Source organism: Primulina huaijiensis, chromosome 15 (genome assembly GCF_012295235.1).
Source record: "Primulina huaijiensis isolate GDHJ02 chromosome 15, ASM1229523v2, whole genome shotgun sequence".
NCBI lineage: Eukaryota > Viridiplantae > Streptophyta > Magnoliopsida > Lamiales > Gesneriaceae > Primulina > Primulina huaijiensis.
In genome coordinates this window covers 4,978,777-5,120,287 of record NC_133320.1, presented here as the reverse complement: position 1 = coordinate 5,120,287, position 141,511 = coordinate 4,978,777, and the positions used below count along the sequence as shown (strand labels likewise).

The 141,511-nt window shown below is 34.7% G+C and overlaps 14 protein-coding genes and 2 long non-coding RNA genes across 23 annotated transcripts in view; 8 read left to right on the top strand and 8 right to left on the bottom strand.

Annotated features, from left to right (window-relative positions):
* The window catches only part of LOC140958435 (structural maintenance of chromosomes protein 3), a 17,258-nt gene extending 3,444 nt beyond the window's left edge, over positions 1 to 13,814 (top strand). The window contains exons 12-31 of the mRNA XM_073415873.1: positions 68 to 313; positions 414 to 535; positions 1,440 to 1,584; positions 2,791 to 2,963; positions 3,048 to 3,147; positions 4,120 to 4,256; positions 4,466 to 4,667; positions 8,295 to 8,382; positions 8,455 to 8,605; positions 9,107 to 9,257; positions 9,335 to 9,526; positions 9,621 to 9,804; positions 9,886 to 9,956; positions 10,096 to 10,247; positions 11,355 to 11,523; positions 11,613 to 11,759; positions 12,317 to 12,412; positions 12,704 to 12,878; positions 13,257 to 13,448; positions 13,553 to 13,814. Of these exons, the coding sequence (XP_073271974.1) occupies positions 68 to 313; positions 414 to 535; positions 1,440 to 1,584; positions 2,791 to 2,963; positions 3,048 to 3,147; positions 4,120 to 4,256; positions 4,466 to 4,667; positions 8,295 to 8,382; positions 8,455 to 8,605; positions 9,107 to 9,257; positions 9,335 to 9,526; positions 9,621 to 9,804; positions 9,886 to 9,956; positions 10,096 to 10,247; positions 11,355 to 11,523; positions 11,613 to 11,759; positions 12,317 to 12,412; positions 12,704 to 12,878; positions 13,257 to 13,447 (2,892 nt within the window). The 3' untranslated portion in view covers position 13,448; positions 13,553 to 13,814. The remainder of the gene's footprint in view (positions 1 to 67; positions 314 to 413; positions 536 to 1,439; positions 1,585 to 2,790; positions 2,964 to 3,047; positions 3,148 to 4,119; positions 4,257 to 4,465; positions 4,668 to 8,294; positions 8,383 to 8,454; positions 8,606 to 9,106; positions 9,258 to 9,334; positions 9,527 to 9,620; positions 9,805 to 9,885; positions 9,957 to 10,095; positions 10,248 to 11,354; positions 11,524 to 11,612; positions 11,760 to 12,316; positions 12,413 to 12,703; positions 12,879 to 13,256; positions 13,449 to 13,552) is intronic.
* A 2,757-nt stretch (positions 13,815 to 16,571) lies between these two features.
* Positions 16,572 to 23,437, bottom strand: LOC140958621 (abscisic-aldehyde oxidase-like). Its single transcript, XM_073416141.1, has 10 exons — positions 23,147 to 23,437; positions 20,339 to 22,030; positions 19,917 to 20,176; positions 19,612 to 19,821; positions 19,044 to 19,262; positions 18,007 to 18,972; positions 17,828 to 17,923; positions 17,630 to 17,728; positions 17,291 to 17,480; positions 16,572 to 17,015 (listed from the first exon to the last, which is right to left on the bottom strand). The coding sequence occupies exons 1-10, from the start codon at positions 23,289 to 23,291 to the stop codon at positions 16,798 to 16,800; spliced, it is 4,095 nt and encodes a 1,364-aa protein (XP_073272242.1). The 5' UTR covers positions 23,292 to 23,437; the 3' UTR covers positions 16,572 to 16,797.
* An 11,820-nt stretch (positions 23,438 to 35,257) lies between these two features.
* LOC140958970 (protein ETHYLENE INSENSITIVE 3-like) lies at positions 35,258 to 38,418 on the top strand. 2 transcript variants are annotated; one of them, XM_073416623.1, is made up of 2 exons: positions 35,258 to 35,415; positions 36,144 to 38,418. In XM_073416623.1, the coding sequence occupies exon 2, from the start codon at positions 36,250 to 36,252 to the stop codon at positions 38,059 to 38,061; it is 1,812 nt and encodes a 603-aa protein (XP_073272724.1). In that variant the 5' UTR covers positions 35,258 to 35,415; positions 36,144 to 36,249; the 3' UTR covers positions 38,062 to 38,418. The 2 variants fall into 2 exon arrangements, with proteins under 2 accessions (XP_073272724.1, XP_073272725.1); XM_073416624.1 differs by lacking the exon at positions 35,258 to 35,415 and adding an exon at positions 35,440 to 35,646.
* On the bottom strand, positions 35,847 to 36,254 carry LOC140958971 (uncharacterized). The gene is made up of 2 exons (XR_012171860.1): positions 36,127 to 36,254; positions 35,847 to 36,073 (listed from the first exon to the last, which is right to left on the bottom strand). It is a non-coding gene; the product is annotated as an uncharacterized lncRNA (long non-coding RNA).
* A 3,200-nt stretch (positions 38,419 to 41,618) lies between the features above and the next one.
* On the bottom strand, positions 41,619 to 47,523 carry LOC140959023 (protein FAR1-RELATED SEQUENCE 3). Of its 4 annotated transcripts, none has more exons than XM_073416721.1 (6): positions 47,270 to 47,522; positions 44,322 to 46,653; positions 44,145 to 44,231; positions 43,653 to 43,802; positions 42,812 to 42,928; positions 41,619 to 42,036 (listed from the first exon to the last, which is right to left on the bottom strand). In XM_073416721.1, exons 2-6 carry the CDS (start codon positions 46,557 to 46,559, stop codon positions 41,983 to 41,985), a joined length of 2,646 nt encoding a protein of 881 aa, XP_073272822.1. In that variant the 5' UTR covers positions 46,560 to 46,653; positions 47,270 to 47,522; the 3' UTR covers positions 41,619 to 41,982. The 4 variants fall into 4 exon arrangements, 3 of the variants coding, with proteins under 3 accessions (XP_073272822.1, XP_073272824.1, XP_073272823.1); XM_073416723.1 differs by having other exon boundaries at positions 41,619 to 41,998; XM_073416722.1 differs by having other exon boundaries at positions 47,382 to 47,521.
* A 10,010-nt stretch (positions 47,524 to 57,533) lies between these two features.
* On the top strand, positions 57,534 to 58,453 carry LOC140960149 (uncharacterized). The gene is made up of 2 exons (XR_012172118.1): positions 57,534 to 58,068; positions 58,192 to 58,453. It is a non-coding gene; the product is annotated as an uncharacterized lncRNA (long non-coding RNA).
* Positions 58,454 to 58,533: 80 nt separating this feature from the next.
* Positions 58,534 to 60,657, bottom strand: LOC140958875 (GDSL esterase/lipase At1g71250-like). The gene is made up of 3 exons (XM_073416451.1): positions 60,151 to 60,657; positions 59,038 to 59,670; positions 58,534 to 58,787 (listed from the first exon to the last, which is right to left on the bottom strand). The coding sequence occupies exons 1-3, from the start codon at positions 60,404 to 60,406 to the stop codon at positions 58,534 to 58,536; spliced, it is 1,143 nt and encodes a 380-aa protein (XP_073272552.1). The 5' UTR covers positions 60,407 to 60,657.
* A 2,191-nt stretch (positions 60,658 to 62,848) lies between these two features.
* Positions 62,849 to 64,385, bottom strand: LOC140960535 (fatty alcohol:caffeoyl-CoA acyltransferase). The gene has a single exon (XM_073418837.1). The coding sequence runs from the start codon at positions 64,292 to 64,294 to the stop codon at positions 62,897 to 62,899; it is 1,398 nt and encodes a 465-aa protein (XP_073274938.1). The 5' UTR covers positions 64,295 to 64,385; the 3' UTR covers positions 62,849 to 62,896.
* Positions 64,386 to 66,719: 2,334 nt separating this feature from the next.
* LOC140959164 (vesicle-fusing ATPase) lies at positions 66,720 to 76,541 on the top strand. The gene is made up of 21 exons (XM_073416963.1): positions 66,720 to 66,874; positions 67,839 to 67,934; positions 68,033 to 68,114; positions 68,260 to 68,310; positions 68,705 to 68,875; positions 69,017 to 69,171; positions 69,274 to 69,382; positions 70,076 to 70,175; positions 70,255 to 70,310; positions 71,143 to 71,208; positions 71,301 to 71,383; positions 71,555 to 71,688; positions 72,378 to 72,588; positions 73,582 to 73,713; positions 73,781 to 73,841; positions 73,936 to 73,995; positions 74,175 to 74,233; positions 74,318 to 74,405; positions 75,406 to 75,528; positions 75,767 to 75,832; positions 76,158 to 76,541. The coding sequence occupies exons 1-21, from the start codon at positions 66,720 to 66,722 to the stop codon at positions 76,299 to 76,301; spliced, it is 2,202 nt and encodes a 733-aa protein (XP_073273064.1). The 3' UTR covers positions 76,302 to 76,541.
* A 9,034-nt stretch (positions 76,542 to 85,575) lies between these two features.
* Positions 85,576 to 87,101, top strand: LOC140958286 (F-box/kelch-repeat protein At5g26960). Its single transcript, XM_073415675.1, has one exon. The coding sequence runs from the start codon at positions 85,614 to 85,616 to the stop codon at positions 86,862 to 86,864; it is 1,251 nt and encodes a 416-aa protein (XP_073271776.1). The 5' UTR covers positions 85,576 to 85,613; the 3' UTR covers positions 86,865 to 87,101.
* An 11,007-nt stretch (positions 87,102 to 98,108) lies between these two features.
* On the top strand, positions 98,109 to 102,254 carry LOC140959470 (uncharacterized). 2 transcript variants are annotated; one of them, XM_073417299.1, is made up of 2 exons: positions 98,109 to 98,253; positions 100,129 to 102,254. In XM_073417299.1, the coding sequence occupies exon 2, from the start codon at positions 100,160 to 100,162 to the stop codon at positions 102,113 to 102,115; it is 1,956 nt and encodes a 651-aa protein (XP_073273400.1). In that variant the 5' UTR covers positions 98,109 to 98,253; positions 100,129 to 100,159; the 3' UTR covers positions 102,116 to 102,254. The 2 variants fall into 2 exon arrangements, with proteins under 2 accessions (XP_073273400.1, XP_073273401.1); XM_073417300.1 differs by having other exon boundaries at positions 98,119 to 98,253; positions 100,137 to 102,254.
* A 358-nt stretch (positions 102,255 to 102,612) lies between these two features.
* LOC140958214 (4-diphosphocytidyl-2-C-methyl-D-erythritol kinase, chloroplastic/chromoplastic) lies at positions 102,613 to 105,920 on the bottom strand. Its single transcript, XM_073415588.1, has 11 exons — positions 105,504 to 105,920; positions 105,258 to 105,353; positions 105,082 to 105,150; positions 104,868 to 104,972; positions 104,725 to 104,781; positions 104,429 to 104,629; positions 104,123 to 104,215; positions 103,943 to 104,042; positions 103,451 to 103,550; positions 103,150 to 103,235; positions 102,613 to 102,885 (listed from the first exon to the last, which is right to left on the bottom strand). Exons 1-11 carry the CDS (start codon positions 105,717 to 105,719, stop codon positions 102,785 to 102,787), a joined length of 1,224 nt encoding a protein of 407 aa, XP_073271689.1. The 5' UTR covers positions 105,720 to 105,920; the 3' UTR covers positions 102,613 to 102,784.
* Positions 105,921 to 108,070: 2,150 nt separating this feature from the next.
* LOC140959501 (uncharacterized) lies at positions 108,071 to 116,081 on the top strand. The gene is made up of 14 exons (XM_073417367.1): positions 108,071 to 108,487; positions 109,413 to 109,453; positions 109,912 to 110,004; positions 110,199 to 110,273; positions 110,492 to 110,541; positions 110,752 to 110,841; positions 111,725 to 111,781; positions 112,215 to 112,284; positions 114,265 to 114,366; positions 114,451 to 114,503; positions 114,602 to 114,752; positions 114,872 to 114,956; positions 115,066 to 115,194; positions 115,304 to 116,081. Exons 1-14 carry the CDS (start codon positions 108,196 to 108,198, stop codon positions 115,489 to 115,491), a joined length of 1,476 nt encoding a protein of 491 aa, XP_073273468.1. The 5' UTR covers positions 108,071 to 108,195; the 3' UTR covers positions 115,492 to 116,081.
* LOC140959502 (probable E3 ubiquitin-protein ligase RHC1A) lies at positions 115,783 to 117,900 on the bottom strand. Of its 2 annotated transcripts, none has more exons than XM_073417368.1 (2): positions 117,768 to 117,900; positions 115,783 to 117,133 (listed from the first exon to the last, which is right to left on the bottom strand). In XM_073417368.1, the coding sequence occupies exon 2, from the start codon at positions 117,067 to 117,069 to the stop codon at positions 116,098 to 116,100; it is 972 nt and encodes a 323-aa protein (XP_073273469.1). In that variant the 5' UTR covers positions 117,070 to 117,133; positions 117,768 to 117,900; the 3' UTR covers positions 115,783 to 116,097. The 2 variants fall into 2 exon arrangements, with proteins under 2 accessions (XP_073273469.1, XP_073273470.1); XM_073417369.1 differs by having other exon boundaries at positions 115,783 to 117,123; positions 117,768 to 117,852.
* Positions 117,901 to 119,472: 1,572 nt separating this feature from the next.
* Positions 119,473 to 125,950, bottom strand: LOC140958996 (protein argonaute 4-like). Of its 2 annotated transcripts, none has more exons than XM_073416674.1 (24): positions 125,812 to 125,950; positions 125,324 to 125,367; positions 124,536 to 124,804; positions 124,235 to 124,440; positions 123,932 to 124,156; positions 123,729 to 123,865; positions 123,513 to 123,610; positions 123,342 to 123,439; positions 123,040 to 123,208; positions 122,845 to 122,961; positions 122,653 to 122,760; positions 122,485 to 122,547; positions 122,284 to 122,397; positions 122,033 to 122,198; positions 121,832 to 121,944; positions 121,607 to 121,744; positions 121,262 to 121,392; positions 120,952 to 121,017; positions 120,693 to 120,756; positions 120,468 to 120,579; positions 120,315 to 120,388; positions 120,106 to 120,200; positions 119,959 to 119,990; positions 119,473 to 119,873 (listed from the first exon to the last, which is right to left on the bottom strand). In XM_073416674.1, the coding sequence occupies exons 3-24, from the start codon at positions 124,767 to 124,769 to the stop codon at positions 119,698 to 119,700; spliced, it is 2,736 nt and encodes a 911-aa protein (XP_073272775.1). In that variant the 5' UTR covers positions 124,770 to 124,804; positions 125,324 to 125,367; positions 125,812 to 125,950; the 3' UTR covers positions 119,473 to 119,697. The 2 variants fall into 2 exon arrangements, with proteins under 2 accessions (XP_073272775.1, XP_073272774.1); XM_073416673.1 differs by having other exon boundaries at positions 125,793 to 125,945.
* Positions 125,951 to 131,860: 5,910 nt separating this feature from the next.
* LOC140960435 (calmodulin-7) lies at positions 131,861 to 134,369 on the top strand. Its single transcript, XM_073418701.1, has 2 exons — positions 131,861 to 132,031; positions 133,710 to 134,369. The coding sequence occupies exons 1-2, from the start codon at positions 131,956 to 131,958 to the stop codon at positions 134,081 to 134,083; spliced, it is 450 nt and encodes a 149-aa protein (XP_073274802.1). The 5' UTR covers positions 131,861 to 131,955; the 3' UTR covers positions 134,084 to 134,369.
* Positions 134,370 to 141,511: the final 7,142 nt, after the last annotated feature.

Sequence of the window (141,511 nt, the reverse complement as noted above, 5' to 3'; positions counted from 1 at the left end):
TATACTGTCAGCTCCCTGTGCCTTGTCATGCCAGTTTATGTCATCTTGTCCCTTACTCGACTTTCAGATAGAAGAGGCACGAAACATTGTTTCTGAAACATCTGCCAAGATGTTTAATAGTGTTTCAAATGCCCATGAAAGGTCAAAAGTGTTGGACAAGTCGCTGAAGGATCTGACTAAAGAAACTCAAATTCTAAGCAGAGAAAAAGAAGCAATAGAGAAACAAAGGACAGAAGCTATTAAAAAGCGAGCAAAACTTGAGCTTGATGACAGAGACCTGCATGAGAAGATCCAGGGGAATATTAAAGCCAAGGTGCTGTTGAAACTGGAGTCTCATTAATTTCTGATTTCTCGGAGGATGTATTTAGAATGAAGGTATAACTTAGTGAAATCTTTTAATATTTGTATTACAGGAGGATGCTGTGAAACAGCTTGTACTTTTGGATAAAGAAATTCAAGGATCTTATGCCGAGCTCAAAACAATCAACGAGCAGTATGAGAACCAAGTTGGGCAGGAGGAGAAGTTGACTCGAGGGTTTGTTATCACTTTTCCATGTATTCATAAATTTTTAACTTGTTCCATCATCTATTTGCTGTCTCTCTAATCTGGATTTACAAAAGCAGCAAGCAAATTTTGATTTTTCATCCAAGTGATATTATAGTGTCTGTCTGTCTGATTAGTTGAATTTTTAATTTTTGGTTGCTCCTGGAAGGAAAGGAAGTTTTTACATCAAAGTTTAAGGTCATCTATATGTGCGTCCTTTGTGAGTTTTTTCTCAAGTACAATTGTATTCTGGGACACCTCTTGCAACTTTCTGGTTATGTGGTGTAAATGAGTGGGGCTAGAAATAGTTGTTCCCAATCTTCTTGAAGTTAGTTGAGTTTAATCTGAATTTTTTGATACATTTTTTTATCCTTGTGTGGATGTATTCTCAAGATTATGTTAATAAACTATGGCAACAATACAGCTAGGATATTATGTTATTTTTCTTGTATGTATCTTTCTCCTTCCTCAGGCTGGTACTGACGGGCTGGGAAGGGGACAATTTGAATCTTACCCCTTTTCCATGGCTTGGACATGTTACTTTTCTATTCATTTTACTTTATACATTAAGGACGAATTCAGATTTAAAATCAAATGAAAACGCAAGAAACTTGTAACTTGTCCTCGTAAATCATATTTTACTCTTCCCATGCACTTTTTCTAAAAACATTTTCCCATCTATTCCGCATATTCTGAAGCGGCATTTAGAGGAAGAGCTGGATTGTTGTTTCACTTGCTGTTTCATTCCTAGAGGATGTACGGTGGAAGGATAACCTTCTTTCTACTTCAACACTTTCTCATGACTTATTATTTAGTTTGTCCATGTTATTGTACATAAGTGTATTTCTAGGTTGGTGTATAATTTCTATTTTAATATTTTTTTCGCTTTATGTAGTATTATGGAACGTGAAAAGAAGCTTAGCATTCTGTATCAGAAACAGGGTCGTGCTACCCAGTTTGCAAGTAAAACCGCTCGTGACCAGTGGCTTCAAAAAGAAATTAAGGACTATGAACAAGTTTTATCTTCTAACCGTATACAGGTGCTTTCCTTACCGTTGTTACTAAATTTGTCTTGAAATTGTTTCATGGAGACTTTTGGATGATTTGGTACATTTTGAAGTACATTTCATAATGTCTTTTTGGTGGCTAATTTGAATTGCTGAGGTTTCATTTATTTCTCAAGTTTCCTTCTGAGATATGTTGTATGTGAGTTAATCAAATCTCTGTTTTTAACACAGCCAATTGGCACTTTTTGTCCTTTGGTCAACCAAATTGTTATCTATATTTCATATTGGGAATCTTATATTCTAGACATAGCCCTTTATAATCAAATATACCAATTTCTGATATTTTATCCAACAAAGTATGAAGATGAATGATGTTTTTCTTATTTTTACAACAAGGCTATATATACAAGAGTTTTATCCTCTAAATATAGTAATATATCCCCTACAAATCTGAATATAATGATCAATTGTGTTCAAAGCATAATCTAACCATAATACAAGATTACATGAAATCATATAATATATCCTACACGAACAGAGATGTTATGGAAGAATGAGAAAAATATTATTGCAGGAAGTTCAATTCGTGCATTTCTGACACATCATAGTTTTTTTAAATAATCTCTATGTTGGAAATTGCAATGCCATCGAGGGGCTTCATTGAGTGTTACTAGCCTATCCTGTTTTTGGAGAGAAATTAGAGAACAAAAGAGCCTGTATTGAGTATCCAGCTATGACATTTCAGTTTGTGGGCCTTTTTCCTCCGAGTATGGGAATACTCTAGTAGATGGGGTACAGTCTTCTGGGAAATGTCTGGTACAAATATTGTTATCGTTGTCAAGATCTATTTTTGTGTTGTCCGAACATTAAATATGGAAATTTCGGCAGAGAATTTTAATTAGTTTACTTGTTTTAGTAGCCTATCAAATCTGAAATTTCTTGATTAGTAGTGACAAGGCGTATATACATTACAAATCATAACTGTCTGGTCTGGTTTGAAAAGGCAATGACATTTACAGTATAAACTGTTCCATTTTACGGCCAGCTTCAATTTATCATTTGTACAATACAAGGTTTGAGAGCTTGGCGATTGACGTGGGTGAAACTTTAGATTGATATTTTGATTTGCTGCCTTCTGTTTCCTTTTACTTTTCTGTAGTGGAGTTATTTTGTCTCTTAAGAATGCCTATTGCACAGTATTGAGGGAAATTAACAAGATTTGAAATTTATCTCCTTCAGGAGAGAAAACTTAGGGATGAAATTGATCTTCTTGAAAAAGATATCAGAGAGCAAGACGCCTACATTAAGGGCAGAAAAAGTGAAGCTGCTGAGTTTGAGTCTCTCATTTCTGGATATAGACAAGGCTACAACCATTACAAAGTTGAGAGAGACAAGTTGCATGACGAGCGAAAGTATGATTATTACTATGGTTGTTCTTTGCCAGATGTTTTACTTTTTCCTTGTGCAGTGAGTCTAATCTTATTAACAATATGAAGGTCATTGTGGGGAAGAGAGAGTGAGCTTTCTGCTGAAATTGAACAGCTCAAGTCAGAGGTTGTGAAAGCAGAGAAAAGCCTTGATCACGCGACTCCTGGTGTGAGTGCTTGATGTCAAAAGTTTATTTGACAATAAAACATAGATGTAGCTTATTGAACTTGGTATTCCTCTTACTATTATTGTATTTTTATGAGCATCATGTTGATTAACTTCAGTCAGGTTGACAGCAGTGATTAAAATGTTGATCTACTGATGGAAATGTAGTGGATCATCTTAGAGTTGGGGGTAGGGTGAGTGTATATGTAACATACTCATGAGAAGAATGGAGATAGGGAAGTTTTGGCTATGGTGATAGAGCATTACAAAATTATGACGATCATAATGTCCAGGGATCAAAATAAAAGTAAATTTTGAAGGAGTTGGGGATTTCTGTTGATAGTCACGTAAGACAAATATTGTGGTCTTTTTTTTTTTTTTATGTTTGTCTCCATATGGTCGTCTTTGTACTAAAAGAACAATTGAGTCGAAAGATTCTGAAAGATTTGTCTTATCACCTGAATTGTTTTCTTCTTATTTGTTCTTTCTATGAATTACAATCTTCCCTTTGTGTTGTCATACAGTACTTGGTGAAGTTTGCTTAATGATATTATCCTTTTCTTGTATTTCAATGCTTGAGAGACTGATGTCTACAGGCATTTTTAGTTCGGAAATTTTACTCTTTGCTGTTGCTGCTGTTTTGGTTTTATGTGACTTAATTTTGGATTCCTGGAGAAATTTGATTGTAAAATCTTAGCTGACATTACTTGCAGGGGATAAATATTGTGTTATTGTTACAATCTTTTATCAGTTTTTAGTTTTATGAGAAATTGTAGAGTGATACTTAAAGTTTTAGGGGTGGTTATCCTACCCCATAAAGTATCCAATTTGGTTTAGCTCTCATGTTGAGTCTGAGTCCTAATATTGGTCTAACAGTTATCTCTCTTTTCAGTCCCTTCTGCTATGCTCATCCTAAGTCTATTCCTTCGTTAATATTTTGTCTAGCTAATTCTTATCTCCATTTGACCCGCTCAGGATATAAGAAGAGGACTGAATTCTGTGAGAAGAATATGTCGAGAGAATGAAATTGGTGGTGTGTTTGGCCCTGTTTTTGAGTTGCTGGATTGTGATGAAAAGTTTTTTACAGCAGTTGAAGTTACTGCTGGAAACAGGTAAAAACAAATTTTGTTATACCTACACAGACACTTTAATTTAGTTTTGCAGTTCATAACTATTTATTCTTCCTGTTCCTCTTAATGGTACGCCAGAGGAACATCAACAGAGAAGAAACATGCAGCACATTGTTACACATAACTTCTAAGTTTTTGGAAGCATGTTTTCCATTTGGCAAGCCTACAATTATATGTTCCTCTTTGTTCAGCTTATTTCACGTGGTGGTTGAAAATGATGAAATATCAACCAAGATAATTAGGCACCTTAACGCACAGAAAGGCGGTCGGGTCACATTCATCCCGTTAAACAGAGTGCAAGCTCCACATGTTACTTATCCACAGAGTTCTGATGTGGTACCGCTTTTGAAGAAGTTAAGGTTCTCCCAGGATTATAACTCTGCGTTTGCTCAGGTTGGACTCATACCATAACTTTTTTGACTTTTTATAATCTTAAGTGCACTGGTATAAATGTAGGTGGCGTGAGTTGAAATTGATCTTTGAATAAAGTTTCTTCAACTATCCAGCCACTATTTTTTGGTGAAAGACAACTGTGTTCGAGTGCACCGAAGTTTGAGTTAAAACTCATTTTCATTTATGAGTCACAGAAGAATTACAGAGAATAGAATGGTTTATATACAGCCTAAGCTACTCAATCCTAACCGTAAGACTTAAAGGAACAAAAAATTATTTTGCTAAACCCGTTTCTACTACTAATATAACAAATACCAAAATACTATATATATCCAAAACACACCCCTCAAGATGGGTGCAGATTTCGAACACCAAGCTTGGATAATAAGAAAAGATGTCGATCTTTCCTCAAGCTCTTAGTAAAGATGTCAGCAAGTTGAAGATTTGTCGAAATATGGGCTGTCCAAATCACACCAGTTTTAATCTTCTCAAGATCAAAGTTGCTATGTGGATCGGCACTCATGATGACGATCTTAGATATATTGCGAGATTGGGCTTATGTGTATCATTGATACATCGTTGAAATTATTTAAATTCTGTTGAGAGTGGATCACTAGTCCACTGATGTACTTATTTCTTATCATATTATTATTAAAATATCTTTTTCTTATAAAAAAGAAAGCGGCAATCGATTTCAATGTGTTTGGTTCGTTCATGGTACATGGGATTCTCGGCATTGTGTAATGCGGCTTGGTTGTCGCAATACAAAGCGGCCAGCCCCATTTAATTCACTCTCATATCTGTTAAAAGACCAACAATCCCAGTAATTTCGTGTGGCAGTAGCCGTTGCTCGATAAGCGTTGGCAGAAGATCGTGACACGGTTGTCTGCTTCTCGGTTCTCCGGGACAACAGAGAAATTTAACACAGTATCCCATGAGCGAACGACGAGACATAGGACAAGCACCCCAGTCAAAGAGACGACAAGCGGCTGTTAGAACACAACTGCCCCAAAATTTGAGAGCCAATGAGGACTGAAATCTCAAAGATCTGGCTATGTTGAGGATATGCCGATGTTTCCGCTCAACCATCCCATTTTGTTGAGGTACATATGGGCAGGAACTTTGGTGAATAACACCAAAGGCAGAAAAGAATGAACTGCATGCAGACTTAAAAAAGTCAGTTGCATTGTTTGTTCGAATGACTTTAGTTTGTTGGGAAAATTGATTTTCTGCCATGACAAAGAATTGGGTAAGGATCCTAAGGACTTCTATCTTTGAGTGCATGAGATAAACCCAAGTTCCTTTTGGAAAAGTCATCAACAATTGTTAGAAATAGTGCTTCCCATTGTATGTGGTGTACCAACCACACCCCCAAATATCTACATGTGTAAGCTGAAATGGAGATAAAGATTTAGATAAACTAGCTTTAAGAAAACTCACACGAGTTTGTTTTGGTTGAGGACATATTGAACAATGTGACAAAGATAGATCCTTTGATATAAAAGGCAATGAATGCATTTAAGATGATGACACATGTCCTAAGTGTTGACGCCGAACATTATTCTTAACAGAATTACAATTAATAACAGAATGCTGGAAATGTATAGTGTTACATTGAGACAAAGTATGAGGCCAAGAACGTACAGCAGTAGAGCAAGATTTCTGGGTTAAATTTGTTGTGAGATGGTATAATCCATTCTTCTCCTGGCCAATCCCCACGAGCTTCCCACTCTTGAGGTCTTGAAAGAGGCAGAAGTGTGGATAGAGATCAACAAAACAATTTTGAGACTTGGTGAATTTTGAAATCGATAAAAAGGTGAAAATGAAAGTTGGGAATATGTAAGACCTGAGAAAGATTGGTTGTATTGGACAGGGCTACGGATCCAATATGACTAGTGCAAAGGTTGCTACCATTCGTAAATTGTACTGAACTAGAAAGATCAGCTAAAGATTTGGCACTTGAAGCAATGATAAGGTACCAGTCATGTGTTCATTAGCACCCATATCGATCATCCAATCTGTAGGACCAGATTCAGAGAAGTTACCTGCCATGTTTGTGACAACATCATTGGAAGAATGCAAGTGAGTTGATCCTAATAGCTTCAAGATATCAGCATGCTGAGGAGGAGTGAAAAGAGGGGCAGAACTATAAGTCTCAGTTGGCAAATTGTTATCTTGCAGCCATCAGCCATTTGCACTGCAGCAGGTCCTTTCTTGCTTTGTTCTTAGCAGCACCTCTATTACATGATTTATGAAATCTATAGCCGGGTAGATATCCTATCAACTTGTAACAAGTAGCCTTAGTATGCCTTGTCCAGTTGCAGTTATAACATCGAACCACACCCTTCTTCAAGCTATCACCCCTATCTTTTACTGAGTAAAACACAGCTTCTGGCACATTCATAGAGGACAAAGACCCATGCGACTCTTCTTGAGAAATAATGGAAAAGGCTTGACCAGCAATGGACAGAGGATTCATCATAAGTATTTGACTCCTTATATATCTAAAGCTATCATTTAGGCCCATTAAAAACTGTAGCAACTGCTGTTGTTGCTCATGTTCCATATACTTTCGGGCAGTTGCCCACTCACATGAAAGAAGAGTGACTAAAGAAGCATACTCATCCAGAGTTGCTTAAGTTTGCAGTAACTAACCAAGATAACACCAAGTCATTACATCGGTTGAACACGCAATACCTCAAAAAATATCCTTAGACACAACATTAACTAACCAAGATAACACCAAGTCATTACATCTCTCTCGTTGGTGTAACGTGATATGGCCTATATCTGGACGCTGACAAGTTCCTTCAATAAAACCAAGCTTATTCTTCGCAAACAATGCTATTAACTTAACTCGACTCCAGATTCCATAATTCTCAATCCAATCAACTGTTTATGGACTAAGTTCATACATGGGTTGTCGGAAGGGTGGGTGTACGGTGGATCATTGAATTTGGTTGCGAATTGACTTCAACAACAATGAATTCCAGCAAAATTACGACTGAATCTCTGAATCGCAGCTAACCGAAGCTCCGAGCAGCAAAAATTTCCAATGTTTCACAAGTAAACACGATAAAATACCAGAAGCACTCCCCAAGGCAACAGATTCCAGAATTGCACTCGGAGGGGAAATTTTTTTGTGGAAGCAAAGCCTAGAACCTTAGATCTGGTACCACGTTCGAGTGTACCGAAGTTTGAGTAAAAACTCATTTTCATTTATGAATCAGAGAAGAATTATAGAGAATAGAATGGCTTATATACAACATAAGCAATTAAATTCTAACCGTATAAAATCGTAAGATTTAAAGGAACAAAAACATATTTTGCTAAACCCTTTTGGCCGTTTCTACTACTAATATAACAAATACCAAAATACTATATATATCCAACAAACCGCTTTTGACTTTATTGAGAGAGATTCTTGTCACCTAAGTTGGCACTACCTACTTGTACTGGGGTTGGAAGTATGGTCAATTTCTCTTTGGCATTACTAGCATTTTCCAAATTAAGAAAATATTCGTGCATGTTGATTTTATGTCTTATTGTCAACAAGCCTCGTGGTTTTTGTCAGGTTTACTAATTATGACGTATCTTATTTAACTTTGTTCTTCCTCTAATTTTCAGGTGTTTGCAAAGACTGTAATTTGCCGTGATTTAGATGTTGCTACAAGGGTTGCCCGTACAGATGGCCTGGACTGCATCACTTTAGAAGGTTAGTGTGAATTTCACCCTCTTTGTTGTTTGGTTATTCTTGCCAGGATCTTCACAAAATCGTTTGATGCAGGTGATCAAGTAAACAAAAAAGGTGGCATGACTGGGGGATTTTATGACTACAGGCGTTCAAAACTGAAATTCATGAAGACCATTAGAGAAAATACAAAGTCGATTAACATGAAGGAAGTTGAACTGGAGAAAGTTAAATGCAAACTTCAAGATATCCTTCTTAGCTTTCACCTTCTAGCATATTACCAATTCATTCTTGTTATGCATCCACTGTTTGGCTCCCTTGTGTTTCTAGTTAGTCTTGTATATAAATGATACCTTGAAATATCGATTGATGACATTTTTTACCTGTTATAGTTTGTTTTTTGGTGGGGTTGTATATCTCTGTATTTGTGGTTGCTATCATAAATAAAGGTTTTATTGTCTGACGTTGTTATTCTCATGCATGTGTGGATATGCATGGAATCCTGTCACCATGTTTTTGATGTAACAAAAAAGGTACTAGCATACCACCACCAATTGAAAACCATGGGTGATTGTGAATTTGTATTGTGCATTTCTGTCCAGAAATATTAAATTGTGGAATTTCTTGGGAAAGTGTCTGTGCATCTTTTAGTTATTGTTCCTTCTTTAGTTATTTATCAATGTTTGGTCCTACACGTTACTGTTTGTGCAATGTTTAGCCCTTTTGTTTTCACTGAATATGTCCCACAGATTGACCAGAAAATCAATGAACTGGTGGGAGAACAGCAGAGAAATGATGCCAAGCTGGCTCATGAGAAATCTGTACTTGAACAGATTAGGCAGGATGCGATGAATGCTGAGAGGCAAAAGCAGTCCATTTCTAAGTCTCTTGAAAAGAAAGTGCGTCAACATCTATAAATGACTAGTGATAAGACAGTATGAATATTATAATTCATTTTGTTGGTTGAAATTTACAGGAAAAGTTACTCACCAGTATATCAGCTCAAATAGAGCAGAATAGAGCTAATATTTCAATGAAAGAAGATGAAATGGGGACGGAACTTGTTGATCACTTGACACCTGAAGATAAAGACTTGCTCTCTCGGTTGAATCCTGAAATAACTAAGCTTAAGGAGCAGCTAATCACTTGCAGGAGTTCTCGGATGGAGGTTAGCAAATGAATGCGTACTTAAACAAACAGTTTGTGCTTGATTATATTTTCTGTGGCATATAGTTGATTCTGTAACGTGTGTCCTTTGACAGACTGAAACAAGAAAAGATGAGCTTGAGATGAATCTATCTACGAATCTAGTTAGGAGGAAAGAAGAGTTGGAGGCTGTCAAATCATCTGGAGAGATCGATATGTTACAAGAAGAAGCTGAGTTGAAAAGTCAGGACTTGGCCTATGCAAAGTCATTAGTTGATCAACTGACTCAACAGCTGAAGAGTGAGGACAGATTTCCTTTTTGAAAACTTTAATTTGAATTTAATAATGCTTCGTGAACTCAACATATAATATGTTATGCAGGAGCGTCTGATAGCATCGATGATAGGGATAGGAAATTGAAAGAGATTAAAGTTGAGAAAGAAAATCTAAAGGTAGTATTTTATCCAGGTGTAGTTTTCTGACAATTTTTTTAGGAGGGTTTCTCCACCTCTTAATTACCTGCTTTCCTCTATGTATATGTGCCTGGGTTTCTCTCAGTTGAGATTTTAATACCAGTGCTTCTGAGTGTAGAATTTGGAAGATAGGTACCAATCCACTCTGCAGGACGAAGCAAAAGAACTGGAGCAACTACTTAGTAAGAAAAATATATATTTGGCCAAACAAGAGGAGTACTCAAAGAAGATTCGGGAACTGGGTCCTCTATCTTCCGATGCTTTTGAAATGTAATCCTCACCTTTGAAGTTTTACTTCTTTCCTGTAAATTTGTTGGATTCCTCAGTTTATTTCGTAATTACTGTTAATGGATCTGCTTTTGAGTTCGATGTTTGAAATGTGAAGTTTCACCTAGACTAAATCAATTTTTTGAAATTTTTTAACAATCGTATGTTTTTTCCCTTGATTCTTCTACTTTATGTAGAAAAATGTTCTTCAAGATATATTTATCGAGAAAAAGGGGTAAATGAATGGCTTTTTTTTCCCTGTGGTGACAAAGTACATGTAGATTTAATGGGGAAAATTGTAATTTGCAATTGTGCATAATTCTGTAGCCTCGATTGAAACGGAACATTGTTAAGAGGCTATGTTCTTGTTTTGACGTTACATTTGCCGGCATTCTTGTAAAACTATTAGAGAAACGACTTAACACTTCTTTGATCATGTCAGAGGATAAAACGTATGTGAAAAAGTTCTGGATTTCGGATAGACATTTTACTACAGTAGATCCTGAACTATGCATTCAATCATCTAGGGGAAATATCATGTATTTATCTTATAAAGTTATGAATCATCGTTTATTTGTGACAGAAGGGAATATGTCAACAATTCATAGTTCTCTTGGAAACTATCGTATTCAAGATGAAAAGCTGAATTCTGTCTATCTGATTGGACTCTATTTGGCTATTCTTTTGCGGCTCAGCAAAAGATGAGATATCAGATCTCTGTCTGACTGCTCCCAATTTCTCTAACTTTGACTTCACCTGTTCCTCTAATCTTGGTTTATCATGGTGTAACGTGACCCAAGACAATTTTTTGGTACAAGTTAAAACACTTAACTTCATATTTCCATGGTCAAGTTGGGGGGAAATTTAGAAATAGTAGAAAATATGCTTAAATCCGAGTTGATCTAATGATTCCCTTTATCATTTATTTCCATCATATGTTCTTTTCTTCATAAAATGGTTGACTATAAGCATAATGACAGAAGCTTGTGATTCTCGTGTTATCTTTCTCTGTCCCTTCTTCATGCTATGTCAAAATCTAACCATTGCATGTATTAATTCTCTCATTATGGACCAGTTTCATAATTTATCTTCGTCTGATGTGAATTTTAGTTACAAACGGAAAAACATTAAAGAGCTGTATAAGCTGCTTCACAAGTGTAATGAGCAACTGCAGCAGTTCAGCCATGTAAACAAAAAAGCACTTGATCAATATGTAAATTTTACTGAGCAACGAGAAGAGCTCCAAAGAAGACAAGCTGAGTTGAATGCAGGTGACGAGGTACTGTTATTTCTTGTAGTTCTGATATTTTTTAGCATATGTACCTGAAGGTACTTATATGTTGATATCAAATCCCACTCCTTTGGTAGAAAATCAAAGAACTTATATCAGTTTTGGATATGAGAAAAGATGAATCAATTGAGCGTACATTTAAAGGTGTTGCTAAGCATTTCCGTGAAGTATTCTCGGAACTCGTGCAAGGAGGTCATGGATTTTTGGTTATGATGAAGAAAAAGGTTTGTGTCATAAGCTTTGGTGCATTTTTAGGGATCTTTTATTTGTTCCTTTTCATATTCTATTACGAAATGGTTTACTTGATTCTCAAGAGTCTTGAAGGACTATTTGATGAAATTTGTTGATGTAGATGATATCTTTGTGCTCTTTGATATAGGTCAATAATTTTTGTTAGTGTGTAAACTTAAAACGTAAAACTGCCTCATTTTTATGGTCTCCTGACTTTATTGTATGATTGGAGGTGAGGTTCAGAACATAACAAAATTTGACTGCCAAGGACCAAGCTTTTACTTTGGTTTGCTTATGTTCTTAGAAGTTAGAACTTAACGAACCAGTAATGATAATCTGAGTTATTTCTAAAGCAAACTAACTAGCAAACACTTAACAACCGGGAGCCAATATATCATTGGTTTTTGCATCAATATCGGGAAACTTAATGAGGTTTTGCTTGGTGATGGAATCAACTGTAAGATGCAATTGCTCTTCTTTTCATTTTAAATTTCAATATTTCACTACCTTGATGAGAAACTTTTGATAGATTTCCGCCATTGATTTACAGGACAGCGATGACATCGATAACGATCAAGATGATGATGATCCTCGTCCTGCAGATGCAGAGGGGAGGATCGAGAAATACATTGGTGTCAAAGTGAAGGCATGTTTTTATTTTCTTTGGCTTTCTAATATTTTGTTCTAAAGAAAAAACACATTTAACGTCATTTTCATCACCAGTGACCATCTTTTATTGTACTGGTTTTTAGCTCTGCGTACTTATTTTTATGCAATTTTAATGAGAAGCTGAAAGTAAACTGGAGCATCTTGAAATGCCGAACGTGGTATCTCAGAGAACTTCACACAATACATGGTGCTTGGCTGTTTGCTAGTGTAGTTCTTATGTGATTTCTGATCTGATATTTTCCCACTTGCTCTTCTCTATATGTGGCAGGTTTCTTTCACCGGGCAAGGGGAAACTCAGTCCATGAAACAATTGTCCGGAGGTCAGAAGACTGTTGTGGCATTGGCTTTAATTTTTGCCATTCAACGATGTGATCCAGCTCCATTTTATCTTTTTGATGAGATAGATGCTGCACTTGATCCTCAGTACAGAACTGCTGTTGGAAGTATCCTTCACTCTGAGCTGCTTTTTGAAGTTTCTTGTTAATCTTTCGACTCATGAAGTAGTAGAGGTGCTCTGTTGGAATTTTCCATGAGCTGGTATTCAAGAAAAACTAGCTAACGGGATAGAAAATCCTCTGACTTCTAGTCAGTCATTAGGCGCCCAGTGCCAAAGAACTCCAAATAACAAATAATAAATTTAATGTGAATCATAAGTTTTGCCATCCCAAAAATACGTTCCATTGCCATCCAACTGAATTCTCAATTCTTGTTCTTTATCGTCCATGCTTTTACATATAGCGTTGAGTGCGTGATTGTTTTTTTAACTTTACAATTGGTACTGTTATTTTCTTTTCTGTGCTTCTTTAACTTCTTTTGATTAGATATGGTACGTCGAATGGCAGACATGGCTGGCACTCAGTTCATAACCACGACCTTTCGTCCAGAGCTTGTGAAAGTCGCTGACAAGATTTACGGTGTGACACACAAAAACAGAGTCAGCCGTGTTAATGTTGTCTCCAAGGAAGACGCCTTAGATTTCGTTGAGCATGATCAATCACACGATGTTGATTGAGGTTAGCATATCATTAACACAGTTTCGAACTTTCTAACAATTAAACTTTCTGCACTGTTTGACTAATCAATCATATATTTACTTGATATTTCATTATTTTTGCAGTAGCCAACTAGCATGAAATGTTCCATGACCTGGACGAATCTTCATAAATTATAGATATCCCGGTCTTATTATATAACTTGTTTTACAATGTTAATATTTGTAATCGGTGTTGATATTGAATCCGTGTTGTCTTTACCTTTTCTTCTGTTGAAGTAAAGTTGCTACTTGTTATATAAAAGTTGCTGGAATGTACGGACTGTTGTTTGTGGCTATTGTCTGATATGAACTGATCTGTTCAGTAAACATCTGTTTTTGTTCTTAATTGGTCCAAGTTCTTCCGTTCTTTTATCATTACTTGTGATAAAACACTCGTATGAAATGTCATGTTTCTACCATTCCATTCACATATTCATTGTATTCTAAATATGATAACTGATTCCATTCCTATGTTATTTTATTACATCATACTAATCGAGGCCTTAAATTTTGTTGATTTATATATGTTTCGGTTGCTTCGAATCTTTGCAATTTCGAAATTTGAAGTAAGCGTTTCTTGGTATGGATTGTATCACAATGTGAAACATAAAATGCTGTGTGTATTTTTTTCCCCAGATATTTGTGGTTCTTTAAGTTGTATTTATTATGAATTACATTTTATCTTTTATTATATTAATATTATACTTTCCTCACTTCCGATGTGACTGATGTTATTGCTGTACTTCATGTTAGATTGAATTTTCTCTCTGTTGAAAATTAATATAATGACTCGGAAGCTGAATATGAACAGGTTGGACAAAACTTAAAATCAATATGTAAATTGTTCCACCATTCATAGTGCATGAACAATATAATTTATATGTTTGTATATAAATTGCACTTAAAAAAATATTTTATCTTTTTAGTACAGTTTCTGAAGGAAATGTTTTTAATGTTTGTTTATGTTTTCGTGTTGCATATGGTAATCTTGTTGTCATAAATCTGCAATAATGTGTTTTGTGAGAAATAAAAGTCGATTATTTAATTATTCCAATACAATTGCATATCATAAAGTCGTTAATTATTTTCTTATGATATGAATTGATTGTCGCTTAAATCAATAAATTTAACAAAAATTCATATAAGTGATGTTAAAATTTAAAAATATAATGTAGAGATTTGTCTCTCAATCTTTACGATTTGAATAATAAATCAATCCTTATTTTAGAGATGCCAATAGGATAAAATTTAACTAAATTAGTTTGAGTAAGTCTTATATGAGATGGTTTTACAGATCTATACTTATTGAACGAGTCGACTCGGTCTATATCTTGAGTGAAAAATAAAAATATTTACACAAAACGATATTTTTTCATGAGTCATGTTGGATAGAAATTTATTTCACAAATTGATTAACGAGACGATTTTATATGAGTTTTTATGAATTAGTTTTAATATTTTCTTATATTTAATAAAAAAAATTTCTAAAAGATATTGCATGTTTATATCAATATTTTAAAGAAATCTGGTAGGATCGTTTGGGGACAAACATTGAGCTACAATAGCTCGATTTTTAAAATATTGAACACCGAGAAATTAAATTGAGTTTGATTTTCAAATCAAGCTAAAGACACTCAAAATAATCCATCGTAAAAATCGATTAAATATTTTGCAAAGCATTTGAAATATATGCACGTTGAATATGAACAAATGTTTTTGGTTGAAGCATTTTATCAAACACTTGAATACAATATTTTGAGTATTTGAAGAACGCATAAAATGCTTCATGAATGTATCTTAAAAACAGTAGCAATAATTAAATGTAATATATATATCGTAGGAAAGCTTCACTAGAAGACTTTGATTTACAACTCAATTTGTACAAATTCATTTCAACTTAGGACTTATGTTGTCTAATTGAAACTCCTAGCACACTAGATTGTAGGTCGCAACCTCACAATCCGCGTAATATTTAAAGTCTCTTATGCCAAGGATACAAACACAATCTTTAATGTCTCTGTGTGAAGCCTGACTCATTTAAACTTTGAAATTCAACTCTCATGTATATGTATGAATAATTGTGTGTGAGAAATTTTACAATGTATGTAGATATCAAATGTATCTTCACACTTGGGCTTGCTCTCATTCTAGTTAATTTTTTTCATGTAGACTGGTCATGCTTTGAATCATCTTCAAAAGCTTTTATTTAATATTCAAAATGTTGTATTTATGGCATCCAAAAATGATGTAGACGTTAGATACGAGAATATGACTGTTTGGAAATGTTATGTAAGGATTCTGACATTGTAATGGTGAAATTCGTGTTACTGGCATATTTTTTGAAACTGAGCTGTTATCAGATCGATCTTATCAAACTGAGCTGATTATTATGACTGCATGATTATTATTCTTATTTGAATATGATCTCAAATAGTACAAAAATTTTTAATATAATAATTAAATATATTCATTATATCAACAATTTTAAGTAATTATTTAAACGTCTGTATTTACTAATTTTAATACTTTGTGCATCGCACGGGTGACATACTAGTTTTTACTAATATCTGACTTCGTTCGGTTCATTTACACTCCCATTTGAGTCTCATTTGGCCCAACAGGGGGCCAACCCACCTGTCTCAAGACCTGTCCCTCCTTGTGAACCAGATGATTTTGAACCCGCCAAAATTATATAATATTTGGATTTTATTCATTACACGATAAAAAAATAAAAAACTAATATATCATTAAAATTATTTTACAAATTTATATTAATAATAATTAAAACAAAAAAATATATCACAAGTTAAATTCTATCCAATCAATCACAAAAGAAAAATATATAATTATATAATTGCTTATTAAACATTTCATAATAAAATAAAATTATTTCAATTCTAAAATATTGTAAACTGAAGTCTAAAACTATGGATTTAAGTATTTATTATTCGATATAACCAAAAAAAAAAAAGATTAATATATATACATATATATAATATATGTATATAATCGTGGGACGAGTAAACTAAATCTCAGGACCTCTCTCGGAACCCTTTGATTGGGTCTAACCTGCACAGAACGTGATGAGGTTAACACGGAGCCGGGTTTAAACTCGATTTATTGTCATTCCTAAAATTATGATACTAAAAAATCGATATAATATACATATTTTGACACATTGATTTTTTTTTTTTTTATCTGTATCGCATAAAATTCAGCCCGAAGAAGAAAACCTGGATCCTACTGTCTACAAGGAATTCAACAACATTTACACTGCTTAACTGTATAATTGAGTTTAATTCTTGAAAGGTTGAAATGATGCCTCGAATTTAGCCACGCGATCGCAAGTACTTGAGGTAAGTTTCAACTGTATCCAAGCCACAAAGTCTCTTGACAGTAGGCATGGTCGCGGGGACATCTAGCACGAAAGTTGTATCAATCCCCTCGACTGCTCCCCAAGATTTGAGTTGTTTCCGAGCTTCTTTAATGGCTGCCCTCGTAGCGCAGTGAACTGATGCTGCTAGCACCAGCGGGGGCTCACCACAAGCTGCAACAAGATTTTATGACAAATGACAGGTCTAAATCTCCATATTGTTTCCTGGCTTACATTTCCTAGAAGAATTGGCCCCGTAATTTTTTAGGATCATACTTTCACGCAATTCACAAAATCAAACAAACAGCGATATTTTCCCATCTCTCCACGTTAGGTCGCCTCATTGATCATCTCATGTGTAATTTCTTAAGAAAAGGTTTTGCCTTCTCTCCGCTAGTGACAAATCATCGTTTTGACTTAAGCAAGAAACTTACAAGCAATAAACTTACCCTTTGACGAGAGAACACGTTTTTGGTTATGTCCGGTGTTAAGCACCTCGACATTGAACTGTTTAGGTATGGTGTCGATTGTTGGAATCTTGTATGTCCATGTGCTGTCTGCAACCACCAATCCATTTTCATTGACAAGGTATTCTTCAAGCATGAAAAATCCAAGTCCTTGGACAAATGCACCTTCAATCTGTCGAGTACAGATACAAGAGGAGGAGGACATGCATATGTGCATGCGTTAATTACATGTAAAGATCAGCAAATGATGATGGACTATAGAATCCTGAACATTGCAACTGTAATAATATAAATTTATTGCAAGATTTTGAAAGTATAAACCTGTCCCAAATCCACAGCTGGGTTCATGCTCTGGCCACAATCGTAAACAATATCTGACCTCAATATCGTTGTTCCTCCTGTCAGGATATTTATCTCTACCTGCAATATCAAGGGATTCTTACTTGTTATTCATTGGCTGTTGGTTGAAAGAGTAGATTCTATGGTGGAACAAGATGGGTCCAAAGGAGGCAAATTTACCTCACTCACAGCTGCACCGTGAGTCAAGTATTTTACAGAACTCGAATCAGGGACGAAGAATGAGTTTGCTGCCAAGTGTACAGATTGGTAATGTGCCTGCACACGGAAAGAAAAACAATCTAATCAAGAATATCCAATGGCTTAGTTTTATAAGCGTTTTGCTGATCAAACTTACAAACCTGAAGAATAAGAGCATCCCATTTCACAGACCCCATTTGGTCTTGTAAAGTTTTCTTAAGTGGGGCGAGTCTCTCGACCAAGACATCACAGCATAGTTTAACTGCTGCACAGCTCGATTCCGACGTAGTGCTACCAGCCGTAAAACCTCCTTGCACCAAGCTAAGAGTGTCAGATTGTACAACTCGTATTCTCTCGACTAAGTCTTCAGTTCCCTCACATTGTATGGAACTAAGTGCATAAGCAGTTACTTGTTTCACCTTTGTCCAAAGCCCCTGGCCTAGTTCTATGCCTCCAACTTCTACAACAATTGATCCGTCCCAAAGAATACTTACTTTCCCTGGAGCTCCTCTTACAAGAACTTCATTCACAACCGGTACACGAGAAATACCTCTTTTACGCCACATATTGCTGTGATTAAACAGTTCTATGTTCTCAATCCTTTCGAGAAATCTTGATGATGTTGCCACCTTATCCCATATAGAAGGTAAAGTATACTCCACCAAGTCCCCAGCTGCGTCCCCGTAAAATAACTTAAGGCTTTCGTATGTATGAAGATTTTTATTCCTGACTAAATCTGGTTCCATTGACAACGATGATGCTACATGCTCTATGATAGCTTCGGCAATATAAGATCCCTGCACCTCCCCAGGCGCCCGCATAGCAGATTTGCTAGAGTGGTTTGTCTTGCACACTTTAAAATTAAATGATAATGCTCCCCAATCATACTTTTTAAGCGCGCCCGTTATGTTGTTTGGCATTACAGGGCTTATATCAGTTTTTATCCCTGCATTTATCAGTATGTCAAGGTGCAGAGCTGTGATCTTTCCATCTGATTTATATCCTACATCGTATGTTATCTTTATAGGATGTCTTCCTCCTGCAATAATCATATCTGTCTTTCGATCTAGATATGTTTTGACTGGACGGCGCAATGTATGAGCAGCAAGTGCGCATGCCGTAGCAACCTGGAAAGCAATCCACCATGAAAAAGTGTGTTGACTAAAAGAAGAAATATTATAATGTTCATTAATCTTACGGGAATTGCTTTTAGCGCCTTTCCCCCAAAACCTCCGCCTACTCGTCTTGTAATAACACGGACATTATGCTCTGGTATACCGAGACATTTTGCAATTACAATATGTGCAAACTCGGGGCACTGAATTGAAGAATAAACCACCATGCAGTTGTCTTCATCAGGAATTGCTAACGCGGATTGCGTTTCCATATAAAAGTAGTATTGTGAACCAAGTTTGATCTAGACATCCCAAAAGGCAAATAAAGAAATTATGAGTTAAACTATCTTGCAGCCGTTTATAAATAATAACATATTGGAACTAGAAGACAATTACTCCATAAAGTCATTACTCTGGTTCAAAAAAAAATTTTAATTGGGATTCGTGAAAGCACATGAAACAGCACAGCACAACAGACTATTTAAACAGAAATTTTTTGTGGTTAAAACATCTCGAAAAGATGGGAGTTTGGCCGGACACCTATCAGTTGATCTTTCAGGCAAAGATTTATAAAAAGCATATATGGTTGAGCCTGATGTCCAATTCAGACCAGGGTCCACAAAATGTAATGGTAATATTCTTAAACAGTACCTCAGCAGCGAGGATCCTGTGATCAGCTTCAGCCATTCCTTTCGAAAAATCACCAACCTTTGCCGGGTATAAAAAAGAAGGAACATCAAAAAAACTTGATCTTTCAACAGCCTCTTCAACAGTTAAAATGGGAGGATCCAAACCTTCCGTATCGTATTCAACAATAGCCATTTTGGCAGCCAGATTCGCATGCTTTTGGGTGTCTCCAATCTAGAAAAGATTTTGCAAGAGAGAAATTTCTTGTATAATTTCAGCAACTTCATGGAAACAAAATAAAACCGCGATAAAAGAAAAATGGAAATTACCACAAAAGCAATCAGGTCACCGGCGCACCTTGCAACATCCCCAGCAAACAAATATTCAGTACCAAACAGGGATTGAGCCCCTATATTCTCACCTTTGCTTGGTATATCTTTGACAGAGATGACAGCAGCAACCCCAGTTGGTAGTTTGTTGGACTTGAAAGAGACACCTTTAACTCGCACTAAAGGTTTATTGCTGTAAATAAATGCTCCATACAGGCAATCTGGGGGTGGTGGAATGTCATCCACAAACACGGCCTCACCTATAGATTGATGAACAAAATATCAGGGTGACGATAATTTCATCATCGTTCACAAATTGCAGACTAAATGACTTTGAAAAAGACTAAATCTTGGACGAAATCTATAACCAATAATCTGTATAATCAATGGAACAAAAAAAAAACGGAAAGGACACAACATACCAGAAGCTTGGATGGCAGCACCAAATTTTTTAATTGGTTCACCCACAGGATAATTATCTTTACTAGATTCTACAACCTGTTTTGCAGATGACAACAATTCTGGGTGTTGTATCCGACCATTATTGTGATCATTGTTACCATTTGCAGCTCCTCCCAGCAAAGATTTGCTCGAATCCTCAAATGATCCACAAGATTCAGAAGAACTAATAATATTTAAGCTATTCAGAAATTCAAAAAGAAAACCGACCGCTAGGCTTGACCTATAAGCAGCATGTGCAGTGCCCTCTCCAGATACCACAGCAGCTTTTATTGACTTGACTGCTTCATCGAGAACAAATTCAGTAAGTGTTTGTCCAGCCAGATATTCTTCAACTTTCCTCGCCCTCATTGCATGTCTTGTTCCATAAGCACCAAAAGATAACCGCACTTTATTTAAAAAAATGCCACTTTTATTTTGAGAAAAATCAGCAAAAAATGCAGCATTCAAGTAGGGCAACGCATTTCCAAGAAGCCGTGGTGCAGCTCGATACGTTTCAAAAGACAATTTTGAAGTAGTTTGAACTGAATCACTAACTCTTGTTGGTTCAAAAAATGGAATATGAACACTTATAAGAATTCCGTTCATGCCCAGAGGTGGCCTATACAAGAATTCTTCCATTGTAATTCTTTCGTGTTTTTGACCTGTCAGAAGACTGACACTAGAATCCACTGCGAGAAGTAAAGTAGCTATATCTGAGGGAAAATACTTCCTTTGTGCCATTACCAAATTGCCTCCTAAACTAGCGGAGTTCCTAACGAATCCTGTGCCAATTTTTTCCATAAGATTGGCTATGTTCATAAACGCAAGGTCTCCATCTGAGATGGGGTAGCCGTGATTTTCTGGCTTCAAATAACTTATAACCTTGGAAATCGACAAAGCTGCTCCAAGTTCAATCCCCGAGTTACCCTTTCTAATTGCTGAAAGCTCTGGGATATACCTCAGATCAATGTACCTGTCATATTCCACCGTTTCCTTATAATAAGCGTTACCAGTGTTTCCGACAACTAGCTTAGTCCGTCCACAATCTTTAACCAAATCAGAGTGCAACAAGTCTTGAAGCTCATTAATACTTACCGGACTAAACCAAGAATATCGTTTAGAATTCAAGAGCTTCAAGGACTTGTATCCATCTTTCAAATCTGAATATGAACATGTGTGATCCTTTGGATCATAAGGCGGTAATCTACTTACTTTAACTTCCTCTGACTCTCCCCTTTTCCAAAATGAATTAATACCCAAATCCTCCAAATCTACATCAGTAGCAAAACTTTTGCAGGCATCGGCAATGGGTCGATATCCGGTACATCGACAGAGGTTTCCTGTTATAGCCTTTTCCGCCTCAGAAACTGTCAGCTTGGAAAATCCATGGGGAGCTTGAGACTGTTTCTTCTTTTCAGCATTCACAAGTGCTGAAAAAAGTGACATGCACATTCCAGGGGTGCAAAAGCCACATTGTGATGCATGGAAGCCAGAAAATCTTTGATGGATCGGATGGAAACCATCTTTACTATTTCCAATGCCTTCACTTGTAGTAACTGAACAACCATTTATGCTGCAAAGAAGTGTAAGACATGAACTCACAGTAAAACTTTCGACCTGCTGAAGCATTGGATCATATTTCGACAGAACAACAACACAGGCTCCACAACCACCTGGAAAAAGGTCCAAATTGAAAGTCAAGATACAGCAAAAAACTTCAACAGCGTGAAACATCATGTTGATTAGATTTACAAGCAAACTCCAACTGGCTGTTCCCAGATTCATCGCCTCAAACCTGCCAACAAGTGGCCTAAATTGCAAATGAAAGATTAGAAAACAAAAGTACCAATAACCCAAAAATAGCTCTAACTCCCATACATTTGCACTAAAAGTAAAATATTTTGCAGAATTCTGATTAAATTAATCGAGTCTAACTATTGATCGCAAAAAGGACCATTTAAAAGAGTAAACCAGTTAACTCTAGCATTTTGTGTGAAAATAAGTCTTATAGTCTTATTCAGTTAAATTCAGACAAATCACCCAGATTTGAGAAAACAAAGATCAAAGAAGAATAGGCATGAAAACAGAATAATCATTCATCCAAATAAGCTTAGAAATAGAGGTTATCAGCGTTCTGAGAGTTGATAGACGACGCAGAAACTTGATACAGGAGAGCTCTTGTCAAGAATGACACACTACTCATATTACCGCGAAATACAGTCATAACAAAAAGAATCCAGTTCAATAACCTGGCATTTCTAAATCTATAAATTCAAACGACATATGACGCCCACGCAACTGTAGCTCACATCAAGAAGTAGCACAGAAAGCATGTGAATCCATGAACGTGAGCAACGCACACAAATAGCAATATTCGATAAGAACTCGTGTAAAGAATTAGCATTTAAAGGACCCTGAATGACGAATCTAACAACATAAATACACGCACATATAAAGTAATCAAAGAGATGAATTCGGTCGGTTCCAAACAACATTCAAAAGTAGTGAATGCTATTATATTACACATTCAAGAAAATACATATCCATATGACACGATTGAAAGGAACAGAGGAAGAACCCAAGTCAAGAATGAACAACTTTGCAAATAGTGTTGTCATTCAAAAATATTCCTTTTCGAATCAATTGGGTTTTGCTAAAGACACCAAAAACTTAAACTTTCTAATAAAAAAAACTAAGCTTTGACTAAAAAGTACTAGCTCCATAAGAATAAGCGGTAAAAGAACCATGAATCCAAAAAAAACATAGACGTACGAGAGGAAGATGCACACCTTCACCGCAGCCAAGCTTGACACTTTTAAAACGGGTTCTTGAGCGCAAAAACTCGAGCAAAGTAGTGGAAGGATCGATTTCAGGGACCTCAAATCTCTCTCCGTTGACAGTGAAAACCAGAGAACCGTCTTCTGGTGATGGCATCGCGAGTGGAGCTTGCAAATCCTCCAATTTTGTGGTGAGAAGACACTCTGAAAAGTGCAGCGTGTCGCTTTGCTCGCGATCAGAATTCTTGTAAAGCCAGGGAGAATCTTTTGACCGATGGACAGATTATAAATATTTTTGCGTTGCTCCGCTCCACTAGACATTTGTTTTTGGGTAACTTACGATTCAGTACCTCAAACTTTTCATTTTTGGTTTTAATACCCAAATTTCAAAATTTTTCCAAAATACCCTTTATCCTTAATTTAATTAAATTGCTTTTCTTTTTAAATTAATGGCACATCATGTTTCCGTAAGATAAATTAAATTTTTTACCTCTTTGACCAGAATGCCACCGGGTCACATCCACCGTATTTTACGAACTGCTCCTCACAGTCCAACCACACGATCGCAACCGATGGTTACAGACGCAGATTCCTTCAGCAGCACTTAGCACAACCTTAATTCGTTTCCTACCTTAAGGTGTACAGTAAAAGATAAAATTTTGAAAATAATACATGAGAGGGGCTAAGAGCTAAGATCTCTTTATTCAAACACAAACATCTTTTATTACATTGAAACCTCCTGTAGAGGAGGAGGAACTTGCTTAGCTACTTATAGTAGTCGAAACTTGAAAACACATAAACTAGAAAGAAAAAATATTACAATTGGTTTTGAAAGAAATGAGAAAAATGTTCGATGATGCTCACTTCCTTCTTTCTGCCTTATTTATAGAAGGCTTCTTCGGATTTGAAACTTGGACTTCAAATCTTGATAAGCCTTTACAGCTTGCATATGGACCCTTGAGTGGTTGAGTGGTCCTACTTTTCTTGAAATGTTATTTTCTAGATTATTAATCTAGACATTAACTTTTCGTCGTCTTTTATCTCTCCCAGGTACCAGTCGAGATGTGCTTGGAGGATATCAGCTGAAATCTCGTCTTCCTTTTCTTTATACATCTTTATAATTTTTCTGAGAGCTGCAGCCTCACTTCTTTTATACTTGATTCTTCTTTTTAAAACTTTCAGATATACCCGATACATCTTCAAGTTTTACTTCTGGTGTGTTTAACTGGTCTTATTTATTCCTTTTTATAGATAAAATTTCGGGACCAGTTTTCTTGTTCTCTTTATTGGATTCCTTTTTGGAATAAAGTATCCAATGTTCTTTTGTCTTGTACCACTCATTATTAGTGGGTTTTATGTCATTTTCCACCGATTATTGGTGGTCCTGTTTTCTCCACTCACATGGTGGTCCTCTTTTTGTTAGTGGGTTTAGTCACATCTCCCTTTTAATTTTGTCGAGGAATCTTCGGCTTTTTGTGTCCTCGAGGAAAATGTGAATGTGGTCCTTCCCCACTTGTCCTTGCTTCGGTAAAATGTTTCCGATCAGATCTCGGTTTGAAACCTTTACCAAATTCCGGTTCTTTCTGATTCTGGCATTCAAGGCAGATGTTTTCTGACCATCTTCCTATGTGTGCCATATTACAGAACTTTCGGCGAGTCTCTTTACTTGCCGGCATCTTGCTGTTCCACAGAAGATTTCTTTTCTTTTCAAATAGATCTTCTGCAAAGCTTGTAGTTTTTCCTGTCATAGTGTTTAACAGGAATGATCCATTTAAAGAATTTTGGTAAAACTTAAATGGAAACTTGACTTTGTCCATCTCTGTGAGACAGACCCAGATACCCCATGCTCTCCTGGTAGACATATCATCTTCATTAAATGAAGAGACTAAGGGGGTTTCATTTGTAGGAGGATCCTTTATAAATTTTTGAGAATTCATGTCTGGCCTCCTTAGCTTGATAAAATGAAAGGCTTCGTGTGAGCCTTTTCCTGCTGGTTCTGGTGCTGCACTGAAAAAGTATAGCTCCAAAACATCTCCTCTGGACAAATGATCATTATTTGCCCAAGTCTCATGAACAGCTTCCTGAATCCATTTTGGTAATGCTGATATTTCCGGGAAGCTGGGCGAAGTAGTATAAACTGAGGCAAGAGCCCCAAATTCATACCAGGCTTTGACCTCCTTTGGATATGAATTTTGTTTCATCCATACCCTAGGATATTTTCCTGCAATATCAACTCGAACCATAGCTGGGTTGATGCCAATTCTTGTGTTTAATTTCTCCCAATTCTGTTGGTAAACCTGAAATGGAGAAATTACATTTTCATTAGTACCAACCTTAGTTTTGCCTTTGTCAGTACGAGGCCTAAGGTTGATCTCTCCCTCTTCAATCCCCGAGGTGAAGGGTTGACTTGAGGACTCGAGATAAGGATCTGGAGTCTCAATTTTTGTTTTAGCCGACTCATCTATAGATGATCCCGACTTAACACTTGTGCAAGGGGTATTTGAATCCCCCGCTACAGGTATAGAGTCCTGTACTCGAAAACTCTCCATTTGGGAAACCAATGGTTTCTCAATGCCTTGGAGGATAGGCCTTTGCATTACAGACCATAACTGAGTATATGCCTGTAAACATCCTGTAATTCGATCAGAGACAATTCTCTTATCGGCTTGTTGTAGCCTTCCCGCAACTTCTGCGTTTACGGCCAACTTGTTGAACTCGGTTTGAAGCATTTCAAGGTGTTCCCTCAAATGCCTCTGCATCTTGATAATAGCATCAATGTCAATGCTGTCCATCTCTTGTTAAAAAATCTGCAAGAATATTTTCATGAGATTTAATTATCATAATATCAAAAATATAATTTTGACATAATGCCTGCCATCTTAATAATCTGGCCTTCTCAGGTTTAGATTCAATTCTATTCCTTAAGAACGCTTTCACCTGTGTGTTATCAACTTTCAAAGTGAATTTCTTTGCAAGTAAAAATAATGGCCATTTTTCAAAAGCTCTTTTTACTGCATAAAATTCCTTTTCGTTGATATGCCATCTTATGGCTTCTGCATCTGAGAATAAACCGCTACAATATCTGCATGGTTGTTCTCCCTCTGGTGTGAGCTTAGTAAGAACTGCTGCCCACCAATGATCACTGGCATCGGTATACAATACCAGATTATCCTCATCTTGAGGAATAGCCATTTTTGGAAGATTCTTACAAATCTCCTTTAATTGGCATAGTCCTTTTGTGTGTTCATCTGTCCATATAAATCTAGCATCTTTTTTCAATAATGGACTAAAGACTTTCCTGTGTTTTGCTAGGTTTTTAATAAACATCCCAGCAAAATTAACAACTCCTAAAAAACTTTGAAGTTGCTTCTTGTCGTTGAGTCTTTCTGGAAAATTCTGCACTTTTTCCACTATGTGTTCTTGCAGAATAATTCCTGATTCATCGATTTCAATTCCGAGGAATTCAATCTTCCTTGTTGCAATGACTGCTTTCTTTTCAGATAAGACCAGTCCTTCTTTTTTACAGACATTGGAGAAAATCTCCAAATGCTTAACATGTTCATTCATATCTTTAGATGCTATTAAAACATCATCAATATAAACAAACATAAACTTAAAATAATCTTTAAAAAGATTATCCATTTTTCTTTGAAATATCTGGGGTGAATTAGCCAATCCCATTGGTAATACTTCCCAAATATAATGTCCCTGAGGTGTAGAGAAAGCTGTGAATTTCTTGCTTTCTTCTTGCATCCTAATCTGGTAAAATCCAGACTTACAGTCGAACTTAGAGAATATCTTGGCGTTGCGTATGCAACTTATTAGATGTTCTCTACTAGGTATAAAATACCCATCAAACTCCAGAATCTTATTAATTTCTTGATAATTAATAACTAATCTGGGTTTTCCTCGTTTTATCTCATCATGATTCCTTACCAGAAAACCTGGACTACTATATGGTGACATTCCTGCTTTGATTAATCCAAGGTCCAAATGTTCCTTGATTATAATCTGCATATCCCTTTGGTCAATGATATTCATTGGGATAGGCTTGCAACGAACAAATTCATAATCTTTGCCTTCCTTGATTTTAAGGCAAGCTTTGAGTTGATTTCTGTCCCACCATGCCAAGGGATCGCCATTATAATTTTCTTTGATCCGCTTCTTGACATCTTCCAGTGATACCTTAGATTCAAACTCTACTTCATTTCTATGTAGAGCTATCTTAAGGCATTCTATCTCTTCTGGTTGGAGTTCTTTATCTGCTCTTAACTGGAGCATTGTCTCTCCAAACCTTCTAGAATCTTTCATTTTTGGGTTCAGAAGTTGTCCTGAATCACCACGCTTGCTGCGAAACTGGATTGGCAATTTTCTGTAAAATGCCTCTCTTAGTCTCTGGACTATGATTATGTGGTTACAAGGAGTTGTAAACACTAATTTTCTTGTCTCATTTTCTTGAGTATAGGATTTGAACATTTGTAGGAAATTGTTTCCTAGTAAAATGTCAGCTCCTGTATCATGAAAATAAATTGGTGGTGTCTTCACCTTATACCAAGGTGTTTGCCCAGCACCGCAAATCATTATTTCAGTCATCTTAATCCCTTTACATAAGATTAAGATTCTTCTGGAAAAATCTCTTCCAGCAATCTTTGGTAATTCTTCTTCCAAACTTGTTGGAAAAACTCCTCGTTTTGCTGTACAAATACCAGCACCTGAATCAATATAAGCAGCAAAATATTCTGCCTTATATTGTTCATATAACATTCCGACTAGAACGTATATGGAGAATGGGCTTGTGGTCATTGGATCTTCCAAATCTTATCCTCTGCCATAAACTCCATTCCATACTCTAGACGTTTCCAAGGTTTATGTTCCTCAAGAAACTCTAGTCCAAGAACCAATTGATCTAGTTCTTTTCCTGGAATCCCTGTGATATTAACTTCCAATTCTCCTACTTGGATCATTCCTTGGTAAGTTCCTATCATAGGTTGTTCTAAATAGTAGATGGTATTACAAGGAAATTGATTCCTTTGTTTCGTAATATCAAATACTATTTCGACTTCCTTCCACCCTTCTGGGCATCTAAGCTTTCCTATTGTTGAAAAACTTTTTAGCTCCTGTTGGATTTCTTGAACAGGGGTTTTTCCCCATCTGTAGCTTGTAATTCTATCTCCCTGAAAAGATAGTCTTCTTGATTCCAATCTAAGACTTTGATTCCTTTGTAGAATCGGTTTGTCTTGTATTTGGATATCTGTTTCCTGTATTACCGGAAACTCAACTCGTTCTGGATAAATTGCCTGAGCAACTTTTCCAAATATTTCTGGTATCTCAATAAACTCATTTCTAATAAACAACTCTGAATGATGTGTATTAGATAAAGCATATGAGATTTGATAGGTAATAGAATATGGTCTATTACCTTCCTTCATTAGCCTTTTCTCCTTGAAATTTTGATGTAATGTCAAGGCTCGGCTAAAATCTCGATCTGCCAGGTTGTAAGCTATCCGTGGATAGATAACTCCTACAATCTTTCCTGCACAGAGATTTCCTGAGATAGTTCCCAGTACTGAATCTTGAAGGTTCCCCATTCTTTTATCGCATATAGCAATATCAATGGGTGAATCAATACCTTCTTTGAAAGTAGCTTTTATCATAATTTGGATTGCTCCAATATGAATCCAGGACATAGTCCTTGCTACTTCGATCTTGAGTTTTTGTAATTCCTCCTTTATTTCTTCAGAAGGAATTAATTGCATCTCCATTCTATTTCCCGTAAGTTCCATTGGGATTGCCATTTCCCTTCTGGAGACTTTATAGATTAGATGATGCTTTCTGTTTCTTAGGCCAAGATTTCCTAAGAACTTTTCTACCTGTCCTGCAGAGAATCCTTGGTATCTCTGTAGACTAGGATTTTCTTTCATGATTCTTTGAACCATGTTATTAGATATTGTTGTCTGGCTAAAGAACCCAGACAAATCCTCATGTGTTTCGTGTCGAAACACCTCGTTTTCAGTCAGATTCTGATTCAGTTCCATCGGATTCTCCCTGACTTAAAACTTCTTCTTCTTCATATATACTCTCATCTGAGGCAATGTCCTCAAATCGGTATACCTGAATAAGATCTTGGTAATAAACTGCTTCTTCAATATCCGGAGTTGGATCGAAGCGTTTAATACCTCTTTTTTCATTTTCTGGACAGTTAGTCGAGATATGTCCTCTTGCTCCACATGTCCAGCAATTACAGTCCTTAAAACTCTCATTAGCTCGTGTATGAGCCCTTCTGAAAGTTTTCTTTGTAGGTGTTCTTCCTGTGCTCCGAGATGTACTCGATGCCTGGGAGGATATCCTACTTCTTGATGGTCCGCTTCTTTGTCCAGATTTATAAGATCTGGCTTTTTGTCTAGACCATATTGTTCTTGGTTTCCAAGAACTCCTTCCCCCTCTAGCATAAGGATGAGTCCTAAAACTTTTCCTTTTATGCTTTTGTGGTTTACTTCCAATAATTGTTGGAAGATCATTTTCTTTACAACACAAAGGCGTACGTTTATTAATACCCCTTAATCGTTTGTAATTCTTTTGTAATGCTGCCAAATGGCACCATTCCGCCAATTTTCCTTTAAGGAAAGAAGCTCTTCGTGCCAATGTATCTGGATTTCCAGGTACATATTCCCTTATGAGCATTTCTCTCCAGGGACTGGGCATTTTTGCGAAGAAAAGCTGCATAGCTGTATCTTCTTCGACTCCTGAATTCCATCTATATTTAGTAAATAACATAATATAGTCATCTACTAAACAGATGTCATGTAATTCAAGACTATACAGAGCTTGAGTATATTTCTTCCTCTTCTTTGTGTCTTGACTATTAAAATACTCTACCCCTATAAATTGTGCTTTAAATAGGGTAGCCATTCTTCCGGCTATCTCGCTTAGAGATTCTCCGGCTAGGACCGACTCTTTAGTTTCCACCGAAGTCATGTCCTAAGCAATTTTCACTGATCCCATAAGACTCATTTCTAGGAGTTTAATGAATCCTTCTCTGTTGAGATCAAGTGTTCCTGCTGCAATTCTCATAGCTGATGTCCAATCATCTATGAGTTCTTCTCTGTTTATGAAATCTAATACATCAAGGTTAAGCATAACCCCGTAAGGATGTATAGTATCTAAAACAGTTTTCCCATAGGGGGTTTGGTGCAAGGGAATTTGATTTCTCCTTGTCCTTGTTCCCGCAGGGTGTGAACCTCCGCCAGTCTGGAAATCAGTCTGAGATTCTCTCGTGTGTATATTTTGAGATCCCACACTTTCCCTTGGTGGTTCCTGTGAAGATGACCAGGTTATAGCAGGTGTTTCACCTCCTGCTGTGTTCATCTTTAGATCTACAACTTTGAGATTTGCGAAGGATTCCGCAAGTTCTTGTAGATCATCCAGACCAATCCTTTCTAAAGTTGTCATCAGATTAATTTCTTTTCTAAGACAGACTTAATTAGATTGATCATCTTTTCTTCTTCAGTCAAAGGTTTTGACACCACTCTGGCCTTTCTTTGTTGATGTAACAAAGGTTCAGTACCAAATGATGGTGGTAACCATCCTCCTGAAGATCTTTTACTAGAACTTGGTTGTTGTTCTAGTTTCTGAATTCTTGTTTGAATATCCTTTAATATTCCAAGAATTTCTTCCTGGTTTTCAAGGATTTTTTCAACTCGTTGTGGTACAAAATATAGCATATTACCATAGTTTTGTACTGTTTTCTGAATTTCTCTAAGATCTAAAGAGAGCTTAGAAGAATCTGGTATAATTTCCATAAACTTATTAGATTGAATCATAAGTTTACCTGAGGATGCTGATGCTTCCCTTTCTGTTTCTGATATCTAACAATAGTTAGATTCCCTTGTTTATATTCCAAAATATTGGAATAATTCTTGTTAATTATTTTTCTCGAACCTAAGTTCGGATTCATAATTTTCGAAATTCTCCTCCTCAAACATTTCGTTTCTTTGTAACAATAAATTTTGTGTTTGAAATAAATCAACCTATAGCTCTGATACCATTTTGAAAGCGCGAGGATCAATTAAAAGAAAATAAGGAATAAGGGCTTTTTTGACATTTTTAAAGAAAATTTCTCTCTCTAGGTACTAAATCCTACATCTTTTTTCAAAATGTACTGATACATAATTAACCCTTTGTTTTTTCGGACAAGCACGAACATATCTAACATTATCATTTTTTAAAAAATAATATATTCATTAATCATACTTGTTTGAATATATATAATAAGACTAAGTCTCTCAACAACTATGACATCTTATTCGTAATTATCATGAAATTAATATTTTTAATATAAAATAATATTTTTCATGAGTTGAATCGAATAAAAAAATTTTCTAATTAAATTTGTTCTTAAAACAATATCACAAGAAATTTTGTACACACACACACACACACACACATATATATATATATATATATATATATATATATGATTATGTCTCTCGTGAAACGATTATGATTTGATTCGTAATTATCATGAAATTAATATTTTGATATAAAAATGATATTTTTTCATTAGTTTGATTGGATCATAAATTCATTTTACAAAATTTATTTATAAAATAATATAAGAAGAATATTTTTTATATGTATGGAGGCTCGAGGCAGTAGTACCAAAGTCATTTGAAATTATCACCATTGTATAAATAATCTATTTATGGATCATAATTGTTTAGTATTATATATATATATATATATATAACATGATAAATATATAAAAATTAGTTACACTCTATGTTGATTTCAAAGAGCAAGTCTCTTTTGAAACGGTCTCACTAATATTCATATGTGAGACGGATTAACTCTACCGATATTCAAAATAAAAAGTAATACTCATAGCATAAAAAAGTAATATTTTTTCGTGTATGACCCGAATAAGAGATCTTTCTCACAAAATATGATCCGTGAGACCGTCTCACACAAGTTTTTGTCAAATTTAAATGTATTTCAGATCGATCATAATTACTATTATATTTACATAAAATTATCAAATAAGTGGATTTGAAATTTAGTCAACGTAAATTCATTTAAACAACCAAATGGATTTGAAATTCATAGGTTTAAACCCCTCAATCCAAGCACATAAGATTGTGTTTAAACATTTGATCGATTGATTTCAAATTCTTGATTTGCAATTGAAATGAATTTCAAATTAACTCGATATCAATTTATATAATTTCAAAAAATAATTGTATTGGATTTAAAAAATATTCATGTGTCATTTGAAATACATTCTACAAATCTTTCACCAAATCAAATTTTTCACTCAGAACCCAACGTGACAAAATCCTTTCATCCAAACACAAGAATTTCAGATTGTTTAGTCTATTTAAAAAAACTTTTATATTGTTCAAATGTTCCAATGTTTCGTGTCTATGGATCCAACAACCATTTCTTAATTAGAAGAAAATAAATAATAATATATTTTAGTCCTACAAATTAATAACTTACATATTTTTCATTTTTTATCTAGTTATACATCAATTTATGCTCTTATTCCATTATCTTATAGCTTTTTTTTTTTCAATTTTAGTCATTTTTCGTTGGAACGCCGATAATAGCATCGAACACATTAACATTGTTTGTCTCTACGCCAGTAACACAGATTAAAAATGATTAAAATCGAAAAATATATAAATTAGTGTAACAAATAAAAATTATATATATATAATGTGTGTGTGTATATATATATATATAATATTATAATCATTATATGGTATAGAGTTTTTTGTGGGCTTCCAACGGGCTGGGCTTTTTCAATTACTAACGAACTTATTTATTATAACAAGTACTTACCTTCAATCCAACTTCAGCCCAACCCAACTTGCAGAACCGTGTAAGGAATCCAAAAGCATTTCTTTCTATCTCTCTCTTTTTTAATACAACAGTTCTTTTTATTTATTTCTTTTTTTCCTTCCCCCAAATATTTATCACTAACTCAGTATTGACGTGGCTTAGAAAAGGTACATTATCGCACAACTTATCATATAATTCAGATGGGTTTGACAATTTGTATGGGGTTATTGTACATATTCGATTATCGATTCGATTATGGAAATGCCGATATTTGGCAGTTCACAAAGGTTGAGTATAAAACAACAAATACTTTGTATCATATTATTTTGTTTTTATGTCAATTAACATATAAGTTGGCCTAATCGTGTCAGCAATAAGTTTTTTGTGAGACGATCTCATAGATATTTATTCGTGATACGAGTCATTCATGTTCATATTTACTTTTGACATAAAAAAAACAATATTTTTCCATGGGTGATCCAAATAGAACATCCGTCCACAAAATTGACTTGTGAGATCGTTTGACATGAGTTTTTGTGTTTTACGAAACATCATATCAATTATTTTGGGAAGAAACTTTTTGAGTTGAATTATGAGGCAGAAGATAAGGCATGATACTTGGTAGACAACCCATGTACAATGCTAACCTTTTTATGTGTTTAGGTAGAGTGAAAGTATCAACTTGTAAACCTATTTTGTCCATATCCAAAAACCCATTAATGGCATTATTACAAGCAATTTGCATTCCACCATAATTGCTTCTAAAACATCATAGCTCCACCATCCACTTATTTCCCTTTTCAATTCTTTTTTTTTTTTCCTTCTTCTATTTAATTTGTATGTCCCATTTTTAAAATTTTTAATTTAATTCCATGGGGTCCATTGCATGGTATTATTGCTAAGTGGTGATAAATGTGTGTATAGTTTGTAGGGTCAATTTCATGTTTCCTCCATATTCAAATTTCAATTTGTGAATTTGTATAGGGGTTAGTTAATTTTCTGATGAGGAGTTTTTGTTTTAACGTGGATTTGATTTCACGTCTCTCTTATAGCTAAGAGAAATTTACGTCACGTCACCGTGTCATGATCGTGTTGTGAGAGTGTTGATCCAACGATGATGAATATTCTCTTGGCATATTAAACCCATTTTTTTAGTGGTTTTATTATATTGAGTAGGTCTCTTGTGAGATTGTCACACGAATCTTTATTTGTGAAATGGGTCAACCCTACCGATATTCACAATAAAAGTAATACTCTTATCATAAAAAATAATACTCTTTCATGGATGACTCAAATAAGAGATCCGTCTCACAAAATACGACCCGTGAGACCGTTTCACACAAGTTTTTGTTTTTTTATATAAAAAAAGCCGTTGGAGAAGTGGTTTTATTATATTTGAATATCAAATTCGAGATTTCGTTCTAAATTTGAAATTTTGAGGTCATATGAGCTAGATATAAGTCATCTGCTGTCAAATCCAATTTCGTGGCTCCAGTTTGTTAACATGTTACAAGAAATTGCAAATATGAAGTTATTTGGCATGCAAGACGCATCGCACGTGGCAATGAAATCCTAAAAATTCAACTTATCAAAAGCGTTACCAATATCAATTCATTCCTAAATTTACTGCATTCTCACAAGAATCAAAATAGTTATTTAAAATTTACACAAATAAAATATATAATAGGAAAAAGGCAGAATTACGGGATATGTATTATCTTGTCAATTTATTTACTAAATTTAAAATTCTCAAATTAAATTTCCACCATTTCAAAAAGAATATTATTTTTTTTATATTTCAATAAAATCTACATTAATGCAATTTTTTGTATATGTCCGTTCATTTTAAAATATAGATCACACATATAAACAAACTAAAATAGAAGATTCATCAAAAAAATTNAATATATATATGTGTGTGTTTTTCATCTATATGTTTTCTAACCACCGTGTCCACAAATAAAATTTAGATATAATTTATTACATCAAATAGATGATTGACGACTCATTGATTGACATTGTGCATGAGTAGAATATCAAATTGTATATATATTTGTGAGTATGTAATAACATTAAAATAAAATGCTCACGCAGAGTAGAGTGTCCTGATTAAATGAATTGCTTATTACCAAATAATTTTACATTCATTGAAATTGATAAATAAGCACAGTAATTAATATTTTTAATCTTTGATTTCTTACCAAGTGCCGACATTTTCCACCTCCCAATACAGAATTCCAACCACTGATGCTGTGATTTATTATTTTATTTTTTCCCAATAGGATACATTTCAACTCTCTTCCCAGTCCCATCATTTTCCTTCTCCGGTTGCCACCCTCTTTCTTTCTCCTACTATCACTATTTGTATAGAGGGCCAATTATTATTTTTGTGCAAGAAAGGAGTTGAGTTGGGACTGAAATTCACATGAATAGCCTGTGAGGTAGAAGCCAAAAAAGAAAATGAATTATTTGATAATTTTAAGGATCTTCTATTTTTTTTATTGCTACTTTTGTTGTGTGTTCTTGTTGTTTATTGCTTTGCGTGGTTTAGTTTTATGATTTATTGTTCTTTTTGGGTTAAAGTTCAAATCTTTGACGATCTTTGACGGTTTTGGGGTTTCTTTGATACATGGTTTCCTTTTTTCTTGGAGGGTTGTTCTTGAGGTTTTGGTGTGAGTTCTCTTCTTGGTTATTTGTGGTGCTTATTTAGTTTTGGGTATATAATGAAGATTTTGGATTAGTTCACACGATGAATCTTCTAATCTTTGAAAAAAACTCTGCCGTGATTGATTTTCAGCTGTTGAATAATGAGTATTCTGGTGTTTTTGGTTTCAAATGATGTTTGTCTGAACCTTTGACACTAATGGAGATGTTTTTTTAGTTCTTCTCGCATTCTGTTGTTTTAATGGTACAGCTGATCTTAGATTACTTGGACTTGAGCTTAGTTTTCTCAGTTATCTTTTGGGATCTGTGGTTTCTTTGTTTCACGGAGTTCATGTGCTTTACGTGTCATGATATTTTGAGTTTGTTTCAGTTGTGATGCGGATGTTTATTATGATGTAAAATAGAAATCTGGCTAGATTATAAACTATTTTGATTCTTTTTTTTTCCATGGGTTTTGTATTTTTGGATTTTGCATTGATATACGGGACACTTGTTTTCCATCCAGGTGGGAATAGCCTGGCATTTAGTTGAATCCATCTTCATATATATTACTGAATCTCGCGTTTGGTTCAAAAAGAAGAATTAGTTCGATATTTGAAGCCTTGGTTGCGATGATGATGTTCGAGGACATGGGGTTTAGCGGCGATCTTGATTTTTTCTCCTCTGCTACGATCAAGGAAGTAGATGTGTGTGAACCGGAGTCTGAGATACCCGAGCAAGTTATGGAGGAGGACTATACGGATGAGGAGATGGACGTTGATGAACTTGAAAGGAGGATGTGGAGAGACAAAATGAGACTTAAAAGGCTCAAAGAAATGAACAAGGGGAAAGAAGGTGTTGATGCTGTGAAACAACGGCAATCCCAGGAACAGGCGAGGAGGAAGAAGATGTCGAGGGCGCAGGATGGGATCTTGAAGTATATGTTGAAGATGATGGAGGTTTGCAAAGCTCAAGGTTTTGTTTATGGAATAATACCCGAGAAAGGCAAGCCGGTGAGCGGGGCCTCTGATAATCTCAGGGAGTGGTGGAAGGATAAGGTCAGATTTGATAGAAATGGACCGGCTGCTATAGCAAAATACCAAGCAGATAATTCAATCCCAGGAAAGAACGAGAACTCGAATCCGATCGGCCCAACTCCACACACGTTGCAAGAGCTCCAAGACACAACCCTTGGCTCGCTTTTGTCTGCTCTGATGCAGCACTGTGATCCTCCTCAGAGACGTTTTCCATTGGAAAGAGGCGTCCCACCTCCATGGTGGCCGAGTGGGAAGGAAGAGTGGTGGCATCAGCTCGGTTTACGGATGGATCAAGGCCCTCCACCATACAAGAAGCCTCATGATCTGAAGAAGGCGTGGAAGGTGGGGGTTCTAACGTCTGTTATAAAGCACATGTCACCTGATATTTCCAAGATTCGGAAGCTGGTTAGGCAGTCAAAATGTTTGCAGGATAAGATGACAGCCAAAGAAAGTGCAACTTGGCTGGCCATAATCAATCAGGAAGAAGCCTTGGCCCGAGAGCTTTACCCTGATCGTTGCCCGCCTCAGTCCTCTTCTGGTGGAAGTGGAACGTTCACTTTGAATGATGATAGCGAGTATGATGTTGACGGAGCCACAGATGAGCCAAACTTTGAACTGCAAGAGCAAAAACCAATCCCTATTGATTTGCTCAATATCGGATTGGACAGATTCCAAGGCAGGCTACCGGTTCAGAACAACTTGGACTTTTCTAAGAAGAGAAAGCTGGGCAGTGAACTGAATGTTTTGATGGATCACAAGATATACACGTGCGATTTTCTTTCGTGTCCTCACAGCGAACTTTGTCGCGGTTTTCAGGACAGAACTTCGAGGGACAATCATCAACTCTCTTGCCCTTACAGACAGTCATCTGAGTTTGGTGTTTCAAACTTTAGCATAAATGAAGTCAAGCCAGTCATCTTCCCACAATCTTTTGTCCAGCCAAAATCAGCTGCTCTACCTGTAAATCCTACTCCGCCGTCCTTCGATTTATCAGGACTTGGTGTTCCAGAAGACGGGCAAAGGACAATAAACGCTCTTATGTCGTTCTACGACAATAATCTTACCAAGAACATAGATACAGAAAATGCTACTGCGACAAATGAGCATTCTATTCAGCAAACTATCGTCCAATGCCAACAAGATGGCTACCTTCACGGTCAAGGGATAGCAATTAACGGCAGAATTTTTGAAAATTCCAACGTGCCAACTAATCCTTCCGTTTTTCATACAGTGGACAGGTTCGACCGCAGCAAGGTTATAAATCAACCTTTCAACTCCAATATGAATGAAAATTTCCAAATAATGTTCAGTTCTCCGTTCAATATACCATCCACGAATTACACCGGAGGTTTCTCCGGATCAGCAAGGGATAACATGCCAAAACAGGGTGCTACAATATGGTACTAAAGGATTGCAGAGCTTGTATCACCTACTAAAATTCTAGTTTATTATGGTTCTTTCTTCACAATGAACTCGTACGAGTTGAGGGACTTGGGCATATTTGCAATCAATACATGAAGTTGAATGGTCTCCTCAAAACATTTTAGACAAGACTTATAGATGTTACATAAATAAGCTTAGCTTAATTTTCATTTTCTTTTATTTTTGAGATTTTCTTGTACTACCACAAGCTAAGGGTTGATGTGTTTATTATGGAATCCAGTTGGCAACTATTTCTTTGCTTGGTTTGGGTATCCAGTTCATTTTCATGCTGGCTGTATTTTGTTGACTAAGGAGGCTATTTTGTCTATTTTCTTTTGCCCATGACTCTCTTTATGACTGTGGAGCCACAACATTGCACGTTTGATCAATTTCTGTATGTTGGGATTCGGATGGAGATTGAATACTGAACTAAAAATCTTTGGATATCCACTGTAAATTCTGTGAAATAGCAGTAATCCACTCTGCTGTCCTGCCCCGTGTTTCTTTTCAACGAATATTTAAAAGATTTGAGTTGTATAATAATCACAAGCTACGTGTTTTAGTATGTTAGCATACACTCGATCATAAAAACGCCAATCGAACCACGAAGCGAAGTAGTATGCATCGTTGTAACCAAGGTTTTTGTAATCTGATATGTTGAGGATCTGGATGGTCAAGAAGATTCATGTCTAAATAATTGAGGTTTGGTGGTGGCTGGTACATATTGTTTGAGTGCCGTTTATGAAAGAAACAAGCGTTTCAGCACTGCATGTGAATATAGTGGAAGAGTTGGAAAACAATTACACACAATTATAATTTATAATCATAATTTATATATGATTTTTTTTGTTTTATTAAATGGTTAATTTCATGTTTAATTTAATAATAATCAATAGAAATTAGTTAGGGGTTATACTGTAATTTGAGAGGGGTAATATTGAAAATAAGTCATGACAATTTTGAGAAAAAAAATGTCGGTGTAAGGACAAATTTGTAAACAAAAAGTGACGTCTTCTGGGTGACAGATTATTTATATGATAGTATAGATTTTGATTATTTATTTTAGTTAATTAAAGATGATTTTAATATACTACCCTCGCTATCTTTTAGGGTGGGTCGACTTTATTTGAGTCAATGAATAATTTTATTTATTTGAAATTTTATAAAATTCATGAATCAACGAGAACTCACATGATTAGTACAATAGCACAAATAAAAATGTCTAAATTCAAAGTTCGTATGTGGTTAGATGGGCTCAATTGCATATTATAATAAGTACTTCATGTGAATCATGTTCTTAGAATTATACCTATTTCATGTTCTCCAATAATGGAGTTGACTAGCCTATCATCAAAATTTCAAATTTGTGATTGAGATATTCAGTTCGAGATTGAATTATAACAAATCTCCAAACAATAACAACAATAATAGAGTCGATGTCACCTCACTCACTCGTGATGTAGTAGCATATAAATCTTTTCCAATATGAGATAAATATGAGTCACAACTAATGAAAAAATGAGTAGGTCTCTTGTGAGACGGTCTCACAAATATTTATTTGTGAGACATGTCAATCCTACAGATATTTAGCATAAAAAGTAATACTATTAGCATAAAAAGTAATACTTTTTCATGGATGATCCAAATAAGAGATCCGTCTCATAAAATATGACCCGTGAGATTGTCTCACACAAGTTTTTGCCAAAAAAAATTATATAATGGAGTTGACATCTTTGGTACAATGCCACTTACTTTAAAAGTTGTCATCCAATCAATCAAAGACACAATATAAATGATGACACATTAACAAATTATTTGACTTGAAAGAGATTCCCACCATTTTGGATCTTGCAAATGTATGTAAGGTAATAATATGATTAAATATTGACAATTAATAATAATTATTGTTATAGTATAACTGCAATGCACAAAAACATGCCCTTATTTTATCTTTTACCAATAACAAAGTGCGATAAATATCAGTCATTCTCGTTAAAATCATGTAATTAGTCAACTAATTTCATTGTTATTTTTAATAATCATTTTGTTAAAAATAACTGCATGTTAAGAGATTTTTTAGCCACGTAGTCATAAAAGTTTAACATGATATTAGTTAATTAATCACACGATTTAGATTAGAAGGACTGAATTGATTTTAAAATATAGTTACATGACTATAATCGATTCAATAAAAGTCTAAAAATGTCAAACACAATACATATATGACTAAAAATGAAAATTTATTTTTAATCAAATCATTATATAATTTAAAGAAAATATATTGAATGCTTGTCAAACCAATAAATCTCAATAGTGTATTACGGCAGCTATATCTAAAAATCAATATTTTAAGATGGTTATAAATTATTATTGTAAATAAAATAGACTAGATTTACAAGTCTTAGAAGTTTCGATTTATAAAATTATTATTATTAGTTATTTTGTTAGACCCTTATCAAATACCTAAATTTCTTGCATGATTTATAATCAAAAGAGTTTTAATTTACCATAAACAAAAATCCACAATAAATCCATGAAGGCAAAAACTTATGTGAGACGGTCTCACGGATCGTATTTGTGAGACATATATCTTATTTGGGTCATCCATGAAAAAATATTACTTTTTATGCTAAGAGTATTACTTTTTATTGTGAATATATGTAGGGTTGACCCGTCTCACAGATTAAGATCCGTGAGACGGTCTTACATGAGACTCACTCATCCATGAATATAATTACCATAATTTCTATATTAGTATAATTTATAATGACAAAAACTTGTGTGAGACGATCTCACGGATCGTATTTTATGAGATTGATCTCTTATTTGAGTCATCCATGAAAAAATATTACTTTTTATGTTAAGAATATTACTTTTTATTGTGAATATCAGTAAGATTGACTCATCTCACAGATAAAAATTCGTGAAACCATCTCACAAGAGACCTACTCATTTATAAATTATAGTATTTTGAAACTCTTATAAATATTTATTGGATATTATCGAACTCATCATTTTTCTCTGATCATAGATTTCATATACCCCTAATCCAATATTTTTTTAATATAAAATTTACAATTTCAATTATCAAATAGTTTTTATTTTTTAACCCAATCCAAAATTTCTGGCCATTAAACAACAAGACGAGCTTGAATACGTCCAGAAGTATTAAGAACACGAATTGTGGGAATCATTTGATAAGTGACATAAAAATTCAAACATAATAAAATCTACTCTAGTATTTAAAATTCTAAAATATCAATAATCAAATTATTAAATCTTTATTAATTGTTTGAACTTTATTTTGTTGGCATCCGTTGCCCAAATTTGAAGTGACATGTTAGACCAAAGACACATGCAAGGTTTCTTGTTTGCTTCTTTAAGCATCTAAATGTTCATGAACCTGGACATTCACTCTATTTGCTTTGATTCCATTGAACCCAATTATTTTAATTTTCTCTAAACTACTACTTTCTCAGATCCAATTCACCAAAATTTATGCTACGAGCTTTAAAAATTCGAAATCTTTCAGGAACATAGCATGAAAAACACGAAAAATTTGATTTCCGCGAACCCATCTTTAGAACAGGATGAAAAAACCACAAACTTCTCTTCTATTTTCTACAAAATTGGTAACAATAATACACAGGATTTCATCTGATAATCTTGTAACGTGAAGCTTCTGTAAAATGGGAGATGAGATAATCGGCCTGTTGAGTCCTATTGACTAGCATTCACAAACTTAACAGACCGAATAGGAAAATCTACCTTTGTTAAGGTTGAGAGGATGATTCCGAAATAATTTACTCGGTGTTGATTATAGTCGGATCCAACCTGCGTCTCAGCTTCGGTGTGAATGAAAACAAGAGGTGTCTATCTATTTTCGCTGCCTTTTTGCAGCATTGTCTAGCTTGGGCTCAACCTGTCATTGCAAGAACATCCAGGGGCTACAAATCTTTTCTAAAAAGTTAAAATAATGAATCAGAAAATTCGAGAGCATAAGCTTGCCATGATGCTGCAGAATAGAGAAAGTAACAAACAAATTCCTCTAGAATAAATCACATGAAACAGTTCCGGTTGTACAGATTTTTGGAGCTTGTGATAACAGCTTGTGTCCCAATCCAAAAATAGGTACCCCAGAAAAAAACAAGCAAGTAGGTAGTAATATTTTGAGAACCGTATTTGGTTAATTAAATTATTGAGCGATCCACGACCAAACATCACACCAACAAATACCAAAAACAGTACAATAAATCAGGACAGAAGATTAAACTGAAGTGAACGCAACACTGAACCACTTTTTATGAAACCATTCTCACGTTTGAACTCGCAGAACCCATAGCAGCTTAAAGAGGAACGCTAAAATGGATCATCGAGGACAAATTTCTTTATTATCAAGTACAATCACATATGATATTATTTTGATGTTCCTTGGAACTTGGAAAAGAAAAAATAACAGAAAGAAAAAAAAACCCAAGAATGCAATACTGAAAAGTGAAGTGGATGAATGAACAAGATATCCAGACAAAAACCAATAGCCTGTACACCATAACTCCTCGCTTATTATTGATCATTTGGTTTCTTTAAGGAGCAAACAAAAGCATGTTGAAAACATTGTGGTTAAATTCCAGGTGTGGCTAAATAATCATAACTTTTAAATGAAATTAACAGTTAAAGTTAACCATAAATTCAGCAAAAAGAAGGATATTATTGCCATCAGGAAAAGAATGCTTACTGTATTACACAGCTGCTCACGAATGTACGCCATTGATCTCAACATGGCACCTAATGTATCCCTGGATACCTGAAATTTCACCTCTGATTCACCTGAAATCATCGCCACATCTTGAAGCTGCAGATAAAGGAGGCAATATCAACAAATATTCTGTCACAATAAACAAATATGATTGTGGTATGACTCCAAATTTCCAGCCCCTACATGATATATGACTGTAACACATGCATTTGTCCATGTTTCAAAAATGTCCAAAGTAGGATATATCTACTCCCATGTCTCAGATATACAGATTTTCTATGAAAATTCAACTACAAACCAAAAGAAACACCCAAATTTGGTGGTAAGATAAATGTTATGTCGCAATGTGAATGAGTAAAATGAGAAACACAATAAAGAGTTGAAAAGGTCAGAAAATTCTACTATGGTATAAATGCTAGGTTTTTGAGTTCGGGTCTATGGGGTCAAGGAAGCCTTTGTGTTGAGAATAAATTAACCATTAGCAAATGTTCTCATCCCTCTGGAGTCTGGGGTTATGCAAGGTACACCTAGCCGAAGCTGGCAATCGTCCATCCGAGAATACCATTACTCATATGCAACCAATGCAATAGAGAATTTTCTGTTAGCTAATCAAGTATAGAATTTAGATACCATCCCTTACATTTACTGACTAAAGTCAACATGCATTTCAGTGGACGGAGGCACAAACACTAGTCTAATCAGGGTTTATTTGCCCAATTTACAGGTTACTTTCAAGTTTCAACACAGGAACCTGAGCCATGCAATGCAAAAAAATATAATTTTTTTGAACGTTAAACACCCATAAAATAAAAACACAAACCTTCAAATTAATGATAGCAACTTTATTGGCAGGGGTAGAGAGCTGTTCACTGATGTAAGCCATGGATCTTAACATGGGCTCTAATGTGATCTTTGACAATGAAAATTTGACCGCTGATTCTCCTGTAGGACTTATGCTATAATCTTGCAACTGCGAGTAGCAAACGAAAAGTAAAATACGAGAGTTCATTCAATTTCAATATAAATTTTGAGAGCATTGGCCCTAGGATTAAACATACATTGTGGCAATGAAAATCAGTGACAGTTAAGACGACGGCAGAATGACATCAACACAAAATTTATACATAATCCTGATAAATAAAAACTGTCAGAGATTTGCGATTTAGAAATTGGATAAATGTAGTATCTTAAAATAAGAGCACTAGCAAAAGCAAATAGAAAATAGTAATCATGATTTGTGAAAACAAGAAACCAAACAATTTAGCTCATTAGTTAGTTTGGAGCACATGATCAATATGGGGAGGAATAGTACCTTCAGATTAATTACAGCTACCCTATCTTCTGGTGTTGAGCTTTTATTTTCCATCACCCACGTCATCGACTTAAGACAAGGAAGAACCTGAAGAGAAAAAGGAATGTAAAAGAGCTTCAGATTTGTTACAACAAGTAGAAGTTATTTACAATAAAATCACCTTAACATTTGAAGTACCATGTTATCATTGTAACTTTCCTCACGGTTAAGAGATATCGGGGTCATGTGTGAGACAATTTTCTGAATGATGGGTTGACCAGCAGCACCAGCATCGTTAAGATTAAAGTGGTGTATTATTTCGTCCTGTTGCGGCCACAGTAATGGTGTCATATCTCCACTCAATTTGGATGCCCTCCACTCATCATTGTTAACTCTGCTAACCTGTGAACTTGGACGGACAACTTTTGCGATGTTCTTTTTAACACAAGCAACCTTCTGCCCTCCTTCTCTGAGACTAGCAAGTGCTATGGTATATGTTTCTGATGCTATTGCCCCTGCCTCAGCATAACTGATTGCTTCCTTGCACAGATTATTGTACCTCTTTGTCAGTGACTCCTGACCCTGTAGTTCGACGTGTTCATCAAAAGAAGCACCATCTTTAGCATTTCTAGTCCACCGCTTTAAGATGTAATGAGATGGAAAGGTGAGTATATTTGTTACAGTAAACACTGTCAGAATATGCCTACAAAGGATGCCAGAATAGTCAAACATATGACAGCTGCAGGATGCTTTCTTTCCGGAAATATTTAATGATACAAAATAGGCTTTATAGTCATCCTCAAATTTTGTAACCCTGTAGGTGTCGTTTTCTCCATCACCATCAATCCTACTAGCAGTATATGCAAACGTCTCAACTAGTTCCTCCTGAAATTTTAAGAATATTCTCTTTGTGTACAAATTTGCTGCCTGTTTTTCCATTGGTGAAGGTGTCTTCAGCTCTGGTGCGGTGCATAGTGTATCAAAATCAGCTTCAAGTTCGCTCTCAAACGAATTCTCTAAAGCACTTTCATATTGCCTGAAGAACAATGGCAGCGTAGTTTGTTGATTTACATAGCCATCAAAAAAAGAGCTCTGAAATTGCTGACGAGGAAAGATGGCAGCAAAGAAAAAGTCTCGGCAATAAGCAGGCACCCATTGCCTGCGAGAACTATATATCGACTGAAGCCAATCATTTCTCTTCAAGTAATATTTGTCAAGGATAGAAGCCCAAGTTGATTCAAATTCCTCAATGGTCTCAGTCAAGTTTAGGCAATCATAGAGATCCACTTGAAAATTAGGATGAGCAACGCACACATGAGCCATTTTATCCCGGCCTTCTCTTAACACGTGCCACCTGTTAACACAATGTCGTGCTTCTGGAAATACCCGAGCAACTGCTGCCTGTATGATTCTGCCCTTAGCTGTGGTCACAGAGACAGGTGCACGTTCATTCATCGCAGCAAGAAAAGTCTTAAATAGCCAGACAAATGCAGCTTCCGATTCATCAAACAGTAGGGCACAACCGAACAAAATTGTGTGACCATGATGGTTAACCCCTGTAAAAGAGGCAATGGGTACTTTGTATTGATTTATTATGCAAATCGTATCGACAACAACAGCATCACCAAAATGACTGTAAGCTGTTCTTGACCTAGCATCTGCCCAAAATACATTAGCAACACGATTCTCTTCATCAAGTTGGATTGCATAGTAAAATCCTGGGTTCTCAGCCTGCATCTTCTTAAAATAATCTAGGAGATTCTGAGAATCCTTGCCTAATGATCTTCTTTGACTAGGATGCCTGGCAGCGCAAACAGATAAGCCAAAGTTTTTGTTTGTATGATTTGATTCTGGAGGCATATTCTTACCTCCACGGTTCATTTCAGGGGGAACATGGTTTCCATCAACAGATACATGTGTCATGCCACTGGGAATTACATCCCCGCTTTGGTCAGTTTCCACCACATCTTTTGCCGTGGCGTTAAAATGTTTCTGTGGCCTAAAGGAATGCACCTTATTACCTGTAACTGAGTGACTATGCCCCTTGACAAATTTTGTCACAACCCATTTGTCTTGGCCCCTTTCCTCTATTCTGAGCATAGCCTCGCATTTCTCACTAGCCCTTTTTCTGAACTGAATCAACTGATCTCTGGAACATAAAAACTCTAGCGAGGTAGATCTACCATCACCCTTAGACCGATTGGCGTGGATGACATGGGTTCTAAAACCTAAATGTCTTGCATATTCTTCATAAAAAATCCTGGCCTCATTTTCTGAATAAAATTCCATGCCCACATGTGGCTCAGGAGCCACCCCAACCTCATCCTGAACCAGAGAATGTCCATAAGCATTATTTTCTCCACCTTCATTAGAACCATCATCTCCATCATCCATGACGGCCCTGTGTTGACCCACATCGATCAAGTCTATGTCCATACCACAATCACTATTGCATGATCACAACATTCATCACAAATGAAAAAGGACCCTGCAAGCATGTCTATACCAACAGGATCGTGCACTCCTCAATCTGCATAAGAATCAATCATCATATTCACCATAGGAATTTCGAAGGCAGAAACGAAAACAATCACGACCTCCACAGTTTCATATACTGAACCGACTCTACGAGACATGTCATTCTAAAACCCTCTTCTTATCTGGTAGCATAATGAAATATTCTTTTTTTTTTTTTGGTTTAACACAAACAAGCAACTTATGTGACTCTCTCCTATTGGTTAGTAGAGATCCCTTCTTGATGGGAACCATTACAGACCCGATAATTGAGAAGCCTAATGCACTAGTGCGCTAACTGGTTGTCCGCAGCGGTGTAGTGAAAAGTTGCCGCCATAAGTTTTGAACACATCAACTTCAAAACCCACAGTTGAATTCCCTAGAAAATACATAATTCTCCGCCTATCATATGAATCTAACTAGAAAAACAATCAAATTACCCATGATTCACAGTATTGATATATTTAATAAGAACCCACCCTCCACGCACTTCCGGACTAATTTCTACAAACTATGAAACTGATTAAAACCGATATAAGAAAAGGAAAAAAAAATTCAGAACACGTGCTTGCCCATTTAAACATCAATGCATAAAATCCATTAAAAACATTAGTGAGGAAAAGGAGACAGACCTCGATCCGAGCTTAATCAGAGAGGTAAAATATTGGACATAATCTAATCACATAAATGGGGTGAATTTTTGAATTCTAGGGTTTTAGCATTACTACGACGGAGTTGCTGAACCTTTTTTACCGGCGACGAGGCTGATACATCCATGGATGCCACGAGAGCCTATCGGCCGTCAATTTGTAGTCAACGGTTGAGATTGGTTTGGTTCTTTTCGAAGTTATATAAGCCAATGCAGTCATTATCTTTTATTGTTCATGAGATTTATTCGAGGCATCGAATCAAATAATTACCATGACGTCGTCTTACGTCAGAAAAATAACAACAGACACAAATATATCAGAAAAATGGATTTGTGTTACACATGGATAACTAACTGTTGAAAATATATGTGTATGAAAGTCAGATAATATTTTGAGGTGTTCGAATAACGACATATCTATGATAATTTATCAAGTTAATTAAACCAAATCAAACCACAAAAAAAAATAATAATAATGACTATAAGTTGTACGCGAATCATAGACGTTCTCTTATCAAGATGACACTTTACAATCCGATAATTGTTTGATTTTGACAGCTTCACAACTTCATCTGTAGTTTGTTATAATATCCAACTTCACTTTTTCGGTGTAATATCCAATTCTCCATTTGGAAAAGCATTTTAAAAGCACGAGAAGTTTGCCAAACTGATGCAAGATAAGTTTGATATGAGCATGATGAATAAATTGACATTTTTTCTAGGATTACAATTAAAGCACCTAGATTTGGTGATTTTTATCAATCAAGCCAAATATGCGAAAGAGATGTTTGAAAAATTCAGAATAGAGACTTGATTTACTGCAGCTACCTCCGTGAGCTCATCATTCAAGATAGACAAAAATGAAAAGAGAATCCTTGTTGAGGTAATTATGTATCAAGATCTTATAGGTTCTTTGTTATACCTAACTTCTAGTCGATCTGATATCATGTTTGTCGTAACATTTGTGCTCGTTTTCAATATGATCCTAAACAATCATATTTTTATTTGCTAAAAGAATACTTCCATATTTAAAAGCAACTCGGAATGTAGGTATCTACTATTCCAAAGACTTATCTTTTAATTTAGTTGGATACTCAGATGCAGAATATGTAGGATGTAATCTTGACAGGAAAAGTACGAGTGAAACTTGTCAATTCCTAAGAGATCAGATGATTTCAGGGTTTAACAAGAAACAGACATGAATTGCAACCTTTACTGGTGAAGCTGAATACCTAGTTTATGGGAGTTGTTGTGCTCAATTATTGTGGATCAACTTAAGGAATATGGAGTTGATCTAAAAAGTCACCAATCTTTTGTGATAACACAAGTGTAATTGCAATCATGTACAATACAGTTTTGTACTCTCAGACAAAATCATATAGATATCAGACTAGACTTGTCAAATTGGGTCAGATCGGTCCCGCTATAAAAATTGAGAGGGTTGAGTTGATAAAATAGCAGATCGTTTGGAGGCGAGCCTAAACGAGACGGGCTGGCCCGCCAAATTAGGGTTGAATTTTATATTTTCAAGTTTTATATAAAAATTGGAATAATTCTCATGCGCCTTCATCACTCTCTTATCTTATTTCTTCCTTATTTTTCTTCTGCGCCTCGCTTCCATCACTCACTCTAGTAAAATCTGAATCTCTGTGCTAATGTAAAAGATCAAGATTGAATGAAATTTAATGAGAATTGACTTTATAGTATTTGTTTAATTTCTTCATGTTTGATTTAAGCACTTTAACTTTTATGGATTTTGTTGTATATTTTCTTAATTTCTTATTTCAATGTTTTTAAGTATTTTATGAAACTATTTGACTGAATTATATTTTTCTTCTATGTTTACTGTGATACTGTATAGTATTTTTTTCTTAAAAAATAAGCGGGTCGGCCCGCCTAACCCGTGCCCCAAGGTGGGTTGGGCTGGGTTGGCCATTTAGAGTCCCGCCCCGCCCCGCCCCGCCCCGCCCCGCCCCGCCTAATGGCGGGTTGCGGTGGGTGGCGGGCTGGCCCGCCCTGCCAACCCTTTTTGACATGTCTATATCAAACATTGTTTCATCAGAGATAATGTGTTGAATAAGCATGTTAGATTGGAATTTATTTCAATAGAGCAACAAACAACTGTTATATTCACGAAACCACTTGCTTACTTTAGAAGCATATTAGAACTTGTTGATTTGTCTTAGTAATGCATATGTTTAAGGGGAATAGTTGCTTATGAAGCCTTACTGATAAGACAATTGTAAGTCATACTTGGAGTCTCCCTGATTATTCAGTACTCTAGCTAACTGATCATATCACATATTAATGGATTTAATAATTCATTTATTCTCCTTAATTAACCGTTAAGGACAACCAACGTTCAAAATCATTTTTTAAAATTGTTTTAATATCTCAAATTTCTTAACATTTTAATTTAATTCTATTTAAATATATGATTGATTGAATAATGTATGGATTTTTTTAAATTTTCAAAATCTTTAGCAGACAACTTGACAATTATCTTGTATGTTTGCCTACTCAAAGATTGCACATAAATTTCAGTTCATCCCTCGATATTTATGTATCAGAAATGAAGTCTTCTACGCCAGAGGTACTGCTCCCAACGATGAAAAGGTGTCAATGCCATTGGATGAGCTTAATATTTTGATCGATGAAGCTTTCTTTTTTGATCTATTCCAGTTTCCTACCGAAGGGATAACCAAATTCACTAATGTTCCTCGGTCTGTATTGGAGGAAATGAAGATCAAATTTAATGCTACTAATGATCCCATCAAGATGTAGGACTAGAAGAAAGAAACGAAGATGGAGTATCAGCTCCTAGTAGATGTTTTGGCCAATCCAATCTTGGCGAAGGCAAGTTTCTTCGATGCATTCACTACATAGAAGTTTCTGGTTATGGCTATCGTTGCTACCAGACTGAAAGTGAACTGATATCAGTTTTCTTTCAAATGCTTAAGTCAATTATTACATCTGCTATGGATTTTCTATTCTTCTAAGTCGTCAATTTGAAGATACTGGTGTCCCTATGAGTGAACTAGTTACTCCCATAAGTTCAAGGCCCTTCATGCACAAAAAGACCTAAAGGACGTGCTCTTAACATATCTCATCCAACCCTGCTAACTATTAAAAAGGAGATTGGTGAAAAGATTATTGTTGCTAAGAAGCTTATATACTGACAAGAAAGGCAACAAGGCTCCAGTTCCAAAGCCTAAAAAAATTGTGCTTTAGCCAAGTGATTTTGAAGTGAGTCTTCCTCAACTGACGGAGAAACCAAGGACTCTAAAGATTGAGCCAACCTCGAGTTCACTAGTTCCGAAGGTTATTAAAGTTGTCCTAGTTTCTCAAGTTCCAAGTTCTTCGAAAGTTAATGAAAGTGGTCCTAAAGTTGCTGAGACTGAGACCATTTATCAGAAGAAAGCTACTGAAAAGTATGTTTTCTCAAAGATCAGAGAAGTTATACCAAGTGCATCAAGAATCATCAATATACCAGTTCCATCCACATCTCCTCTACCAACGGGTATTGTGATTAAGGATTCAATTGAGGCCACCAGATCCGATCTTGAATCTAAGTTAACTACTCAAATAGTATCATGGAAAGGAAAGCAGTTAGTGTTTTATGAACAAAATGAACCTATTTCAAATGTGAAGACTCAAATTGACTTGCTGATGGAAGCAGTCAATGAATACTCTGAGGAAGAAATCAAGTTATTTGATGAGTTAGCAGATCTCATAACAGTTACCCATCTCAAGAAGATGAAAAAAAAAGATGTCATTGACAAAGCGATAGTTTTGGAAAAGAGTACTCTCAAGCATACCAAGACTCAAATGATCCCAGAAGCAATTCAAATGAGACCTTCTTTGTTTGATCTGATGGAGATTAAGAAGCTTGTTAGTGTTTGTATAGAACAAAGGCAAACTTATGGTGCTCAATGCCCAACTGCTTTTGATGATATTGCAGTAATCAACCAGTTGTACATGGATCTAGTACCCTTGGAGATGAAGGTGGATTATTGGGAAGACGAGCATGAGTTGGATACACAACTGACTCAAAGAACAATGAGAGTGATGAAACTTTAAATCAGCAAGACCATCTGATTTCAACTGATGCATAAGCAAAACAGCTAGAATCTCAAGACCAACCGAAACCGCAACCATTATCATCAGTACCAATTCAGCAACCCTCCATTTCTACTTCAGAACCACATTCTGAAGCATCCATTGAACCAATTTTTGATGCGACTTAGACAATTATTGCTAATAATCCAGAGCCAGTACCACAACATGCTGACTAATAACCTCCTACAAGATACATCACATTAGCAAATGTTGATGAAGTTGTGCAGTCCATTGCACAAAAACATTTTGAGGAGACTCATCAACAATCCTCTCTCTCTCTCTCTCTCTCTCTCTCATGTGGTTAAAGAAATAGAGATTGTTGAGACTCTTCCATGAGAGATAGGACATGTCGCGATCATGACAAAGGCAGAAGTAATTGTGTCTGAAGTTGTTATGACATAACAAGTTTTTTCTGAATAATGCTGCAAATAGAAGTAGTGCCGGAAGTGATTTCTATAGAGCCATTATGTCTGGCCGATCAAATTTTGTTGATTGATCAGGATTTTCCATCTTCATACAGTCAGACTCCAGATCTTTCACTTGTCGTTACTCTTCCACTGACTGGATCCAAAGAAATTCTCAAGCTTATGCAATCTCTAGAGATGGAAATTCTAGTTGATCCTCTTGATGACATCAATGTCAGACTGATATCGATTACTTCTAGTCTAACAAATTTCTAGTGTAGTCAGCTATATTCATACACTACAGTGGACAACTTCAAGGAAAAGATTCTCAAGGAGGTTTCCTTACTTTCCAAGCACCTCACATATATATTTATGAACTTGGAGCATTTCAAGAAAATTCATGTTGCATCTATATCCAATCTTGGTGGATAAACTTAAAGTAGCAATTTTAAGATGTCATCCAAAATTGATGCAGTTAATTCTCAACTTTTGTCCAAGATTGATGTAGTTAATACCCAATTGACTACATTGATTGATTTTCTGAATCACCTTGGTGTTGACAACAAAAGAGAAACAATTAAGAAAAAGGCGACTCAGGATATCCTCGAAATCCTCAAGGCCAACTGATTCAAGAAAGCCATCTAAGTCTAGCAGGCCTCCCCGTAATCAAGCAAGCATTTTTAGATCTTATAGAGGACATCACAAGAGATAATCAGTTTACCAGAAGTTTTAGCATGAGTTTTTTTTTTTTTTTTTTTTTTTTTTTTTTTTTTTTTTTTNCTCTTCTGATTATTATATGACTTCAATTTTTCAGACATCTCGTGCATATTTTGTCCATCACCAAAAAAGAAGAAATTGTTGGATCCATTAAGTTTTGGTGATTTAATAAAAAATGCTGCTGACTTATATGAACATTTAATAAGAGTCCAGCCAGACTAAATTCATAAGGAAAAACTGAATCTTCAAGTGTAAATATTTTCCACACCTAACTGATATTAACGCTTAACTGATTTTCAAAGCATAGCTAAATATTAGAAAGAAACCACTGATTCACAAGAAATATTGAATGACATTGCAGATTGAATTAGTCAAGAAATTCAACGGACATACTTTGAAGTTTTACAGAACATTCTCTTGCAGAATCAGAGCCTAGCTGGCAAGATTAGAATTAATATCTTTCGTAACATGACAGTTTTCAATATGTTAAAATGTCAGATTACATGCACACTATCCGAGTGAATATTTTGTCAAAAAGACGATGACGTAGAACAAAGATTATTATATCTGGAATGCCTATCCGATTCAAAAATCATTGGATGTATGTCTATAAATAGATCAACTGCGTTAACTTTTCACTCTTTTTCTCGAACATTAACATTGATCTAAATCTTATTGTGTAATTTAAGCTTTCAGAGCTCAACTAATCAAGCATACTTTGAAACATGTTCTTAAGTGATTATCATATCACTGAAGATCAATTATGCTAACTGTATTTTGTTCCAAAAATCATGTTACTGACAGTGAGAGTTTTAATGATCATATTGTGTAAGTTGTGAGAATAACCAAGAGTTTCGGTAGGCCAGAAATAAGTCTTGCTGAAGTGGATTGTTGCAAATTATCTATAATCGCCAAAGTTTTCTAGTTAAATTCTTTCTGAAAAGAAAAAAGAGGAAAGTATGAATATTTAATAATCCGAACATCCATAAACAATTGTTTTGTGCATATTACTTCATTTTTATTAGCCTAAATGTTCTTTGAGCCTTACCATTTTATTGCTCAAACAAATTCATTGAGCATATTTCCGCACAAGTTTCTTGTTGTTGGTTTACTGAAGCCTAACTAAAAAAAGTTACAATTTAGCGTTGTTAACCAAAACGGATTAAATTTGAGAATTTACCGCGGTTGTTTATTTACATCCTCTAATTAATCTACTCATCTAACAAAAAATTTAGTTGCTTTATTTAAATTAGTAAATAGGCAAAAACTTGTGTGAGACGGTATCACATGTCGTATTTTGTGAGACGGATCTCTTATTTGGGTAATTTATGAAAAAATATTACTTTTTATGCTAAGAGTATTACTTTTTATTGTGAATATCGATAGAGTTGGCCCGTCTCACAGATAAAGATTTGTGAGATCGTCTCACAAGATACCTACTCTAGTAAGTATAAATATTTAAATTTTTTTAATATGATATTTTTTTGCTCATAGATATAGATATTTGTATTTATATATACATATATATAAATAAATATAAAAAAATAAAATACTCGGATGAGACAAAATTATTAATGTAAAATCACAATTCAACTCGTATTTATATGTATATATATAGATAGAATATAAATATATAAATGCATATACACTACAAGAAATTCTGCATACAACAATGCACATACGGCAACGGTTTTTTGTGAAAAACCGTTGTCGTATGTTTTTAACAACTATTTTATCCAAAACCGTTGTCTTTGAGGGTCAAAGACAACAGTTTTTAAAAACCGTTGTCTTTGGGGGGTCAAAGACAACAGTTCAATTACAACGGTTCTATAAAACTGTTGTCTTTGAGCGTTTTTTTAGGGTCAATGACGAACCGTTGTCTATTAGCGTGTTTTTTTGGATAATCGACAACAGTTTTAAGAAACCGTTGTCGATTAGCGTGGTTTTCGGACAAACAACAACGGTTTTGGAAAATGTTGCAATATTTAGCGACGGTGTTTCACAAACCGTCGCTAATTTTAGCGACGATTTTAACAAAACCCGTCGCATGTTAAAAATTAGCGACGGTTTTACAAAATCCGTCGCTAAAATTAGCGACATTGTTCTGAAACCGTCGCTAATTTTAGCGACGGTTAAAATATAAACCGTTGCAAATTTAAATCATGCGACGATTTCAACATTATCGTCGTCAATAGCGACGGTTTAAACAACAACCGTCGCCAATTGTCTATAAATATCACATTTTCGGTCATTTTCCTCACAACACTTCACAATACTTAAAATTTTTCTCTTTTACACCATTTTATCACTTCACACAACACTTAAAATTTCTCACCACTTCACATTACTTAAAATTTTTCTCTCTTACACCATTTTATCACTTCACACAACACTTAAAATTTTTTTCTTTTACGCAATTTCACACAACACCTAAAATTTTTCTAACCACTTCATAACACTTCAAAATTTTTTCTCTCTTATACAATTTCACACAACACGTAAAATTTTTCTCTCTTACACGATTTTACTACTTCACAACACTTAAAATTTTTTTCTTTTACCAATTTTAGTTTCGATTATAAGTTTTTTTTAGATTTATTAAATTATTAAAAGTATTTTTTTATTTTTCGAAATGAATTAGCGACGAAAATTGTGATTAATAACCGTCGCTAATATTAGCGACGGTCTTGATTGATAACTGTCGCTAATTTCACATTAGCGACGGTTAATTAAACCGTCGCTCATTTGAACTAGCGACGGTTTAATGAACTGTTGCTAATTGTGAATTAGCGACGGTTTAAGATAAAACCGTTGCTAATTTTTTTTAGCGACGGTGACCGATTACAACAGATAAAAACCGTTGTCGTTGAACGGACTTTCAACAACACCCTCAGTTACAACAGTTTTAATAAGGCTACGACAACGGATTTTATCCGTTGTCGTTTGCCGTTTTTGGTGTAGTGATAGATATAGATATATATGATATTTGAGTTTTTTTTACAGTTTAAAATATTTTATTTACATCGTTACTATTAACTATAACTTTTTGTAAAATACATTGACTCGTTCAGTCTTACCATTTATTATAAATATGTCGATAAAACATTTTTTTCCAAAATATAGGACCACATAAATATAAAAAAGTTGACATAAAAGTCAGTTGGGATCATTAGATTAATCTCGATTGGCTGCAGATAATGAAAAATGGCATTTGCACATTCTATATCAATAGCCTAATTTTCATTGTATCTCGTTAGCAAACCTAGAAATAATAAACTAAAAATGCCTCATTAATGTTCATACACTGCACTATAATATTTACATGATCAAGTTATTAACATATACATGCATGGTATTGCGTTAGTCCGAGAATTTACTCAGCGTATACCAAAGCATGTAATTTTCATATCATAAAAAAAGTTATTAACATACGAGTTGATATATTATAATAATTACAAAAAATCGAAAAATAATTTTCTTTTACTCAACAGGAACCATTTATATAATTTGCCAAATCTAAGTTTCATATGCATATATCATTACTTTCTTGGATCTCTATTGTTTCATAAGTGGTTATTACATTTTGATATAAAAAATTCACATGATGTTAAGAAAAAATATATAAAATATTTTAAATTTCTAAAACCCAATTTTTTAAAAAAAAAGAAGAAAAAGAAAGGAAAAGAAATAAAAATATTTCCTCATTCATTATTTATTGTACTGTGTATTATTTCCCCACATTTGATTATCTTAAAAGGAACTTTAACCAACTCAATAAATAGGTTGAACAAAGTAGATGTAGTGCCTCGAGCATACTTATATGCAATAAAATATTCATAATAATTAATTTAATAATATTTAGCAATAGTTGCAATATATATTTAATTATTATTTTTTTTACTTTTATTTATAAAAAAAGTCTTTTTTTAAATATTAAAATTCTCACCTATTCTGACGTTGAAAATTATAAAATGCACACTATAATCCGATATATGATAGTGGTTACATGCGTGGAAGAAGGAAATTTCACCAAAATAAGTCACTGATTAAAATATCGTTTCGTAGAGAGCATAGACAAATTCAATTCCCACCTAAACAAGTTTTGCTCAATTATGTATAAATAAATTATTATTTTTTTACAATTTTATAATGTCTACTGTTTTTTAAATTTAAATTCGACAACCAAGTTTTATCAATTTGCAAATTCTCCTTTCTAATCGAGGATATTACCCCCGAAAAGAAAAATGCCAAAATGAGAACATTGATTACAAATGAACAAATTCAAACTTGAAATGTACATTTTTATCAGTGATATATAGGGGTGGTATACCGTACCGTATCGTACCGAAAATCTTATACCGTATACCATACCGAAAATTACGTTATAAGAAAATTCATATCGATACCGTAGCGAAATCTTCGATAAAACGATTTTCGGTATATCGAAATTTTCGGTACATATAACTAGCATACCGATTATATCGAAATTATACTGTGTATCGAGATTTCGGTATGATATCGATATATACCGTTTTATACCGAAAAAACCTTACATTTTAAAATTTTTATAAATTTATTGTTTTAAAATATTATATATTTTAAAAATTTTGTATATTTTTTGCGGTATTTCGATATATACCGAAATTTCAAATTGCATACCGTTACTGTACCGAAAATTTCGGTATTGTTACCATACCATACCGAAATCTTCGGTATACCGAAAATTCGATAAATTCGACATTTTTTCGGTATGATAATCTCGGTATACCGAAAATTCGGTATTTTTTTCCACCTAGTGATATACACACAAAATTCAAACTTCTTGGGAACGATACACGCGATAACTATTCATCGGTAATAAATCTTTATCAGTGTCAATATTTGAAATAAAGTTTTGTTTCTCTTGTGTATATATATTATAACATATCCTAAAGAAGGCTACTTTAGATTAGGATATCAAAAAATAAATAAATAAATAAATAAGGCTACACAAATGACACCAATTTTTCGGTTACACTTCGCAAATTCAATTATTATGCTACAAGAAAAGGCTGCTACTTGCTACTACTTAGCATCAAGAAAATCCAATATTTTCTCAAACTAAAACACGGCCCTCCCCCAACTTTTCGAAGTCGACGTCCAAGAATGATGCCAACAACAAGCATGCACAAGGCCAAAACCACCACCTATCCACTCGTAATCGCCGCCCTGTTGTTGGCCGCAGCACGGCTACTTCCATGCATAAATGGCCAATCCTCGGCCCCTGCACCAGTGATAATGGCTCCTTCACCATCTTTGGATTGCTTCTCATATATAGTCAACATGTCTGATTGTCTCTCTTACGTCACCCCGGGTAACGGTGTGACCGAGCCAGATCCTGGCTGCTGCCCCGAGCTATCACATCTGGTGGATACTCGACCAATTTGTCTGTGTGAGTTGCTTTCGAACCCCGATAAACTGGGAATCTCGATCGACAAAAATAAGGCCATCATGCTGCCTTCTGTTTGTCGTGTTAACACCCCACCACTCAGTGCTTGTGCAGGTACATTTTCACATCTATCTTCTTCTTTTTTTTTTGAAGAAACAAATGTTTCAAGAATTCCATTTAGATCACACAAAATTTCTTCCTAATTTGCTTTAGTAACATGCTATTATTTTGCGAAAGGCCCTTCGCCAGCAAGCTCAGCTCCTGGAAATCAGAATAATGGAGGTCCAAAACTAGATTTCCTTGCCGGACTAGCAATACTTTTATTAACACATTTCTTCTAAAATTTTATCACAAAATGTACCCACGGCGACCGATTTCTTCACCTATCATTTATCTACTCTCTCTTGGTATTCTATCTACTGCTATTGTACAACACTTATGCTTTGATTCTATGCCTCTTTCAAGGCTTCAATAAAGTTCTCAAAAGGCAATTACGTAATGATTATCTATCTTCAACTTGTCGAACGCATTAGCACATTTCTACTCACACTAGTTTTTGCAAATAAAAAAGGACAACTATCAAGTACAAAGTTTTATAGGTTTTTCACTGTTGGAGACGAGTTCTTGGACTGTAATGGGGCGGCTAATGGCAGATAATGGATGGCCAGACCAGGCTGAATCAGCTATCAACGAGTTGATGGTGGTTGTAGGGTTGTATAAGTCCCACCAGACATGAGTTGAAGCCCGTTGGCAGGCCATGTCCGTGGAGATGCATCCACTCATGCCACCGTATTTGCCTAATCCGCAGCACGCACTGTTCACATCCTCAATCCCTGCAAAAGTTTCACCAATCAGAAATATATAAAGGAACAATTAATCATCTGCCATTGTACCAATATATAACTGACCGTAACGATGCAAATCAAAGCTTTTAAGCTTTATTGCTGCCATACAAGATAGTACGAACAATTAAATGTAACTGAATATGAAAACACTGATCACATATAGGCAAGACGATTCTGAACTAAGAAGTCCCAAAATGTGTGATTTTTCTGAGAATTGAAGAAGAAAGTTTGATTGTACCATAAGGCTTAGGATTGTCAATGAACTCCATCATTGCTCGGTAAACATCACAGAAGATAATATGTGCATCAGGCAAATCTGCATTAATGGCTACGATTTTCTCCTCCAGCTTTCTGTTATATTCCAAGATCATCAAGTTAACCTCATCGAGACAACCCCTTACCTTGCTACTCGAAGAATTAGAATTATCACGTTTCAGTAGTATACGCGGTGCACAACCCAAAGGTAGAATTCCAGAGCAGATTATCTTCCTTACATTACTGGCATAAAGATTTCTCACAGCATTTGTCATCTGACGAACTAAAATCCGACTAAATTCTGTCCCATTGTATTTGATATTAAAACTAGACTTGTTATCAACGAAGTATTCGATGAAATCATCTTTTCCGAATGATAGATAGAACAAGGAAGACTTGACAAAATGTTTGGCCGGTTCCTCACCAAGGTGAAGCTGTAAAAGCTGAATTGTTTCAAATGCTTGTCGTAGCTGCTGGTTAAGGGATTGGTAGCTTCGGCTACGTGGGGAAAGAATAGTTGCTTGTGCTGATCCAAAGTTCACTCCACCTAAAAGCCCATAAATCGTGCCATTCTGACCGTAGAATGGTTTGGCACTTTGCAATCCCATCTTATTAGCTGCACCAAGGAGCGATTTTGATATATACAAATTAACATGAGAAAGATGCGTAAAATGGTAATACTCGATTAGTAGATTCGACATTTTTGGATCTCATTTTATTATGTTTGGTAAAAATGAAGAGCCGCAGATGATTAGTCACCAGTCTCACTCATTTCGTCGACTACACCTAAAAAAGTTTTACCAGATTATTCGAATTTACATGTACAATGCAGCTATCCGTGATCGCACTTTGATACTGGGCACTTTGTATACACTCTGACATTGAGCATATTTTACTCTTAGGATGAAAGAATTTTGCGATAATTCGTACACTCACGCAATCTCAATAAACGAAAATCATAACCGAACCAACCAAGATCAAGAAAACCCATTACAATTCAGTGGAATCATAGAGCAATAACTAAGAAAATTCGTATCTTTTCACAAATTTCTTGAACCCATTGTGTGTAAATACATAAGAAAAGGATCAGATTTACCAAGAAGCTGAGGAACAAGACTTGAATCAGAGCCATTGCACGGATACATGGACAAGTTCTGGTGTAAAATACTGTAAAACGGGGTATTTTCTCCACAATCAACTGAGGAGTCTCCCAGCAAATACATTGCAGTAACCGTCGATGACATGGAACGATTTGGAACCCTTAATTCCATGGCAGAAACATGCCTTTTCTCCCAAAATATCGTCGAAAACAGGAGAAAACTCAGAGCAAGAACCTGCATTTGTTTGGCCATTTCTCTCGATTTTTTAGCAACTGCCAAAAGTGTTGATGAAAAACAAAAACCCAAAAAAAAAACTTCAGATTTCTCCAGCTTCTGTTTCAAGATTTTACTGAATCTGTTTGTTCTCGGATTTTCTCGATTTAATTTCTACGTGTGTGATGATTCTTGGATTCTGCAGATTTCGAAAGGAACTAAAACAAGAATTCAGAGACGTGAATCGTGCATGGGAGTTGAAGGTTATGAGCCTATTTTCTTGTATGGTGAATCATGCATGACTCATGTGCTTGACAATTTTGGAATTGGTTACTTAAAAATATTGCAAATTGTCAAACTATGGAAATACATATTTGGTTTTTATTTTTTTTTTTTGGAAAATGATTTTTGATAGGTTTAAAAAATTTATAATGAAAATTTGATTATTTTATATGGAATGATTATCAATAAAAGAAAAAACTAATGGTGGAAAAAATTTCTCTTTAACAAAAATGAAAAGATTTTATTGGATTTGAGTAATATGAACAAAATAACGATTTTCAAAACTAATTAAAATGTCATTTTCTCAAAAACAATATATTTAATTCATGCATACTTTTACAATTGAAAAAATTATTTTGAAATCATTTAAAAATATTTATGTATTAAAATTATGTAAATTCTTTATTTTTCTTATGATTATCGATTTTTTTTTTAAATTTTAAAAACTTAATTTATCATAATTTGGTGACTTTATCTCAGTTTTCTTTTGATGAATGTTTTTTTTCATTATTAAAATACTTATTTAATAAAAAAATATATATTTTCCTTATACTTATAAATCATTTTTCGTATATATAACAATATCTGAGTATTAAATATTATTAATGAGAGAGAAATTTTAAAAAAAAATAAGAAAAACAATTTTTTAAATACCAATAATATTAATCTATACTTATATATACTATATTATTAAGTATGAGACTCTTAGAATAACTAATTCAGAGGACACTAAAATATTTAATTCCATAATTACCCTTCTTACTCTACTAAAAATCTCCTCAAGTCACTCCATATTTTACATAGAAAAAAATCTAAACAAAATTTCTCTTTTAAATCGAATGTTTTTTCTAATTAAATTGAAAATAATTTCGTGTTAATTGTTTAGTAATATTTGATCAAATTAAAAATAATAATAACACAAACAACGAGTGTATATCTTTTACTAGTTTTAACTATAAATACAATTCTTAAATAAAATTAGCCAAACAATCATTGATATGGTGATGCCGCTTAATGTAATAGAAGAACTATCAGTAATTTTCTTGTGAGATGGTTTTATAGATGTATATATGTGAGTCGTGTTAACCCGATCTATAATTATTATGAAAAATAAATTTTTTTACATAAATAATATTTTTTTTATGAATTGGTCGAGTTAGAAAACCATCTTATAAAATTGATATATATGACGATCTCACGATGGTTTTTGTAAAGAAGTGTTAGGTTGCTTTCCACCAAAATTCGAGCACGAATAAAAGAAATGAAAATGAACAGATTCACTATAAAAGTTTTTTAATGTTGTGAAAAAGGCAAATATCAGGATTTAATAATTAGCATAGCATCTCTATATTGAATTTGCAATCAGGAAATAAATTTTATAAACCAACTTTGTTCAGACAAATTTTTTGTGATTTTTTTTTTTCATTTTCTAGTCATATTAATATTTTATTGTCCACTTTTATCAATTTGGAAAATTATTTTTTCCAGATTAAATAAATGAAATTATTTTGCGCGTGCAGATTAATTTTTTTTCCTGTTTGTAATTAATATTTTGTTTAGGTTAATTTGTCGTTATTTTTACTATGATTTTAAAAAATTATGGTGATTTGCCCACGATTTTACAAAACCATGGAAAAAACAAAACCGTCGTTAAATTGGATTCGTGGACAAATTACCACAGTTTTTTAAAATCTTCGTGATTAAAAATAACGACGGATTAACCTAAAAAAATATTAATTAGCGACAATTAAATAAGAGTTTTTTTGTAGTGTAACTTATATGTATTTTATTTTTTTTGTCATGTTATTGCTCAATTCATATTCTTAGTTCACTGATTTTTATTGTTGCCAATTTTAGTCATTTTTCAACGGAATACTGACATGGTATCAGACACCTCAGCAATTTTTGTGACACAACATCATTTTCCAGTGTCATGTCATCATTTTTTAGCGCTACGTCATCACTCTGATAAACAATATGAAAATATAAATTAATGGACTAAAATCATAAATTGAGGGCATTCATGCCAAGATGACCTAATTTATAATAATTGATTGGAAATTAATCACATATAAAAATGTGTTTTTTGTAAATATTTAAATCTTGAATAGTTTTTTTCTCTGTTTTTAAACATATAACGTAAAATTAACTACGAAAACTTCCCAAAATTAGCAATTTAGGGTTGAAAATTATTATGATTTTGATATTTATTAATTCATTATCCTCGTATTAATTAATATATATCCGTTAGGTTTGTAGTCCGGTTTCTGGTTTGAGACTCAACAACTCTTTAAATCTGCAACAAGCATATTCAGGCAAGCAAATGCAAAGCACCATAGCTCCACCAGCTTCAGATCCTCCTCCTTCCGGCAGAAATAAACAAACCTGTGGGGTCGGAGTAAGGTCTATCGGGCCGGCGTAAACCGGTCTCCCCCATCCGAAATCACCAGATTCATATATACAAAATCTAGTCCACTGAGTTATACTCAACTTCCCACCAAATTCCAGCCTCTTCGGTCTGTTCAGTTCCACATAATCAATAGTTGATCTCACATATCTCTCAGAGATGCCTAGTCTCACTGAGTTAACCAACCGGGCTGTCTCGTTTAGGCTCCCGTTGATCAGTCTCTCCACCGTGCTCGTTGCACACGCCACGCATAGTGCATTGCCGTAAAACCCATCTTTCAAAGGTGGGTTCTTGATCTTGTGGCGGGTGTTGACGGAAAACGTGAGGCGGAGCTCGTAGTTTAGGGGCGTGACGTTTAGAGCTTTTACCCAAGATTTCCATACATGAGCTGCCATTGCATCAAAGGTGGAACATGAGAAATCTGCTCCATATAGTTGCGCTGATCTCTTTAAACGGGCCTGGTATTCGTGAGTTATTCGGTAGCATTTTTGAACAGGCTTCACTTCCCAGAGACTTCTTGTTAAGCTTGATCCATCTTCTAGTTTCTTGAATTCGGCATGCGGGAATTCGATGGCTGGTGGATCGCGAGGCTGGAAGGTTTCTCGGCCCCAAGTTGGCTTCGGATTAACAACCAAACAGCCGGCTTTTACGGTCTCAGCCCATGCTTTCATAAACTGCATTGCACCGAGGCCATCACAGAGGCAATGGCAGATTCTCAGACCGAGACTGAAGCCACCACAAGTGAATTTAGTGACTTGAGCTATTAGCAACGGCATGTCGACAACTTTGTATTGTTCTTCATTTGGGAACTTGTAAATCAACTTTATCCAAGCTGGATTTGGCACTGTCAAATCTCCAAGATCTTCTAAAGCCACATCAGAATGCGCCTCGACCAGAAGCGCACCTTGATCGGGTCCGAAAAACACCTCAAGCTTCCCATTCTCTGTCTCTCTTAATCTACCCGAGAAAGGGTAATAAGGCACCAGCACGCGACTGAGAGAATCTTTGAGAACCTGCATGACAGACTCTTGATGGTGTTTCGATCCGGTCGCTCGATAAAAGTACACTGTTGGAGTGAAAACTCGGACTCCAATCATGTCATCAAGATTTGAGAGGTAAAGGGTGTTGTTTGGGTTAGATTCTGTGGTAGGGCATGCGGGTGAGACCGAATCGATACTGTCTATGGTTATAGGGATACTTAGATGAGGAAAACGAAGTTCTTGAATCCAAGAATCCATTAGAAAAATAAATAGCAACCTTTACAAAGAAGAAATAATCATTAGATATGTAGAAGATGATGCAGCAAAAAATTGTGGTATTTGACATGAAAATAATGCCAAATTTAATTAGTTGGCATAAAGTTGATGAATTCAAGAATGCCCAAATCCATGTGGGTTTCTTGATTTGTAGGTGAAGCTTGGTTTGTTTTTAGATTATAAAGTTAGCAAAAACATGCCAAGAGTATGTGGATTGTGGGTAAAAAACTAAAAATGGCTTGATTTCGATTTCCGTGGAAGGCGAGAGAGACGACAAAAATAAATGGTTCATTTCTTAGACCTATCTCTGTGAGACGAGTCGATTTGATCCATATTTAAAGTCAAAAATAATATTTTTGAAAAAAAATAATATTTTTCATAGATAAGGCCGGATAAGAAATCTGTATCACACGTGAGACGATGATCTCACAAGAGTTTATTTTATGTCTTATGTTGGATGTATTGGAGTAAGGTTTACAATTAATGTTGAGTTTGAAGGAATGCACGAAGTATCGAATTTTGTATGGGAAATCTGTATATAATGGGAATGTTATGCCTAACTGCGTCTTGGATTTATTTCTTACATCATGTGCAATTATAGAATTTTCTTGTTTTAATCTAATTCTCACGATCGGAGTTATTACTTTTGGTTTTGTTTATTTTCCATGATTATCGTTTATAATTAGGGGTGTTCATATAGTTCCGTTAACTGCCCGAGCCGAAATTGAAAATTCGGTTTTAATTGATAATCCAACTACTAATTCGGGTCGATTCGGTTATGTTTTTTTTAACATCGGTTAACCGAGCCGAAAACAAATTTATTATTATTTTTAGTTTTTAAAATAATTTTTTATATTTTTTTATTAATAATAAATAAATAAATAATAATAGAAAAATAGAAATTAGGAGAAATTCAGTTAAATCGAAGTAATTTTGGTTTTAACTGAACCGTGTAATTAGTTCCGGTTTCGGTTTAGTTCGGACATGCCGGTTTTTTTTTTTTTTTTTTTTTTTTGGATTTTATTTAAAGGCATTTTTGCTGTAACTTTTTTCCTTCAGATTTTTTTAAAAAATGGGTGTACATGAAGTTTTGCAGAGAAAACAGATTATTTTTAAACACTGATTTTTGTGCATTCATAAAAATGTTCAGTGGCAGTGAAAACATTTAATAGAAACATAAAACCTCCTAAAAACAGCTTATAAACTATTAAATTTTCTTCGATAATTTATTTTATAAACAACTTATAAGTAGTCAAAATAAGCCGTTTGAAAGTTTATAAGTTGTTTTTTTTTTTTTTAAGTTGTCGCCTCAATTATTTTTTTTTAAAAAAAACTTATTTTAAATTTTACTTTATCCAAAATATTTTCGCATATTTTCTTAAATTGTCACTAGATTATCCACAAATTTTGATAAATTCTTAACTTTAACAAACTCTTTTTTTTATTTATTAAATTTACTCGAACAAATATAGTATCAAACATTTATTATTTAAAATTGATATAAAGCACATCAGTTTTTTTAAATTTTAAAATAAAATAATATTATACTATTTTAATAATTTTGACAATAAAAATACCTTACAATATTAAACACATCAACAACTTTAATTTGTTTAAAATAAATTTATTCAAACACATTAATAATTTATTTAAAATAAGATTATACAACTTATAAGTTCATAAAACAATTTATAAAACATAAAATCTTATAAGCTGTTTTAAATAAATTTAATCAAACGCCCTCTTAAACAAACTTTGAGGAATATATAGGTGTAGAAATGAGGAAACTAACCTTTCATCTACTTTAGCGAAAAATGATTATTGATTTGAAATGACTATGTAGAAGGTGAATTTGAAATTGAAGAAAAAAAAAATACGTATCTAATACAAGAGATTTCAAATATTTCATTATAATTTTGAAACAAATTGATACAATAGATTTGAGGTGTGAATTCACTCACATATCCAAATGAAACCTAAAATTATGCTACTAATATTTTCAGTTTCGCATGAACTCAAGCTCGAACTTAGAATTTAGGCAAAAAAAACTCGTGTGAGACGGTCTCACGGGTCGTATTTTGTGAGACGGATCTCTTATTTGAGTGTTCAATGAAAAATTATTATTTTTTATACTAAGAGTATTATTTTTTATTGTGAATATCAGTAGGGTTGACCCATCTCACAGATAAAGATTCGTGAGACCGTCTAACAAAAAACCTACTCTAAATTTTATTACTCCATGTTCGAATCGAGCTCGAGTCTGCAAAATTAAAATCGACCCAAGCTGAAATCGGTGCACCCTATTAATAAGAACCGGCAAAAATAGAATCCCACACATCTGAACACGTTTTCATTCCCATCGTCAACAGAACATTCTGGGAAAAAAATTGATCTCTGAAGCAAAGCAATGTCAGGAAAGATGATCGTGACCAACACGCCGGGGAAAGACCTCGCCTATTCCAATCTCGCCTACTGTTCTCCCTCCGATCTACGTAATTTCCTCGTGCCTGGATCCAAGCTCGCCTTTGCTTTGATCGGCGATGTTCTCGTCCTCACTGTAGTATATCCTTTCTACCACCTGCATCTCAAGATTCACGATTTTTTTTATTTTGATGATGTTATTGAGTAGTGATGTTAGGGTAAGAATGCTGCGATTGGATTTTGTGTGAAATGATTAGGAATTTGGGATGAGGCTATGAGGAAAAAATGCAGATATGGGAATTTTAGCCCATTTGTGTATAGCTTTTGTGTCAAAGCTTCAGGTTTATCCGATGTGATGTTGATGAAACAGATAACTGCTGAGTGCGTGGTTAAACGAGTTATTCTTTTAAGTTTGCTGGTTGTCAAGTACGACCAGTAAAATTAAGGTCTCTTCAATTGGCCGTCTTTAAAAAAAAAATCTCGAGTTTTTGGATCCTTAAAAAGTGAGTTTCACTTTCCTGCTCTGTCTCCGGTAACCACTGTATGCATCCCTTATGACAATTTTTAACGAGGATTCAATGAGGTTGGATGACTTGGCCCTGATGTTTGTTACTTCACTTTTTCATCATTCTAAAGTTTACATTTTTTTTTTATTTGCGGTTACTCGTGAGGACCATTTATCAAATTAGTGAATAGTGTATTGGATTTGATAGTAGCCTCGTCATTTAGCTGTTTTTATTTGGTGTGTGAGAGAAGTGCTCGTTAAACCTAAACGTTGAAACACTTTTTAAAAATGTCCCACAGTTTGGTTGTATTTGCTGTATGGCTGTGTGTGAAATTGAGGGATTGCTGTTAAATAGCTGTGGGTGGTTATTAGCGATGTCCCTTCTTCTTGTAGGAAATTTCTACTACTCATCCCATTATTACCATTCCTTTTGCTGTTTGCTGCTACTATTCCTTCTTGTAGAATAATTCTATCACCAACACCACAATTACTATGCTGTTAATTTGCTAGAACTGCTATCTTTACTGCTATTGCTTTTATTATATCTGAGGGACTTGGGGTTCAGTAACACGCATTTGGGTTACCTTAACTACGATATACTGGCCATGATTCCATACCTGGCGGCCATATTGCTCTCAATGCCATTCAGCGGCGACATGCAAAAGTTTCCACTGGGGATTCAATATCTATATGCAGGTATAATGTTTTTAGATTCTGTGATGCCACTTTAATCATTGCATCTGTTTCTCTTTGAACCTTAGGTTTTTCCTGACCATGTGGTTTAAAATGTATAGATATATACCTCCTGAAAATTTCAATCTTGCATTGCTTACCCTGGAACTGGAGTTTGTGAAGAAAGGGGCTAAAGATGAACAGGTTTGTTCTCTCGTTCTTATCTCGTTTATTGATCCATCCTTCTATTATGAAGTACATTTATCATGAATTTGTTTCCTATAAAGTTTTATGTGTGTAAGCGAGTATGCTTCTGATTAACGTATTAACTAATTATATAACCTTGCAGGTGGATGCTGTTCTTATGTCACAGCAGATTCGGAAGAGATTTATCAACCATGTAAGATCTATATATCTTGTCTTCGATTCTATATGTTGTCATGCTACTTTTGATAGTCCTGATGTTTTTCAAGGTATTTTATTTGATCCCGTTGAGTTGAAAGAATCTTATAATACCCAAAACAATGAACTAAAATGGATGTACAATATCGAAGCTATTAAATTTGTTACAGAATTGATCGTGGATATTTTCCTTTCACCGAGTGGACGATCTCATGACATAATTACGGAGGGTTTGCATATTTTTTATTTTGAGAGGAAAGGGAGAACTGTTGATTTTATGTAAATACTTTAAATATGCATAGATCTTACTCCATTGGTCTAGAAATCAAATTGGGTTTATGTTATGGCTCTTACTTGTTAGTAATAGGGAAAACTATTCTCCTTTTTTGCAGATTATGACAACTGGGCAAAGAGTAACATTTGAATACCATGGCATTGGATATATTTTCACTGTCAATCAAGCTGCTGTGGAGGGGCTAGAGAAGTCTAATAGTATTGAAAGAGGAATTATATCAGCTGATACATACATTATCTTTGAAGCACCAAATTCAAGTGGGATAAAGGTTTCATTTTTAGCTTTTGAGAAATATATGGTTATATGTGTGTGTGTGTGATATATTTCAAATGATGTATGATGTATACTGGAATTGTTGGCATCGAGGTAGAATGGCCAATAAGTTAACATATTTTCTTATGCATTGCAGATTGTCAATCAGCGTGAAGCTGCAAGCAGCAACATCTTTAAGCATAAGGAGTTCAATCTTCAATCATTAGGTATCGGTGGCTTGAGTGCAGAGTTTGCTGATATATTCAGAAGAGCTTTTGCCTCAAGGGTTTTCCCTTCGCACGTGACTTCTAAGTATGCTTGTGTTCTATATTGTTTTGATTTTTCGACTTATAACCTGGCTTTAGAAGATTCTGTTTATGTCGATATAACCATTAATAATACTCTTTCTTTTAGACTGGGTATCAAGCACGTCAAGGGAATGCTGCTCTATGGGCCTCCCGGTACTGGGAAGACTTTAATGGCTCGACAGATTGGAAAGGTTTTGAATGGGAAAGAACCAAAGGTATACACATGAAGTATTTCTAGACATGTTATGATGGAAAGAAACTTGCAAATGAATGGTGTTTTTGCTATATTGTTTTGACAAAATAAATTCTAAATTATTTGTGAGAGATACAAAGGACAAGAAGAAAGTAAAATGTTTTTACTTTCTTGAATGGAAACATGGGAACATGACTCCATATCTCTCAAATTTTTGTTATCTTCGTCTCATGCGATTTTTTAGCTCAAACTATATAATGGAATGAACTTGACATTTGAACATGTGTCCATGTGTGACTTCTGTATGAGTCCATGTGATAATGCTCAAAATTTACTCATTCTGTCCAGTTAAGCTTTCATAGATATATCATATATTACAGAACTTTTACATCCTTGCTTTCTATCATCTACTTACTTTCTTTTTTGAAGATTGATTTAAGATGTAGCGAGCCCTTTGGTTCTTCTAGTTTTCTATCATGATGTATTCAGTTTGCTGAGAATTTTGTATTCCATGTGAAGAGTCATTTCTACCTCTGGTTTGTTATATGATTTTGTGGCTGTCTATTAATCGCACATTATAGGAACTGATAAGACATCCTCGAATTACTCTGTGCGGGTGGATGTTAGATCTGTGCTGCTGCTGCATAATCTATTAGCTGGCCACTAACAAGTGTTCTGATATTTCTAAATTTAATTGATGATTTGGAAATCATAGATTGTGAATGGACCTGAAGTGTTGAGCAAATTTGTCGGTGAAACTGAGAAGAATGTGAGAGATCTATTTGCTGATGCCGAACAAGATCAAAGAACCAAAGGTATTGTGCTTTTAAGGGCCAAAGTCAGTAATTCTCACTTGTTCCTCTGGTCACAGTAGCATTCTTTTCATATTTTCAGGTGATCAGAGCGATTTGCATGTCATAATTTTTGATGAAATTGATGCTATTTGTAAGGTAAGTGACTTGAAAAGTTTTAGACAGCTTTTCTTTGCTGCTGCCCATGTCTGAAATTTCTTATTATTTTTTCTTTTTGTGGCATTTGGAGAATGACAAGAGTTTATGATATGCTTCAGTTATTATCATTCACTTGTATTGCTTTGTGGAAGTTCGATATGTCTTTCATTCGATTGGCCATGTTACTGGATAGGTCTTTTATGTGGGTACAAAGTCAACTTGTCTTCCCTACCAAGATCCAGGCCCCACGAAACCGAAATAAAGTTAAGGACAACCATAATGAGAACTTTCTTTATTGGCATTAGGTTTGTTCAGCGGAACCCTTATTCAACATCCCAAACTGAGATATGATAATTTTTATTTATTTACTTCTTTTCTTCTTCGATTTTCGTGTTTTCCCGCTTTGCTCTTCTATCAGCTGCATCTCTCCTCCCTGTAGCCATCATTGTAAGGTGTGTTTGCATGACTATGCAGGGGAAGAGTCGGTGAGTTGTGAATAGCACTAAAATGGTCTGACTACCTATTAAAAAAAGTCCGACTACATACATTTTTTTTAATCATAATATAATGATGGCAAGGGATTTGGTAATAGACTTTTCAAGCTGAGATAGAGTCTATAGCTACTTCCTTTTCTTATATGAATTGTTTATTGAAAATCTTAATTGTTCCATTGACATTCAGTGTTGGATATAATTAACAGACATATTAGAGATATTGGTGGTGTGTGCATGTTTCTATGTAATGTCAAATCATGTGGGAGCTGATTGTGAATACTTGTGCTGGTTCAAGCTTAATCTCGTTTCAGTTATGACTTTTGGTTTTGAATTTTCAGTCTAGAGGTTCAACAAGAGATGGTACTGGAGTTCATGATAGTATTGTTAACCAACTCTTGACCAAGGTATTTTGTTGTTGTGCTTAATGGTGAATTGGAAATTTTTACAAAGTTAAAAGTAGTCAGAATTGATTCATTCATGGTTACGTATTGTGTAGATAGATGGTGTCGAATCCCTGAATAATGTGTTACTCATCGGAATGACAAACAGGAAAGATTTACTCGATGAAGCTCTTTTGAGGTGAATTATGTTGTCTATTTTGTTTTGTTTCTGCAGGTTTTAACCATATAAAATCCTCTTTATGCGTAACTTTATTATTTTTGATTAAGTCTTACCAGATTGTGACAACATTTTCATGCTTTATAATATTATACCTATTCTATTTGGTGATTTTTATTTTCTGGGTATCAGGCCAGGGCGTTTGGAAGTCCAAGTGGAGATTAGCCTTCCTGATGAAAATGGTCGTCTACAAATCCTTCAGATTCACACAAACAAGATGAAAGAAAGTTCATTTCTTAGTTCAGATGTGAACTTGCAAGAACTTGGTATATCATTTGTTCATTGCCCTTTTACTGCGTCCATTGTCTTACTTTTGGTTTCCATTTTATGAAGTCAGCAACTCAAATTTGAAAATTTTGTGCTCTACGTTCTTGCAAGTCTGTTTCTCCCTCTTGGATTCAGAATTGTATACTTAGATGGCTATTTATTTGCTAAGATTGCTGCTGCTCTCTCTCTCTCTGTCTCATGAGATATATTTTTAGAGTTTTCTGGGCAAGACAAGTTGCTTACTGAACTCTTTCCTTTGGAAATGTTATGCTATTATTGAAATAAGAAAGCACACAGTACTTGTGAACCCTGCGCGGTTGAACTTAAAAGAGTTTTGTTCTATAAGGTGAAGTGTATGATTTATAAGGAGAGAATCTTTCTGTCAGATATGGCATACTTTTGGATGTTTAATTTTATGTTTGATTCATGCATTTAATTGACCTGTTCTTTGATATTGATAACACCTTTTTTGTCTAAGTTTTAGATTTCAATGCACATAATCAATTGGAAAGGTGGTGAGTTTTTTTTTTTTTTTTTTTTTTTTTTTTTTTTTTTTTTTNTCATCAAAAGAAAGAAGAATACGTGAATATTTAATTTCACTTAATGCACGACTTGAATGTTTGAAAGGAATAGATAGCATCCCAGGTTTATAGAATTTTAACATTACATTTTCTCCTCTTGTATGCAGCCGCTAGAACAAAAAATTATAGTGGAGCAGAGCTTGAAGGTGTTGTAAAAAGTGCAGTATCATATGCTCTGAATAGGCAACTAAGTATGGATGATCTTACCAAACCAGTGGACGAAGAAAGTATAAGAGTCACCATGGATGATTTTTTGAATGCCCTTCAAGAAGTCATTCCAGCATTTGGAGCTTCCACTGATGATCTTGAACGCTGCAGGTATGAATATTCACCTACAGAAGGATTTTTATGAGAAGCTGTACTTTGAACTGATTAGGATCTCAAACATGGGGTGTTAAATGTGATCAAATATGAGTTTGTCTTGGGTTTGGTGGAACTTCGATTAATGTTTTCATCAAGTTTATGAGTTTTAATCTTCATGAAAGCTTTCGGTTGGCATTTCCAAGCAGAGTATGATATAATAATTTGGTTGTGCTATGGAAGGAAGGGCCATGCATGACCCTGTTTTAATTGGGTGGGATGACTGGCTTGGTGTTTCTGTCGTGTTTTCTTTGCACTTTCAGTTGTCTGGCATTTGCTCTTATTTAGTATGGACTCTGCTTTAGCCTGTGGGCTGCTATGAATGTTTTAGTGGCTATTGGCATTTGTTATCTAGCCAGTAGCTTAAAGCTAGAGCTCTTGAGAACTTTCATTCTTGGTTGGAGTTTTCCACTGTTCTGAACTTATGTTGGGACTTTAAATTATAACCATCATTTATCCCAAATTGGTTTATCCTAAAATAGATCAAAAGTTTCATGCTAAAAGATATGTGCATCTTTTCTATTATCTGCCAGTGACATGTCATTTGTAGTTTTATGGTATCAATTTGTGTCCAATGGTAATTGGTATAGTTCAAATGAAAAAGATTACTCAGAAGTGTGGATAGATAATCTGAAAAAGGAAAAAAGTAATTATCGTTTACAAACACGGTTTAGAAAAGGCAGAGGATCAAACGTAACTTATTTGCTCAGTTTCCTACTTTGCCAAGTGCGTTCTTATCACATTGCACATATTAATTTATTCCCATAATTATTGAAACAAAAATATACCATGTACAACATTCTAATAGTTACTCCTACATAAAGCAAGCACACTCACCGACACTGTCAGTTTCTGACCTACACTGATTAGGTACCTTTTATCTTTAGTCAACCATGGACGATCATAAGTGTTTCTTTCTGAAATTCAATAATCAACCTATGCTTGTTGCAGACTCAATGGCATAATTGAATGTGGCGACCGTCACGATCACATTTATCGAAGAACTATGCTATTAGCAGAACAAGTTAAAGTTAGTCAAGGAAGCCCGCTTGTTACTTGCCTTCTTGAAGGTCCCAGTGGCAGGTAATCAAGTGTCATATTAAAATTATTCTAAATTATCACTCCACTAAATCTCCCTCGTCTTTGACAGTGGTAAGACTGCAATGGCATCAACGATTGGCATTGAAAGTGATTTCCCCTATGTCAAAATTGTAAGTGATTTATTTTTCCCCATATGTATGAGAAATCAATTTAATTATCTAATCCTCTCATTAAGCATTTTTCTCCATCTCTATAAATTGTTAGATATCTGCTGAAACGATGATTGGACTCAGTGAACCCACAAAATGTGCTCAGATTGTTAAGGTCCGATGCCATAACCTAACTTTTGATCTCCAACTTGTAGTTGTACATTGGAAAGCACTGGAAGTCTACGACATCATTTAGTTCAAACCTGCCCCTCTTTCTTAATCTTCAGGGAGAACTTTTTACTGTTTTACTCTGCAGAAGCTTAAGGAGTATCTTGTCTATCTTTTTTTTTTTAGGTTTTTGAAGATGCTTATAAGTCACCATTAAGCATTATAATCCTTGATGATATTGAAAGGTAGCGCTGCTGATTTGGAGATGAATGATGTTGGTTAATTTAGCATTATTCATGAATTCATCTAATATATATTTGTTTTTCTAGGCTTTTGGAATATGTTCCAATTGGGCCCCGGTTTTCAAATCTAATATCTCAGACATTGTTGGTACTCCTGAAGCGGCTTCCACCAAAGGTATTTTCGTGATGTTTGCAAAAGTAATGAATGAGGTTCATCGAATTTGATCTTAGTTATTTAACATGTGTGAGAATGTTGTGATATTTGTCATGCATCTTTAGTGGGATTGCAAACCAGATGAGCGAAAATCTAGCCATTAAAATTTTTGAAGGCTGGATCTCGTTAATTTTTTAATTTAGGCGCGGTTGAGTTTTTAATCGAGGTCTCAATCGTCATATATAGTTCTTCGACCCTTCGGACATCGAGTCTCTTCGGCCTAGAACTCGACTAGATTAATCTTTGAAAATATTTAATCTATATATTTTGTATATTTTTTTTCAAGAAATATATTCTGTAATTTGTTGATGTATGTAGAATGTTAAGTTTAGTGAAAAACTAGTTTTTGTAACATTTAGATCGTTTATGTTTAGAAGATCCAAGCAAGCTGAAAATAGCTCTACTTGGAGCCAAGCTGGTCATGCTCACAAGTCATCTCTGTTCATTTGCTGAAGCTTCATACTATAAGCAACAATATGATAAAACAATATGAGAAATGTCAAGGCATTCGAGGTTTAACTCATTTCCACACCAATTCAAACCTGTGCAAGATTGTTTAATTCCGATGTTAACACTGACCTCGAATATAGCTTCTCATATATTTTCTTGATAATAAAGTGAAGCTTGTACAATGTTGTATTGGGTTTGACTAAGTTTTTTGACATCCTAGGACAAATGACAATTATATAAACTTTTAAAAATCTCAGCAACTTCTAGAGCTACAACACTTTAAATGTGGAACATTATGTTTCAAATTTTGGTCTAAATCACAGCCATTAATACTTTTCAAATCAACCTGTTCTTCTAGAGTATTTTTTGGCATTAAACTCCTCTTGTCGTTCCTCTTGGAAATTTTAGTTAATTTGTGCTTTTCTCTCTACTATTAAAATACGTAGTGTTCTGGAACTCTGCTTATGCTGTTGTTTCAGACATGATTTTATCCTACTGCTTAATTTCTTAGGGGAAAAAAATCCTGGTCATTGGGACCACAAGTGAAGTCAATTTCTTGGAATTGGTTGGTATTCGAGATGCATTCTCTGTCACCTTCAATGTTCCAACTCTCAAGTCAGAAGATGCCAAAAAGGTATATTTATCAGCAGGAGCCTCTCTCAGTTTTTATGTTATTTTTCCTAAAATTTTATTTGGAGAGTTGGGAAATGCTCGACATTTAATTTTTAAATTTTGTTTCAACACTCAGTTTCGTGTTGATGACTTAATGTACACTTCTTTTCCTTTGAAATAATGGTTTATTGATTGTAGATTAGCTTGCAGGTATCACAGCGAGCATGAGAACTGTTTATTAATCTTTTACTTCCTTACAGGTGTTACAGCAACTTAACGTTTTTTCAAGTGATGATATTGATTCTGCTGCAGAAGCATTGAATGATGTAAGTATTTACCCATGTATTTACTGCTATATTTTGTAAGAAACACTTGGGATAAATATTTCATCATTCCAAATCTCTCTTTTTAGTAAACTAGATTTTATTCTCTATAAATTGAACGGATTGAGAGTCCATAAATGTAAACTCGTCGTATAATCTTGAACTCACGTTAATAACTGCCTCCATTCTCTCACAAATTTCATCGCACGAGGAGATAGTTGTAACACACTTAGCCAGTCTAAATTTATGGTATGTGTTGAGAAAGACTGCAGATTAAAGAAGAAAAACTGATAACATGTATAATTAATTTTATTTCATTGTGTTCTAGATGCCTCTCAAGAAGCTCTTTATGCTCGTCGAAATGGCTGCTCAGGGTGAACATGGTGGAAGTGCTGAAAGCATTTATTCTGGGAAAGAAAAAATCAACATTTCACATTTCTATGATTGCCTCCAGGACATTGTGCGGTATTAGTACGCACCACACTGCTTCGACTACTATATGCACTGATGCTGCGATTTCCTTTTTGTCCCATTTATGCATCAGATTTTCTACTACATATAGAAACTGAGTTTTTTCATTCTTTTCTCTAGCGTGATTTAGTGAAAAGATTATGATGCCATTGAGTTGATACCATTTTTGTGTTGTTAATGTTAATTTTGTACCATGTTAAATGCTGTAGTTTCTATCTGATCATCATCTGGTTTTGATTTCTTGGACGTGAACCATATTCTACGAAGCTTCGAATTTGTTACGCTTATAATATTTCCCATGTGGAATGTGGTGCTTCCTTCGCCCTTTGTCCACAGCACTCCCACTGCCGATTCGCCAGTCACTTTTTCTCTGGGTAGATTGCTCTATTTTTTCGTCAAGTGGTGAGCATAAAGATGGAAAACTAATTTTATAAACTTTTATGTTTTAATTAAATAATAGTTATTGGACTCAATTTAATTATATTAAGTAGGCCCAATTGTTACTAAGCTTGCAAGTCTAAAATCAAAGTTCATTTAACTTGCAATTAAATCTATAAATAAGTTACCTATGCTTTCAAAACACAATTACTCACCTTCATAGCAGCCGAAATATTGCACCATACAAACACTACAATTTTCGAAAGTCGGGGAAGAAGAAAAGCTTGTGTTCTTCGTTGTCCGGTTGTCCAACTTCGCACTCTCGTCGACGATTGAGTATTCGAGCGTTTTAAACGCAAAGACACGTTTTTCTAAATTCTTTTAAACATCATACAAATCATAATATGCATGATTTAATTGTTTATGCATGAGAAATATGAGTGTTTAATTAATTTTACGATAGAACGTATAATTTCAAAAATACGACGATTTTACGTTAATATGAAAAACGTTATGAACCCAACGGACATGCCGCCAACTGAGGTGGATTTTTTAACAAAACATGATAAATTTGAAAGAGAAATTCATGCTAGAAACCATAAGTGTTGCTAAGGAAAGGGCCGAGGGTTTGGAAGGGGTTTGCACTTGGTTCAAGTGGCGGCTAGCTTGCATGGCTGGGCAGGGCTCGGCTAGGTGGCTGGGCTGGTTGGGGTTAGGTCCTAGGAAGAGTCTTAGCATGGCTAGGACTCGTGTATCAGGCTGGGGAGGAGTCCACGAAAGTTAGGACTCTCCCCAAGCAATTTTCGCGATCGGCTGCTGCACAGGGGGCTGCGGCTCGATAGGGGCATGGGCTAGGTGGTCTGGTCGGTACCTTAGGATGGTCTAGGGAGGGTCTGTGAGGCTCGAGCTCAGTGGTGGCTCAGGCCAGGAGTCCCACGTGAGAAGGAGACTCCATCGCGTTTTGAGAGTGGGCGCGCGGCTGCTTCTGTGTTGGTGGCTCGTACGTGGGTCCAGGGGTCTGGGCTGGGCTTGGTTGGGTCTGGGGATGGTCCAGGGTTGGTTAGGGTCAGGTGAGCCCGGTGGTGGCTCGGCTGGAAGTGTCCTAGTTGGCTAGGAGTCTTGGTGAAGAGGAAGCTCACGCACATAATATGGTTGCTCGGTTGCAGGGCTGGTGAGCGAGCTAGGGTTAGGTTCCGTGGGCTGGGCTTGGTCAGGAGAGTGCCTAGGTGGGTTGGCTCAGGTTTGGCTCGAGGTGGCTCGACCATGGCTCGAGTAATTTAGGAGATGGCTCGGTATGTTCGATTAAGGGTCAAAAACGAGAATTTAATAAGGAAAATTGGAACCATGGGTCCACAGGTGTGGTTCATAGCTCACAAGGATAGATTAGGTAATAAAAAGTCTATGTTTAAAGTTTGGGAAGAAAATATTAAGTTTTTAATTTATCCGAGATTTAATCGCCTCACGAATAATTAATTAATTGAAAAACCTCGAATTAAGTCAAATAAAATTATGAAAAATTATATTTAAGCTTAAATAATTATTTGGAATAAACTCATGTCATTAGAAGTAAGAAAAAGATAAAATCGAGAATTTTTACGTATAGGACCATAAAACTTGGAAAATACGTAAATGCTTGGCAGCGTCCCGAAGGATCATAATGCATGTTAAATGATATTTTATGATTTATAATTATGATTTTGATGTAAATATGATATTCTATGATTTATGGATATTTTATGATTTATGGTAAAAGCTGTGCAATTTTCACTGTCTAAAATGCTATTTTTAGAAAGTTATGATGATTCATGATTTTAAAAGAAAAAAAAATATTTTGAAGGATGTGAATTTGCTGTGACAATTGATATATGATTTTGTGGAGATGACGTGAGGGCCAAGGCCACAGAAGGACCCCGTTTACGGGCCAAGGCCCCAGAGAGACCCCGTCAGACTATGAGAAAAGGCCCCAGAGGGATCCCGACGATCGTATTTTCATAGTGGAGCCTAGTGCCCAACCCCATAGATCATGTGGAGCTAAGACTGCAGTCGACCGAAGGATAAAAGCTAGTCACTTTCAAGAATCAAACTTCATCCAAAATGATAAAGGATTGAAAGCTTTACGATTAAAATAATTTATGATATATGATTTATGCTTAAATGATTTTAAATGATTTATTTATGTTTAAAAGCTATTTTAAATAAAAGTATTATTTTTGATGCATGTGATTGTTTATGTATTATTTGCTACCCATGTTTAGAACGTGCTGAGTCATTAGACTCACTAGGTTTGTATGATGCATGATTTGATGATATATGAGAGGCGCTGACGATTGAGTGGATCGAGTGCTGCAGTACACTCCCGAGGGACCTTTATGTTTCCGTACTAGCTTGATAAATAAAAGATTTAAAAGATTTACATTAATGATTTTTTAGAGATATTTTATTCTTTAATTTTATGTTAGTGGACCTTTTAAATGTCGACGTAGGAATTTTTGTTAGTTGACGATTTAGAGATTTATTTTATGCACTTGATATTTAAATGTTAAATTATTATTATTTATGAAAATGTTAAGTTTATTTTAAGTAGTATTTTTGAGTTTATTAGTTTAAAAAAAAGTCGACGTCGTTTCAAAGAATTTCTAGTATGCAAAAACTTGTGTGAGACGGTCTCACGGGTCGTATTTTGTGAGACGGATATCTTATTTGGGTCATCCATGAAAAAGTATTACTTTTTATGGTAATAGTATTACTTTTTATTGTGAATATCAGTAATGTTGACCCGTCTCACAGATAAATATTCGTGAAATCGTCTCACAAGAGACCTACTCTTTCTAGTAAGTGCGAGTCATCCGCTCGCGCTGACTACGTTCCTGTCCTTTGTACACATGGTATGTGTTTTTGTCATTGGATCAATAAGAGAATTACATAGTTTGATTAATCGTCAATACCAATACTCCTATTAATCATGATTAGCTCAAAAACTGATTGAATTGAGCTTCCATTATCATCTAATAATTGTTTATTAGATTTGTCAACTATTTATCACCAATTAGAATTATCGGACATATATTAGTATTCTCCAATTAAGTAATAGGTGTACTTTGGCTACTGAATCTATTCACTTTGATTGATCTTCATAATTATTTGATCACCAACACAAATTCTTATATTCTACGTTGATTGATTTTCATATAAAGTTTGTTCACCAATATTAATGCTCTTATTAATCAATTATCTACCAAGACCATGTTTGAGTAGGTATTCCATAGTGTATTTTTTAATAAAAATAAAAATAAAACATTGACATGATAGTATCACAAAGAATACAAATTTATTATCTCATTGTTATCAATTGAAACCTAAATTAAGAGTACTCAATTTTTATCTAATAATATATAAGTGGTAATTACTGGTTTGGTCCTTGATGTTTAGACAATTCTCAATTTAGTCATTTTTTTAATGTTTTAATTTAGTTCATTGTTTAGAAATTTTTCTCTATTCAGTCTTTATTCCTATTTTACCCATGTTTTATATTTTTATTTACTTTTACCCTTTTCTTTATTCTTTTTAGATATGAGTACATGACATTGTTACAATTATCGAATCTAATGCTACGCAAGATTTGTAGCTTATATATCATTGATCTTTTTATGGTTTATCATGCTTCCGTATAATAAATTAAATATTTTATATTTTGACTGGAATTTCGTCGGGTCATATCCAGCGAGTTTTATAGACTACTCCTCACAGCTTAACCACGCAGTCGCAATAGATGGCTCCTAAAATAGATACCTTCAACAACATTTAGTATAATTCTAAATCGTTTCCTACCTCACGGTGTACAACAAATAAGTTTAATTTTGAAAAATAATACAAGAGAGGGGCATAACCCTTAGTTCTTTTATTCAAATATACATAATATTGTTACATAGTAACCTCATGCAGAGGAGAAACTTGTTTATCTACTTATCGTAGCTGAAAATACAATACACAACTAGAAAGAGAAATATTACAAATTTATTTGAAGGAAAATTGAAGAAATGATCGATGTCTTCAACTTCTTTATGCTTTATATTTATAGAAGTCTCTCTGAATCTGAAACTCGGACTCCAGAACTTGTAGAAAACTTTTGAATTATTCTTTGTCACTTGGTGCTGACAATGTTTTGTAGTGGATGGTTGAGTGGTTTTGAAACGCCCACTACTCGTTTTGCTTAAAAAGTAATAGAATTTTTTTTCTTTTCCCATTAACATCGGCCGAAAATACTCTACATACATACATANGAATTCAGATCGTTAATTGTGATTTTCGTAATAGTATTGGGGGCGATTGATCCATCTACATGTACCACAGTACCGGACGATGAGGACATCAGCGACACTCTCACCCGTCAACTGAGCCTTGGCCTTACGTACTAACATATCCATCGTATTCGTATTAGTCACAATTACTTCACATCCATCAACATTTCATATTCTCATCACTTTATAAAATCTATGCATATAAATATTATTTTTCTTTTAAATCAAGCATGCAACATATCTTTTAACGTTAACGTTTCATCATAAAATTTCATAAAAATTTAAAATAATCATATTAACATATAAAACAGCATTTAAGACACTGCCATGACGTTTACTATTTTCTAGGTATAAAATGAACGTTTTACCCCTATACGTAAAATTTCATGATTTTGACTTTTTCTTATTTCAGTTGACTCTAGACCATTCAAAATAATTATTTAAGCTTAAATTAAATAACTCAGAATTTATTTAGCTTAAATCGATGGTTTTTTAATTATTCTTTAATTATAAATTCTTAATGCGTTTTAATCTCGAATTAAATTCGAACTTTAATATAAAATTCTCAAATTTAAAACATAGACTTTTTATATTTATTTAGCCCTTGCAAACTAATCTCATGGAAGTTTGCATACCTGATAGTGGTAAAACGCACACTATTCTTCGAGATAAAAGATATTTCTTAGAACTAAAACCAACAAAAACAATGGTGAATACAATATCATGTCCTGTAGACTTGATAAAAGGTTGTTATAAAGCACATTTTTTGTTACCTAATGGTACAAAAGTTCTTATAAATGATACTTTGTATTCACCACAATCGAAAAGAAATTTGTTGAGTTTTAATGACATATATTCTCATGGGTATGATACTCAGACAATAAATGAAAGAAATGAGAAATATATGTGTCTTACCACATATAAATCAGGAAAGAAATATGTAGTTGAAAAACTATCAATGCTCCCTACTTGATTGCATTATACATATATAAGTCCAATTGAATCAAACAAGGTAGTTGATAATTTTTCAATAATGATTAATTGGCATGATCGATTAGGACATCCTAGTTCAACAATGATGCGAAGAATTATAGAAAATACACATGTTCATCTGCTGAAAGACCTGAAGATCTTTCAAAATAATAAGTTTCAATGCAAAGCATGTTCTCTTGGAAAACTTATTATAAGACTATCACCAGCTAAAATCCAAACTGAATCACCTATGTTTCTTGAACTTATTCAGGGTGATATTTGTGGGCCAATTCATCCACCATGTGGACCATTTAGATATTTTATGGTATTGATCGATGCCTCCAGCAGATGGTCACATATATGTTTATTATCAACTCGGAATGTAACATTCGCAAGATTACTTGCTCAAATAATAAAATTGCGGAATCATTTTCCTGATCATACAATCAAGAAAATTAGACTTGATAATATTGGTGAATTTACTTCCCAGACTTTCAATTATTATTGTATGTCAATGAGAATCACTGTTGAGAATCCTGTTGCTCATGTACATACACAAAATGGAGTAACTGAATAATTGATTAAACGTCTACAACTGATTGCTAGACCAATGATTATGAAAACAAAACTCTATGTTTCTATATGGGGACATGCAATTTTACATGTTGCTACATTAATTCGCATCAGACCAAGTGCATATCATAAATACTCCCCATTACAGCTTGCATTTGGTAAAGAACCAGATATTTCTCATCTGAGAATTTTTGGATGTATGATATATGTGCCTATTGCACCGTCTCAACGAACAAAAATGGGACCTCAAATAAAAATCAGAATTTATGTTGGCTATGATAGCACATCAACCATTCGATATATTGAGCCTCAGACAGGTGACGTGTTTACAACACGTTTTGCTGATTGTCATTTTAATGAGAAAATCTTTCCAATGTTAGGGGGAGAAAAGAAACATACCGAAAAAGAAATTACATGGTATACATCATCATTTTTACATCTGGATCCAAGAACTACAATTTGAAAAAGATGTACAGCAAATTGTGCATTTGCAAAGAATAACAAAGCAAATACCAAATGCATTTGCAGACACAAAAGGGGTAACTAAATCATATATACATGATGTAAATGCCCCTGCTCGAATTGAAATTCCTAAGAAACAAATTGAAGACACTCATGATGTCATTAAACGCTAGAAGTGTGGAAGGCCAATCGATTCCAAGAATAAAAATCCTTGAAAATGAAAAAATATAGAGAAACACGATGAGCACAAAATAGAGAATGATATTCCTGCAGAAATACATGATGATGAAAAGGTTCTGTTAGAACCACAAACTGATGAGAATCGTGAAATCTCTATCAATTATATTAATACTGGAAAAATATGGAACCGAAAAGATATAAAGAAATTGATGAGATATTTTCTTACAATGTGGCATTTGACATCATAAATGACAATGAAGATCATGAACCAAAATCTTTTGGTGAATGTAAAAATTGACATGATTGGATAAAATGGAAAGATTTCATCCATGTTGAATTGGATTCGCTAAATAAACGTAACGTTTTTGGACATATAATTCTTACACCTGAAGGTGTAAAACCTGTTGAGTACAAATGGGTTTTTATTCGAAAGCGAAATGAGAAAAATGAAATAGTAAGATATAAAGCTAGACTTGTTGCACAAGGTTTTTCTCAAAGGCCTGAAATTGATTATGAAGAAATGTATTCTCCTATTATGGATGCAATTATGTTTCTGTATTTGATTAGTTTGACGATATTTGAAAATTTAGAAATGTGTCTTATGGATGTTGTCACAGCTTACTTATACGGATGTATCTATACATACATACATACATATACATACATATATATATATATATATATGTATATATATATTTGAAAATCCCTGAAGGATTTGAGATGCCTGAAGCACAAAGTTCAAAACCCAGATAATGTTATTCTGTGAAATTGCAAAGATCATTATATGGGTTAAAGCAATCGGTTCGAATGTGGTATAATCGGCTAAACGAACACTTAATGAAAAAGGGATATGTAAACAATTCAATATGCCCTTGTGTTTTCATTAAGAAAACAACATCTGAATGCGTAATTATTGATGTATATGTTGATGATTTAAACATCATTGGAACGAATAAGGAAATTCAAGAAGTTGTGTCGTACTTGAAGGAGGAATTTGAAATGAAGGACCTTGAAAAAACAAAGTATTGTATGAGTTTGCAAATTGAATACAGAGAATGTGGAATATTTGTTCACCAGTCAAATTATACAGAAATGTCCTTAAACGTTTTAATATGGATAAATTAAATCATTTAAGTACTCAAATGGTTGTTAGATCATTAAACATAAAAAAAGATTCATTCCGTCTATGTGAAGATGATGAAGTTATTCTTGATCCAGAAGTATCATATCTAAGTGCTATCGATGCCCTTATGTATCTTGCAAATTGTACAAGACCTGATATATCTTTTGCTGTAAATTTATTGACAAGATATAGCTCATATCCTACAAAGAGACAGTGGAACAGAATTAAATATATATTCCGTTATCTACGAGGAACGACAGACTTGAGACTTTTGTATTCAAAAGATACCAATGAAAGTATAATTAGTTATGCTGATAATGGGTACTTATCTGATCCACACAAGACATGTTCTCAAACCGGATATGTATTTACTCGTGGAGGCACTGCAATTTCTTGGCGTTCACAAAAACAAACACTTGTAACAACTTCATCAAATCATGCCGAGATTATTGCACTACATGAAGCAAGTTGTGAATGTGTGTGGCTAAAATCAATGACCGAACATATCCAAATCTCATGCGGATTATCATTTGACAAGAAGCATGTGATACTATACGAAGATAATGTTGCATGTGTTGCTCAAATGAAAGAGAGATATATAAAAAACGATATAACTAAACTTATTCCTCTTAAGTTCTTTGCATTCACCCAAGAACTTGAGAATAATAAAGATATTGATATTCGTTACATTCAATCAAGTAAAAACTCATCAGATCTCTTCACAAAGTCATTTCCTACGACAATATTCAGAAAGCATATATATAACATTGGGATGCGCAATCTACGAAATTTGTGAAGAATCGTTCGTGTTAACATGAGGGAGAGTTTACGTGATTGTACTCTTTTTCCCTTACTGTGGTTTTTATCCCAATAAGTTTTTCCTAGTAAGGTTTTTAACGAGACAGTATAAAACATGTAATGAATACAATCATTGTATCATGATCATCATCATAAGAGGGAGTGTTGAAAAATAAGAGTTAGAATATTTGAATGTTGAAAATAAGAGTTGTGAATATTGAAAATTATTGTGTGATGATATGTGTAATGATGTATTTATTTTTAGATTATTTCCAAAGAAATTATATAAATAGGTCTCTCAATGTGTGAAGAAAATCACAATTGATTAGAGAGAAAATTTTATAAAGTGTGTAGATTAATATATTTGTGAGTTTGAGATTTTTATTTTTATTGTAATTTTTTAATTTTAACATTTGGGAATTTTTTTTCGAGTTTCCGAATAATTAAATATTGAAATAATTAAATTATTAATCTAACGAAACCCATATTTATCGTATAACAGCAACGCAGATTGAACATCATCAATCGCATGCCATCGTCATCCGAAACCTGCAGTTCGCGACACTTCTCATGGCTGATGAAATCTTGCTTCCCCGATCCCCACCGGCACCCCTCCCCCCTTTCCACCGCCGCCGGCACCACCACCATCTCCTCCCTCCCGGATGACCTGCTCCTCGAATGTCTATCTAGAGTGCCGCACTCTTCCCTCCCTTCTATCCCTTTCGTCTGTCGCCGATGGGGATATCTTCTTAACTCTCCCACTTTTCATGTTCTCCGCATCCGCCACCACCTCGTCTTCAGCACACTGTTTTGCGTTTCGATCTCCAGTTCTGCCCTTTTCACGGCGACGCTTCGCTTGGATGCTGGGGATTGTCCTTTGTGGAAAGTGTCGTCTTTTGTTCTTTCGAGCGATGGAAATGGATTTGATTTGGGGAGTGGCTCTAATTTTTCTCTGTTCTCGCATTTCAGATTGGTGTCTATTGGCCGGAAGATTTATGTCATCGGGCGGACGGCGATGCTCCGGTGCGATACTTGGACTGGGACTTTGGTCACGAAGTCGGGGATGGGTTTGCAGAGGAAGAAATTTGCCGCCGCAGCGGTGGAAGGGAAGATATACGTATCCGGTGGTTCTGCGAGATTGTCGACGGTTGAGGAGTATGACCCGGATGAGAATGCGTGGCGTGTGGTGTCTGACGCGCCGAGGAAAAGGTATGGATGCATCGGAGCTTCGGTGGATGGGGTGTTTTATGTCATTGGAGGGCTGAAGATCGGCGGCGCGTCCGTGAACGACGGTGGTTCACTTGGGGCAGAAATGACGCATGTCTACGCCAGCTCAATGGATTTATACGACGTAGCTGCGCGTGGATGGCTGAGAAGCCGAGCAGTCCCAGGCGGCGGCTGCGTGGTGGCGGCGTGCTCTGCGAACGAACACATCTACATCCTCTCGAGCCACGCGGTGGAGCTCTCGTTCTGGAAATTCAACGGGTCTAGGAAAAGTAAAAGCTTCGGAGAATGGTGTAGGTTGAAATGTCCGCCGGTGCCACCGCAGGTTCGTGTGGACAGCACAGTGAGGTTCAGCTGCGTCGGGGTGGCGGAGAAGGTGGTCTTGATACAGGTGGTGGGCTGCATCGATGACTTGCTGCGACGGAGTGGGAGGCTTGAGAGGGGGTTCAGGGAGAGATTGGTGCTGTTGTATGATATCGCCGCCGGGGAGTGGAGTAGGGTGGCGGATCTGCCTGAGGTGATCCGACGCGCCGCCTGTGTTTGCGTTGAATGTTGAGTTAGTACTCTTTCTACTACCTACGTTCACGGGTGCGTGAACCTGAAGCATTTGACTGTTTACAGTCTCGAGGCCAAAAAAAAAAAAAAAAAAAGAAAAATTGAATGATTGGTGTAATTAAGGATTTGCCTTAATCCAAGTTTAATTGTTAAATAATTTTTAGGGTCAAAGAATTGGAATTAGTATTGTATTTGATAGTATTTTTCAAAGCTTCTGAGTCATACATTAATATTTCTTTACATTTCTATCAAATTTATGATAGAATAAAATTTTAATTTTCAATAGAATTTTAAGGATGCACCTGACAAAACCCATTACACTTAACATAAGAAGTTAGAGGAGTTTTCCAATGAACAAGCTGGTCTGAACTGATCTATGATGGAATGAATATTAAATCTGTTCTTTATGCTCCATACTTTTATTGTAAACATGAGTATGATTGATCCGTCTAACGAATAAAGATTCGTGAGATCGTCATTCAAGAGATCTACTAATAAGAATTACTTTTTTTTAAATTGGATTAAATTTAAATTAAAAGACCAAAAAAAGGCAAAAACTTGTGTGACTCGGTCTTACGGGTCGTATTTTGTGATACAGATCTTTTATTTGGGTAATCCATGAAAAAATATTACTTTTTATGCTAAGAGTATTACTTTTTATTGTGAATATCGGTAAGATTGATCCATCTCACAGATAAAGATTCGTGAGATCGTCTCACAACAGACATATTCCCAAAAAAATTAGAAACCTTAACCGTCTAGGCAGCCTTGTCGCCTAGGTTTACCGACTAACCCTTTTTTCTAGGCGGCCTGTCGCTTGTCTTTCCCCACCAAAAAGAGTTTATCATGCGCTCAAATTCCTCGCACAATAACAAAGGCAAAGCAAAAACACTCATTAACATAAGAAGGAAGAGGTTGAACAACCAACTTTAATAATATTACATAAGAATTTATATTTCCATCCATTCATCTTGTTCCGAAAAACATCTTGTTTATTACGGCCGAATAGAGAAGGGAGACCAAGATAGTCTCCAAATTTATCAGTATGTCGCACTCCCAGCAATGTGCAAATTTTATGAGGTAGTCTTGTCATTTGAAAATCAACTTCTTTGATGAGATAAGATTAGTATTATTGTTTATAAAACATGAAAACTCTTATGAGACGGTTTTATAAGTTAATTCTGTGATATATATTTCCAACTTGACTTGATCCAAAAAAATTTATTTTTTTATGAATAATACTTATAACTACGTGTATGGATCAAGTCCATCCGTCAGCAGAAACACAAGAAAGCTATAAAACAATTTTCTAAGAGTGATATAAACGCAAAAAAGCTATAAATCAATTTCCCAAAATTTTCCTACGTATCCACGGTTTTTTTATTATTAATTTTAAAAAAATTATATTTTGAAAATAATATGTATGGTAGCGTTTTGTAGTAACGTCAGTCTAAGAGTGTCAAAATCAGACACAACTCACCAACCTGAAACGATTCAACCCGAAAAAAAATCAGGTTTTGGGTTTTCGGGTTCGAGTCAGATCGGGTTGAAACCGATAGCTGACCCGAAAAAAATGATCGGATTGGGTTGGGTTGGTTGACCTGAAAATTATAATTTTTTAAAAAAAATATATAATTAATAAATGTTGGCTACATTTTTATATATTGTATGTCTGAAAAAAAAAATTTATTGTATATTTATATCATAAATTTTCATGTATTAATATTTATTTTGAAAATTTTTTATTTTCTAAACAAATGTTTATTTGATTTAGTAAATATATTTTATTTTTCTACAATTAGACTTTCAAATTTTCGTGTTGAGTTTTTTCGGGTTGGCTCGGATTCGGGTTAGGTTCGGGTTGATCAATTTTTGAATAGTACTATTGCTCGACCCGACCCACCCAACCCACCCGAATTGACACCCTTAAACGCCACCAAGTGTGTAGCGTCCGCTGCAGGCTACAGCTAGCCCAACAGCTTTTTCAGTGTCCTGTTTCGAGGCAAAAATTTTCTTATAAATAAAACGGAGGAAGAGTAAAATAATCAAACGAAAAAAGAATAAAAAGTATTATCTATACAAAAATAAGTATTTGTTTGTATGAAATGTGATGATTGATGTAGGACCGAGCGCTTGCCACTTTACCAAAAGCTATAGCTGGTGGTAATGGTGCAACTCAAATCTTTTAAACCGCACAGCAGCTCAAACACCACGGTTCGATCGCTCTACCAAGTAGGGACAATTATTATACCCAACAATCTCCCTCCCAATAATTGCACTCCTTGCAATCAATGGGAATCGAACCCGTGACCTTGGCTCTGATACCAATTGTAGGACCGAGCGTTTGCCGTTTTACTAAAAGCTATAGATTGTAGTAATGGTGCAACTCAAATCTTTTAAACCGCACAGCAGTTCAAGCACCACGGTTCGATCGCTCTACCAAGCAGAGACAATTATTGCACCGACCAATTGATTTTTTTTTATTTTGTACATATATTAAATATTATTTTTTAAATTTATGCTTATTAACTTTTTCAATTAAATTTTATATGTGTTATTTTATTTCTTATTATAATATTTTGTATTAATTTATTGTTTCGACAACTTATTTCAGAATGACAGAAAATCAAGGTCCAGAACAGGGGCGTAGCTTCACTAGGGGCTAGGGTGAGCTTTAGCCCAGCCTAGTCTCGGGATTAATGTGTATATATAGTTATGCAATATTTTAAGAATTTTAGTCACTGAACAAAATTTTTATACATGGATTTCTATTAGTTTTAAATAATATAGCATTTGAGCTTATTTTATATCTATGTGGTTATCTTAATTTATATACTTACTCATTCTTATTCTACACTTTATATATATATATATATTGAATAAACTAAAAATATATAAATACTAAATAATAATCAAATTAAGTGATAATTATTAGAGTACAAAATTTTATAACTAAATTATTTGAATGAATAATGTCATATGTACATTCAATTTTTTTTACTTACTTTACTATGAATTTATTTTAAAAGTTCATTATTATAAATAATATTTATCATGTATCTTGATATATTAAATTCATAAGATGATTTTTAAAATTTATCTAGTTCATATTATACAAAATATAACAAAAAAAATTAAAAAATACATTAAAAAAATTTACATTTTCAATGTCCAACCCACCCTATTTTAAAATCTTGGCTACGTCCCTGGTCCAGAAGATCTCGGTGTTCTCTGCTTACAAGCAACACATATGTCATCAACAATTTCTTCTGAAATTGTTGATGATATTGTAAGAGTTAAACGATCATACAATCTGGTTTGGATGTTATATGTTGGAAATCATTTACACAATCGTGTCTTTGCTTACTAAATCATGTGCTTTTATGGGGTTTTACAATGCGGTTTTCGAGTGTTTGACAATCATTTGATTACTGTTCTTGTTAAACGATGGCGACACAATACACACACTTTTTATTTTAGATGTGGTGAAGCGATTGTGACGTTACAAGATGTTTCGATAATTTGATGTCTAACAATTGATGGTGACCCAATGACTGGAATAGATGTTTCACATACAGTTGACCAATGACAACATATATATCTTGATTTGTTGGATTTGCGTCATCATCATCGCATTTTAAAGGTGGTCATTTGTCTAAGACTGCACTACACGATTACTGCATTTCTACCCTTATTGATGATAATAATTCGAAAGTAGACGTCATGAAATATATCTGTTGTGTAGCGTTGATGATTATTAGAGGAATATTGTTCTCGGATTATCAAGGAGATTCGGCTAGATTTATGTTTTTGCAACTACTGCATGATATTGACCATGTGAAATCTTATAATTGGGGAAATGCAGTTTTAGCATTCATATACCGCAATGCAATACGTATAGAAAAATCTATAATATCTGGACTTTTATATATTCAGCAGTTATAAAAATTGTATTTTCATTATTTAATACAACATATGTATTCTTAACTGTTTTTATTATTAGTAGCAGATATGGGCATGAAGATGGATTAAATAGATTAACCCCGACCGAGATGGCTTAATAACTGTTGTGCCTCCAAGTCAATCCGATGATATTTTTCCTGTTGCTTCATATGGTACAAAGTAATATTTTAATTTGTTGTCCAAATATAATATATAATTATTTTAAAAAATTTCAATATATAATCATATTTGTTAAATTATAGGTGGAAAAATGTGTTTAGTTACACACATTCACTAACTCATGCCGTAAAAATTATAAGGGATTATTTGGATCGTATGAACAATAATGAGGTATTTTTGAATCATTTAAATTATGTAAAATTATATGAATTTTAAAATTTAAATTTTTTTGGTGCAGTTTAACTGGATAATTTACAAGAAAAATGACATTGATGTAAATACAATTATTGATTCACACAACGACAAAATACGACGATGTCTTTGTCCTCTCATTTGCTTTGAAATCGTGGCGATACATCGTCACAATCGGGTGACAAGATAGTTCAAAATACGACAATCTATTCCAGTGTCTGCTCTCGATAACGATGAATTTCATAATATCACGAAAATCGGTCATCGCAACACAAAATAGAAAGAATATCATCAAAATGCAATTCTTATATGAAATAGAAAGTTTAGATATTTTTTCCAAGGAGAACGACACAGGAGATTGAGGCAAACTAATGACGACTATTTTCAATGGTATGAGCGCATAACTATCCGCCTTTTATATCCTACAGTGCATGGGGTTGGTTTTTGATCATATTCGTATCATAATGTTGCCGAACAACATAATGTCCAACAAAATTTCAGTACATCTTCTCCTTATTCGTGTCAGTCATCATTAGGGTGGGGGAGTAACTTGGTTAGGCCATCAAGTAGATTTACCACTATTGGTCCATCAGCTGAGTTTAATATTGTATGACCTTTTGTTGGATATGAAACTACATGGTCATTTGGACCATCAGATGTTTTCGGTAATACAGTAGCATCTGTTCCCTCAGCTATTTTAGATAACATATGCTCATCTGGTCCCTCAGGTCATTTCGATAACATAGTCTCATCTGGTCCATCTGGTTTTTTGGTAATACATGGCCATCTGATCCATCATGTGATTTCGATAATTTACGGCCATCTGGACCAACAAGTTTTTTCGGTAATACAGAGTCATCTGATCCATCAGGTGATGGTCAACATTCGTTTGCTGACTATGATTATCAAACTCTAATTTGGTCAAATATCCATAGTTTTCAAATCTTATTAATGTTGGTCTACAACTACTTTTTCATGTTATGTGATCCGGGGGAAATGTTATTTCACCTGTTATTTTTACATATTATTCAAATGAGCAAAATATTATTAATCAAGATACTAGATTGCGCAGAGGGACGAGAAAACGTAATCTACCTGAGTGTGGAACTGGAGGTCATCTGTATCATTGTAATTTTGATGAGAATTATTTTGGTTGAAATTTTATAATTGATATTTTTCTAATTGAAACATGAAGATATTTGTATCATTGTATCAATTAAATTATTATATATTGCACTAAAATTTGATAATTAAGATTTATATATTTTTTAATTACATAAATATTGATTTAATTTTTAAAAAGTCGAATAAAAGACTTGTTAATATTAACAAGGGCATGATAATCATGTTTGGGGATATCATAATCTCATTCAAGTGTTGCAGGAGCAAGGAAAGAGCTTTTAGCCCGAAGCAAATGCGCACGAGTAGCGACTAGCCAAGACAAGCTCCTCAACGGGCCTTTCTACCCGCCCCAACGTGCCTGGCCAAGACAGACACGCCCCAGCAGGCCGTTCTGCCCACCTCAGCGCGCCCTTTAGCAAGAGCAACGCGCCCCAACGGGCCCTTCCACCTACCCCAGTGCACCCCAGCACCCAAAAACACTCAAAATTTAATATTCATTAAAATTAATTTTTAATCAACATTAATACAAAATGCATATTCATTTATAAGAATTTAACTTTTTTAAACATTTTTACATATGCTTAGTTTGTTGTCTTTCTCTAACTATTGTCATATCCATCTCATTTCGTAATCGAGTTGTTCTGTCACTACCAACTCTTCTTATTTCACGTCTAACCGGGTTGTGGTGCAACTCAAACATGGGTGGATCTCAGTATCGTTCATCTACAAGAGGTTGAAAAATTCCCTCATACGTTGCTAGGTACTCAGACATGTTGTACCACGACTGCACAAGTGATGTGCGATCTAACGAGTATCATTTAGCGGTGCAAATAGCATGGAAACATGGGATGCCAAAAATCATCTATTTACCACATGAACAATCGTTGGTTGATAATTTCACTACTTGCATATGTTGGTCACGACTTGGCCTTCCTCTAGTCACGACCGAAGCAGTTTGCTCCTGTACATCATATTTGGCAACAAAATTTTCACTGATTTTCTCGTCCATTCCCTATATTTCAGAGATGCATAATTTGACCATAGCTGATTTTTATGAATCATACGACTACCTCTTGTCACACAATGAAGTACTGTATGCACGTCAAAATGGTCAAGTATACTATTGAAGATATAGGAAGTCCACGATCGCCTTTTAACTCACTGTTTAAACACTCCGATATATTGATTGTCATCATCCCACGACTCCAACCGTCGTTATAGGCCATACTCCATATCTCTGGAGATTTTCCAGCCAAATACCTATGCGCGAAAATGTTCTTGTTCTTGATTGCCTCAATTGTTACTTCAAACTTACAAATTTGATGTTGTGTGTTTGCCTCCTAGCATAAATCTTTCAAATAAACATATTTGAATTTAGAATTAAAATTTGAGCAGAATGTCTCCAACAAAAACAATGCACACCATGAGGAGATCGAAAATATGATAGATCATCAGCTGCTCGCACAATTCCTTTATGCGTGTCAGAAATTAAGCACACACCATTTGCATCACAAACAATATATCGACCAAGATTCTCCAAAAAACATTTCCAGGAATCAGATGTTTCTTCATCTACAATGGCGAATGCTAGCGGTACAATCTGATTGTTCGCATCCAGAGTGACAAACATTTTATACTTGTATTTTGTGTATAAATGTGTATCATCCACACTAATAACTTTTTCGGCAATGCCGAAACCCATCTATGCACGACTTGAATGCCCAGAAAACATAGTTCAATGTCTTCATCGCTTCGGTGTTTCCACTCCACAATTGTTTCCTGATTATATTTGGACATGACGCACATATATTTTGGAAGTGGTTGCACCCAGTTCTCACATGTACCATAAGCAATTTTCACTGCAAGTTTCATAATTTGCCATGCTTTCGTATATGAGATTTGATTTCCATATTTATCTTTAACATTTTCAATTATATACTTAATCTCGTACGAAAGATCACATCGTACAACTTCTGTGGTGACCCGGGCTCTAACTCAATTCTTTTTGGGATTAATTGAATCTTTGTTAGAAAATGTGGGTCAAAATTTTACTTTTAATATACTACACATACATAAGATTTATTGCATTTCATTACAAGCAAATACATGTCTTGTTTCATTCATACAATCAAACTAGTCTTTAAAAGTATTAATAACTGTCTAATACAACAACTAGTTATTCTGCTACGCCCGTGATCGCCACGCTATCATCTCTCACTCATCCTCGTCTCGACCCTGATCCTGCCCCACCTGTTGTTATGCACACATACAGACACAACAACAGCCGGAAACCCCGGTGAGAATAAATCCCAGTATAAAACAATGTAAACATGCATATACACAAGATAAATCATGAACATTCTATCATTAATGTAAACAATAGGAATATGTTCCATAGTCTATGAAACACAACTAATCTAAATCAGACAACGTAAATCAAATTCATATCTTTGACTCGACTCTAAGTCTAGGGATCCCGGTGTGAATAAGATGTAACAAGTCTCCCACCTACGCTCCCAATCGGGGTGGAGGTACGTCTTATTCCCAGACTTCGGTCCTCTGTATCGAATGTCTACAATAGGAGTGAATCTTCTCCTACGCCCATCGACACAACCGAACATCCGGCTTGGCTAATCTACCAAGGACTCTCCTATCTCAATGCTTTAAGATAAATCAATAAATAAATCATAACAAGGTAATAATCATCTAGTATGTGATTTAGGGAAACTCAAGTCGAATCTAACTCGAGTTGTATCTTCCCGAATCAACATTGAATTATACCTTCCGTTGTTCAGTCTTTATCGTGATCGAAATCTTGAAGTCGAATCTTGTCAATATAAATCTGAAATGGCAATGTCAAATATCACAAGATCAATCTCCAACTCCAACCAATACTAGTACGGTTCAATATCCAATCTCGATACAATTCGACGGCATAACGGCGTAATCTTGCGATACCGATCAACTCAACAACAATCGATACTAAATCACAAATCATAATCAATATCATAAACATTTCAAACTCTGAAAATCTGCATAATTTCATACACATATATACTGGAAAATCGTAATAATCGCATACGGTATCATTACTTCGATCCGGTTTCAAATATACTATCACCATAATCATAAGAACACATAATCTCAATCATATCAAATTCCCCCAACATCTAAACTTCACTTCAGGTAGGAAATAAACAAGACTTACATCCTTACGAAGCTATTGAAGAGAGGAGCACAAATCTAGTCTCGGATCGTAATTTGATTAAACGGATTTGTCACAACCAAGTGTTGAAGAAAAGAGGAAAAGTGGAGCTCTCGTTGCTGGTCTGCTGAAAGAGGAAGAATTGAATCAGCACCAAGTCTATATATATATATATATCATGCCATGTGTCAACTTGAGAAGGAAAGGTGGATTTCTCGCACAGAGCACCGCGGGTGCGCTACCTCTACACCGCGGGTGCGCTCAAGCTACGGCAATCCTTTGACATTTCAAAATCGACGACCGCGGGTGCGGTACGTCTTGGACCGCGGGTGCGGTGACCCTACTGTAATTCTTCACGTTTCATGAGTTACAACCGCGGGTGCGGTAGAAGATGGGGCGCGGGGACGGTGTCCTTTCCATGCAAAACTTCATAATCTCATCTTATCAACCTACAATTCTTGGGCCTTACAACTTCCAATAGTGTTTGTGCCACCATATCATTGTTCAAGTTGTGATGATCTATACCGATATTGGTAGATATACATGTGTGAGGCCCGTCATATTTTTTTATTTTCCAATAACTTGTTTACTACTTGAAAGAAGTTCGAAGACCCCATCGATATATGATCATAGAAGAATCATTTTTTTACCTTAATTTCCACAAAATGAGTGTGATATCCACGACATAATACTCACGCCTTGCAACTCTAACTAAATAATCTTTCACATATGCAATCAGATCTTTTTTATCCTTAAAAAGCATATTAATGCATAATTCTCCTGTCTGCGGATTATAGTAGCTTGTTCGCATTTCAAAAAGTACACCGACAGAATCAGGAGGCTCTTCCCCAAAAAATTTATTACAAAATGATGGCATTTCAGAAGTGCTAGAAAGAAATGGTACGACTTGCCTCTACAACGTTTCACGACGTGGTTGACGAGATGATGTCCCCTCATCAATATTAGCATGCATATTCACATTTTCGTCCACATTCACTTCTTTTTCTTCTTCTTCGGAATCACTATGTGAAATCTCCGGTTCAGTATCACTCATACAAACATTATCATTAGTGGCCATATCCGGACAACGAGCTCCCGTATCTAAGCCACCATTGTTTGCTACAAAATTATGTCTTTCTGGATTTGGTTCAGACGGGCCGGTCATATATTGATCACACGATCCAGTTCCATAATCACTTTATATATTGCTCAATCATCCAGTCACGTGTGCAACATATGCTTCTGGCTCATATAAAGCCCCAGATGTAGAAGTATCGGGTTGATTATTGAATCTAACATGTGTGGAACATATGATTCATGTTCACTAAAACCAACATGATGATCATTTGGATTTGTTTCCACGTATGAATGCAACATATGCATATTGGGACATTGCATTGTAAACTCTAAAGTGTCATCATCAACAAGATTCACTTGAATTTCATGCCAATATAATTTCTCCATAAATGAATATTTTGTTGACAACTTCATAGTAACTTCATTGGATCGATTGCTAACATTTTATACACAACTTGATCAAACTCCAAAAAATTAATGGATCGTAATACTCGTGTCGATCTAATATTAAAAAAATACTATATTTGATCGATCTATTATCGACAATAACATGACCACCAAAATATAAAAGCACATCGATAGTAGTCATTAAGGAGAAGAAATTTCCAATATAGGGGGAATTTCGGATATAGAAAAAAAATTAATAAACTTATGGATATAGGGAAAATTTCGTATATAGGAAAATTTTAAATAAACTTGACAGAAAAATTTTGGATTGAAGAAGTGTAAAAAAAAAGAAAAAGAAATTGTAGGCAAATAATTTTAGAAATTGTGAAAGTTTTGAGAACGGGTAACAAAATAAAACCGAGCAGTGGACGTTGCCCATGCTACCAAGGTGGAAGCACCCGCTGCTGTGTGCCTGTGTCCAGAGAACGCTGCAAAATAATGCATGTCCGCTCTTAACTCTGACGTTTTGAGTAGTCTCAACTCAAATTATTTTTAAAATATATATTTTTAAAAAAATTAATAATAAAAAAAACCCACGTATCCAATTTACAATTAAAATCGTAGTTACTGATGTATAAAATCATTTCATATTTGATTTGATTTGATTAAATGTCGATTTGTTTCTTAATATACTGTATAAGAATGTTTAGAAAATTAATTCGAAAGTCTTTAATGTTAGATGTGCAATTTACTAACGGATTATTTTTACAGATTTTCTTTATCTAAATTTAGTAAATGTTATTATTTCGTGTCAGTAAATATATTAAATTATCTTATTTATATATATATTTATATTGTTCGATAATTGGTTATTAAAAAAAAATCAATTATTATTTTTCTAAGTTCCAAAAATAAAAATTTTAATAAAAAGTAAAATTGAAAATGTATAAACCGGAGACCGGGCTTTAGCCCAATGGTCTCACCCACCAGTTTAAGCTGGCTCCCTCCTCGAGTTCGATCTCCCTCCCCAGCGTACGTCGTAATAAAAAAAAAAATTTGTATAAACCGGATGAAATGAAAGGGCAAAAAAACCCTAATCCGGTCTGTTGAGTTTCCTTTATCAGCCTCGCATTGCCTGTCACTCGCCTTTTTCTTTCAATATCCTTTAATACGCACATTTCGCTGTACAACTCTCCTCGTTGATTTTCGCCAAAACAAATCCTCCGTTCTTCCACAACGATCGTGCACTCCTCGCTGGATTTCTCTATCGATCGATTCGTTTCAGGTGACGCCCCCACACTTAGCTATCTAATTTTGTGATCGGTGGGGAATGGCTAGGGTTGGGAGGGACGTGTATTCATTTCGTGCTTTTTCCTCTTGCGCTCGGTTATTGATTGCTGTCTGGTAATTTATTGATTAAGTAATTGTATATTGGATTGACTGATCTGCGTTGGCATTGCCTATTGATTTACGTGGATTGGCGTGCTTTTGTTCGGTTGTAATCAAATTAATGTGATGAATTTGCTCATGCATTGAATTTGATGTGTTTATCAGTGGATGATAGTTTTCTTTGTGGTGTTTGGTGAAATTTGATGTGTTTCTGGCTTTTTAAGGAATTTCGATTTGAATTTTGATTTTTGTATTGGGTTCTATTTTCATTTTCGGTTTGGACCTCAACGCTGAATTAATAGTTTTGATCATTTATTAGATGTGAATTAATTCAGTGGTTTGATGCTCTTTCACAGCATGACTTGGGAGCATGGAGATTGTGGGAGTAGATTTATATTATAATTATTATGTGATAAATATTTTAGCCAAGATGAATGAGGTGGGGTGAAGAGAAAATTATGAATGTCGTTTTTAAGTATGATATGTAGTGAGTTGTAAACACAGCATAAAGTCAATGTTGAGTTATTTAACAAAAGGATGATTTGTTAGATCATGTTGACAAAGATAGCGCGAGTAATCTCTTTTGGAATTACTATGATCCAGTATCAGTAAAACACTGATGCCTTCTGTGCAACGGGTTAATGATCTCAAAAACCTTGATACAACAAATCTGGACGTATTATTAAAGCCATTTTCTATTGTCGAGTTTAGATGTATTTGCATCCATGTGAGGTGGATATTATACGAACATTCTAGGATTCAAGTTTTGATTTTTTTCCTTCATGCAATTATAAGATACGGAGATAGATCACGATGATAGGTTTCTAATGAGTATTTTAATGTGAGAAAACATTTGAAGTAAAACATTTTGGACTTGCATGTTATGCATGAAGCTATCAAAGTCATGGCTAGGGTATTGTTCAGGACAATTTGGAGAAAGCCTACAAAAGATTGTCGAGATGTTTTTTCAAGTTTGCATTGAAATCAAGAAATATGTGGATAGTCAAATTTCTATTTATTTTGTAATATAGAAAAATTGTTTGTAGAAAATGCCCAGGTATCACGCAAATTGATGAAATGTGTATAAAGTATACTGGATTAATTAGGTATGTCCAAAGTTAAATGATTAACTTAAATTGTGAATCTGGCCTTTGCTTTCTTTTTCTCTTAGTTTCTTAAAATTCGTTAAAACACCAGAACAAGTGGAAGCATTTGGGTGCATAATGAACCATAAAACTTTTTTACACAACAGAGTTTTGTTAGGCTAAATTAGGTTATTATGATAGCTAATTAAGCTTACTAACTTGGTTAATGCTGTATGGTGAAAGTTGAATTCTTTTTCTAAAGTAATAATAATTTTGTTGTTAGTGAAGATAAGTTTCTAAGCCCTCCTAGGCACAGCAAGGTGTATGGCACCTAATGGCAAGGCACAAACATCCGATAAGGCATGCACATGGCTTCACCCTTTTCATTTTCTATCTTCTTACCAGAACTCTAAATATAGGTCTTGGCTCTCATTCTAATTTCATATTTTTTGTTTCACGTTTTTGCTGAAGTTATTCATAAGATATCAAATGTATGGAATGTGCTAAAAATTATTTATTTACTTTGAGTTTTGGATGGATAATCTGTATTTTGCACGCTGAAAATTGATTTTAATTTTATGACACTTTTTGAAATACGCGTGATTTTTACAAAATATGAAATTTGAGTGGTGAGATTATAATCTTGTCTGTTGATGGCTCACGGCTGATGCAACACTTGTCTCTAGTGTGGCAGAATTAGAACTCGAAGTTGAGATCATGTCTCCAGCATCGAAATCCAAGTCTAAAGACAAAAAGGCTGTGAAGGAACCTCCAAAGGGTTCTTCTAAGCCTTCGGGCCATGTTAACACCAGTGGCGGGATATCTGCAACTAGATACAATCCTCTTTTGGGAGCATTCCAAACACTTGAGACAACACCAGGGACTTCTGCCAGTCCGTTTCATGTGAATGGTCGTTTCCGAAACATAGATGAAATGGATGATCATATTGGGAATTCATTTGGGACCGGCACCGAGTATGATTCTGTTTCCAATAATGGCAGCTGGTCCGGTGAGTCAGAAGACCAAAAAGAAAAAGCACCTCAACCTGTACCTCGTCAGGAGTCGGTACCTGGAGGTGAAAATGACAAAAGAGAAAAAATACGGCAGAAGAATGAAAAAAAACATCAGCGTCAGAAGGAGAGACGAGCTCAAGAACTGCATGAACGTTGCAGTGGCTATCTTATGTCGAGAAAACTAGAAGCACTTGCTCATCAGCTTGTTGCCATGGGTTTCTCTCAAGAACGAGCAACAATGGCTCTTATACTTAATGAAGGTAGAGTAGAGGAATCTGTAGCTTGGCTTTTTGAAGGAGGTGATGAAGAAAAGCACAGGGAACATAATTTGGACGGTGGGGGTAACTTGAAAATTGACATATCAGAAGAGCTTGCTCGTATTTCGGACATGGAAATAAGGTACAAGGCGTCCAAGCAGGAGATTGAAAGAGCTGTAGTTTCCTCTGAGGGTGACCTTGATATGGCCGAAGAAACATTAAAAACGCAGAAGCAAGAGCCTCCAACTACTCCTCCCAAGCCTGAAGCAATGGGTGATCCCCCTACTGCAGCCAACGGTAAGATACCAATGACTCTTATACAGAATGCAGTCAGAGCGCAAGTGAGACCAACTTCATCTGGCATACAACAAAGGGATGAAAAGGATTTCAACTATACCAAAGTTGCAGTAGGAGCAGGCTCGTCAGCCGATCCTGGAAAAAGCACTCAGCCATTGAAAAAAATACCACCAAACTTGGAGTGGGCTAAACCGCAGCAGATTGTTGTCCCATCAGATAAAATGTGGGCTACTGCAGGATCTAATCCTTCCGTCTCCTATTCATTACCATCATCATTACAGTCTTCTCCTCCTCCAGCCAAGACAGAAACCCGTTATATGGCTGTTGGAAACGAGTTAAAAAGTTTGCAGCTTGGATCAGTGAGAGAGCCAGTCATTGTGATGCAACGACCCCAGTCCGTTAATCTGAAGCAGCCTCCTATCTCCAATGTTAGCTCATCTCCTCCGAGTACAGCTATGGGTCGGTATCCTAAGAGTGTCGAAACAGGGAAGGTTATTGGGTTAGTGCCACCTGTTGCTGTCACCAGAAATCTGAGCTCCAACGATGGTAGTTCAAATATGTACAACCCACTCCATTACCAATCTCAGCAGCAATTTATGCCGGGCCGCAGCAGCTCAATGGATTCTCAAGGGATTACAAGGGGCAATGGCTCGTGGAGTAGAGGAGGGGCGTCACCAACAATTGTTCCTGCCTCGTCCCTCGGACTCTTCTCTGGGCTTGGCATCAATGGCTCGTCTGGATCTTCATCCTCAGTGGACTGGACAACCGGAAACTCCATACCACAGTTTGATTACTCTAACATAGACTGGAGTTTGGATCGCGGGTTATTATCGTCTTCAAGGCCTAACGGATTACGGACTGCTCCAAACTATGCCATTCAAAACAATGCTCCTCGTAAATATGATTCATTTCCTTACAGTGTGGGTCTCAATTCTGCAACTAGACCAGTCCTACCCAATGAGAATGGTGCATCACATCCGGAGTTGTTGGAGAGGGTATCTTCCTCTGAACCAAACAATGGCGGCTCTCGGGAGTGGGCATCTCCTTTTGAAGAGAGAGATATTTTTAGTTTACCCCGACAGTTTGTTTCTTCCCCTTCTCATTGAGTTGAATGTCGAGGGAGTTTGATGAATAAAGAAGAAAGAAAGAAAGACTAAAAACGTGTTCAATGTGGTGTTTATGTGCATTTCATCTCGTTGATGTTGCTTAATAGTCAATCCTAGTGGAAAAAGCGTTTTAAGTTCACTTATTTTGCTTCTATGTTTTTTCCCCCAAAATTGCAACTTGCAAGTGCATATCTCGCTATAATCATGTACATTATTTTTACATGATAAGAAAATCAACTTTTTAATATAAATATTAATGGTAACATAAAATTTTTAATATAAATATTAATGGTAACATAAAATTTTCATTCTAACAGCTCACGGGGTCAAATATTGCATATTAGCAATCATTTTTCGTTTCGACCTAGCTTTCGGCAATTGCTGGTAATTAAGAATAGTTGTGGTCTTCGCCACAAGTTGAAAGTCTCCATTTATTTTTTTCTATGATATATAAGTCTGTTACATCTTTGAGTTATAACTTGATCAAGAATAGTTATTTTCTGCTGTTATCATTCAATAATAACAAGTGTGTATATTATGTAAAAGACCAAACGGATTACAACAGGCAGCCTTCATAAACTGAAGCTTTATATCCCTCTGATACAGAAAATGAAATACTAGAAATCTAAAACAAGGTATACATCATAATGTCACATTTTTTCTCGATTTTTATTCAATGGACCGAGGAGACAGCGTTGGTGAGGGACAAGCATTGGTATAAAACGTTTCCGTGTACCACTGATTCGTCGATCGGGTGATGAAGCTGGCTTCTGCATTCATGGCATAGTAGTCAAAGTAAAGAAAGCATAAAAATACTCATAAGAACATCAATGCCACAAGAGTTCATATATTTTCGAGTCAAAGTCATGATTCACACTACGAAACGAAAGATCCATGTAGAGGATTCCAGGTAGTTTATGTTGTTTAGAAGTCTTTAGTTGTTCAAGTTTCCATGTGAAAAGTTAACTTTGAATTTGCCAACTTTACATGATTCGAGTGGTGTTTAGTATTTGATAAATGGACTACCAATTTACCTGATAAGAAGACATTCTTATACTCCTCGTCATCAAACACAAACTGAGGAGGGTCCGGAGAACCAACCCCCACAATAGTACTTCCACTGCATCACAATATGAAAATTTTAGTTGCCTACTTGTTTTCTCAAAATCTTGTAATGTCAGTACAAAATCCAATAATTTCGCCGTTCCAAATGTGGCAAAACAAATCGGATAACGCAAGTATCAAGCAGTAGCTTATTGACTAGTACTGTGAAAACTTTGCATCTAAAGCTAGGGATCTTGAATTTTCAGATGCCAATAGGTAACTGAAATATACCTCCCAGACATAAAAACAGCATCATACTGTCCTCGACCAGCTGTGATTATGCGCTGTTTTAATCTTTTTAGTGATGGAAGTACTTCAAAAGCCGGAGGTTCTGCAGCGATGGCACCACCAGATGTCAAACACCAAAAAAAACATGAAGTATAATACCCAATTTTAGGATGAAACTCGTCCAGAACGTTTTAAATGATGCTGGGCATTACAGACACTTTTAAAACTATTATTAATTAATAGTAGAAAAAAGGAGTAGAGACCAGTGGCAAAATCAAAATTTTATTCAGAGGATGTTTCATTTATCTGGATTTGCAAAACACATTTTTTTAATGAAACTAATCACCTGATATTTTAAAATAATGCATTTGAGGGGACAACTGCATCTACTCGCTTTCCAAGAGGTTGTAATTCACATTGGAGCTTAACTAAACATGGGATGGCAAAACTTGAGAAAAAATAAGATGGCGATGTAAAAAGTTCTTGAATTCATACCAAGATCATTAACACAAACGTCCTGAGAAATCCCATTCCTCGAAATCTTCTCTAGCAAGGTCAAAGGATCGATCTTGCTGGTTTGATCAAGCCGGAGGTGCTGAGAAACAGACATGGTCTTAAGATTCGGCCCGTAATAATGTTTCAATTTAATCTTAACTATCACGTCAACTTTAATACCTTATAAACTTCAGCAGTTGAGCATGCCTCTGGCGGTTTAATGAGAACCATCGGAATGTCTGAAGGGATAGGTGGAGGAATATCTTCAACCACCTGGATGAGTGGGAAAATAGAAATTACTGATAGCTCTTACCCAGCATAAAAATAATAATGAAAAAAAATATCTTGAAATGCAAACGAGGACATATTTATTAGCGAGATTAATATAAATTGACAATAATAATAGGCTACAGGAAAATGTACAGAAGTATATAGAAACAGGAAAGATAAGAACCCATGGTGCTCATGTTTGTGCTCGAGACATACCTCGCCTCTACCAGTACAATATGCAGCTCCATGCGAGAAAAAGAAAGGGATATCTGAGCCAATCTCACCAGACCACTCTTGTAGCTCCTTTTCAGTGGCAACCAGACCGCTAAACTGATTCGCTGCCCACAAAGCAGTAGCAGCATTGCTGCTGCCACCTCCAAGCCCTGCCCCGGTGGGCACCTTCTTATCAAGATGAATCTAGCAATAAGAATAAAAAACAAGCTTAAGCCAAGTCTGTTTCATGACAACAATAATGCCCAACTAGATTTCATCTATAAAAAGTTGAAACTTACCCAAAAGTAATTGTCGCTCCCCGTCTTTTTCCTAAACAGATTAAGTGCCTTTATTATCTGCAAAATGGAGCAAAAGCATAAATTTCCATGACTGAAATCATCCTAAAAAAAGGATATAAAGAAAGAAAAAGGCCCTATTTTACCAAATTTCTATCATCAAGTGGAACTCCAGGAACATTGGTCGTCAACCGATCCTTCGACTTTGAAGGGGACAAAGAAAACTTTAGTTTATCTCCTAGGCTGATTACCTGAACAACAGAAGGACTATCCCATGTCAGCATTATGAAAACGGGCAAGCTTGCCATTAAAAGAATTCCAAACATGAATATGACAAGGACTAAAAAAACAGGTACATACATGAAAAAGGGATGCCAAATCATGATAGCCGTCGGCCCTCTTACCGGTCATTCTCAAGAAAACATTAATCTGCAATCCGAATACAAAATATTTAACAAAGTTGAATAAATACCATGAAGAAGACAATCAATCCTTTGAGCTTTAAGATGACCACATATTTAAATAAATTTACTTACTTTACATGGAGAAAAAAGAGTGAGCCTAGTCATCCCAGCCTCCTTATCCACTTCATCTGCTAACTTATTCAACTTATCCTCAAGATCATACGACAACTAATAATCAAAATGAAAATTCCAGACACAATCAATCTTTTAAAAATCTCGCCTATAATTTCTGTAAACATAATTTGCCCCCAAAATGCTCAGAGATCATAAAATTTAGCAGTTGCTCCTTCACCATAAACAGGGGAAAGAAAACAATACCTCTACTTGTTTTCTGTCATTTCTTGAATCAGAAACCATGGCTTTGATTAACGGGGACCTCGAAACCCGATACTGCCTATAGAAATACGGTGTCCCATTTGGCTTGCACGAAGAAGGCGTAGAAAAAAGTCCTTTCTTGCAAGAATTGAACTGGGTTTTTCCATAGCAGGGAGCAGCGTAGAGCTGGTGACTGCAGAGGGAATGGAAGGAAGCCATCGAATCGAACGCTGGTGGCCTAGTCTGCTCTGCTGCCGTATTACTTTGAATTCATGAGCCGAATTACCTTAAATGAATTAAATGAAAATTGAATCAAATTTGACCGCCGAATTGTGTTGAAAGTCCCGTTTTAACAAAGAAATAACCCATTTTCCTGTGAATGCAGACATCACGGGGGGGACGAATGACAATGTGCTTCATTTTTTAGAGATTATTTGATTGCGTTTTAGCTTTATTTTAGAGAGGAAAGATTGATTAATTTGTCATATAGTTTTGCGGGTAATTTAATAAAAATTTGCATAATTTTAGAGGAAAATAGATTAAAATATGAAGCTCTTGGTTATATCATTATTGTTGTGCAAGTCTTGGAAGGGAAAACATGTGAGAATCGGTTCTTTCATGGATCTTGATGTTCTTTCTTGTCCTCAAGTGAAATGACAAATAAGAAAAATAATCTCACTTGATATATTTAATTATTATAATTAAGAAAAATTGCAATTTTGACGACATAAGTTTGTCTATTTATGATTTGAATCTTCTAAATTATCACATTTTAGTTTTAGTTATGTATATTTCGATTTTCAAAATTTTTTTTGTCATTTTTTCACTGAAATATATACGTGACACTACTCATATCGATGCATATTGCTTCAAGTCGGAGAAATGATTAAATTTACATATAAAATAAATATGAAATTTTGACCATACAAATTATCAAAATCATAAAAACAAATTAATATACAAAAAAATTGTATTTTTGTTTCCATATAATTTAGGTGTTATTGGACTACTTAAAACATTGGACTCAACATACTTGTGTTGCATTTGGTTGGCTTTGATATCATTAATAATTAAATTCAATAAAATGTTTTGGGAGCAATTCATATATATAATAAACTTTGGGTGCAATTTGTATATTGATTATTTATTCTATTTCAATCTTATCATTAATTATTTATCTTACGTAAATAAAATTATTGAATTAAAATTAAAATATTATCAGTTATATCTTGTTGTTATCTATATTCATTAATTATTAAAAAAGATAATAACTCAGATTTAATCACTCAAACCAAATATATTGTTATTTATTCAATATTATTCCGCGTCCCGCTCAAAATATTTACTATTCATAATATTATTTATCTATACAAGTTAATCGACCCAATAAAACGAACCATTAGATTCATCGAGTATATTCATATGTTGCAAATCTTTGATATCGTTGGGATTCGATCAAGAAACGAATATAAAATAAATGTGAATGCTCGTAAAACAAACTTTAAAATATGAAAAGAACATAATCAACAACATTAGACATAATATGTCGAGTATCAAAATAAAGCAAAGTAAATCGATAATAAGTTAAACAAATTTCTCCTTGAATTGACGAACACAACATTCTAAACAGAGTTTGCATGTAAAAACATGATAAACCAAAATACAAGCAAACAAAATACCAATAAGCAAATTTTTCTCAATGTAAAATAAAATAGTAATCCACCTAGAAACATAAATATAAACTAACAAAATAAATTTGTAACAAAATAATGAAACAAACAAACCAAAGTCGGTAACATTTATAATTTTCTTAAAACAGATTTGTCCCCTCAACAAAGTGTTTGAGGATCAACACTTATGGATATCTACTTCCCAGGATACAGCGGTTGAATCGATAGAAAATTAATATAAAATACAAGATAACGATAGAATGTGTTTGTAAAAAATATGAACTAAGCATATTCCTCTTAAGTTCTTCACATTCACCAAAGAGCTTGAGAAGAATAAATATATTGATGTTTGTCACGTTCAATCAAGTGAAAACTCATCAGATCTATTCACAAAAGCACTTTCTACGACGATATTCAGAAAGCACATATATAATATTGGGATGTGCAATCTACGAAATTTGTGAAGAATTGTTCGTGTCAACATAAGGGGAGTTTACGTGACTGCACTCTTTTTCCCTTACTATGGTTTTTATCCTAATGGGTTTTTCCTAGTAAATTTTTAATAAAGCAGTATAAAAACAAGTAATGAAAACAATCATTATGATCATCATCACAAGGGGGAGTGTTGAAAATTAATATTTAAAACATGTGTATTGAATATTTGAATGTTGAAAATAAAAGTTGTAAAAATTAGAAATTTGTGTGTGATGATGAAGGTAATGATGTAATTTATTTTTTGGATTGTTACCAAAGAAATTATATAAGTAGCCTCACCATTTATGAAAAAATTCATAATCGAGTTGAGAGAAATATTATTAAGTGTGTAGTATGATAATTTTGAAAGTTTGATATTTTTATTTTTTATTCGTATCGTAACATTTTCAAGTGGTATGTAAATTGTAAGCAGACAAGTCGTACATCATCGTCCTCAATCCTTGAAAGAAGTCACACCAAGAAATTGGAAAAAATGAAAAATAAAAAGCTATAAAATAAATTAAAAACAATTCCAACAGCTGCAGATTTTGATGATGGCCTTTTCTTTTTCTTCATATTCCACGACCCTTCATGTAAATCCCACCTTTTTTAGCGAAATCAAGAACCCGAAGGTGGGATGTTCGAGAAGAAAGACTGAGTTACTGTTATGCAGACAGCTTTTTAGACTTGGTGGTTCTTCATTGAGGACATCATTCAAATGCTTCTCTCGGGGAAAAGAAAAGCAGCAGATGGTTCAAGAATCGGAAGCAGAAGATGAACAAGTTTCTGAATTTGAGGGACTGTTTTCTAATCTTAATCAAGCCACATTGAGGAGGGAGCCCGGTATTATTTATATACTTGTAAAGTGCCACTTCATGTTTTAACTTGGATACTTTGGATTATTGAGATGGTGTTGTAAATGTTATCCCATATTTTCAAAGTTCCATAAAGAACACAAATGATACAAATCTGCATCATTTGTTGTCTAATTGGCAGCCAACAATTAAAAGATATTGTTATAATTGGAGATTTGTAAAAATATAATCATGGTCTTGTAGATTTGCACGTTTAACTATATCTTGGAATTTCCAATTATTTTCCATATCTGAAATGGAAATTTCATGTATCTTGCAATCTCTATTGAAATTTTCGCGAATTAACAATAATGACGCATTCGAAATTGATATTTAACGCCTTAATTGTAATACTTGAAATAACGAAACTTGCATACAAGAGTCATGTAAGATGAAAGTTAGCATAGTGAGTCAGTATTGAGAAGATAATATTTCGCTCTTGGTTTCAAGTCTTGAAAGTTAATTTAAATAAAGATCGTAAAAGCTTGTGGGATTGCACATTGCTTACATTTGATGGAGACGAACTTTTGTTTATCTCTATTATCATTAAAATTTACAATAACTTATCTTGACAATTTGAGTACACTAGTGGATACTTTGGGGATGAGGAGGTGACTTAGCCGCAATTTGAGACAATATTTATACTCTTGCGGATTTATCTGATTCAATTGGCCACACACCATTTCTAGTATGTAAAACCCCCACTTTTCTTGTTTTTTCCTTCATACTGTCTTCATTACATGTGCGGCAAGAGGCGAATGCTGATTCAGTCCTAAGTTAGTTTGTTAAATGACAAGATTTTCAGCAAGATGATATCCTTCTCGACAACTCATTTCTTTCATGTTATTTGTTTGTTGGATTTATCTGGCACCACTCATACAGTCAATTGATTAGCTTTATATCATATTTTTCAGGAAGCTTAAGTAGTGCTATTTTTCTTGTTGCTGGAACCACTGTACGTATACACGCCCCCCCTACTTTCTTGTGTATCCGCATTTGTCTGTTGCAAAAGTTTCTCGATGTTCTTTGGTGCGATATGGCCCATTGAAGATACTAAAACTCTGCATATCTTAATTTTGATATGCAATATGCTCAAACTTGTATGCCACTACGTGACAAAAGGTTTCTTTTTCCATGCTTGTTTGCTGTTTTAACGACTACTCTTTTACGTATGTTTCACCAAATCATGCAACTCCTCACTAGTATTTTCCAGAGTGGTTTCAGTGTTTCCCCTCTCATGAACTTCTTTCAAATATTATCTTGTTCGGTTATTTATTTCAATACTCGCTGGATGGAAAATTTCCTTTTCTGGAGCATCAATACTACCTAACTAAAGCTTAAGCTTGAGATACTTCCTGACTTAAAAGGCCCCATTTCATTAAATATTTAATCAGTGAGTGTCCATCAAAACAGGTGGGTGCAGGGATACTTGCCATTCCTGCAGTGACACGAGATTCTGGGTTTCTGGCGTCAGCAGTAACTTGTATCCTTTGCTGGATATTTATGGTAATTACTTTCTTGTGCTGATTTTATTATTTGCTTACCCTTTTTAGAGACAAATGACTTTACCATAGCAAGGATTTTTGGGATCACATTTTTCTGTGAGAAATGATCGAAATCACATTTCTTCAGTCGCAAAATCATGGAGACTTGTATATTTTATTAGCTGTGCATAACCATGATTGCCATTCCAACTGTAGGTTGTGACTGGACTGCTCATTGCTGAAGTAAATGTAAACACAATGCGTGAACTTGGGTCTGGTGGTGTGTCATTGGTAATAAACTTCAGTTTCTTGCATGTAAATGCTTTCTGATATGATGAATATCTGGAATAACATTTTCATCCTGATGGAAATTGTAGACAACGGTCTTAACTTGAAATTATTGATGTCGACCACAGCTTCGTCGTGTTGGCAAGCTCACCGGCGTTGCGAAATGAAAATTTTAAAAGATCTTTTTATATAATATTAATGTATGAACTAATGTTTTTCAGGTATCAATGACCATGAGAACCCTTGGAAACACCGGAGTCCAGGTTGCCTGGTAGGATAGATTCAATCATACGATGATATCTTTTCTTAACATCGGTTGCAATTCCAAATGATTTTTGGGCTTAAGTAGTTTCAATAAATACAATTGACTTGAAACTCAGAACTTTGGTTGGCCATCATGTCCATTTTTTTTACTTTTCCATCCATTTTTTTTACAGATATTGAGTGAGAAATCTGATAATATATTGTTTTATTGCTGCAGCTGGTCATATATTTTCATTCACTATGCCCTTCTTGTTGCCTATATTGCTCGTTCTTCAGATATTTTGACAAACTTCCTCGGCATTCCATTGTATGGACTATATTCTTCCTATATATTTTGAAAGCATTTTCTATGCTTCTTCAATCAAATTGTGAACGTCCACGTCATTGAAATCATGGATTGTGTTAAGTTTATGAAACTTTTACATAACGACTCTCTTTTTCCAAGTTTTGACGACGTGCAATGTGCTGATTATTTCTTAACCAATCTTGACTTGTTATACATCTTTGATGTCTATTTGCTGGTTGAAATGTTGACATTTTTCTACATGCATGCTATAATGGTCTTAGTTTTTAAAGGTCAACAAATAAGTTCAAGAAGCTATTGTCAACCTACGGCAATCAAATGGGAGTGGCTTTAAGTGAGTTTTTCTGACACAAGTCGAAAAGGGCAAACCCCGAAATTTGTGGGTAAGGGGTGAAATGAGCTCAAGGAAGGCGATATGATGTATTTGGTTGGGGGGCTGATATGTAGCATTTTCGAGATTGCTAATCTCCTAAGAATTGGAAAATACAAGAACAAGAAATATGGCAAAGAATGAAGAATTGAATCATAGGGGAGAGTAGTTCCTTTTCTATTTATACATTCTAGCTATGATATCTCCGAAACTACTTGCAACTACTTCCCAATCTGGCCTGTAATTCCAACCGTTTGTTTTTGGAGTAGTTTTTTTTTCTACTGCCAGGGGCGAAGCATGGATTATTGGAAAAAATTCACATGATACTTTTTCAGGTGGGGGATGTTATCTCCTATTCAGTCTACTGTTGTATCCTTAACCTTATAATTGTCGATATTATGCAAATCATAGCGGATTTTAACCAATTGGGGTGTGATTTTTTGTTTGTTTTCTTTTTCAAATTTATCACTAGCAATTTCATGTGTCAAGTGTTGACAGCCAGCATTTTGATTGCAGATGGGAAAGTGCAACTTTGTTTTCACTGCTTTTTGGAGGCCTGTGCTACTTTGGAAAGTTGGATTTATCTCTCCCTCCCTCCTCCTCTCTCTTTCCTGTTTTCCATTTTAGTTTTAATTTACATGGTTCATTTTTTTATCACACCTTGTTACCATAAATCAATGATTATGCATTTGGGGTACGTGTGTATAAAGTTGGAGGATTTTTTTTTCTTGCTGTTTTTTTCTTTCCTTGCCATTTATTGCATGTGCACTAAAACACAAGGTACCTTTTCAATTATATCAATGGTGTGATATTATGTGTTAGCTGGAAATTTTTCAAATGGCATCGAAAATCTTGGTTTGATGAAAATTTGTTTTGCACAAGTTTCTGCGTTCTTCACAAGTTTCCAGGCTACTTCTTTTGTTAAATAATTATTCTTAAACATTTACTTCATATTCTTTCTGTTTCTCAAGGACTTTGAAGTAAAGAAATATTTTCTTCTTTGCAGCCAGAGGATTATTGGGTCCGTAAATGGTGTTCTAGTCTTGGGCATCATTGCATCTTTTGCTGCTCTTGTGGTAATTTTCATCAATAGCCTTTTTTTATTCCCTATTATAAATTCATTTGATACAAGTACATAATTTATTCTGCCGCAAGTGCAAATTTCTTCTACTTCAAAAGGACATCTAATGGGTACAAACGTCCTTACGAAAGAACTCGAGAATATGATCTTGAAACTATGGATTTGCATGAATAAATATGCTGACAGCCACCGCTGTAAAGTTACTTGAAACTGTTGGGGAATTACACCCCCGAAGCGATGCCGACCAAGATGATAATAATACCCCAAAACTTGCGGAATAAAATAACCAACAAGAACACAAAGATTTACGTGGTTCACCCAATATAGGCTACGTCCACGGAGCACTGCAACTTTTATAACTGGAAGAAATATTACAACAAGTGTATACACCAATACACTCAATATTTCTCACACTCCCAACCCGAGTATACCGAGAAAATAATTTCTCTAACTCACACAAGAGAATTCCCGCACTCAAGAAAAAAATACACTCTTTTTTTTCTATGCACTCTCTATTTATCAAAGCTAAAAAGCTTTTGATTTTGGGATATAATAACTGAAGGAATTGAGCTCTATTTATAACTAATTCTCTCCAGCAACTTTATCAACAAAACCGATGTGGGATTGGGATATTTTGAATATTTTATTTTGTGCGGGCCCCTCCACTTGCCTAACAGAAACACGGGCACTAATTCAGCTCAATGTTCGATCAGACTTCAGAATACAAAAAAGAACATTTAAATGATGTAGTTCAGTTGCGTTTGGATCGAAAGATTTAGATTTGAGGCATTTACATTATGCCGTTCGTGTTGCGTTTGGATGGAAGGATTTAAATTATATTTTGAGAGGAATTTGAATGGTGGATTTGAAATGATTTCACATTGGGATGCATTTGAAATTCACTTCAATGCCTCGAAAAATAACTAGATGAGATTTTAAATCCATTATCGAGTGGTTTTTGTCTAATAAACCAATAGATTTGAAATATCTAGCTTCAAATTCATCCATACAACCTCAAAGTAATCAGAGTAAGGATTCAAGTTTCCTTCGAAATTTCAGCTAACCATAAGAAACTAGTCATATTATAGCCGTGGAAAACTAGCAAGGATGCCGCATATGTATCGATGTTTTCCGCCTAGAAACTTATCTGAGCTACTCTCGAGAAACTCGATCAAAGCTCGACCCAAGCGTGGTTTTGACTGAGTTCGAAGAGAGCTAAAGTAGCTTGCATAATAATCACTACAGGAAAATTCAAGCTATGAAAGTCTTGAGCTCCAGGAAAGTAAATTTTTTTTTATTTCTTAAAAATATTAATATATTTACTACTTGCTCGTGATGTTAATATAAATTACATGCTTCATCATTCAAAGATTGACAATTTTAAGGGCTTTCTGTAAATAAGCTTTTTATGCTCGAGCAACTTGATAGTTACTAAGCCTAGGATGAGTTCGAAGAGTGCTACTATATCAAGCTCGAGTAGTTGCTTTTTTTGTGGAGTCAAGCTCGAGCAAGGTGATGTTGGAGCTCAACTCGGCTTGAATACACCTCTATTTCAGCCTTATATTTTTACTCTACAATTTCACATTCACAAAGATTTTTATTGTGCAATTCTTTTTTCATTTTTCTTGTTTTATTTCTCTTCTGCTGTAATATAATACATAGAGTTGGGTATTCGAGTATCGTTCCAAATTATGAAACTGGCGAACATGACTTGATCATATTATGTTGAGTGTTTGGCTATTATCCTACTTCATCAAGATATTATTTTGCACAAGGTGAACACTCTTTGGCACACCTTGATCAAAAATTTATTTTCCTCCTATTTTCGAATTTTCTATATCCATCAATTTTCCTCTTTCCAACACAAAAAACTTGTACTAGGCTTACAGATATTCGAACTTCTTAGGTAGCCAAAACTGTTAGTTTCTGGTAGCTAGATGGTTTTTGTTATTACAGCTGAAGATTGTGTCCTTAGGCAGTCGCCAGTGGAGACTTGCATTGGGATGCCCTTTTGAAATCCAACTTTGAAGCTGTCCCTCGCAGTATACCTATCATCGCACTTTCTTTTGTGTACCAGGTAGCAAACCGCGCTTTCGCTAAACTTGTCAAGGATATTCTCTACATTCGATCCGCGATTCTAATATAACTTCACCTGTTGCAGAATGTAGTTCCAGTTCTTTGTACAAATCTAGAAGGAAACCTGTCAAAAGTCCGGTAATAATACCGCGACCATGGAAAATCTCGACGACATTTTCTCTTCTTTCCTTTTCTTTTTGCCGAAAGGCGGCTCCACTAATTCTGTTGATATACAGGACTGCCATTGTTTCGGGCACAGGTATTCCACTAGCTCTGTTTCTGGTCTGGAATGCTGTCATTCTTGGAACCATCACAAACCACGAAATAGGCTCAGATACATTGGTTGATCCGTTGCAACAACTGCGGTCTACAAATGGAGTTGTTGGGGTATGCAACTCATTTTATATAGGGACTGTTAAATGTTCTTCACCATCTAAATTTCTTCTATTAGCTGCTGCTGCACCATGAATTGCCTTTTTTTAACCTTTTTGTGTGCACTTTTTCAGCCAATAGTCGATGTGTTCTCGTTTCTTGCAATTGCAACTTCTTACATTGGATTTGTTCTTGGCCTGGCAGACTTTCTTGCTGACTGTTAGTAATTATGTTCCCTATTTTAACCTCTTCTTTTTCCAATTATCTAAATTTGAATTCAAGGGGATTCGAATTGAACCGCATAGGGTTCTCTTGTCTTTGTTTACAGTGCTTAAACGCCCTCCTGGGCGCAACGAGCCCCTACAGTATATGCTCATCCTGATCCCACCATTGATAATGGCACTATTGGACCCTGAAATATTCTTCAAAGCATTGGATTTTGCCGGAACATATGGAGGTATTGCTTCTAACTATACTCAATTTGGCAGATTATTAAAGTTCGGAAAACATTTTAGTCAGTGCATTGATGGATCCCTGTAGTACTACGATCGTTTTGTTTTGTCTAGTTCTGGTGCTTTTCGGGATTCTTCCAGCTGCAATGTCATGGGTGGATAGGGGGTCGGCCATGGCGAAATCTTCAAGAATTCCAGTGCTGGTTCCTGGAGGAAACTTTACCCTTTCATTTGTAATTGGGGCTGCTGGCCTAGTCATTCTTACAGAACTTTTAGATGACTTGGGATTTGCGTGGCAGTAGAACGTCGAATTCGAATCCCATTGAATGAATTTAATTGAATTTCGCCAATGGAAGTGTATTTATATCAAATTGAGATGCGTTCAAAAGGGTTGCTAATTAATATTGAAATGAATACAATGAGGTCACAGGCTCAAACTTAGAAATATAAAAATGTATTGTGTGGTGATCGAACCAATAAAAAATGAACCAGTAATTATGCTGCTCTTTATTTTTCATGCTAAAATCGAAAATTCCGAACGAATAAAGCTCATAATTTTAGAAAAATGAACGTGAAACCTGAAATTTCCAGTGTAAAGGACAATTTGGACGAATGATATTACATAAAACAGCACCATTACATGCAGTGAATTACCACTTCGATCATTATACAATAAAACAAAAGACATTTGTTTACCCAAATCAAAGTCACGCAAACAGAAATATTCAGGCCAAGACATTCTGTGATCATATTTTTCACAGATACCGCGAGATCACAGCAAGACGGCATGTCAGAAAATAGCTTCCAGTTCACCATGAACAAGATTAAGAGCCAGAAACAGAAACCAAACCTTTCAAAGCACACAATACATCGCAATGAGTAAAGAAAGAAATGTCTGTAAACTTACCTTAATAGTCAAAAGGCCATCGCATCCAGTTATGCTCCTCGGCGCTATTTCCCCTTCCTCTAGTTTCGGGGTAATGATGAACATTTTGATTATTTTGATTTTGATTTTGATTATTTGATGAGTTAGAAGACCACAAAAACGAAAAAGGATTCCATCGCCCTTGATTCTGAGAGTCGTTGTCCCTTCTACTGCTGCTAGGATCATTGCTGCCTGGGTTCCTAGTTCTCCGATTATTAGAACCAGCACTCGCAGTAACTTGTGATGGCAGCTCAACACGGCAGACAGGGCATGAATTATGTTCAATCAGCCATGGAACAATGCAATCCGAATGGTAGATATGATCACATGGCATCTGCCTTGCTTCTGTGCCTAACTCAAACTTATCTTTACACACGGGGCAGTGCACATCTGTATTAAGATGCCTGCGAGTAATCTTGATGGTGGGCATAGCATCAATCGCGGAACGAGGTGCAGGAGGAGGACCCCGCCTATCATTCAGACTTAGCTGTTCTATCAGTTCCTGCAAACCATGTCCCATGAAGAAATCGCCAAAATCAGCTCGTCTTTGCCCCATTCCAGGTCCATTGTTGAAAAAGAAACTAAATGGATCGTGATTAGTAGCACCAAATGGAGTTTGGCCCCGCACTATTAACACCGAACCATGTGGCCCGTGACCAATACCAATTCCTCGTTCTGGTACCACGGCTGGTCGTGTTCTGACATCGTGATTGGAGTCTCTTCCTGCCATTCTCTGCCTCATAATCGCTTCAAATGCTTCCATGATATCAAGTCTAGGATCACGGAAAGGCCCCATGAATCCAAAACCAGAATCATTGCTTGAATGAGAACCGACAACCTCTTGTAGCTCTTGTATGAACCCTCCGTAGCAGTATGGGCAAACCAAATTGCGACCATGTGGTCGAATTGGCTGCGTGCATTGATAGCACCAGTGAGTGTTTCCACCACTTGACATGTTTTCTAACAAATAAGTAGCTAACAAACAGACCTAGATGTTAATTCCAAGCACCTGAAGCATCCTGCATCGAAACCCATAAGTACACATAACAAAGGATAGACAAAAATCCAAAATGGCTTCACAAGCCAGAGAACAAGAGAAAAGAAGCATAAATTTAAGAAAAATTCTTGCAACTCAAAGTAGCTAACAACCTCGAAATATGAATCTGAGTTACAAGATTTTCATAGATTTCTTTCTAAACACAATCTTTCTGCATCTTTCCAATCAGGGAAAAAGTAAAATAATCAATATAAACATAAATTGTTAGCACAAATTGACGAGAACGATTCTACAACACATGAATATACCAATTCTATTGAAATTTTAATTTGTATAATATGATTAAGGTAGAAAATATCACCCATAATCAATCAATCCAGAGTCGGGGGAACTCGAGCGAAAAAGTCATCTATACTAGATTTTTTTTTTACCACAAATCCTAATTAAAATTATATCTTTTACTGAATTATAAATTCAATCACATTAAATTCCACAACACGGTCCAAAATTACACGAAAATTAGCAGATAAACAGATTTGCCGATCAATCCGCACTTAAAAACAGAAGAATTCCCAAGTTATTTTGAAATCACAACATCTTATAAGCAAAATAACAGGAAATCATTCATAAGCTAAACAACTTCGAGCGTGAATTACCAGATAGCGTCGTTCAGGTGAAGGTTGACTGGACAGAAATGAGAGATAATTGGGGTTCTAGAAATTACGGTAGATTTTTATGCCTGCGCGTCGGTGTGCACCACGCGCTAGGGTCTATTTACACTTTTATCCCTTGTAGGGATTTTCCATTCAATGCTGATGCTGGTGAAAAATTAATTGAAAATATTGCATTTAATTTTTTTAAATTTATATTTTAAAAAATATTTTTTTGTAAATAAATATATGAAACAGTGTGGAAATTTCATTTCGATAATTTATGGAAATAGAAGAAAAGAAATAATTTGATAGTGTATCACTAGAGATTTTTCGTGTAAATCTATAGGCTTAAATAAATAATTTACTATTGTCGTCATTTTTATTTGAAAAATAATCAGACATTTTGTCCACGCAAATTTAGATATCAAATTTTATTAATTTTAAATTTTCTCGTGCACATAATAATCAACATATTAATGAAATATAAGCTTTTGAATGAATTTATTTTAGGGATTTTTGCATTAATCTCTATATTTATTGTATTTGACATTTACCTCATTTATCAAGTACAAAAATTATATTTTAGAATGGAGATAAGAGCCAAATTGATTAAATATAAATGATGTAAATGCAAAAAACTCATTCATGATACATGTCTAAACTCGTGATGCAGAAATATAAAAGAGATCTTCTAATGAACAAAATCTCTCTTTATATGATAGTTTTATAGTGATCTGATATCGATTCTATCAAGTGCTCTGATACCATTTGATATGATCGGTTGAAATATTTAAAAAGGGCTGAATAAATACTTTTTAAAATTTCTTTCTATAAAATAATTCATTTTGGTTAGAAACTGAACTTGGTATTCTCGATTGTCAATGTCAATTTGCTAATGAAATATGTGAGGAAAGAAGCCAAACTGGCATATTAGACAGTTTAAATAATGGTTTGGTTGTGTAAATTTAATGGTAAACTGAAAGTAAAATGTACGCAATATTGTTTCTGGATTTTCGGATAATTCAAACTCATACGTAACCATTTCTTTCTTTTGAGAAAACTCACACTAGAAAGCTTTGATCTTTATAAACAATTTGCAAAAACCCATTTCAGTCTGGACTCAACACTACAAAAACCGAAACTCCTATTCTACTCAATTGAACGAAGAAACAGTATACAACTTGTTCTAGAATACAATGAAATACAATTAATTCTCCTAGCACTTAATGATCTTTGATTATCATATACAACTTTTTAAAGTGTGCTCGAGTGTATGATCAGTTTTGTAAGCTTGAAAGACAGAATCCAATGTTTGTCTGTATAACCTTTTTTCCTATAGGTTCGCAGCTTATGCTCAACTGATATGTGTCTCTATTTATAAACTTCAAACCAATAGTTCAAAATAAGGATAGTTGTTGCTACGTCTTTTGTCCAATTCTCATTATTTGACATCCGTACAAAATACAATGCGGTTGAAATTGCCTATGTTAGCAAGGTACAAAAAACTTATTCAATGATCAGTTTAGTCATTTAATTGTAAACTAAGGTCGAATATATGATGATCTCTAAATTGATATCTTGACAAAAGGTGCTTTAACGAAATTCCTATTCTTATTTTGGATCAACTTGTGTTTAGTATTTGAAAAATAAAATAGCGAGACATTTGTGAATTTGAAAGTAAGCTCTTCATAATTGCTTTTAACGATCCAAACAAGAAGTTGATCCAATGTAATAACTGAAACAAAACGAGGTCCACAGTGATCCAAAACCATACATAGGAGGAGCGAGAGAAAACCACGGGTCACGGTATATGCTGAAATTAATAATACTAGTACTACCGGGTTAAACAGTTTGACAAAAGCCACACTGAGTCTAAACAAAACCAAGTTAATAGATACCGTTGTTAGATAGATAGACAAGGAGATTCTAGGTCTCAAACAAAAAACATAGAGTTTCGGACTTTCTCCTCCAACTTGGGCATCTGCGGAACAGCCGGCCCTCCACCGGGCGCTGTCCCATTGTGGCTAGAAGATGTCTCTGATGCGTCTTCGAACTTCATCCATTGGCCTAACTGTGAAGCGGCCAAGTGTGCGTAGCAAATGGGAGCAACTGAAGATACAACAAGGTCCGTTTAGACAAAGAAAACAACAAAAAAATATTCAAGAAACAAGTAGTTTGTACGAGTGGTAATTACCAATGGATATAGCAGTAGTGCTTCGTTGGTACCTGAAATGAAGCGCACGACAAATTTTTAATGAAAATTTCAAGACTTTTTAGGCTCTTTTTTTGGGATTTGGGGGGGGGGGGGGGGGGGGAAAGNATGCAGTTAGACTAGACTTACACATAAGAAAGGGAATGAACCAGCTCCTGGAGATCATCAGGTGAGAAACCAACCTCATCCAACAACACATGATAGTGAGTTGGGCGTGTAGTCCCCTAAAAATAATCACAAAACATATTATATCAACAGTAATGGCTAAAAGTTTATCGAGGTTTTGATAATAAAAAAAACAAGCATCTCAAGGTGGTAAAGAAAATAAAATTGCGTACAATCATTCCAGCCTGTGCACACAAGTAGAAGTCATAGTTCCTAGGATGACAAACTTTATTATCTATTACAGTACCTGCAAAACTTGAACAAAAATATTAGTCCCCATTAAAACGGCTCTAGTTCCCTACACTCGTAAATTGTGACTAAATTACCAGGCTGCACATTATCTGGCGAATTTGGCTGAAAAAATTTGGTGTGGTGGTTCTTCTGAGCTACAATTACCACAAACTTTGGTGACCACTTCTCATCAAGGAACTTGCACGCCTACAAATTTAGGGGAGTCAGCATTAGACCGACTAAAGCATCTATGTATTGAGATAAATTTAAAAAAATAATGGTATTTAGACTTGGAAGCCGTATGATGTTGCTGTAGAGACCTCAATAATTTGGTTGAGTTCAATATTCAGGACTTGATTGAACTGAGATTCACTGACACCATCTCTGAAAATTCAGCACAAAATGAACAATCAAGAATTAGAAAAGGTTACAAGCAACAGCATGCAAAAAAATATGGAATTATTCCAACAGATTTGTAACACAATTCACTGGCAAAATTGAGACTGTACTACATGTTGTCTTTTACACAATTGTGAAAGGCCTTTTAGCAGAAGCCAGAAGACTATTTTCAAACATCACCTGAAAATAATAATCTGATCAGGCTTTCTCTTCCCCGAACTTGTATAGAAATCCAACAGAACTTCCCTGCATTTGGTGGAGAAAATCAAGATCATGTTGCAACTTTACTTGAAATTACTGAACTTCATCCAAACAAGAATTATATTATACAACAGAATAAGCTTGTATGCGTTTTCAACTGTCAAAAGGAAAAAATGGTTCAATATATAACAAAATAGAAGAACCACAGCTGCTATATACAATCCATACCAAACAACAGCACATGTAGACATAGACTAAATGGTGAGGATCTAAAGCAAAAAGCTGTCACCTGATTATGCCATCATCTTCAGAGTCAGACACACGTTTAAAAAGAGAATCTATCATTTCGAGCCTTGGTGATTGTGTGCGAACACAAGCTCTATAGCGAGAAATCAGGGGCCACTGCCTCGAGCTAACCACCTGATATAATGTATGATGATAAAAGACGTGAATAGTAGCCACATCAATAGCCGACAGCAAACAAATCTTCTTGTTTCAATTTTTAAGGGGAGAACATGGAGAAAATACAGTTAAAACATTAATTTCGCATTTAACAACGGGAGATAATGTTGACATGACAAAGGTGGAAAAATCGAGAAGCGAAAGACTAATTTTAGAGTTGAAAGCAACTAACCGCTGCGATTGAAGGGATATCAGACTGGCCAGGTGAGCCATGAGATACGTCCATCCCAAGAATTAGTGTAGGAACCTTAGATACCAGTGGAATCGTAGAGGACTGCTCACCAGCTAGCATTGAATTTAATCCACCAAGCTGCAACAAAACAAGAGCATCGGGTAGAAATTATATGGAACTGTAAAATCATATTGTAAAATGCTACTGTTTGCTGAAGCGTCTAACCTTGGCATTTATTTTCAACATGACATTAGTTAGATACTGGTCGTTGATTCTTGTGGGAGAGAGGCATTGAGTAACAACACCAAATTCCGAAAGATTCTTTCGTTTCCAGGGACCTTGAAAGTTGAAACATGAGTTCTGTGCACAGGCCATAGTTCTAGATTTATCCCAGTTCTATAGAACATCTATGAGAATCAAACATACCGTAGACGTCACAGTTTTTCCGCTCCGGAAGTAGACAAAGAAGGAATTTAGGAGGGCCTGGAAGCTTCCCCTGAATTTCCTCAAACATTTTCTCCACCCTCACATGAGGTGGAGCTCTTCTAAACTGAGGATTTTCTTCAAAGACATCGAAGGGAGGTTCCACACTCTGACATAGAAAACAGATATAATAATATTTGACAGAACACAAATGAAAACAACAGTAAGCATAACAAGAGATAAACAAAACTTACTATTCCTTTCATTTCTCCAACTTTCATCAAATCTCTGACCAAGGCACGTACGTCACACCGAGCAGAGAAGTTTACAACAGCCCATTGTTCTATCTTACTTGCTTCAACAAGTTTCTGTTCAACCCATACAAATGATTAAAAATCAAAGATCTAGAATGAGCAGAGGATCTTAATCTTCGAAATAATCAATTAGTCATCAACCTTATTATTGAAATTCCATCTTCCATTACGAGCATATAAATCTTCTCCATTACCAACTTTCAACTGCAATTAGATAAACATCAAGATCAGTATAATTGAACGAAAACTCAGAATCATATGTAAACAAAATAAATAATTAACATAACTAATATTCACAAAATAACATACCTTTGGTGTTGGAAGAACACGGCCATCAACCTGTGTAAAGTTACTGTTGATGGAAACACCGCAAGAACGAAGCATTGGTTCAGCATCGTAATTATTGATTTTTAACGCCTACAACCACAACCGAGTAACAGCTAAGTACAGGATACATAAACATGCTAAAAAACTCTACAAAAGAGAAGTAGAGAAGCATACATTTCTCAGAACTGACATCCTCTCTTGAGGTTTCTGCCGTGATTTCTCCACCAAAGAAGCTCTTTGAAAGGTGGAAAGAGCCTTTGTATAGCGTTGCAACGACACCAAGGAGCATAACTAATAAATCCAAAGAATAAATCAATAAATAATTGTTACGTAGTTTTCAAATAGTTTGATGCCCAATCCTCGGTTCACCTCAACAGGGAAGAAGGTTGGACGTTTTGGCTTTCCCACATTGATGCAAGGTAAATCGGCAGAATATCGCAAGTCCATGTTCCTCTGGTTGACAAAGTAATCATAAACTGTCACTTCTACGGTTTCACATTCACCATCACCATGCCTGCCTTTCTGCTTTAATGTGAATCTACAAAAGGTTATCAAAAGTAGACCAAATAAGATGCACGCAAAGGTTGGAAACATGTTTGTACATCAGTATCACGTGCTTGGGCGAGTTACAAAGAGTAGGTAAACAAAATATAAATAAGAAGGAAGTATACGTTTGGTCTTTGCAAGGCTTCTCGCTTAATCCAGTAATCTTGAACTCTTGGTTAGTAGGACTCGCCCGAATTCTCAAATTCTTAAGCACGCGTTTGGCCTGAAAATATGGATTATAGACCATATTGTTCGCAAATCAAGGAGAGAGTTCAGTAAAGATGATCTCTACTTACCTTTACCCAGTCAATTGAGTAGGGATCTTTTACATTTTGGTTTGCAATCAAAAAGTCTACAACGGGACCAGGTCGGACAATCATAGTTGTTGAAACATCTGAAAGCAAAGAAAGTTGGTATTCTGTAAGTAACATCAATTGCAGCAAAAAAAGGTCATATGGGTCTGACCATCAAAAAGAAGAATGGAAGAACAAAAGGTGGTGTCAAAATTTAACCAATGTTCAATGATAATCCACTCTGGGTTGCCCGGAAGCTGGAGTGGAACCCTCGGCAACCAAGAACGCCACCTCCCACATCAGTAAAATTATTCGTATCATTATGAAAGAATGACTGGCGGACCAGCAGGCAACCTCTGATATTGAGCAAATTGTGAGGTGCAAATTATGTCACCGATCTAAATAGACAATGCATGACTTACTGTTTTGCAGCATGTTGCCTTAAAATGATGTCCAGCACTCTTAAAGCTTCCTGTGAGTTTTCAGACTCCTGGCCACGTAAGGCATTTGCAATGGCCTGGATTGGAATTTTAGCAGCAAAACTTATTTCGACTTTCATTGTTTTAGAATGGTAGGGCCGGCGCATCCTTTTCCTATCACTTTCATTAGGACTGTCATGCCTTCCTGGGCTAGCATTTCCATTGTTCCTATAGACAAACAACCCAATAACAAACCAAGGCAGCCTTGAACCAGTAAGGCAGTAATTGATTTAACATTCTACGCACCGATTTGATGTTGCGTCCTCGAGGACAACAGTAAACTCAAGTTTGTTGCGCGGCAGAGGGCCCACAGTGAATAACGTTTTCTCTCCATCGTAAGCAAATTGTTTGCCAGCCAACTCAGAATCATAGGTCTCCTGGACTCGATCAAGCACTTTCCTACCAATTCCCTTGCCTTCAACAGGTCGACCATCTTCGTAAAAAAGGGCAACCTACAAAATAGAATGTAAAAAAGGACTGTAAAACTCAAAAGGATTCGGGACCCAGGTAAAAGACTAGAAGTAACCAATTGGGTAAGCATACATACACTGTAATGGAAGAAGTACCCGTCGGAACTGTTCACCTTCACTTGGAAGTGATTAGTAAGGACAGGGACCTTATTTCCCCTTGATCCCATACCTCGTCTGGCCATTGGAACAAGTAGAGCCTTTTTAACTTGTTGTTCTGATTCAGCTTTCAGTGGAGTAACATTCGGTGGAACAGGTGGAGGAGGAGGCAGCTCCTCTGAAGCACCATTACCAGTTTTTTCAGATGGATCCATCAGTGATTTGGCAACAACTGAATACTTAAGTGTCTCTGTAAATAACCATAGGAAAAGGTGAACACCAACACATATCAGCCCATTAAAAGTAGTTAAGTAACATCAATAATCAGAAAAAAAGTATTCTCAAAGCCATAAATCTAGGAACACGACGTTTACAAAAGCCATTGAATAGGCAATATGTTAAAATGTATGAAAAGCTTTCAGATGTTAATCTGAGGCATAAATGGAAAAAAAACAAAATTATAATCGAGAAAGAACATGGAAATATAGCCAAAAACCATATGATTATAGCAACTGCCAACAGATAGGACTTTTAAGGTAAGTAATTGAACCAAATCTACAAAAGCAGAACATCTGCAACTATTAAACCAATTTAGGAAATACAGTTAATAGAACACAAATTTCATTTAACCCAGGTGAAAGAAAATTCCATACAACAGGCCCGCAAGGAGTCATGCATGTCGAGGGTACTCAATAAACGACACAAACAGCCAACCCTTAATAAACACAGACACGTCAAGGGTAAACTGTAACACAGCGTAGCCTTTTACCTTAAAATTTCGCCGTAGAAGCAACCGCTACAGACCTTGAAACACTGTAAAACCCATCAAAAAAAGAGAGCAAGAAGTTAAAAAAAATTATTTTAACAGGAAGAACTACCATTCTCGCAACAAAAAACAAAGAAAGAAAGAAAGGAAGAAACAGAAACACCGGTCGTTTTCAGCAAATTCACGGAACGACCCGAACAAGAAAATACCCGTAAAAAAACAAAAACAGTTTAGATAACAAAAACTTCTCATACACAACTCACACACCGTCGACAAAAAATAAAGAGCATATTTTTAAAAAAAAAACTGCGAGCGACTGATTAAAACATACCCACAAAAAATTGTAAGATTTAAAAAAAACCCAGAAAACAGTAATAAGGTTTCAAGGAAAAGGATTGTCTCACAACGCCCACCGACCCACTAGAAGAAATTAAGAACACAAAATCCGAAAGCGATAAACGAATGGAATTACAGAGTTAGCGAAGCAAAACCCTAAATTCAGTACGATTTCAACGCCGTGAGATCAGAGAGAATCCCAAGACTTGAGAGAGAGAGAGAGAGATGACAGAGTTAATAGAGTGACGCAGACTGAGAAAAGGATTAAAAAAGGTGTGACGTACCTAGCCTTCGTGGGTTATGGGCTTCTTGATTTTTTTAGACGGGCTTTGTTATAATTAATTTTCCATCTAAATTTAAATATTTCCATCTATATANCCTTTTTATTTTGTTTAGTACAATTTACCATAAAGTTATAATACACCCATAATTCTCCATATCATGTATTCTAGTTTTCTGAAATTGTTAAGATTTTCAAGATACTCCTCTATCGTCATCTTTATTTTAAACTTTTTATTTATAAAATTATAAGATAAAGTATATTTAATCTTAAGTCTCTTGTAAGACATTCTTACGAATCTTTATTCGTAAAACATGTCAAATTTACATATATTTACAATAAAAAATAGTATTTTTTCATGGATGACTCAAATAAAATATTTGTCTCGTACAAATTTTTGTGTTAACTAGTGATGGCCCATGCGCATTGTTTGTTGCAAAACTTTAAAAGTTATCAATGCGCACATTTATGGTCGGACGAAAAGTGGGAGGTTTTTCCATAATAATTTGTTGTCGTGGAAGAAAATTAGGAAAAATCATCATTATTAACTCTGCTTGTTTGTGTTTCGCACTGATGAAGAATATCATTGGGCAAAAATATTTAAATTGGTTAAGATTATGTCTCATTCATTCAGGATAGAGATACCATGTTCAAGTCCACAACCCAAACATAAATTTATATTTTATCTTATAAAATACATTCTAGCTTATATTTATAAAAAAAAATTAACTTAAACGTCATAAATTTTTTGGAGCTGTGTATATGGACTAGGAAAATATTTCCTCATAAGCTAGCTTTTGGATAGGGATAGACACAAGTTCATGATCTTAACATTGTATTAGAGTACAGACTCACAGTTATGTGTTGGAATGTCACATTAATCACCCACTAAATTTCTTGTAAATTTAAACCTCCGAAGGTTCATTCTTAATTGTGAGAGAATGTGTTAGATATCTCATGTCGGTTGAATTAAATAATTAAGAGTTGTATATATTGACTTAGACAATTATAATCTCTTAAACCAGTTTTTGAGATGGAGTTTGACTCAAATTCACGATTTTAACATTGTTTTTCAAAAACAAAAAAATTTATTGCTTTTATTCTATTGATTTTTTCAACTAAACACACTCTACCTAGTTGAGACAAAAAAAACCATACATATTTGGGGAAAAGTAATAAACTTATTTGAGTTTTGTGAGTTAAAAAAATTCAAAAAAGAGAGAAGAAAATAATGAGTGGATAATGTCTTGTTTCCTCAAGACAGTGGACTCGAACCCCCAGGCCACTTACACGTACGCTTTATTTTATGCCTCGGTTGTAACGTTATTCGCGTTGCCCCCAGATTTCTTTATATTGCATTTATCCCCCCCACCCCTCCATTTCCGAAAACGACACTCGAGCCTGACGTTTCCTTAATTCCTGTTTTAACCCGCCATCTTGCTCGAAAAATGACAATCATGTCCCTGGAGGAGGTGTCTAGGTTGGTAACTTAAATTATTGTATGAATAAAGTAAAAAACAATAGCAAGTAAATTTAAAGGTATTTCGGTCAATTTACGTGAAGAAAAAGGCAACCAAAACTTAATAAAACAGAGTTTTTCGGAGTTTATAAACACTAAATTAAAAAAACAGCATATAAGTTGTTTTACAGCATATAAATGCTCATAATTTATTTAATAAAAAAATTGTAAATAGCTTATAAGTTAATTTAAAAAAATTTACCCAAACGGATCTTATTTTTATATTTCACTTCTCTGAAATATCGTTATATATCTTCTTAAATATTCATTTTATCATATATATATATATATATATATATATAAAACTACTTTATTAACTCATAATATTATATTATTTTTAGTAATTTTGACAATAAAAAAATCTTATAATATCAAACACATTAACATATATAAGTTGTTTAAAATAAGTTCATCCAAATATTTTAACAACTTATTTTTGTAACAAGATCACACATTTTATAAGCTCCTATAGAAGAGTAGGTCTCTTGTGAGACGATCTCACGAATCATTATCTGTGAGACGGGTCAACATTACCGATATTCACAATAAAAATAATACTCTTAGCATAAGAAGTAATAATTTTTCATGGATGATCCAAATAAGATATATATCTCACAAAATACGACCCGTGAGACCGTCTCACACAAGTTTTTTCCTAACAACTTATAAGATATCAGAGTTTATAAGATGTTTTAAATAAGTTTAGCAAGAACACATTTTGAATATATGTTTATAAACTCATTGGGTTTCCAGCCTAGTAATTTAATTAATGGGGTTTTATGCCTGTTTTTTAGATTGCAAGTGTGCAAATTTACTGCTAGGCATGTTACCAAATTTGAAAATACGAGTGACAAATTATAAAATGATTAATAACTTAAATAATAAAAATTACAAATATTATTGGTCATAAATTAAGGTTACGTTCACTTAGTGAGATGTGATTTTATGTAGATAACTTATACTAAGATTATGAAATAATTTTATAGATATAGAATAATGATGGATAATAATAACATGTTTACTTTAATTGATAAATTTTATCATTGAAATTATGTCAATGATAAAATTGATCAATTGAAGAATATAAATTATTAATAATTCATATGTATGTTATTTTTATTTATCAAAATTATTCTGTATAAATATAATTTATTTTAAAAAATTGAGTTATTTTTTACATGAATATTAAATAATGTCTTCAATTTTTTGTTTTTTGTAATCATGTTTTATAATTTTTTAAATGGGTTTTTTCATATATTATTATTTGGATTAATGATAATTTTTATCAGTTGGAAAAATTATAAGTTTAAAAATATCATTAATCACACATTTTAGTTGTAAAAAGTCAAAAAATTTAATTTTAAATTAAATAAGTATGGACGAGTTTTTTAAATTAATACAGACCATTAAAAAAAACAAGTAAATACGATATTTATAGGATTAACGATATTGCTTAGCGGTTAAACATTGGAATCAACGTTACCGAACTAAAATGGATCTGACCTGTTTTCAAACAACTCAATCCAATCCAAAATTAATACCAGAGGTGGTTCAATCCAAAATGGATTCAATTGGTTCGTGATCGAATTAGATTAAACCGGACCAAATATAATTTTGGACTGATCTGCCTAGACCTGGCCACGGACCAGGTTCGGTCCAGGTCTGGAAAATCTTGACCCTTAGCCGACCGGGCGTGGATGGTTATGGACCGAGTCCGGTTCGATCCTTTTCTTTTATTTTTTTTAAAAATAAAAAATTACAGAACAAAAAAAAAAACTAAAAAAAATACTTGCACAACTGAACTTATAAAAACTCTATCAAATATTTCATTATCTCAATAAAAAAAAAGTTACATTTACTCAATAAAAAGTCTATTGCAATTTTTCAATAAAAATTATATTACATTTCTACTTTCAACATCTTATATAAAAAATATATTACATTTTATTATGTTTCATCACATTCATTTGCATTTCCTCTCGTCGTTGTTCTCGGTGTTCCCTCGGTTTCGCGTAGGTCTTTTTCATCACTTTTAATTCGGCTAACGAATTTTGACTGATCATTGAGAAAACATCGGGCTTCAAAATTTTTTGGCCTTGAGCTAAAACGTCTCTCATCAAATTTAATTTCGTCAATACTAAAAGCTTGTTCTACTGCAACCATTGAGACGGGGCAAACTATAATTTCTTTTGCCATTATAGGTCAAATTTGACATATATATGTTTTTTGCAACTATATTATCGCAAAATATCGAAAGTTTCCTCATCTGTATCACAAAAATCAAACGTAGTGGTAAAATAATTCTCAAGTTCTTGATTGGAACTTGAGGATCTTCGTGGATGTTTCGTCTGTTCTCTTAACAAAAGTTGTGTTTTGATAGATTTAAAAATAATATTATTAGTGGATTGTGTTTCATGTGTAACAATTTGTCTAACATTGTTATATTTATTATAAATATCATATAAATGAGTTTTAATATCAAACAAAATCAATGAGATATTAGGAACAGTTTCCTTAACAAGGTCTAAAGATTCATAATATAATGTTAACATTTCTTATAAATCATCTAATTTAAGTATAAGATCTAAAACAAAAATACATAAAAAGATTTCTTTCAACGGCCACTTGATCAACTGATCTTGATCTTTCACTTAAAATAAATAAATAAATAAATAAATATATATATATAAAATTCGATCGACCCGTCGGATCGAACCTTCTAACCCGACGGGTCGGAGCGGCATATTTTACACCCGTAATTCATAATCGGACCAATTTATTATGGTTTTGAGTCAAATCCGTTGACCGGATCAATCATGGGCTGATTTTGGTCCGGGTTTGAACCGGCCAAGAATCTTCCCTCTGTCTAGCCAATTGGGGACTCTTACATGCTACGTGTCAATTTAGTCGTATGGCTTAGACAATAGTTTTGACTTTTAAATTTATTATTATTTAAAAAAACGCTTCTTGCTTTCTTAATCTATGTAAAAGTCTACATTAACCTATTATTTATATTAATATATATGTCTGTGACTAAAGAAGATGGATTAGTTTAATAGACCATAAAGTACGAAAAACACCCGATGAGAATTATATATTTGGAGTATCTCTCTTGTTTAGTAATATACATATACGAGAAATTGTTCTTCAGTCTCAGTCGTCGTTTTTTTTTGTGTTCAGTCCCTGGGTACAATTGGAGTACCACATTTCCACATGAAGTGTACCACAATTTGTATGACATAGTACCACAATTTTGTGGACAGGGAGTGAACCCATAGAAATGTTTTGATTGTGGATTTTTCACCAACTTCCCACATATATATTTATATAATTTAAAAAAATAGATAGTACATATATATAGTATATAATTATAGATTGCAAAGTCGATGACGGGTAGTCCATTTGTTATTACTATTCCAAAAATTTTGATCAATTAAATTAGAGAGGCTCTCTTTAAACAAAAAATTTCGGACCTTGTCCCTTTCTTTTTATTAGCTTGATAGATTTGGAACCTTACACAAGAGGCGATAGAGTACTTTCACGATCTCGTGGCAAAAATGATGTGTAAAAGTTGCTAATTCGATTTTATTTTAGAGTAGTTATTTCTGTTTTTCGATTTAGTGTAAGATAGCAGCGATCATTTCTTAATGAGTGGATATCATGTTAGACCGTCTCACAGATCTTAATCTGTGAGACGGATCAACCCTACCTATATTCACAATAAAAAGTAATACTCTTAGCATAAAAAGTAATACTTTTTCATGGATGACCCAAATAAGAGATCCGTATCACAAATGCGACATGTGAGACCGTCTCACACAAGTTTTTGCCTCATTTCTATTACTTACGTGAATTAATGCTCTATTTGTGTCACCAATTAAAATAAGGCATTTTACTTAACCTATTTGTGACAAGATCTTGAATTTATATGTATAACATCTATACTATATTATTAAGTTTGAAACACTTATAGTAACTAACTTTTGGTGTCATGGTCTGTTTTAATAATTATATATATTAATAAATTATTAATATTTTAATACAAGTCGTATGTAGTTCAGCGGATAAAGTCTTTGTTTTTTATACAATAAGTCATAGATTCTTTTTTCTATTTATTTTTTTACTTCATATATCAAAATTGTATTACAGTCTCTCATTATTTTTTATAATTATATTTTGATCCTCGTTTAAATTTAAAGTAAATGAATTATAAAAAAATATTGTACAAGTACGTAACTTGTTCGTCAATATGCACTAGTAATTAATGTGACGACAATAATATTAATATGCATAAAAAAATTTGTACGAGAAATATAACAATCTCATTTATCATCAATATTTTCATAGATAATACAAATAATAAATTTATTCACAAATAAAAAAAATAAATATGGATTAACATATGTACAAAAATTGGGCAGACCGGTATATCTTCAGCGACCACGATTCAACGAAAGTACAATTCTTGAACACATCCTGCAAAAAGCTTAAGGGACAACAATGGCGGACCAGCTAACAGACGACCAGATCTCCGAATTCAAGGAAGCCTTCTCTCTGTTCGACAAAGATGGCGACGGTCAGTATTCTTTTGATTTTATTATTTTCTCATTTCTCGATCTATATCATTGCGTGGATCTGGTATCTTTTCGCAACTAGTAGTCTAGATTTATTTTTCGTGTTATTCGTTATTCTGTGACTTAAATATAGATCGATCGATGTATTTCTGTGTGTATTGAGTTTATTTATTCGGTTGCTTAAGTGTGTTTGTTCAGCATTTTTGTTATGAACGATTGCTTAGATTGTAATAAGATCAAACGTTCCGCAAGATGTTATCGTCTTCACTATGTTTGATATTGTATAGCTGATTATGAATTTAGAAACTTTCTTTATCCAGTCATGGTGTTTGGACTGGTGATAGAAACATATGAAGTACTTCAGATATGATTATATAGTTGGCACACAAGATTTTACAGCTATTTGCATGTATCGCTCCGCTTGTAAATTCTGTAACTAGAGTCTGGTGTTTGACCGTTTCGGCTAGGAAAAACGGAGTACCTTTGGGAATTTGCTGATGTAATTGTAATATATACTGGTTTATCTAGTTTTCTGCATTTGATTTGAGATGATTGATGAAGCTAATGACTTTCCTGATAATGTTTCTATTTGTGTTCTTGTTATTTTCTGCAAAGTCAAAGGCGAAAAGGGTCGGAGATTTTAAATTGGATATTTGGAAACTTTCTAGATAACTATTTAAAATTTGACGTTCTTCTAAGTAACGGTCTAGGAATTTTAAAATTATGATCGCTGCTGGGTGCAATAATTGTCCCTGTTGGAAGAGCGATTGCACTGTGATGCTTGAGCAGCTATACTGTTTAAAAGATTTGAGTTGTATGATTATCACTAGATATAGCTCTCGGTCTTATAATTGGTATCAGAGTCAAGGTCACGTGGTCGATTCCCATTGATTGCAAGGAGTGCAATTATTGGGAAAGAGATTATTGAGTGCAATAATTATCTATGCTGGAAGAGCGATTGAACCGTGATGCTTGAGCTACTGTGCGATTTAAAAGATTTGAGTTGCACAATTAACACCAGCTATAGCTTTTGGTAAAGTGGCAAGCGCGCGGTCCTACACTGACAGAGCTATGAGAAGCTCAGAGTATTGTAGAGCTTTGGCACGAGGTGTAAGGTGAGGCACGTGCCTTTGTTGAATGAAAATAAGATTCTTTAAGGCATAATAAGTTATATACACTCTAAATTTTAAAAAAACTTCTATCATCTACGACTAATTGTTTACCTTACAAACAAACAAACAATTGATGCAAAAATATAAATACTTAGAAATGAAAGTGTAATATTATTTCCCTGTTTCACCTTCACTTCATCATTCCCAACTTTTGAGATGTGATTATGTGAACCTTTTGCATGCCAAGGTGGTTCATATGCAAAACATACACTTCAAAGGATGCTGAGCCTTGAACCTGGATGCACGTTGTTGGGGATTTAAATAATTATGTTTTTCCTCATCAATTTTCTATAGTTGTCAATGTTTCTCCAAATGTCATGCAAGTTTCTTGCGTGGCATCTAGGTATCTTAAATGCTTATATCACGCAACAAGCATTGTGGAGTTTTTGACATTTTATAGTTGTTGATGTGTGTTCCTTTTTTCAATAATCTAATAATTCCCATCTTATGCACTCTACAGCCGTCTTTCTAACATGCCTGATTTGTTTACCATGTGTAAATCTGATAGGTTGTATCACAACCAAGGAGCTCGGTACTGTGATGCGCTCTTTAGGACAGAACCCAACAGAGGCTGAACTTCAGGATATGATCAACGAGGTTGATGCTGATGGTAATGGAACAATTGACTTTCCTGAGTTCCTCAACCTGATGGCTCGGAAAATGAAGGACACCGATTCTGAGGAGGAGCTGAAGGAAGCTTTCCGGGTTTTCGACAAGGACCAGAATGGCTTCATTTCTGCTGCAGAACTACGCCACGTTATGACCAATCTTGGTGAGAAGCTTACTGATGAGGAGGTCGATGAGATGATCCGTGAAGCGGATGTGGATGGTGATGGGCAGATCAACTATGAGGAGTTCGTCAAGGTTATGATGGCCAAGTGAGATCTAAACAAGTTGAAACTTTATTATTGTCCAGATATAATCATATTGACGAAAAGGGAACCCCGGGGTGGTTAATTTGATGACTTTTGTGTTTCTCGTTAATTTATGATCTGGTATTGTTAGCTCGAGTGGGTGCTTGCTTTGGTGTCATGCTTGTATTGTTTTAGTCGCTCATTTGTTTTCATATGCTTGTTTGCACCGTTCCTGTTTTTATTATTTTGCGTCCTGACATTGGGCACTTTATGCCAACATTGATAGCATCAATGCAGAACAATAAAAAACTTTACCTTGGTTTTTCAATAATAAACCGATAAGATCTCCGAGATTTACCAGCCAGCTGGGTTGGTTTGGCTATTCTTTTCAATTGAAAAGGAGTCAGCTGTCTGCGCGAGTCATCTTCTTATAGACTCCGCTGGACGACACGGCATTTTCGTTCAAATATAGGCTGGCCGTACTTGTGATGGTTCCCAAGGATTCAAAATTACCACTTAGGTCTACGTTGCCACGATATTGTTCTATGGAAGCGGGCGGGCTTTAGAAGCTCGGCCTGTTACCATCTGTCTTGATTCTTTGTACTTGATGCATATAATGTGTTCATAAATTTGATTTCTGTGTAGAGAGGGACAGGATCATGGAATTATTAGTATGACACAATGGTGCGATTACCAAATTATAATAAAATTTTGGATATTTTGGAAACTCATAAATGAGGCAGAATTTCAGGCATTTGTACATCTGAAGAGCTGTATACGAGTCACCGTTCTTAGAGTCCTACGTTAGAAACATTATTGTCTTCTATTTTACAAGCTCGAACTTAAAAATATAACAATCGTGAGGGTTATTGAATATTGCCCATAGTGTTTAGTGCGAGTTCGACGATATTAATGAAGAATGATGCTTAGGGTAGAGCACCTTTAATGATACTTGTGATTTCACGGAGGTGAGATTGTGTTTGGATAAAAAGATTTGTGTTTGTTGCAGGATTTCAAATTAAATATGGATTTAAGATGATACCATTGGAAGGTAGATTTGGAATTGCAGAAAAAAATACTTGGCAACATAGGATATTTGAAATCAATCGTATGAATTTTGAGTCAAATATAGATACAATAAATTTGATATGTGGATTTGAAATAAAATCCACTCAAATGCAACCTAAAGGACGATATCATATTATTTTGTCACTCGAATTTTGAGTCCTTCGTGTTAAATTAATTTCAAAATTACATAAATTTGGAAGGTTTTGGCACTTGAAAAGTTTCGACTTCGGATTGGATTGAACTGAAATTGAACCATAGATATATCTATCGCAAATCAAGCGAAATTGAAAAACCAGATTGTACAAGTTTTGCACTAAATGGTATTGTTCTCTACCTTTTCTTATACATGTACATGAACTTTGTATCGATAATCTAGATTTGTTTTCAATTTTTTGTGTTAGTAAAGAATTAATAATGATTGCTATAATGGATTTTATATTTCATATTCCCCACTTGATGAAATTTTGGTTTAAAATTAATAAAACTATTAATAAAGGAACCAAACAAACGAAAAACTTTGTAGCTCAAACCAAAATTAAAATCGTTTTTGCTTCAAAAATGTCCTTGATTTGTTTGGCCTTCAGGGTAATGTATTTGGAGCCTCTCTATTTATTAGGTCCATTTGCGATAATTACTCTGATCAAGCGATAAGTGCACTGAACGTTAACTTTTGGTATAACGAAAAATGCTTTTTTGAGTCATATTTTTATCTACAAATAATTTGAAAGCCATGCAAAACTAAAAACAAATAGGGAATTCATTCAAAGGGTACTTTGATAAGCATTACTTGCATTTTCCAAAAATCACAAACAAAACTCAGTCACTTTTGCTAAGATTTATGGAGAATTAGTTCTAAATATAGACTCTTTATTAGTTCTCACTCACCTGATAGCTTATAAATCTGAGCATCCAAGATTGGGATCACAGTAAAATATGATGCTCATATCTTTGTAAATGGACAAAACGAAAGGTTAAAATCTAGAAATGGAAGCTCAAATTAGCCAAATCGATACATCCAATATTATTAACTACAACACACATAATATGCTTATTCTACAGACATTAAGGTAGTTTGGAGAATATTTAGGCGTGCAGTTTCCATCGATATGCATAATATAAAGCGAAAATTAATTATATCATTCTTCGGATGTCCACTCCGGCGGGAACTCGTTGAGGTCAAAATCCAGCATTCGGGGGTGTTTTTCAGTCTCCAGTCCTCCTCCATGGCTGGCCTGTCCTTTACAATGTCGCTTGTGACCACCAAGAGCTTGACCTTGGGAGAAGATTCTGTTGCAAAGCTCGCATTGGTGGACTTGGTTGGTTTTTCGGGGTCGTCGAGTGGATCCATTCTTTTCCTCCGTGAAGCTAATATCCTCAGCTTTGTCATTATTGTGGTGAGCTTTGTGTCCACCTAATGCTTGGTAGCTCTTGAAAGACCTGTTACATATGTTACAAACATGCTCGTTCAGATTTTCAGTTAGATTATTATTGTTATTTATCCTTGTTACTGCTGTTTCTGCCCCTGGATCTGTAAGATCATCGTTTTCTGACTCTCCAGGCTCCACGATCTTGCTTCCTGATAAAGAAGCATGCCCATTTCCAGAGCTCGAGCCGGGTGACTCAGACATCTTTCTTTTCTTCATTGGAAGCTTTTGTTTTCCAGGTTGGCCGGCTTCATCTCCAGTCAGCTTGGAAGCCTCCTCATCCTGGGAAAAGCCTGGAATCTTCACCCGAGCTCTGCTGTTTCTCACTCTCTTGCCTGTTGTCGACCATCCACGGGAAAATAGATCGGAATCAACATCCCCATGGTCCTGATCATGATCTTGTTGGTTCATTTCGTGCACCCTGGATTCCTCCCCTGGAATTGGATCACCGGACCCTCCCTGATTCCCATCATAGTTGCCTTCCATCTGCCTATGTAAAGATTTATCAGAAACAAGTTCTTGACCAGAAACAGGTAAAATAAGTTGTTTTTCTTGAATGTTGAGTTCGGGATTTGAACTCTGTAACTCCATTTATGTATGAGTGGTGCCGTAAATTTCTTTACAATGTACTTTGAAGAGGATAATACAATTTCAAGGATTACACAAAGAGTCAAGATGATGTGAATCCTGGAATGGTTACATTAAGCTAATGCTGATAATTAAAACAAAATCGAAACTGATTTTCAAGAGATGCCATCTTTAATTCCCCACATTCATTTATGACTTAATGCAAGTTTATTATTATTATTATTTCTACTGTGGAGAGTAAATAGTCGAGAAAGCTTCGGTTTCTTGATTTATATTGAGCACATTTACTTTGCTATTTGGTTAGTGTCATTATTCACACACAAAATCTTTTACTAATAGTGTAATTTGATTTGTGTAATCTTTGGTGAGATCACGTACCTATCCACACAACTTTTACTCCTCTTATACAAATGAGAAGGAAAAAGATAAAGTAATTTACATGTTTTGACTTGACTATTAAGTAACTCGAGTGAATATGGGAAAAAAAAATTAAAGAAAATAAAAAGAAAACAAAAAAATGATAAAAAGTTTAAGTTTATAGAGTTGCATGAAATTAGTTCCTAGGCACCATCACATTGTCATGTGAAAATGGATTAGCAAAAGAGTGGAGTCTAATTAATTGGGATTTTGACTCCCAAAAGTTTAAAAATTGTGTTGTAGATTGTTGTCATGAAGACAACCTCCTTTTAAGGTTACTTTATAAAATTGCTCAATTATGAAATTTAGAGTGACAAAACTTGCATAATATATATATTCATGGTCATTATTGTTAACTATGGGTAGGTTAAAGTTAATAAGCAAAAAAACATGAAGTACATGTTTTATATGTTCATGGCGATGTGGTTTTACCAGTATTTTTTGTAGGACGAAAACCGTTAAATTCGTTGATAAAATTCTATATTGAGTTATAGATAAAATCGTTGATGGTGAAGTTAATAAGTAAAAAAATATGACGTACATGTTAATTTATGTTTCACAGCTACGTGTTTTTACCAGTATTTTTACTAGGATAAAAACCGTTAAATTTGTTGATAAAATTCTATACTAAATAGTAGATCAAGTTGTTGATAATTAAGTTAATTAGTGAAAAATCAGGAAGTACAAGTTATTTTATATGCTCGAGGCGGCGTGATTTTATCAGTATTTTTACTAGGATGAAAACCATTAAATTCGTTGATATAATTATATATTGAATAATAGATAAAGTTGTTGTTAGTAGAGTTAATTAGTGAAAAATCATGAAGTATATGTTATTTTATATGCTCGAGGCGATGTTGTTTTACCAGTGTTTTTACAAAGATGAAAAACGTTAAATTTGTAGATAAGATTCTATATATATTGATAAAGTCGTTTACAATTAAGTTAATAAGTAAAAAATATGAAGTACATCTTATTTTATATGTTCGCGGTAGCTTGAATTTACCATAATTTTTACAAGGATGAAAACCGTTAAATTTGTTGATAAAATTCTATATTTAATAATCGATAAAGTCGTTGATAGATAAGTTAATAAATAAAAAAAATCATGAAGTACATTCTATCTATATCTTCGCGGTTGCGTGTTGCTACAAATATCTTTATTATATGAAAACCGTTAAAATCGTTGGTAAAATTCTATATTGAATAACAAAAGATAATGTCGTTGATAATTAAGTTAATAAGTAAATTCATGAAGTACATGTTATTTTATATGTTCGTGGCGACGTAGTTTTATCAGTGTGTTTACTAGGATGAAAATCGTTAAATTCGTTGATAAAATTCTATATTGAATAATATATAAAGTAGTTGATAGTTAGGTTAAAAAGTACAAAATCATGAAGTACATGTTATTTATATGTCGCGGCAACTTGATTTGACGATATTTTTACTAAGATGAAAACCGCTAAATTCGTTGATAAATTTCTATATTGAATAATAGATAAAGTCGTTAATAGTTAAGTTAAATAAAAATCATGAAGTACATGTTATTTTATACACAATCTTTTTTGTAGAGGGTCTCACAAGTCAATTTTGTGAGACATATCTCCTATTTGGGTCACCCATGAAAAAATATTACGTTTTATGTCAAACATATTACTTATTATTGTAAATATGGACAGAGTTGACCCGTCTCACAAGAGACTACTATATTTTATATGTTCACGATAGCATGTTGCTACAAGTATTTTTATTTGGATGAAAAACGTTAAAGTAGTTGATAAAATTCTATATTGAATAATAATTGATAAAGTCGTTGATAAGTAGATTAAGTTAATAAGTAAAAATTCATGAAGTACATATTAATTTATATTTTCGCAGTGTGGTTTTACCAATATTTCTATTAGGATGAAAACTGTTAAATTCGTTGATAAAATTCTATATTGAACAATTGATCAAGTCATTGATAGTTAAGTTAAGAAGTACAAAATCATGTATTACATGTTATTCTATTAGTTTATATACTCGCAGCGACGTGGTGTACTTACCAATATTTTAAGTTGTATGAAAACTGTTAAATTCGTTGATAAAAAACTATATTGAATAATAGATAAAGTCATTGATAGTTAAGTTAATAAAAAAATATATGAAGTAATTGATTTTTATAAGTTCGCGGCGGTGAGGTTTTACAAGTTTTTACTAAAATGAAAATCGTTAAACAAAGACATGACATAATTACCAACTTGATATAAAACTCATAACGAGTAACAGATGAAGTTGCTGATAGTTAAGTTAATATATTAAGTAGTCAAAATTGAGTCATGGTCTTCTAAATCAGTTTTTTTTTATATATACTGATTTTAGTCTTATTTTGTTGGAGCTGAAGTGTTAGAATCGAAAAAGAGTTTAGAGAGGATGAATGGACTCTTTTCAAATTTTTTTTAAAAACTTGTGATGATTTTAATAATTATTAGCTGTTAAAATTTTTTTTGAACTATTAGGTTTAATTAGACAATTTCAAATGATTTTGAATGCAAAAAACTGTCCGGTTAGACTTAGTGATAAAATATATATTCAATGCAAGCAACAATTAACTAAGCAAATAGAAATAAGTATGTTAGAAATAAGCAAGCAAAAACGATAAAGTGTGTAAGTAAATAAGACATAATTTATGGATGTGCATCGATAAATACTACTATGTCACTCATTTTTTCATTTAGGAAGGAATTCACTAAAAGATTTTGGTTTTACAATGCTTTGTAACAACACAATTCTATTAAGACTTATCATTGTCTAATTTGAAATTCTTAGTGATATTTCAACGTAAACTATGGCTGTTTAAGAACCATTAGTTAATCAGAAACCAATACAATAACCAACAGTTAGCTTTGGCGACTGGAGTGGGCAGGATATTACAAAATGATCCTCAAAAGATTTTATATAAAGTGATATGCATGTGCTAGATGAACAACTTGATGTTGAAAGAATAAGTTTGCTCTAACTCTTGCAGATTGAAAGCTTGAATCTTGTTTTTTCTATATTCTGAAACTGCATATTTATATTTGAAAAGCTCCGGCTGTCGGAAAATTTTCAACGATCATCTGTACTAACTCCTGACATAATGACATTGTCAACTTTTTTTCACCATACACTACATTAAATACTCATTTAATACTTCTTTGTTTTTTACGACTTCTGATCTTAGCTTCTTAAAAGTTGATTGAATCTTGACATTTTTTGATAAATTTCTGTCAATGGAGATGTAGTAGGATACTGTGATTATCACTTTATCTGATAATCATTGAACGATTTGAATTGGAGTATCCATCTTGATCTGTTAATGTCTGACTGGTTAGAGTTGAACGATCAGACTTTAATTGTATCTAAGATATATTGATCTGATTGGAAACATAACAATGATGATCTTCCAAAACTTAGGGTCTGCCTCGTCTAGTGGCTAGAAACTTGTAAATACATAAGAAATACTGTTGAACAATGAAACAACTCGATACTATTATTTTTCATTTACCAAAACTTAGGGTAACAAAATTATTCCAACAATTTTCTCATTTTTTTATGATGACAAAGCGAATTGCAAGACTAAATACAATGATAACAGATCAAAAGATTAAGGTAGATAATACATGAAATTATAATTGTTTTTCATTCAGGTAATGAAGAACATCGATATAGTTGCATGAAATTTAAAAGCCTATTACAACTACAAAATAAATTAAAAAACCTATATGCGAGGATTTGAACTGCCATTGCCACTGCTTCTACCTTCTTTCCTTCTTCTGGCTTTTTCTTCTTGCCTTGTTCTTTCATCATCCCTCTTAGATTCTTCGTACTTAAACTTCTCAGCCCTTCTATTTTGTTCTTAATTCCAGCTTTCTGTATTCGAATTTATCTCTTTTTGGCACCACCACACTACATGTACTCAAGGATTTCTTGCAGCT

Excerpts from the sequence above, each read along its gene's own strand:
- LOC140960435 (XM_073418701.1), top strand. The coding sequence starts at position 131,956 with ATGGCGGACCAGCTAACAGACGACCAGATCTCCGAATTCAAGGAAGCC. Across the intron at positions 132,032-133,709 it reads GTTCGACAAAGATGGCGACG|GTTGTATCACAACCAAGGAG; the intron begins GTCAGTATTCTT and ends TAAATCTGATAG.
- LOC140958996 (XM_073416674.1), bottom strand. The coding sequence starts at position 124,769 with ATGGATCCATCTGAAAAAACTGGTAATGGTGCTTCAGAGGAGCTGCCT. Across the intron at positions 123,209-123,341 it reads AAGCCTTGCAAAGACCAAAC|ATTCACATTAAAGCAGAAAG; the intron begins GTATACTTCCTT and ends AACCTTTTGTAG. Across the intron at positions 122,962-123,039 it reads CAACCTTCTTCCCTGTTGAG|TTATGCTCCTTGGTGTCGTT; the intron begins GTGAACCGAGGA and ends TGGATTTATTAG.
- LOC140958875 (XM_073416451.1), bottom strand. The coding sequence starts at position 60,406 with ATGGCCAAACAAATGCAGGTTCTTGCTCTGAGTTTTCTCCTGTTTTCG. Across the intron at positions 59,671-60,150 it reads TCTTGTTCCTCAGCTTCTTG|CTAATAAGATGGGATTGCAA; the intron begins GTAAATCTGATC and ends TCCTTGGTGCAG. Across the intron at positions 58,788-59,037 it reads TGACAATCCTAAGCCTTATG|GGATTGAGGATGTGAACAGT; the intron begins GTACAATCAAAC and ends AAACTTTTGCAG.
- LOC140958970 (XM_073416623.1), top strand. The coding sequence starts at position 36,250 with ATGATGATGTTCGAGGACATGGGGTTTAGCGGCGATCTTGATTTTTTC.
- LOC140959023 (XM_073416721.1), bottom strand. The coding sequence starts at position 46,559 with ATGGACATAGACTTGATCGATGTGGGTCAACACAGGGCCGTCATGGAT. Across the intron at positions 43,803-44,144 it reads TAGCTGTAATTAATCTGAAG|TTGCAAGATTATAGCATAAG; the intron begins GTACTATTCCTC and ends TGCTACTCGCAG. Across the intron at positions 42,929-43,652 it reads TTGCTATCATTAATTTGAAG|CTTCAAGATGTGGCGATGAT; the intron begins GTTTGTGTTTTT and ends CTTTATCTGCAG.
- LOC140958286 (XM_073415675.1), top strand. The coding sequence starts at position 85,614 with ATGCCATCGTCATCCGAAACCTGCAGTTCGCGACACTTCTCATGGCTG.
- LOC140958621 (XM_073416141.1), bottom strand. The coding sequence starts at position 23,291 with ATGCCATCACCAGAAGACGGTTCTCTGGTTTTCACTGTCAACGGAGAG. Across the intron at positions 18,973-19,043 it reads AGGCGCTAAAAGCAATTCCC|GTTGCTACGGCATGCGCACT; the intron begins GTAAGATTAATG and ends ATTGCTTTCCAG. Across the intron at positions 17,481-17,629 it reads CAGCTGTGGATTTGGGACAG|ATTGAAGGTGCATTTGTCCA; the intron begins GTTTATACTTTC and ends TGTACTCGACAG.
- LOC140959470 (XM_073417299.1), top strand. The coding sequence starts at position 100,160 with ATGTCTCCAGCATCGAAATCCAAGTCTAAAGACAAAAAGGCTGTGAAG.
- LOC140958214 (XM_073415588.1), bottom strand. The coding sequence starts at position 105,719 with ATGGCTTCCTTCCATTCCCTCTGCAGTCACCAGCTCTACGCTGCTCCC. Across the intron at positions 105,354-105,503 it reads ATGACAGAAAACAAGTAGAG|TTGTCGTATGATCTTGAGGA; the intron begins GTATTGTTTTCT and ends TTTGATTATTAG. Across the intron at positions 104,630-104,724 it reads GGAGCGACAATTACTTTTGG|ATTCATCTTGATAAGAAGGT; the intron begins GTAAGTTTCAAC and ends TCTTATTGCTAG.
- LOC140959502 (XM_073417368.1), bottom strand. The coding sequence starts at position 117,069 with ATGTCAAGTGGTGGAAACACTCACTGGTGCTATCAATGCACGCAGCCA.
- LOC140959164 (XM_073416963.1), top strand. The coding sequence starts at position 66,720 with ATGTCAGGAAAGATGATCGTGACCAACACGCCGGGGAAAGACCTCGCC. Across the intron at positions 70,311-71,142 it reads AAATTGATGCTATTTGTAAG|TCTAGAGGTTCAACAAGAGA; the intron begins GTAAGTGACTTG and ends TTGAATTTTCAG. Across the intron at positions 72,589-73,581 it reads GATGATCTTGAACGCTGCAG|ACTCAATGGCATAATTGAAT; the intron begins GTATGAATATTC and ends TGCTTGTTGCAG.
- LOC140959501 (XM_073417367.1), top strand. The coding sequence starts at position 108,196 with ATGATGGCCTTTTCTTTTTCTTCATATTCCACGACCCTTCATGTAAAT. Across the intron at positions 110,842-111,724 it reads AACTTCCTCGGCATTCCATT|ATGGGAAAGTGCAACTTTGT; the intron begins GTATGGACTATA and ends TTTTGATTGCAG. Across the intron at positions 112,285-114,264 it reads CATCTTTTGCTGCTCTTGTG|GCAGTCGCCAGTGGAGACTT; the intron begins GTAATTTTCATC and ends TTGTGTCCTTAG.
- LOC140960535 (XM_073418837.1), bottom strand. The coding sequence starts at position 64,294 with ATGGATTCTTGGATTCAAGAACTTCGTTTTCCTCATCTAAGTATCCCT.